General features: G+C 42.6%; 1 protein-coding gene across 2 annotated transcripts; it reads right to left on the reverse strand.

Annotated features, from left to right (window-relative positions):
- Positions 1-1179: 1179 nt before the first annotated feature.
- BTAF1 (B-TFIID TATA-box binding protein associated factor 1) lies at positions 1180-100132 on the reverse strand. 2 transcript variants are annotated; one of them, XM_040361808.1, is made up of 38 exons: positions 99776-100132; positions 70685-70808; positions 70483-70597; positions 68036-68182; positions 65239-65396; positions 63031-63167; positions 56392-56518; positions 51730-51798; positions 49699-49788; positions 49499-49594; positions 47369-47545; positions 47114-47254; positions 45252-45376; positions 44985-45105; positions 42344-42448; positions 42100-42249; positions 41809-41945; positions 41525-41699; positions 39841-40044; positions 38050-38476; positions 36147-36337; positions 33243-33396; positions 32132-32241; positions 29922-30123; positions 27915-28063; positions 26306-26458; positions 24343-24464; positions 24096-24263; positions 21617-21694; positions 18785-18914; positions 18300-18441; positions 17704-17834; positions 14327-14452; positions 14052-14204; positions 13572-13783; positions 6827-6986; positions 5324-5494; positions 1180-3863 (listed from the first exon to the last, which is right to left on the reverse strand). In XM_040361808.1, exons 1-38 carry the CDS (start codon positions 99787-99789, stop codon positions 3717-3719), a joined length of 5538 nt encoding a protein of 1845 aa, XP_040217742.1. In that variant the 5' UTR covers positions 99790-100132; the 3' UTR covers positions 1180-3716. The 2 variants fall into 2 exon arrangements, with proteins under 2 accessions (XP_040217742.1, XP_040217741.1); XM_040361807.1 differs by having other exon boundaries at positions 56392-56521; positions 99776-100131.
- Between the last annotated feature and the right edge of the window lie 34852 nt (positions 100133-134984).

The raw sequence follows: 134984 nt of genomic DNA on the forward strand, positions 1-134984 counted from the left end.
AATGGAATGGTAATTCATTACAGCATGCCACTGTTAAAAGTTGTGACAAAAGCTCTTTTCCATAAAGGTTACATTTGTTTTCTGTATCTTACATAGAGGTGGTCATGTGTTATTCAAGATTTCATAAATTTTCTCCTTACGTGTGCAACAATCCACTCTTTCGCCAAACACTCAAAACACCCACCAAAAAGGTATGGACAAATATAAAAGGCTGAGGGTTATCCAACGTATACAACAAAAGCTACCGATACACAGGGAAGGAACCCAGTCTGCTAAATATATAGAAAATGTGTGTACAAGAGCCAGGTCTGTTAAAACTTGGGAAACACATACGATTTGTCTCAAATGAAAATGGATGACTTATGAAAGGGCCTCATGGTAAGAAAAAACAAGAAAAGCCTTGCATATAATGACCAGATTCTCCTGTTAATAGAGCAGAAGTCCGGACAACTGCAGTTCCCAATGGCAGAAGACTGGATAATTTTTCCTAGCCATCAGAATTTCATCCAAAATTTTCTGGGTATTAACAATTCTTGCAACCAATACTTGAGAATTTGTCAGTCACACTGTTCTCGTCAGAGCTTTTTCAATGGGTTAGTCCACTAAATACAGTAACAGTTACTTAACCACCTAAAGAAATGTTTGCGTTAAGGGCCAGCAATAGACTGAGCGAGTTATTTTTTCCCCTGCAACTACAGATCAGCGTTAATGGGCTAAACCCTCCCGCAGAGCCATTGTGTGCGCCTGGCATGGAGAACACAGATTATTGCCAACAGCTATTACCAGGCGTGTCGAATCCGACAGGCTTGTTGTACCCATGTTGATTTATCAACTTGGGTACCTTCACAGCCCACCTATACATGGTTCAGCAGGAGCCGGCCGAGATGTAAACGGTCTATGCCTGGCTTCAGTTCACCTTTTCCAAAAAAAAAAACACAACACTGCAGGTAAGGGGGCGCATATAGCTAAACCATTTGTCTTCAAACTACGGCCCTCCAGTTGTTCAGGAACTACAATTCCCATCATGCCTAGTCATGTCTGAATGTCAGTGTGTTACAATGCCTCATGGGATGTGTAGTTCTACAACAGCTGGAGGGCCATAGTTTGAGGATCCCTGAGCTAAACTGTCCAGCTCAGACCAAAGTAAATAATGTTCTTGCTATAGGTGTAGGCCATTTACATACATCCTGGAGCCTGGCCAAAAACTCCCAGAGATTGCATCATTTCATCCTGCCTTGTTGCTAGGACATTGCTAAGGCACTCCCATCCGATTTAAACCCCATTTGCATACACTGTGCCCCGTCACAGTAGCTCCAAGTTTAGCAATGTTGCCACAGCGGAGACAGTGGACCAAACAAGCGCAGCGGTTGGACAGCTCAATCATGTAATTATGAAGGTAAACAGTAATAGCTGGAGTTTTAGCAACAAGGCAGGACAGGATATCAGATTTTTTTTTTTTGGCCTGGCTTTGGGAGAAATGTAAATGGCCTACACTTCTAGCAAGGGAATTAATCAGAGTTTAGACAAAACTGCAAAGTTTTCATCTACAGTAACCTTTACCTGCACAGTTTTTTGATAAAGGTGAAGTAACCCTTTAAATCATCCAATTGCGCTTTTTTTCAGATTACCCTGTGTATTGCTGGAATTGAAGCGCCAGATTGGGCCAAGCAAACACTACTCCTTTAGCGCTTGGCTACAAAAGGCAGTTTTGATCTGTTATCATTGAGAGATTTGAACACTTGCAGTACATTTTTAGCAGCTCACTCAAGGTACTAAAATTCCTAGCAATAAATCATTAGAAGTAGCAACATATGTGCAATTAAATTCTACAAGATGTGAATATAGGTTACCTGTGTAGATCACTCCATAGGGAGCCATTTTCTTCATTGGCTTGGAACGGCTACTCCCAATGATTCACTGCCCTATTGAGCCATTAAACATCTACTATGTACCTCTAGCCTGAGTAAAGGGACTGACAGTACTGGTTAAAATCGCTCCATATCAAAAGATTAAAATTGCCAATGTTGCTTAGCAAATTAACCCCCGTTGACTATGCCAACTGATTATCACAAGAAGCATAGAAGTGGCCCAGCATTAGTTTTTTATCTCAAACCAAAGCCCAGTCTGTGGTGGTAGGGGTAACGCTTCATTTTGCAGATACTCACCATCTCCAAAAGCCATGACGCCTAAAAAAATCCTATGCATCAAACACTTCCAGGAGTGTCACATCCTGGCCTATGTGCATTGTGGTTCCTTCTGCTAGACTCCATATGATTACTATGCCTTGTATTGGTGTAGAAGCAGAGGAAAGCACCACAGCATGCAGTGATATTCAGGAAGTATTTTAGCCCGTGTGTCTGTCTCCTGGGAATAGTTTGATGATTACAGATAATGACCTGGTTCTTTCTCCTGTACACTATAGAAAGAACAGTTGTAAACTGACGACTGCAGGCAAAGCCCAAGCACCTCCCTTTCAGACAATTGTCACACATGAGACCTCAAGTGTGCATAGAAAGCTCCATTTAAACCCCAAAAGCTTGATGTTGCTTAATACCAGAGGCTTGACCAACTTGCTTCCCATCAGTAATGCAGAAACTGCAATCCAACAAAACGAAGGATGGCCATAAGCAGTGCAAGCCTGACTTTCCAGTCTGACATTGGTCATTAAATGCCTAATTCATAACCACATCAAAACATGTGGCTTCTTAAAGTTAATTAAAAAAAAAATGTTTACAACCTTAAAAAAACAAACAAAAAAAATGGAGCTACATTCTTACAACCAAGAGCCTAAAACTTTTAGTTTAGGGTATGTGCACTGGGATGTCTTCAGTCTCATCCGGGTTTAATCCAACTGCAGACCTACTTGCCTTCTCATCCACACAAGTTTTACATTTGCATCTTTCGGTTTTCAGAAATTAAAATACGAGATGGTATTATTTCCATCTCCCGTCATTGTATCATGTAATCATTAGAAGGCCGATTGGGAAATTGAACCTGTTCCCCCCACTATTGTCAATCCGTTTCTTCCTGTTTTGTGCAATCATCACCCAAAATGCAGCTAGCAAATGGTCTGAAAACAAAAAAAAGACGGAATAAAAAACTGCAAATATTTCATAAAAATAGGATTAAAACAGATTAAAGACCGCAAGATAAGACGGAGAGATAAAGCCACAGTGAAACATCTTGCATTTAGCAGTCTTTTCAGTGGCTTTCAAACATCCAAGTGCACATCCTTACTACTGCTATAGTCACTGCTTGGTGCAACATCGCTAATGTAACCAGCAATGGCCCTCACAGCATGGCTGCACACAGTCCTAGGATGGGCAGGTAAGCTCGAGAACCCTGTACGTTTTACAGGTCAAATAAAAACATTTCATTAACCAGTTCAGAAGAAATACTTGACAATGTTAGAAATAGCAGCTGGCAGTGCATAAAATCAGTTTGATTTTGTTTTCCAGCTGAAGGACGCTGCACCAGTCTATAAACAGAGGATTCAAGTCTTCTCAAAATCCATAGCATCTTTAAGACTGCATAATTTCCCTTGACACAATCTCTCCCGTTCCTGGCTGTCTAAGATTCCACCTAGATGTAAATCCATCTTGCAAAATCTTATTGATGGTACCGTCTCAGCTACTGCTGAATATCAGCAAAAAAACAAAAAAAGTGGAACAAAAAAAAAAGAAAAAAAACTACGGAGGAAACTTGAGCAGCAGCAGTTATTTGAGAGAATGCATGAAATTGTCCAGGCTAAATTCTGAATCGTATTGCTCCTGGTTCCACAGTTCTCCAAGGTTGTCAAGGATTGATTTCATTGAAGTCTTTCCGCCGGCTTCAGATGTCTCCATCTTCTCACGCTTTCCATCCTGAGAAAACATTAAAAAGATCTCGTTACATCACAATGGATATTCCACAAGCAGACACATTTGTATGGCCTTTCCAACACTGGACAGCTTTTAAATTAACTTCTTCAGACCCGTGCCATTGTAAAAAGACGGCCACAAGGTGGCTCTACAATGCCGGGAGGCCATCTTTTTTATGGCCTCGGGTCCTCTGGCCACTGGGGGCACGCACCCCTGAGATTCCGATGCGCGTGCTTGGCGGGTTTTAAGTATAGCCGCGGTCTCCCATTGTTTTCAATGGGAAGGAGCGGTAAACTCACCGCTCCAAAGATGCTGCTAGCAGGACTTTTGGAGCAGTCCCACCAGCGCATCGCCTCAGTGTGAAAGCACTTGGGCTTTCACACAGACTGCAGGGCAGGAGTTTAAGCAGTATTTAGGTGCTATTTTTAGCGGTAAAACGCCTGAAAAACTCCGCCTGCGCACCGATGTTCGGCTTCTTTCGGCAACTCTTGATGCGCAGTATGCGCCGGTCGGAAGCACGTCAATCACAGCCTGTGATTAGGAACGCCCACGCCTGCGGGAAAGCTGGGGTTGAAAAAATCGCCCTAAAATGGTATGTACGCAAGAAAAATAAAAAAAATAATAAACCAGCATACTGTCGGTCTCATAGGTCGGCTCCAAGCAATGTTAGATTTTTTTTTTAGGGTGAACCCCCGCTTTAAGACGGCTCTCATAGGGAAACATTGATTTTCAAACGTCATGCGACATGAGCTCCCAATGACGGAGTGTCTGTCGTACAAGTGTGACCCAGCCTAAAGGACATTTCCCTGTCAGCTTGGGATGCTTTGTAGAAAATGAATTTAATAAATATGCAATGGGACTCCCACATAATATATATCCCTGAATGCATGGCTGACCGCTCATACGGCCGCATGGGACTTCATCACTGGTTGCTAAGAAGCTAGCAGCCACGGGCTCCCCCACAACCAGTCTGAACGTAAAATGTGTCACATTTAGCAGCATTAGTAATATAGCAGCTAAATAAATCACCCTCTACCGCATCCAGGGCCTCAATTTGGCAGGTGGGCAGGTGAACAATTCATTTAGTTTGGTCATTCGCCAAATAGGTGAAGTTCAGATTGAATTCCACTTCAGTTCACACCCCACACTCATCCCCAATTTAAATATAGAGGATGTGTAAACAAAACCCTTTTATTGAAGGGCTCAGATCATCTATGAGCAAAGAAAAACTTGCATGTCCCTGTACATAGGTGGATAAACCACTCAGAATTGAAAGAAAGCTCCATTTGTGTGAAAAAAAACAAAAAACGTAAATTTTGTTTGGGAGCCACATCGCGCAATTGTTAAAGCGACGCAGTCCGAATTCGCAAAAAGTGCTCTGGTCTTTGGCCAGCAAAATGGTCCAGGGATTAAGTGGTTAAGGACCGTGTGTAACGTTCAAAGTTAACAAACATTGACCTTACCTTATCCAGAGTGAACAGGTCAAGCAGCTGGTCAGTGCCCATACTCTGCAGGCTGGCATTTTCCTGACTTATCACGGTGTTGGCAATGCTCATCTTGAACTTCTGCAGACCCATAATCTTCTCCTCCAGAGTTCCTCTTGTAATTAGCCGATATACATTAACCACTCGTTTCTGAAATAGACAGTCAACCATTAAAAGTGGTTGTAAACCTATGACATGAAATATGAACCAAACAAATCCCTCTATATAGTGTGTACTTGTCACAACCCAGAGCACCAAGTGTCATTTCTCTCTATCTGCTTGAGTCATTTTACAAGTTTTCCTGAAACCAAGAGGGGAAGGAAGGAAAAAAAAAAAAAAAAAAAAAAAAAAGAAGGGGGAGGGAGCTCCAGCACACAGCCTGTGATCAACAGCCTCGGCTCTGTTCCTGTGTGAAGGGGGTGTGTCCCTTCAGATCAATCAGCCGTCAGTTCCCAAAGCTCAGTGAGGAGAGTTCTGACTGCCAGACATCACAAGTGACATTGATAGTGTGATCAGTGATAATACTATACACCGTCACTGTACTGTACAGTTACGGGCTGGGTAGGGGCTATCAAGGGGTTGAATATGTGCCCAGGTATGTATTTGTGTTAAGTGTGCTGCTTTTACTGGCCGATCTCCAAGTTTATCCCTCCATCAAAGCAGGGATAAGAAACACAGATGGTACCGTGTGCAACAGCTCTGTGTTAAATGTCAACACAGAGCTCTGGGCAGTGAATTTACACAGCTGACCAGCACTTGCCGACAGGCTCCTGCTGTGTACAATAAAAGTGGGAGCAGGAATGTGCACGCCCTACACCCGGAAGTAGACAGCGACATACCAGTACGTCACTTTGCCTACAGCAGGCGCTCGTTCAGAGTAAATTGCAGACGGTTGGTCGCCCTGACAATATCACCTGAAATGGGACCTAAAGCTTCCACCATTCATACACATGGAAAGAGTAGGAAAAGTTAGGAACCCCCTCAGATTTTACTGCCATCAGGGGTTCCATTAAAGAAATATACCCTCAAATTCCATCTCTCTGGTAAAACCTAGTCATGGAGAAGTCAGAAACAGCAAGAAATAATAAAAAAAAAAAAAACATGTTTATTAGAGTAGCGCAAGGAAGAATTTTTGTAAGAATTTTATTTGTCTGTGTACCTACTGAGGATTTCCCCCTTGCTTCCACCCAAAAATTGAACTTCTGCTTTTTGGAACCGCCTCCCCCCCCCTCCGGTGTCACATTTGGCACCTTTTAGGGGGGAAGCAGATACCTACTTAATACAGGTATTTGCTCCCACTTACGGGCATAGATAGCTGCGGACTTTAAAAAAAAAATAATAATTTGGCAGACCTCCGCTTTAATGGGACCTCAGACAATAAAACCCCAACAAGGGTTCCAATCCTTCCCCCCATTGTATCCAAAATTGATTTAACATACACCTTAATGTTTTCTAACTAAATCAGTCGTGTTATACACATACCTGTCCAATACGATGTGCTCTGTCCATAGCCTGGAGATCTCTCATTGGGTTCCAATCATGTTCTACAAACACTACTGTATCCGCCCCAGTCAAATTGAGACCCAAGCCACCCACATGCGTGGTCAGCAGCAGAACATCTATTGAGGGGTCATTGTTGAACCTGAAATTCAAGGAAAGTCCTTTATAATACAATATAGTTAGTTGTTTTTATTCGCTTTAAGGGTGCACCTGCAAAAAAATAAATAAAAAAAATCTGCCATTTAAAAAGATTTTCTTAACTAGCACAATTTTGCCATAAGGAAAAAATAAGCCTTGCACCACAGCGGGTGTAGCTAGCACCCAGTAATCAGATAAATGGTGTTCGAAGCAATGGCCAAGCACACAATGGGGTTGATTTACTAAAACTAAACTGTGCAAAATCTTGTGCAGCTGTGCATGGTAGCCAGGTTCCAACTTCAGCTTAACCAATTAAAGCTTAAAAAAAAAAAAAAAAACCCCACAACCCTGGAAGCCGATTGGTTTCTATGCCGGGCTGCACCAGATTCTGCACTCATAAGGTTTAGCAAACACCCCAGAGCGGTCACACAGCCCTGTCTGGCAGGGCAGGAGACATGTGAGCTGCAGCCCAACATCACATACAAGTCTGGTCCCTCCTCCACTCTCACTGAACTGTGAAAGGAGAGCAAAAGACTGATGGGTCAGTACAGACCTTCTGTACAGGAACAGCAAGAGGTTGATACAAAGACAAAATGGTTCTTGCATGGCCATGTGCCTTTAAAAATGACATTTAATGAAATGTATGAATGATTGCAGAGCTGCAATAAAATATGCTTTTTGTAAATGCTTTTCTTGGAATTTTATAAGTGAGAAGTCAAACTTCAGAATTATACAACAGCCTACAGGAGGATTGGACACTGGCAAACAAAACCCGTAGGCCAGCACACTATAACCCTTCCTACTACAAACATGCCTCAGTTTTGTAGCAAAGCAGTACCAATTTCACTTGCTTGTAAATTCCAATACAGTACACAGGCAACTTATTCATACACCATAGGTTTTAGGCTTCTACCGTCAGGTGATTGGACACTGGCAAACTTTTGAGAACACGGTTCCCCTTTAACCCTACCCTCTTCAAAAATGTACAGTGTAGGACACAGGCAACTTGATCATACCCCATGGGACATCCCTAAGCAATGAATATAAGAGTGACCAACTAGGAAAACTGTTCCAACAGTCTCAAACCCGGGGATAAAAAGCCAAGTTCAGAGTGCCCTTGTAAGAACCTTGAGACTGAAGGCTGGAGGGCAGACTACCGAGGGAAGCAGGCAGAATACCCAACCAAAAGCCTGAAGAATCTGGATAGTCCTTTGGACATTTGCAGTCAGTTGTAAGGGAGATGAATCCTTCAAAAAGTTGTCTTGGTACCCAGTAACCTGGATGATCAAGTTACAGGACAAGGAGAGTTGCAAGCACCTATGGCTTATCCTGTGCACTCAGGAGTAGACAGAAAAGGAAGTTCGACAAATTGGAAGAGTTCACCCCCCACTGTGAAGCACAGATAAGGCTGGTAAACCATAATAATGGGGGGGGAAGTAGGCATCCTAAATGTCCATTAATGCCAAGCGTTCCCCTTGTGTTAAAGTGGCAACTAAACTTGCAGATTCATTTGTGAACGCAAAAGGGTTCGGGATTTTAGGTCAAGGATAGGTCAAATAGATAGGCTCTGGACAGTGATGGCAGAATTTTTCGCCAAACTATCGGTCTTAATTTAAATAGTTGCTGAGAGATCTGCCTTGGTCAGATCGGCCCCTTGTGTGCTTGAGAATCAGATTTGGATGCAGAGACCAGTGTTAAAATAAGGTCCTGCTGTGGTGCAAAGGATGCAAAGTCACAGAGGTTTCAGTGCTTTGCATAGGCAGAGCAAAGATTTCCCAGAGCTTTTGGCACAACTTCCTTGTGCCGATTTTCTGCCATTGCTAGCAGTAAGGCTATTCCTCAGTGGGGTACCCATGGAGTAAGGTTTGGAAATGGTACAAGTGTGCCTAAAGGAGGATACACAGCAACCCAGGTGTTGGCTGTCCTGTTGCAAGTCCTTGTGGCAAAAGGGCAGAAGGAAGTGCCCGAGTACCTTATAAGGGTTCTGGGTGAAAGCTTTGTCAGTGTCTAATCACTTGAAAGTAGCAATCTTTAGCCCAATGTCTATGAATACTCACTCAGCCTGTGTCCTGTACTGCAATATCTCTTTTCCATATAATTTAGGGGACCACTTCTATTTTGAATGCAGAGAATGCAATTCTAGTTCGACTTCAAGGAATGCGCTTCTATATTCCAAGTTGTGAGTGCACGGATTAACCATACAAAGAAGCTCTGAAAAGACTCCACAATACATAGGTCACCAATTATAGCACACAAAATGCAGAAATAGATCAATTATGCTATACTATAGCTCCGTGGGTCAGAGTTTTGAGATATGTACAAAAGTACTGCCAACAATGCATTAATTCAAAAAGAGCAGCCACACTAGCCCTGATTAAGCACATTCCAGCATTGTGACAGCTGAAAGTTATGAACATTGCAGGGCCCTTTAAGTGGTCATTTCTTTTTTTATGCATGAATATTCTTACAGCCCAGGAATGCGTGTCAAAAATGAGGGCTGGCGAGGAGCTGGGCTGCCTGTGAGAGGGGGGGGGGGGGGGGGCAAGCACCGTCGGCGGGTGGGGTTGATCAGGAGACATTCTCCCAGCGCCATGTGGAAGAGGAGTTGGCTAGCTGCAGCGTTCAGAGAGCTCGCTCTCATACAGCGTGTGGCGACAGTTCCCCCCTCCCTCTCTCTGCATAGTCGGAAGACCAGCGAGAGAGCTGGTCAGTTTCTCTTCCTGTGTTGTGAACTTGTGACCCCAGTGCACATGGATGATGGAGCCATTGGATGTGGCTTCAGCAGCAGACCCAGCTACTGTGTATATTCTGTCTTCTTACCCCTCCAGCCAGGTCAGATATAAATACCAACCCTCACTGTGTCTCCTTGCAAACCTCTTGCCATGGCTTATCTGTGCTCCAACTTTGCCACTTTATTTCAGATGACAGAGATAGGAGAAACAAAGACTCTTTAGTAATTAACCCTCTGTGTCCTTGCTAGGAGAGACTTGTGCTTTTCTTTTCTGCTTCAGCCCAGGTTCACACCAGTGCGATTAGAGATGTTGCGATTTGCACCCGCACCTGTGGTGCCGATCGCATGCGATGTCTGAGATGCAAGTGCAGCCATACAGTTGTAGTTGGATTGGTACAGAATAAAAAAAAATAATCGCAGCGACTTGTTTTTCCTGCACTAGAATCAGATCACATGAGTGTTCTCACCTATGCAATCTGATTCCTGTGCGAGTTAACAGTTCACACTGCGATCTAAACTGGGGGCGTCGTTAACAATGTATTGACACCCGCAGCGATTTGCAGAGGGCAGTGTAAACTGCCCACAGAAGAGATATGATGCGGCAACCGGCGCTGAAATCGCACTGGTTCCCGCATCAGTGTGAATCCGGGGTTAATCAACACATGTACACTGCTGCTTACCTAAATGGTTAAGGCTGCACTCACACCTGAGCGTATTTTTTTTTTCCAGACAGAACATCAGGTGTTTTTACCACAATTTTTGCTGCGTTTTTTGCTTAAATTTTGTACAGGTCAAAAGGTCACCAATGTAAAAAGCAGAAAGACGCCTGTAATCTGCCTATAAAGAAGTTCATGTACTTTGAGCTTAGGCTCTGTTCACACCTAGGCCTTTTTCTGCTCTCAGCCATAGCTCTAAAAACAAATTCCATTAATATCAAAGGCCCCTGTTGACATCCGAGCGTTCTGTCACCTGTATCAAAACGTCCGTTGCTCTAAAAAGTACAGAAGCTTATTTTTTGGCAGATTACAGGCGTTTTTTATTCTTGTACATTGTGACCTGTACAAAATTGTGGAAAAAATAGCGTGACTTTCTGCCTAAAAACTATACGCTCAGGTGTGAATGTAGCCTCAGGCGTTTTGCTACAGGCGACAAGACGCTCAGATGTGAACAGGGGCCATTTAAATGAATGGTATTTTGCTTGTTTGGTATTTTTCCCCAGGCATTTTTGGTGGCATTTTATGAGCTGAAAACACTCAGGTGTGAATGCCGCCTGACTATTTACAGCTCAACATCTGCAGGCTGCCGCTTCTGGTAAAAAATGGCATTTAACACCTTATATCTGCTTGTATATATTGGTTAACCTTTCATAGCTACCTGTATAGTTTATGCTGCCTTCTGACATATAAAGAAAAGTGTAATTTCTCATTATAGATCAGTCTGGATATTATTGTCCATCCTGCTGACTACATTTAAGACTGACTGCTATTTATTTTTCTTTTTTTTGTCTCCATGTCTCCATTTAGAGTAAACGCAGTTTGCTAAAAAGGCCAATAATTTTGCTCTGCTACTTATGCAATCTCTGTTGTGCCTGCCCCATCAGCTGTGCCCATACTCCACCCCCTGATGCACACACAGACACACTTTCTGTGCGTATGTTAAGGTGTGCAGGACAGGTGGCAAATCTGATTACACGCACACTAGAGGCTGAAAAATTGGTTAGTACGTTTAAACATTACCCCCTCCCTCAACCATTACATTAATGCCCCACTCTGCTACTCCGATTTAAAAAAAAAAACTGCCACGCCTCTGAAAAGCAATCCACACAGATTTATTTTCAGAGGCAATTGACAGGCAGTGAAGGTAGAAAAAGAGGGGTTGGGAATAGAGAAGGGGGAAGAAGGGAAAGCTGAAGCGAAAAGAAGAAAAAAAGAAAAGGGAGGGAGGGATTGGAATACAAGGGGATAGCACTCACATGGGCCACATCTGTATATATAGTAAAGGGGAAGCAACAACTACAAGTAGATATTGATGGTCAGACTTTGAGGCCAAGGAAGTATATTAAAAATAAAGTTTAATATATTAAATTACAAAGAAATACATGGTAATAAAATTACAACAAATGACCACTGTATACAAAATCCTCAGAAGTCTCCGACGCACGTTTCACCGTGGGGCTTCTTCAGGACGATAACAAGGATTTCGTGAGATAATGTGTAACAGAGAACAAGTAGTTATATAACAGATGGTCTCTCGATGGATGCATCCATAGAGCACATATAGCAAATAGTGTCACAAGATCGATAAGGAACTTGTCCACAGTTTTAGAAAAGGATCTCGTAGTGACTTTAAGGTCAGAACACAATTCACAAGCTTGAGTTAGGCGTCACAGGTATAAATCACACATCGTCTGCTAAAATAAATAGTCCTGGGTCCCACTGGGACAACAAAACACCTCATAAACAGACGGATGGAGTATCAACCACACACAATAGGTCCTCAATATGCTGGTTCCTACGCTGGACAACAGTGTTGTAACCTATAAAGGTAATGTCATGCGGCTGTTAGAAGGTCAGGTATGTGTCCCAGGGTGTACACACATGTAACACAGGCAGTGGAGGTAGCGATATGCTTCCTCACCACCTGTGTGGGCACCAATGAGGCTGCATTTGGTACCCATTTTAACCCCACAATCACATTGGGCCGATTTGGCATGTCAAATTGCATGCCAAATTGGCAGCTATTGCTTGCAATGGCACAGTTCGAATCGTTGTGATGCAGATTCCCAAAAATAGTTCCTGTACTACTTTTGGCGATTTGAATAGACATCTGTGCATGAACCCACACAGATGTCCGTCAAATCGTCCCCGAAGTCGGACTGCATTGCCGGTTTGAAATCGTGCGAGATTAGCTGAACTTGCACGATTTCAAACCCTCCCTAATGTGAACCTGGGCCTAATGTACAGAGAAGAAGAGGTGGGGCTCTAAGAGGAAAAGGTGGAGCCTAAAGAGGAAAGGGTGTGGTTTACAGATGACAGGGTGGGTCTTACAAATGAAGGGGTGTGGCATGGACAGAAAGGGTCATATTTAAATTGTGGGGGGTGCATGAGTTTAGTCAGGCCTAGGGCAGCACAAAACATAAATACACCACTGCTCACAGGCGCGGAGTCAGGAGGAGGCGGGGCTGTGTGAGAGTGAGCATAGAGACAATGTCAGCTGTTACAGGGCGTTTCACGGCTCTGCGATCCTGCGGCTTTCATCTTCCTATATGCTCCTTCCTATATCTCTCATGGCTCTAATCTTCCTCAAGTCATGTCCTGGCCGCCCTCTCACTTCCTCCACCCTGGCGAGGCTGCAATTTGGGGCACAGTGAGGCTGGATTTTGGGGCACAATGATATTGCAGCTGTAATTTGGGGCACAGTGAGGCTAAATTTTAGGGCACGGTGAGGCTGCAATGGTGGGCACAGGTCACACTGCAATGGTGGGCACAGGTGAGCCTGCATTGAGGGGAACTGATAAAGTTGTTAATATTTATTTTTGTAATGTAATTCTGCATAAAACATTTAAGTGTCAATTCATAATATAATTTATGAGGGCGTGATTAGGGGCAGGGCAGGGTAGGGGTTGGGCGGGGCAACTGGTGGAGAGTAACCCTTGAGGCCTGGCTAGTAGCTCAGGACTTGAAATTTTGAGGTATGCATGCATGCATGCATGCATGCATGCATGCATGTATGTATGTATGTATGTATGTATGTATGCACGCGCACACACACACACACACACACACACACACACACACACACACACACACACTTCGTCAACAGAATCATACAGCTTACCAAAAAGGTCCCGTTACCCACCTTGACACTATGGAATGTCTGTGGCCTGCTGGTATACTTCCATCCAGCCGCAGGTATGTAACAGACGGTAAGTGAGACTTCAGGAGGTCATGTTCCACTATATCCAGCATGCTCTTCAACTGACAAAAGATTAATATTCTGTGCTGGGCCACAACTGTTTCTGTGCCGCTCTCTGAGGTGCCAGCATTACCCAAACCGCAATCCAACAGCAGCTGCCAAACAAAAGCAAAAACATACCATTTTTATTCACTCAAAATTCGTTTTGGACCATAAAAATGTAATTTAACATGATTAGAACTACACAATAGAGCCAAAGCTTCAGAAACATTGCCAGGTCCTACATTAATCCTGTCTGCATATATGGATTTCAAAAGCCTACCCAAACCAGTTCATTATACCAAGCACTCATCACATCAGCAGCAGTCCACTGCCAGAAGCTGAAAAAACAATGTCAAATCAAGAAACCAGTATTATACATACTTGTTTTAAAGCAGATAGCTTGGGGGCATGCTGAATGTCCCGCAGAGAAGAATTCTGCGTACAAAGTAGTTCTGTGATCTTCTTGTACTCTGGGTGTTGCACTGTCAGGACCAAAGAAGGATGGTTGCATAGCTTACGCAAGTATTGCAATGCCTACAGGGATGAAAAGTTAAGATGAATGAGAAACAGTAAATAGCAAATTGCGGGGAATACTTTTTTAGAAAGTCATGTATACACAACAGAACTCATGCACACACACTTGTCACATTATCTACCTGGAAGACATGTCCAGTAGCCTTTAGCTTTGGTCTCTCACTTTCTTCAGAAAGAGCAGTCATGGCAACTGTTTCAGCAACATCAGTCTTGGCACGGGATTTTGCAAAATCTTCATACAATTGTACCTGAAAACATGTGGAAGACAAAATAACTCATTATAGGATTTGGCCAATGATTTTATGTGCTGACTTGATTGATCCCTAGATTAGGGCACCTGACCTTTATCCACTTTGTGCTCTATTCTACACAATGTAAAATAAATGAAAGACCCCACAAGGGGAGAAAGAGCCCCGACATGTGCAAGGCAGGTAGGCAATGAACCTGATCCCCAAGAGATGAGCACCTTGTGTGTAGTATTAACTTATATCTATTTGTTTAGGACAAAAACGCTAAAGAAAACATCTTAGTTATAACCCTTTCACTGCCAGGTCTGTACAGACCAAGTGTTCGCAGGTGGCCAAAGGACCCAATTTCTCACTCTGCTATAAGCTCATGGTCACTTTAATGACCATAAACTTATCAGAATTCTGCTGAACAAGTCTATAACTCAGATCAGCAAACTATAACCCCGCTGATCAGAGTTCTTACCTTCAAATATGACACCCCCCTCCCCCACCCAGGCCACCACTTCCCTGTCCCCTGCCTCTCTATCTCCCGCTGCTCCCTTCCACCTAAAACTCTTAAACCCACCCCCCCCCGTGGATCAGAATAATTTTATGAATTAGGAATCTCTATACCGATTCCTTATTCATTCAAGTAAAGTGCTGCAGAGAAGGGGACCATCTTCAGTCCCTTTCTCCGTCTCAAAAAAAGATATGGGGTCTGTTTAGACAAACGTATGAATCCAGCGCCCTGATGGACCAGCAGCTCCTGGCAAGACCCCTTTCACATGGAGCGGACTGTCAAGCAAAACCACCTGCTTAGCGGGGATCGGTCTTCTGATCCCAGATGAGCTGGTGGATGACAGGTCTGCGTCCTCTCCGCTGATGCAGAGCGGACAAGGAAACAGACCGCTGTTCTCTATGGGGCGGTCAGATGGAAACGGATCGCCTGTCAATTTCCATCTGATATCATCTGATCCAACCTGCTAAATGGATGGGGAAGGGAATCCCCATCCCTCTGTTTTTAGCGGACTGGATTGGATGCAGGTGGGTGTAAACTGACATGTCCATTTACATCAGCCTCTCTATAGAGGACAGGTGGTTTGATTGGGCCCGCTTCAAAAACCAGACAGGCAGACCTGATCAGTCTGCTTGTGGGAAAAGGGCCCAAGGGCTTGTTCACACTGGGAATACACAGCATACCTTTACAGGGATGCACAGGTGTTCCATTCATGTTTGTGCAGGCAGCCCCATTGATGTCATTTAGGATGTAGCAACTGCACAAACAGCCGTTGCTCCCAATTTTACATCCACATGCATGTCCCTGAGCTCACACTGTCTGCTTTCAGGGTCGTGTACTCACACAGAAGTCAAATTGGGAACAGCAGCTATGCCTGTGCAGCCATTGCATCCCAACTGACATAAATGGGACTTGCCTGTAGAGGGATGCACGGATCACCTTTGCATCCCCATGTGGGTAAACATGGCTCTCCATGGGCATACACTTTAGTATGTCGCATGTTAACGACGGTTTAGTAGTAATTTAGCAGGAATTTTGCAAGTTATGTTGTGTTTATGTGCATCATTAATGATTTTAGTGAAAATAGTGATATGAACATTAGCGCATTTATTGCAGGGCCCAAAAAAATCAGTAGCACTTTTTTTAATGCTACAGGTCATGTGTTAAGAAAATATCTAATTTGAGGGGCCTTTTCAAATTCTGAATGCTGCAAGTGAAAAATGGTAACCTCCGGATTTGGATGTCATATGCTTTCAGAAAATATATGGGGGGGGGGGGGGGGCGAATCTTAAACTCCGAAAGCTGCAAGGGAAAAATTAAAAAAAGCCATGGAAAAAGTGCAAAAAGAAACCACCATGTTAGAAAATACTCATCAGTGACAGTTACTTTACTTTTTTAAGACATATTTCCATACCAATGGGTATTCTAGCTGGTGTACTAGCTGATCACGTGTGAAGCACCATGGCAAACATCTCTAAATGGAGGCAACAGTGAAATTCATCCTTTGTTGGAGACTTCGTTCCACTTTGAATTGGGCAAGTCAGTTGTGTCAATGACCATGGAAAGCTATGCCTCATAGTTCTTCCCCCTTCCCACTCCTATCATCCCCCACCACCTCACTTTTTATTCTCCCTTTCCTCCTGTGGATATACTCGCCTTTCCTTCTTTATTAAATTGTTGAAAATCATATTTGTCGAGACTTGATGCTCTGATCTGCTTGTTTTGTAGGCTGCTGCAAATTACTTGACCCTTTCATTCTTAGTCTAAATGCTATGCTTATTAATATGTTATTTATATGGTTGTATGTCTTTACATTCACAGCAGCCTTGTTCCTGCTGCCCATCATCATCTTGGCCATTTCTAAAAATTCTTATGGCATGTTTTGTACCCAATTTTTTCAATAGAAAATTATTGAAAATGGTTTAGTTAATTGAACACCGTCATCCTCAACACCAATACTGTTGGAGATCTTTGTAAATCTGTCTTAGTTGGCAGTGCAGAATTACAGGTGCAGGGGTGCAAAATGCACAGAAAAAGCAATGACCAGATTTTGCTAAATGAGAGGCAGCCAGATTTGCATCCAATTGTGTCACTGACGTGCTAGATAAATGCCCCCTCAAGATGTCAAGATGTATGCCGACGCATCCCATTTCAAAAAGAAGATTACACCTCCCCATTCTCCCCCTCCTTTTTTTTGTTAACATTACCCATGTCCCAGGTGGCTGTGCAGCCATACTTTGAGGTTCTTGAAGTCTCAACTTAAAGTGGAGGTTCACCCTAAAACAATTATATAACATTACATCCAGCATACCAACGACATGTACAGTATGCTGGTATTTTTTTTTTTTTCGCCGTACGTACCGTTTTATTGTTATTTTCCCCCCGTCTTCCGATTCCCGCGGGACTGGGTGTTCCTTCCCATTGAGAGGTTAGATGATTGACGTCTGGTGAAAAACTTGCCATGGCGCATAAGGCGCGTCACCAGTTTTCCGTAAATAGCCGACCTGCGAGTCGGCGCTATACGGCGCCTGCGCCCGCCATGTAGAGCTGACTGCGCAGTTGCCATATAGAGCTAACTCGCAGGTCGGCTATTTACGGAAAACTGGTGACGCGCCTTATGCGACAGGGGAAGTTTTTCACCAGACGTCAATCATCTAACCTCTCAATAGGAACGCCCAGTCCCGCAGGACTGGGACAAGCTTTAGATGGTGTCACACACACAGCGGAAACTAACAGCAGATAAGACATCACACACCTGTAATGGACTCAGAGTACAGTAATAGTCTTGAATAATTTTAGGCGGAAGATCTTGCAATACATCCTCTTTCATTCGGCGCAGTAAAAATGGTAGCACCTGACGGTGTAATGCCTCCATCGCAAGAACACCTGTGAGTTTAAATTACATATAATATATTGATCTGAAGACAACACATGGGGCTCAAAAGTACACAAACTTGAATCAAGCTATAAACCAACCATGGCTGCACACAGTTGCCCACATAAATTGCAATTAAAACAATAACTCCAGCATTCCAATAATCGTTTTTAGGTTTCAATAAAGCCCCCCAAATAGCCTAGAAGAATATTCTTTATTTGAAATGTTGGTAATCTGTTTAGGCTGGAGCATAATCTTACTCTTGGAGCAGCTCACAACTTAATAGAGGCTGGAACAATCGGAAAATACTTACAAACTGGTATCTTATGGTGTTGACCATAAACCATATTTTAAACAGTTCATGTGCTATAGGTAACAGCACAAGTAATGATGCTTTCTCATTTACAACTGGATACAAATTACTGAAAGAGCTGCTGTATACTAAAAAGTTAAAATTAAAATGCCATTATCCTTACCAGCTTCCTGTTCACGAGAGGAGCTCCGAGCATCCCTGCTAGCCAAAATAGGCTTCCCATATTTAGCAGCAAATTGCCTTTCTGTGCCTAGAAAACCAGGCATGAGGAAGTCAAACAATGACCACAGCTCCAAAACATTGTTCTGGGAAAACAAACAAACAAAAAACGGCAATCTCAAAAAGGTCATTAAGGTATTACATTATGTTCTACATGGTAACACTGTTAGCAGTGCACCCTGTTTATATACACTGGGGATTGCAAAAAAACAAATGTGGTATGGACGTTTTCATACAATAAAAACCCAACAGAGGTGCCAACACTCCCCATTCCCACAAATAAAAATTACATTTTTTGGCTGGAGTCTGGCTTCAAATCAACAAATGGTCAAAACCAGAACGTTTGGTGAACCCCCCAAAAAAAAAAAAAAAAAAAAAAAACAAACACACACACACACTTTAAAATATCTGTGTCCACTTTAAACATACCTGTATTGGAGTTCCAGAAAGGATAATTCTGTAATTTGCCGTTATCTGCTTCACAGCTTTGGACAATTTTGTCTTGCCGTTTTTAATTACATGGCCTTCATCCAATATACAGTAATTAAATTTCATATTTCTGAAAGAAAGTTATGTTACAGTATATAAGGTTCCTGTGTGGACAGGTACTAGAATTTCAAAAATGACACTGCAAGAGTGAATGTGATTTAAGAATGTCTGCAATACTGTATGTGAGCAAGTGGAAGTAGTAAGTAGGGGCGTACCAAAAGCAATGGAGTATCTTGTTTACACCCTGGACTGTATCACTAGGTATTACCCATTTGTGATTTCAGAAATTAAACACATTGTTGTACATTATATGTTCATTGACACAAAGTCAATAGAGCACACAAAATTAAATTCCAAGCCAACATGTTGTCTAAAATGGGCTCCAACATATCTAGATGTCCTGTATGCAACTCCATCATTGACATACACCTATGCTTTCTGAAAACACCCAGCACTAGTGGATTCCCGCTTGACCTCTAAAAGTATAAATTCCCCATATTCAGTTTTGGATATACAGGCGATACTGGAAAAATTTGAATATCGTGCAAAATTTCATTTTTTTCACTGAAGCAACTTTAAAAGCTGAAACGAATATATGAGATAGTTCAAGCCGCAATTCGTCATACCTGTGATGATTATGGCTTACAGCTCATGAAAACCCCAAATCCACAATCTCAGAAAATTAGAATTTTGTGAAAAGGTACAATATTCTAGGCTCAAAGTGTCCTGAGCCTTTAATTGGTCTTTCAGTCTGGTTCAGTGGGAATCACAATCATGGTAAAGACTGCTGACCTGACAGTTGTGCAGAAAACCATCATTGACACCCTCCATAAAAGGAGGAAATGCCTCAAAGGGTAATTGCAAAAGAAGTTGGATGTTTCCAAACATTAATAGAAAGTTATGTGGAAGGAAAAAGTGTGGAAGAAAAAGGTGCACAAGCAGCAGGGATGATCGCAGCCAGGAGAGGATTGTCAGGAAAAGTCCATTCAAAAAGTGTTGTGGACTTTCACAAGGAGTGGACTGAGGCTGGAGTCAGTGCATCAAGAGCACCACACACAGACAGATCCTGGACATGGGCTTCAAATGTCATGTTCCTCTTGTCAAGCCACTCCTGAACAACAAACCATGTCAGAAGCGTCTTACCTGGGCTAAAGTCCTCTTTTCTGATGAGAGCAAATTTTGCATCTCATTTGGAAACCAAGGAGCCGGAGTAAGGAGGAAGAATGGAGAGGCACACACTGCAAGATGCTTGAAATCCAGTGTGAAGTTTCCACAGTCTGTGTTGATTTGGGGAGATATGTCATCTGCTAGTGTTGGTCCACTGTGCTTCATTAAGTCCAGGGTCACCGCAGCCGTCTACCAGGAGATTTTGGAGCATTTCATGCTTCTTTCTGCAGACGAGTTCTATGGGGATGTGGACTTCATTTTCCAGCAGGACTTGGCACCTGACCACACTGCCAAAAGCACCAAAACCTGGCTCAATGACCGTGGGATTACTGTGCTTGATTGGCCAGCAAACTCACCTGACCTGAACCCCATAGAGAATCTATGGGGCATTGCCAAGAGAAAGATGAGAGACATGAGACTCAACAATGCAGAAGAGCTGAAGAATCCGCTATTGAAGCATCATGGTCTTCCATAACACCTCGGCAGTGCCTCAGGCTGATCGCTTCCATGCCACGCCGCATTGAGGCAGTAATTGCTGCAAAAGGGGCCCAAACCAAGTACTTAGTACATATGCATGCTTATACCTTTCAGGAGGTCCGATATTGTTCTATGTACAATCCTTATTTTATTGATTGCATGTAATATCCTAATTTTCTGAGATTGTGGATTTGGGGTTTTCATGAGCTGTAAGCCATAATCACCACAATTATGACAAATAATGGTTTGAACTATCTTGCTTTGCATGGAATGAGTCTACCTCTTATCAGTTTCACCTTTTAAGTTGCATTAGTGAAATAAATTAACTTTTGCACGATATTCTAATTTTTTCAGTATCACCTGTATAAGGAAAGTTAGGATTTGATTGCCTTTTTTGTTACCACCGGAGAGATCCATCCTCACTTACTGTTGTGTGTCAATAGGGCAGGAATGGAATTGCTCAAACATGAAAGCATCAATAGAAAAATCGACAGAAGTTCCAACCCCTCACCAATATAAAAAAAAGGCAAAAAAAAAAAAAATGTACAGGACAGGTGTGTCCCAATAAGTCAGCAGCTACAATATTTTCAGCTCCAGGTGTATCACAGCCTGGGATTGAGAAATTGTCTGCAGCCTTTTTTAACGCAGTCTGTGGGTCGCCCCCATTCTCTTCCATTGCCCAGCTCTTCTAGGCATATTAAGATCAATCTTGGGTAGAAATTGTGATGCTGGGGGAAGGGGCCTGGCATTTTGGAGCATTTGTGCCAAATCCAGCACCTGAATCAATGTTACAGGCGGTCCCCACAGCATGGGGTCTGGCTCTCAAGGGTTTACCAAGGCTGAACAGATCTGAATACACTGTTTTTGTTGTAGTAGCGAGCACTGAAGCAGGTCACCATGTAAGGAAATGAGCAATCACTTTAAGGTATGAGCCAATAACCCAGGGTTCACAAGTACTGTGCCATGTACCATACAATGAAGATATACAAGCTAACCAACACTGTACTCAGACTGGATCTCTAGGTCATGTTATTAGATCAGTGAACAGGGTAAAGGAAAATACACTATAGACACGTTTACAAGAATTAAGACAGCGCTTGGATTTGGTAATTTAATACAATACAATACCTGAAGAAGTCAATATCATTTCTCACAACATCATAAGAAGCCACAATAAGGTTGTGTCTTTTAACCTGGTGCTGTAACCTGCAATACAAACATATCACTCCTTACTACACAATAGCAAACATGAATCGGACTACAGGCCTGGACACATGTCCCACATAGGTACATGGCAAATACATGGCTAAGCCAGAGGCCATCTATCTTCGACAAAAGAACTTCTACAGTCATCTCACTTAAAATATCTTTTATGGTACTTTATTGCAGGGAAACAAAACACTCTAGACTTCTCTTGTACAATGGTACAAAGACTTTCCAGATATGGGTGAGCCGGACTGGGATGAAGTTTACGATGTTTACACTTAATTTTTATAGGTCTACATTAAAGCAGTGTGTGTGGGATTGTATGTTTTTTTTATGGGTGAACTGGATGGACCAGTGTCTTTTTTCAACCTGACGAACTATGTAACTGTAGTATTATGCTGGATTTCTATGGCTCTTGGATATGAATGCCTGTAAAGACTGGAATACGGTCCTCCCTTCTGTATATAATTTATTGCCCCGCAAACATTAAGATTTGGTTGACTCTGTATTGGATTTCAACTCGTTAGTAATTCTGTATCTCCTACAACCTAAATCATACTGACTAACTACTCTGTTAGTACCACCAATTCCCCCCCCCCCCCCCCCCCCCATCATATCCCCCCCCCCCCCCCCATCATATTGGTTCTCTTGGTCCACAAAGGCGAATTATGCAGAAATTGTGAGGTTTCTTCCCTTGTCAATGTCCACTGTGTACCAAGAACACCTTCACACCATTCTCAGGCTCCTCATAAGGTCTTGGCTTATGATTACCATTTCTAAAGTAGTATTAAAACCAAAAATATACTTTATATATGGCAGGTTACCAATTCTTCAGTGACTGCATTACTTTTTTTTGGCTTCCCCCTCTGTACTCATCTGGACAGTAAAACACACCACCTGTATTAGTGCCCCCCACTCTGGAAGGTTTTAAATGAATAAAAACTGACCATTGTAAGCAACCCTGTCAGTGGTAAATGGTTAGTGTCTCATCCCTGTAAACCAATACACCTGTAGGACAGATTGTTGTACAGACGGACATACTGGCCAGATTACCAGGTGAAAATAGAGTAAAGCCCAAAAAAACAAATGCAATCACCACATCTAAGAATAAGGTTAATCTACAATATCATAAAATATTTGCTTTAAAGTGGTATTAAACTCCTTTTTAAAAACAATTGACAGGTAGATTTTTAAAGGACAGAAGAGACCCCACCAGTCTGTCGTACATGCTTCTCCCTGTCAGCTGTAATGTACAAGGAGATGCACATGCAGAGGTCAGCAGGCATGTACATCACTGTGCTGAGAGGAGATTACTGTATGCATGTACGGGAGTGACTCCAACGCGGCCCAGACATTTAAACTGGGCAGAAAGCAAAATGCAGAAGACTGGGTGAAGATGAAAGTGTCTGACCAGCGGAAGCAGAAGCAATGACAGCTGAGCACTGAATGGCTTCCTTTGATAGGCAGGTCTGTCAAAATGTGCCAGGACTTGCACATTATGGCATAAACCATCTAGGACTTCTTTAAAAGCAGAGTTTAATTCCGCTTGAAGCCCTTTCCTAAACTTGTGAATTCTGCTTTACACGATCTATATTACTGGAGGAAGGAAGATTTTGCTTAAGGTGCCATTTTCTTTTATCAATTAACATTTACTCCATGTTCAAAGGGTCCATTTTTCATAACTTAACTTTTCTAAAGGAAAATTGTGTCCACTTCTGCCCCTGTCACACCAGTACGACTTCAGGTATGACATGCGATTTACAAACACCTAATGTGTTTCTATGACAGTGTCTTAATGGGTACAATTTCAAGTTGCACAATTTGAGAAATCGTTTATGTATTACTTTTTCAGGACTTCAGCACAATTTCACTGCTATAGATTAACTGAAATTGTGTGGCAAATCGTACGTGTGTCTATATCGGCACTACTTGAGCCTGAAAGAAGTTAAATATTAATCTTTTGTACCGGGCCTAGCCCCGGTGGACTTGGTGATGGATAGGTTGCTGGGTATTAATGTTGGGTGAGACATGGAGTGGATGTCACGAGAGTGCTGTCCGGAGTGATGGTGGTGGGGGGGGGGGGTTTACCTCCAGAATGGGGTTGCTATATCTGTACATGTTATTTTAGCTTTGATCTTTATTTCTATTTTGTTTATGTCCCCGATATGTCGAGGGGATTATGTATGCCTTGTACCTCTGCAAACTAAATAAAACTTTTGTTGGATTAAAAAAAAAAAAAATATGAATCTTTTGTTCATAACATCACTGTTCCTACCTGTGACATGGACAGCCCCTCTCGCTGAAGTAGCACTAAAGTCATATCAAATTGTTACAAATCTCACAGAGGTAGCGAGTGGTTGAAGTTGGTAGTTGAGTAATAGTAGTAGTATGGTGTACTTGCCTGGCACGCTCTGTGGGTGGACCAGTATAATGTAATGGGTGGAGGTACTCTTTAGGACAAAACTTCCCGACTTCATCTACCCAGTGGCCCGTCAGTGTTGGTGGGCACACCACCAGAGATGGAAGAGGCATGCAGTCTGTGGATTTGCTTCTGTTATACTCCTTAGATCTGCCACAGCAAAAACACAGGTTAACTTCAGCCCATCAACAAGCTACAGTACATGAGTATACAATTGGTAATGCCGTACCTGTTACAATGGTCCCCTGCTAGAATACATATAGACTGTAGAGTTTTCCCAAGTCCCATATCATCACACAGGATGCCATGTAATTTATACTTGTTCAAGAAGGCCAACCAATTGACTCCATCCTAAAAGGAAACAATTGCACTCAGTTTAAAAAGATTCTAGTATCCGTTTAGTGCATCTTTAAAATTATAATTTTTACAGTAAAGGATAAAATTCTTGTAAGGCTTTTAGTGTTGTCTGTGTCCCCACCAAGGGGGGATTATCCCCCCCCCCCCAATTTTCTGTACTGCAGACAACAGGAAAGGTAGAGAGATTTCCTTCACCTACTCTGGTACAAGCGTAACATTTTAGATTTCCCTCACTATTAGATTGGCATCTCCAGAACAAAAAGTAAATCCCCCACAACAGGCAAGACAGTGTCAAAGTGCTAGCAGAAGTGCATTACCCTCAGAGCACCAATTATCCAATGTGTGAGGGCACATTCCATTTTAAACGTGACATACAGTGCTAGGTAAGGCATTCCAAAAACAATCTTTAGTCCAACTTGCCCTTATTGTTGCAGCATAAGGCAAGTAGAGGAGTCAAGTAGTAAATCAAGTATACCGCTTTCTTTGGGAAAATCTCTGTGCATTTTACTGCTACAATAGAATACTTGATAAAAAAAAAAAAAAAAAAAAAAAGGGAAAAGTCCAGCCTGAGCTCGTTTGGCTGGACTTTTCCTATGCATGGGGGCGTGGAGGAGCTGAGAGAACCGAGCCATCGGCGGTGTTCGGTGACTCGGTTCTCAGTGCAGAGACGGCAGGAGAGAGATGCAGCATCGGTCCAATGCTGCATCCACCTGGATAAATAAATACAATAAAAAAAATACCATACTTCTCTTTTAAAGATCTATATTTCTGCATGATCATACTACATTTCACAGGTATACATATGTGTTTTTACCTACCAACCAAGTTGTATTTCTGTCTATTCATTCCTGAAATTGCACAGCTCTGCCACACAGCACAGCCAGCCTATAGACCTGACATTTCTCTACTGCATTTATTACAACTAGGTCCTCAACCCACGAATTGTGCTTGGACAGTAAAAAAGCAAAAGCTGACTGGTTAGCTCAATTACTTTGCCTTCTCCCATTGGAATGGTTCTTGATAGCATATTTGCTCCTTGCACTGCTTCTCCTCTGAGCTCTTTAGAGAAGAGGACTGCAAGAAGCACATACCATGTCACATTTAGTTAGTTACACCAGTTGTCTTTAAACATACATTAGGGAGATTATTATTTATTAATAAACTTAAAAAGTTTCCATGTGAATGTGTCAATCATTTGCACAGCCATCATAGACCTTCACTGTAACCCAATACATTTTCTATTATCAAAGCCATTCAGTGGCTTGAGGTCTTTTTTATTCAGTTGGAGCCTTGAAAAGAATAAGGGGGGAAAAAAAAAAAAAACACGCTACAAAAAGCATAAAATTGTTTAGCATGAGCACTGATAGCATGAACAAAATGCGATCTTTAATCAGTCTCTATTCTCCTTGTGAGCTTACGTCAGTGTTTTTGGTAAAGGCGATTGCAAGGTGTGGAAAGCTGTGTAAACACAAGCACGGATGTGAGCAAACCTAATCCTTGACACAGTTTATTATCGTGCGTTTATACATTTTCAGCTCCTGCTTTATAATAACTTTATAAATAGAGAAGGTAAGCTGCGATAGAAAAACATTTCTACAGTAATCATCATTAGCTGTACCCAACTCATAACCCACAAATTACAAGAATGGCAGTACATCCTGCTTATACTATATTTAGCCAAATGCAAAACCATAAAAAAAAAAAAAAAAAAAAAACGTACTATGAATTAAAGATGGGCAGTAATTTTTAGCACTGTCATTTGAAGGACACAGAACATGCCAGAGTTTCTGGTAGTGAAATCCCTGAAGGAAGTGTAAAGGTTCCTGGCATATTACCTGCTGATATTTCCTGAGCTCAGCTTTTATTGGAACAGGGATTGAATAATTTTCCAATTTCTTTCCATCCAGCAGCTGCTCCAAGAAGTTGCGCTCTCTGGCTTTTAGTTTAATTAGCTCGCTTGACATATTGGGTGGATCTGAGATTCCAGCCTAAAACCAACACCAAAAGTGATTCAGAGGCTTAAAAGCTAAAATTCAATCAAAATGCATTAGAACTTTGAGCACTAACCACAGTGATGAGAATCCATTATTTTCAAGGTGGTGGTAAAATTCAAAAGGCACACACAGTTTTTAATATACATAATGCCAAGATATAGGCAATGACTGGATTCATCAGATACTATACAAATAAAAACAAGGCGACCGGATATAATAAAGTGGAACCAAATTCAATTAGGATCAACAATTGCTGCAAGCATTAGAACATTTTTCACGATCTGCTGTGGTCACACCAAGCCGCTGTAATTGGCTCTTTACCCCGATCTGTGATCAGCTGTGTTTGGAGAATTGTCTCAATGACAATTGGGTCAAATTATACCAATAATGGGGCACAATTCCTCTCACTGACAAAGATGGGGCATGTTTTTTCCCACAAACATCAGGGACCCTTTATTAACCCCAAAGGCCCCAGTCTAGCTCCCCTAAAGTCTGAACTGCCCCCTTTTAGATGGTTTGGAGACCCTGCTCTAGCAGCCACGCTCACATATTTGCCAACACTTATTTTAGAAATAGTAGGATGGGTTCTAACTTCCGACAGGTTTTAATGATCATTTATGTCAGCCGTGAGTTTTTATTTTTTTTTGCATCTCCCCAAACTGAAGTAAAAAGGGAATTGTTGAATGGTAACAGACCATTACAGCACCACTAACAGCTACCACCACCAGATCAGAGGGAGTCCTCAAATAATTATTCTCTCAGCATTCTGTAGGGATATTATAGTGACAAGAAATAAGGAATCTTTACAGATATGGCAACAATGACAACCAGAAGCTCTAACCCTAGCCCACAATTACAAAGCTAAGGTTTTGGTTTATCAGTTTAAAAATTAAAGCGGGAGGTCCACACAAAAAGTTAACCTTGCTTTTCGGAAACCCTCCCCCCCTCCTGTGTCACATTTGGCAGCTTTCAGGGGGAAGGGCTGTGCAGATACCTGTATAATACAGGTATTTGCACCCACTTCTGGGAATAGACTCCCGCAGGAGTCACGCCCCTTCCCCCTCGTCCCCCCCCCCAGTGTCTTCTGGGAAAACCACTGGTCCCAGGAGACAGCGGGTACCAGTGAGGACTGGCCGCACAGTAGGGAATCGGGCAGTGAAGCAGCAACGCTTCACTTCCCGATTCCCTCAGAGGATGGCGGCAGGGCAGGCGAGAGACAAGCGATTGCTTGACTTTGGCTGCCGACATCGCGGGCGTGCTGGACAGGTAAGTGTCTATTAAAAGTCAGCAGCTGCAGTATTTGTAGCCGATGGCATTTTAAAAAAAAAATTTGTGGGACCTCCGCTTTAAGAAAAATTCTTTATCTTTAAAACAAAAGTACCTGCAATACTGTAGCTTAGCAGAAAGAATGGAGACAAAATGTCAAACTGTACAGAATATCTTGACTTACCTCTAGGGGCATCAGCCTGACGAGAGTTGCAAAACACTGCGTTGCCATAAAGCGAACACTATCCGTTTGGTCACTCATTCTACCCAATACCGGCACAACAAGCAGGACAATGTATGGAACAATGCCAACCTCCAGCTGTTCCATTACACCTTTGTATTGTACAATTAAGGCTCAAATTATAAAAAGTAAGGAGGTAGTTTAGAAACCTTTCATAAAACTAGTAAAACAGATATGTTAAAACCAGAAAGCCATTTCAAGTTCACTATAACCCTCCCCCCTCCAAATGATGATCTTTATGTGCGATTTATAAATGTTCCACTAAATACATCCGAGCTACAATATCAAACAAAAGTAGGCGAGAGGAAAGCTTTAAAACAAGAATACAAACAATGCAAAAAGTGAAAAAAGTGCGCTTATCTATAACAATAAAAAACAGCTGCAAACTCAAAATGTTTATACAAACAAAAAATATTATGAAAAGAAGAACTGGAGTTGCGCTCAAAAAACGTGACTTGTCAAAAAATAGTGAACACTAAAAAGTCCCAAAAGAGGAAGAAAAATCTTCTTTAATCCAATATCAACTCTGTGAAAGTTCTGTGTATAATCAGATAATTATATGGAATCACAACGTGTAGAAATATCCGGATCAATGTTCCCTGAGAGTGCTGACCCTTACCAGATATTCAGATCCAAAGGATCAAGCCAAGCGGATTAGCCACACACCTGGGCTGCATAGGAGATCAGGATCTTGATAAGGTATTCCCAGCAGTGGATCAATGGAACATCCAGAAAGCACATAAAAAATAAAAAACTAGATAGTGTGATATTGTCAGGTATTCACACACAAAAATTCCCCTGTGACTGGCAAACGGACAGTGTGACATGCAAACCACCACCTAAAAACACACTGACCCTTACCAGAGCTCTAGATATAAACAAACCGAAAACACAGGGGGGATATGAGCAGCCACTGGAAATGAATTCTCCCACAGACAATCCTCGGATTCGCCAAAGTGTACCAGATAATCCGCGGTCATAGAGAAGAAAGCTCACAATGGTGTGATAACGTTTAAGGCATTTAATGGGCAAAATTGTAGTACACTTACATAAAAAGGCTTTTAAAACAGCACAAAAGATCCGGCCGGTAATAGAACGTGTAGTCCTCAGAATTTCGGTGACGTCAGTACGTCTCCTCCCGACGTTTCGTCTACTAAGACTTGCGTCTACTAAGAGCAAGTCTTAGTAGACGAAACGTCGGGAGGAGACGTACTGACGTCACCGAAATTCTGAGGACTACACGTTCTATTACCGGCCGGATCTTTTGTGCTGTTTTAAAAGCCTTTTTATGTAAGTGTACTACAATTTTGCCCATTAAATGCCTTAAACGTTATCACACCATTGTGAGCTTTCTTCTCTATGACCGCGGATTATCTGGTACACTTTGGCGAATCCGAGGATTGTCTGTGGGAGAATTCATTTCCAGTGGCTGCTCATATCCCCCCTGTGTTTTCGGTTTGTTTATATCTAGAGCTCTGGTAAGGGTCAGTGTGTTTTTAGGTGGTGGTTTGCATGTCACACTGTCCGTTTGCCAGTCACAGGGGAATTTTTGTGTGTGAATACCTGACAATATCACACGATCTAGTTTTTTATTTTTTATGTGCTTTCTGGATGTTCCATTGATCCACTGCTGGGAATACCTTATCAAGATCCCGATCTCCTATGCAGCCCAGGTGTGTGGCTAATCCGCTTGGCTTGATCCTTTGGATCTGAATATCTGGTAAGGGTCAGCACTCTCAGGGAACATTGATCCGGATATTTCTACACGTTGTGATTCCATATAATTATCTGATTATACACAGAACTTTCACAGAGTTGATATTGGATTAAAGAAGATTTTTCTTCCTCTTTTGGGACTTTTTAGTGTTCACTATTTTTTGACAAGTCACGTTTTTTGAGCGCAACTCCAGTTCTTCTTTTCTTAAGAATACAAACAAGTACAAAGGATACAGGCCAGAGCTTCAATTGCACCCTCCTGCTTTGTGCTATCATCAATGGCACTGAGCCAAGGCAAAACTTTCTCCAAAAAGACATTCATTGTTTCCATGGTAGCAATACGGCTCAAAACTCCTACACATCGAGATGCCATGTGCCTCACTGCAGTGTACGGATGTTGTAGACAGGTGAACAGATGAGGAAGATGTTGAAGCAGCTGGTAAGGAAGCAGTCAATTTAGGAACAATTGCACAATATCTTACTCCACAATTGCCAATTTTACAGCCTGATTAATGCTGAGCTACCAGGTAAATCTGGGTTTCATCAAAACAGAATGCAAAAAATGGTCACATGTCTGAAAGACACCAAATAGGTTCATTTAAGCTAGTGCGTTGTTGGTTCACTTACCTTTTCCTTTGATTTCCCTTCTAAAAGGTTTGTTTGAATTTCTCACTTCCTGTAAGCTTGCCTCCATCATCCGAGCCATTCTGGCTGGGGGTTAGTCAGCCAGAATAGCTTACTGAGGAGGAACAGGAAGTGAGAAATTCAGACAAAGAAAGAAGAAACAAAAGGGAAATTGAAGGAAAATGTAAGTGAACCAACAATGCACTAGCTTAAAAGGAACCTATTTAGAAAATAAAAAACACGAACCTTTACAACCCCTTTAAAGTTGAAGTTCATTTTTGTTAAAGGGGTTGTAAAAGTTTGTTTTTTTATTTTCTAAATAGGTTACTTTAAAAGCGAATACATTGTTGGTTCACTTACAATTTCTTTCGATTTACCTTCTAAATATTTGTTTTCCTTTGTCTGAATTTCTTACTTCCTGTTCCTCCTCAGTAAGGTGTTCAGTAATTCAGAAATTCAGACAAAGAAAAAAAAATATTTAGAAGGGAAAGCGAAGGAAAAAAGGTAAGTGAACCAACAATGCACTAGCTTAAAGGAACCAATTTAGAAAATAAAAAGATAAACGTTTACAACCCCTTTAAATACGTATCAGTTTTGAGGAGAACAAGGATATAACCATTTTTTTTGGGCGGTAAGCTTGGCACATTTTTTACAACATTTGGGGCATCACATCAATTAAATACAGACACGCAGAGTTGCCTATACACGGCCAGAGTACCCCAACAGCCCACGACATTCAAGGCATTTTAAAAGATAAAACAAATATATATATATATATTTTTTTAACAGGATCTGTTTCTAGTCAAGGATGCAAGGCCCTGAAGAAGTGCAAATGTAAAACGCATTGACCGACATAATACTAAACAGATTATCCAATTATTCGATCAATTACATTGTATAGAGCTATACAATTTTGATTTAAAATGTGCAAATTTACATTTTGTAAGATATTTAGTATTTTGCTCCGATTGTCCTTCACTGGTAAAGTCTGCTATATTTGTTATAAGTTTAAAAGTCTAAAAAGAGATGGAGGTACCCCCATAGTTTATACAATGACATATATACATGCATGGCATTGTAATATGTGAAGTAATTAACTGACTAATCAAGTGCTTTTTTATTTGATGGCTCCCAGAGTGTTCTAAAAAGAATGCAATGTATATATTGGCACATTTGGGTGTTATTTAACAGGTGTGCTCAGTTTAATTGCTTTTTTTTGTTTAGATGCAGACTATCGGGGGGGGGGGGGGGGGGGGGGGGTTTGATGTCATGTCCAAAAGAAGCAAGGAGGAGACTTTAGAAATAGGTATATATTAGGATGACTGTGCACCAACTACCCCACTCACCCCAATTCTAAATGTCCAATTATCTTTTTTACCAAATTACATTTTTATTTTCTTCCTACAGTCCTATGCTTTATATCACACAGCACCAACACTTTCCTGAGCCTCTGAACCAACCCAATGTCGTCTGTGGCATCATCTATGAATAAACTGCTGAAATTATGAGATCTTGCGGTTAGGGTGTCCAGCAGAATAATGGCAAGACCTGTACATAAAAGCTGCTGTGCTCAGTGTAAAAGGAGTGTGAGAAAACTCACTTGGTCTAAAGAATAATGAGGGTAATTGGGAGAAAAAAAAACAACGCACACAAACAGTACTGTCAACGCTAAAAGTGAAACTGCTCCACTCAACGTGGTTCTCAAAATGCATCTGTGGTTTAAGGCTGTATTACTCTTATGCACCACGAACATTACCATTCCCTCCATCGTCTATTGAAGACATAGATAATTGTACATTATGACTTGTATGTGGGATTACCAGAGGGTGAAGCTTGGAATTCATAGAAGCAGCAGTAATTTCAAACACTTGGAGGCTGTTAACCAGCTCTTGTGCATGATCGTCTCCTTTTTCTAACAAGAGCTTTCCGTCTAAAAAAAAATAAATAAAAAGGAAAAATAGAGCGAATTATATAGATAAAACATAGCACTTTAAAGCATCTTAGCTTTTATAGGGTTACAGTGCCAAGTCAAGGGTTTGTGGGGAACACACACCACAAGTCCATAGCTTTTTAAACATTTATGCAAAAACTGGAGTTTATCGCCAAACTTTGAGGGGGTAAAACCAAAAGCAACCGTTTTAAGATCTTTATGCCTCTTACACAAAATATAAAATGGTTGGGGATTGTCACTCCCTTCTAGCACGTCATAGCAGTTTTAAAAAAGGCCACAAAAAGGCGTCATAGCAAACTAGCTTGCATGCATGTGCATAAACTTTAATCATTGTAGGAGTTATAATGGACGCACTTCTATTTCACTTTACTGCACAAAAACACAAATTACTCTCAACGCCTAGGAGAAAAGGCAATTTGAATACCCCTAGCCAAACCAGCTTTAAAAAGGAGACGTATGGGTTGTTTTTTTTGCACAGTCATACTTACCTAGGTGAATTCTGCATCTGTCCGATGCTGCATCTGCACTGAGAACCGAGTCCAACATCGCAGATGGCTCCGTTCTCACAGATCCCTGCACGCAGAGCTGCCGACTGTCAATCAGCAGCTCTCCTCCCTTCACCACGCTGACTGGGAGCGCAAAGCTGTGGAGCGGCGGGGGATCAGTTATCTCAGGCTTTCAGAGGCGGAGACAGGCATCAGTCCATGTGAGGTCAGCAAAGAGCGGACTTCAGTGCGCTCTCTGGTAAAAACGGGTCACAGGAGTGCAAAACTAATTGCACGCCTGTGACCCATAAGAGAAGCCCAGCCAAACAAGTTCAGGCTGGACTTCTAGATTATAGATATCAAAGTTAGCTGTTTCTATGCATTCTGGAGACCAATTCATAGGAGCCCAGCTGTGAAAAAGCTCAGGATTCCCCTGGTCGGAGGCAGTGTGCACTGTTTGTAAAAGCATTGAAGTGAAAGAACACTATAACCCACCAAAATGGTCAACGTTTATGTAGTTCTTCAGAGGTCCAACCATTGCTTCCCAGAGATGAGGTAATCCAGTAGGCAAGTCTGTGGCAAAGTGTTTGGCAATCTTAGCCAGAGTGAATTCTGCACCTCTTCGCTGAAATAATTGTTGTTTCTGAGCCTAGGAATGAAACATGTGGAATATAGGTTTTTCAATAACGGCACTCTAATCGCCATTAACATTACATTAAAATTCTACATACATAGCTTTACTTTGTTTGATAGTGGATCTATGTTTGGATGGCCAATCTCACAAAACAAAATCTGGGAACCATTTTTAAGAAAAAAGCTGAATCTGCCATTCTATACCAGCGCTAGTAGCGATTACTATATTTGCCCTCATCAAGAGATTGACACCGGTATAGAATGGTCAATCAACGCAGATTTTCTTTTCTTTACATAGGTCCATCTAGTTCAACCAACAGGGGGGGGATATAAAAAAAAAAAAAAAAAAGCGCTGCAGTCCTAACTATGAATTTTAAAGTCTCCTAAAAAGGAGCACAGGCGTGCTAATCGATAGAGGGGGCAGGTGATCTCCTAAAACCGCCCCTACCTATAGTTGGTCTGGCAAAAAAGAGCACTTTGTTTTTCCAGTGCAGCTTACTACAGGTATTTGCAAATACATGCAACTAAACCTCTGTTTTTAATGCATACAGCTAGACAGATTAATTTGGTTTAGTGACTTTTTGGTTGGCAATTAAGCCTGGCTATTATGGAAACATATACATACACACATATATATATATATATATATATATATATATATATATATATATATATATATATATATATATATATATATATATATATACACATATACACATATACACACACACACACACACACATACATACATATACACACACATACTGCTAAAAACGCATCTCATTTAAAGTCCCAAAACCTCCCCCCTTTAAAGTATTTTATGCAAAGTCCAAAATTAAATCCTGAGTGGAAGAGGGGTGTAGTATATTCATATACTGTATACGCATAATGAACTTCAGTTTTAGCACTCTTACACTCAATACACTAAATAAAATTCTTTAAATAAAATCTATTACACATCCTATTTTAGACCCAGTGATGTCATCACTGGATATCCGTTCTCTATGCTTTGTGAAAACACAGCACCGTATGCCAATGTAAGCAGTGGGCTGGCTCCTGGAAGAATGTTCCTAGGAAACATCCGGATGAGATCCTAAGCCACTATGACTCAAAGTGAGCTGAATGATTGAAAGGAGTGGGCAAGATACAGCAAGGCTGGTGATAAAGGGGCTAGCTAGATGATGCAGCTAGATGATGCAGGACATCCTCCAGCCCGGAAATTAGGTAGACCGACTTGCTGCAGCCTCTATTTCCTATTAAGAAGCTCACAGTGTGCAATGAAAGCAGAGTAAGTGATTTTAGTACAAGAGATGTACAGCTGTGCAAGACTAAAAGGTATGACTAGTGTTCGGGTTATTCTGCCGTCTACGGGAGGACTGGTTATGAGCTATACTACTGCCTACAGCAGTGGTTCTCAACCCTGTCCTCAAGTACCCACAACAGGCCATGTTTGCAGGTATTCCTTCATCTTGCACAGGTGCTTTAAAATTCAGTCAATGGCTTGGTAATTTGGACAGCTATAAGAGAAATTCCCAAGACATGGCCTGTTGGGAGTACTTGAGGGCAGGGTTGAGAACCACTGGACTACAGGAGGAAAGAAAAAGCTTCCAGGCAAGGCCGTTGCCCAACTAACGTAAATAAAACTCAGCCGTCAGCGCGATGAAAAAGGGATCAGCTTAACCTAACAGTGTTTTAATAAACCTAATTTTCTAGAACATTTTTTAGCTATAAACATGAAGGGCAGCTATATTTGCTCATCATATACTTCAATACTGCTTGCTTCCACAACAGGTTTGTACTTTACTGCTCCTTCAAACAGTGCATGTTTACAGAATTGTATCTATTGTGCAGATGGGAAAGGCTGGCGGCTAGGAAAGATTGGACATACGTGGGGGCACAGATCATGGGATTAAATATTTTGCTTAAAGTTATCAGAAAGTACACAGCTTAGATAAAATTGACCTTCCTACACAAGCACTTGAGGGCCCATTCACAGGCCCTTATAATTTTCCTTTAAAGTGTTTTTAAACAGCAGCTCATTGATGTGCACCAGTAACATAGAAAATATGACATCTCTACTTGAAATGCAAAGCCCAAAGCAGTGCTACATCTGTAGAGGACATCCAGTTTTCAGAAACCTGGAGGGTCTCATACCTCTCACCTGAGGATTGGGCATAGATAGATCTAAAAGGACTAGTGAATAGTTCCTAAAATGTTATAGGATCCCAAAATTCTGTACATTTCACATGAGGAGAATCGCATGAGAAGTCAGCACTTGGAATGACATCCAACAAGGGTTATCCTTTATTGCAAAAACATGTCCAACAACCAACCCGTTCTGGCAGTCAGGTCTTAGTCATGGCAATAGTATTTCTTGAAGTATTTACTCAGACACCTGTAACTTTTAAGGTTTACACTTTCACCTAACAGCATCAAGGTCATTTGTTCAATTTCCAACCATGGCCACTACCTGCATGGACTTATGTTCTCCCTGTGTGGTTTTTCTCCAGGTACTCCGGTTTCCTCTTACACTCCAAAGACTTGGTAGGTTAATTGGCTCCTGTCTAAATTGGCCCTAGTAGGTGTATGCATGAATCAGATATGGACCTTAGATTGTAAGCTCCTGGAGGGCAGGCACTGTGGTGAATGTACAATATATTTTTACGTTGTGTAAATTGATGGCACTGTATGAGGTACTGGTAATAATTCAAAAGCAAGCATTGCAACTTGTTAAGCCAATATACATCACCACTGCAAACTATGTACCTCATCAGAATCTGAAGCCCCATGGCTACTGCTTCCTGCAGGCAACTCTGTCACCTGTGATCGCACTGCTTTGGGAGCTGGACCTCGCCTGCTTGTGATTGCAAAAGCAGCTTGCTGGTGTCTGAAGAGGGTAATTATGCCCCTGTGCTTCGTCACTGTATGGCAAGTCCCTTCTTTTTCAGAATTCGATCCTTTGTACAGAAATAAAAAAACACTACTATACAAAGGCTGTGCTTCATATACAATTATACAATACCAGCAATGTATTCCATTATCACACGCACTGCATACATTTACCACAATATGGGTCTTTGTCTTGCAAGGATATGTCATTTCAGTACATTTACAATTGTTAAACTTATTCAAATACTAGAAAGCCTGAAAAAACAGACATCTGGCATAAGATGTAGCAAAATGTTGTCATGTATGCCAAATGTATCATCTTTACAATATACCAGTACCTGGCAACTCTGAAATTTCATGCAAGTTGTGCAACATGTGGTACTGTATATAACGCATACCACAAAATAGTAAAGTTGTAAGAATTTACGGATGCACTCATGGCAGTCCATCCAGGCTCTCTGGTACAAAGCAGTGAAACGCAACATACGGATGAGGCTTTGCAGGAGACAAGCGCTAAAGAAGCAATAAATACTGCTGTAATAAGCAAAACTAGACTCCAGGTAAAACAAAGGATGCTTTAAAAGGTCTTTACACAGTCTAAAAGATAACTCATGAAGAACTCTGGTACAAGACGACTTTCATATTGGGCTTTCAAGCATGTTGCACATTCTGTAAACTACATGCAGTTTTTTCTAGGCTTGACCAAGACACTAATTTGTAAATACAGTATACTTTTAAATATTCCTTTAAAGCTATTTTAATACGTGAATGACATTAGAAAAGTGAATCTTTGGGCCATTTCAGAACTATATTACTGATGCCTCTTTCTATGGAAAACTACCATATACAAACTACCATATTACTGTCCAATGAAACCGCCTAGTAGCCAGTAAGGACACCCTCATTGGAAACTACGTATAAATTGGTGGAGCTGAATTAAGCCAGGTCCCATTAATGAAGTGAAACTAAAATCAAAGCAGGACATGGAAGCTTATCTGGCTAAAAACATAAAAGCAGGAATCTTTTGCTGTCTGGTTACAAACACTTCAGATATTTGTCCGTGTCCCAACACATAGGAAAAACAAATGTATAAAAAGGAAAAAAACAACTGCACACCAAAGAAAAATTTAAAGCTGGCAACTTTATGAAAATGAATCAAGTCCCTTAAACCACCTCCTCCTCTCCTTGTCCAAGTTAATCAAGTTACCAACATTAAAAAAAAATTGTAGTGCAGCCGATTTCTTCCTTTGGATTTGTGCAGTCTGTGTGGCATAGGATGGCCCCCTGCTGGCCTTTAGCACCCAGTCTTCAATGAGGGTGACCCAAATCAGGGTTTAAGTATATGCCATGTTTTACATGAATATAAATGAGATGGTAGGAGCTGATCCATCACACTGCACTTTCTAAATCTACCAGCATGCTTCTTGTTCTGACATGAGCTTCTCTTCCCTCCTAAACAAAGTGACGATACGATGTGTTTTAATTATGCCTAGAGATAAGATTTAGGTTGGTTATAGGTCTGCTAGAGGATTGGAAGCTCTTGCAGGCAGGAATCTCATTACCCTTTTGCTTTGCTGTTAATGCATTGCTCAGAAAGACCTATGAAGAGTTCCAATAACCTGCATTTGAAAGACTGCTTGTGATACAGAAATACAGACCAATAAAATCTGGAGTACGAAAAACAAACAAGTTACTCAGAAGCTGGAACTAAAACAAAAAAATAAAAAAAGTATTCTGGTTAGTAAAATAATTTAAATGTTAGCAGATTCTATAGGTGTACCTTTTGAGTTGTCAGTGTGGTTTATGACTGGGGCCGGACAACTAACAGAAGGGGTGATATTGAAATCCACACACACAGAGCTGCAAAGATTTTTCAATATTTTGGGGTTTGGACAAGGAGTCCTTGAGATGCATTGTTGTAAGAGTTTAGCAATACACAAGGCTGCAAAGTTTTGCACCGCTGTGTTTTCTTCCTTTTTCACAGATTCCATTAATGGTTTAATTATAGGATTGAGCTTCTCGGGCAGCTGCATGAGGTTGATGATGGCACAAGCTGCAAACATGTGTACTCTCAGCTGTAGCACCTGCCATTCCTGGTTTGTTTCCACCACAGTCATTTGAACTTGCTGTCTTTTTGCATCCAAGATCTGGAAAGCCTTCGGGTCCCCTCTCAGAACTGCTGTTGCGTCACTGAACACTGTAGTGACCTAAGAACAAGTGAAAGGGTTAACAAGTGGGTTAAAGAGGAAACGGTCTGTGTAAAAGTCAGCAGTACGCCCTGCATGATGTCCAAGACTAAATCTACTTTGCACTTGCCTGTCCAGATGAGTGGTTTAGCTAGAGGTCTTCGATAACCTTAACACTCACCAGCAGACACCCCTGCCACTAACCCCAGCTGTAGCCTTACTGGGTATACATGATATGCAGAGGTTTCATCACAAAAAAAAAAAAAAAATTGCTCCATGTATAAATAGAAACTGTATATAGTTGCCATGACTTGCCATATCTTCCCTTTTGATTAGGCACCCCCCACTTGCCTTCCTCTTTGCAGTCCCATGCCAATTTCCCTCTCCTGCCTTCATTGTTTAATAACAATGGATACGTCATTTATGGACAAGGCTCAACAGAAGAACTGTAAAGAGTTTTTCCATGTTGCCAAGCTTCCATTAAATGAACGAGACCCCAGAAAATGGCAGACTTGGGAAAAAAAAAAATTATAAAGCAGACCAATTTCTTCTATTTTCTAGGCATGGCTTGAAAACGTATAATAGCCAGTTATTTGGATTGCAAAAAACTGCATTTAACCAAGCCCATATGCTTTAAAACAGTTCTGAAAAAAATATGAAAGGCAGCAATATACCACCAGAACTACAAAACAATGACCACACCGGCATACAATCTAGTACAAATGGAGATGTTGGAAAGAAGATGCAACCTTCATGGATAGGGTTGCCACCAATTCTTCAAGCCAAACCTGAACACTTTAGCAGCGCACAGCCATTTTTTGTAGCATACACCATAGGATTAGTAAAAGACCTGTGACATGACAGAAAGGGGGGGGGGGGGTGAGGGTAAAGAGGGGACGCAGTAAAGATAGGACCAAAGCATAGATGGATGAGGAGCAGATGAGGCTAGGGAGAAACCAAGTCAGAAGGGAAACAGTGCAAGCGGGTAGAGTGTAAACTAAAAGGGGCGATGGAGGGAGACAGCTGGGGGAGATGAGCGGCTGAATGTGCGGAGGGGGTGGCTGGTATAGGGGAAATACTGATGAGATTAGGTTGGAATAATGTGTGGACTGAAACCCAGACACATGGTAACCTCATTCATGGGAGGATACATTGCCTTCTGTTGTCAAAGTAACATGACTGGACATATTCCTAGATGTGATGTCTTCTAGAATATTCCCTCGTCTGTAATGCTTTGTTACTTCCAAGTGGTGACGTGGTTAAAGTCATAAACCAGCAGCCAAGTACAATCCCCAAATACAGCACTTTCAGTACAGGCAAATGACTATGCTATTTTTGGTTCAGCCGCTTGACGTTTTTCCCTGAAGTGCACAGGACACACTCACCAGATCATTAGCTTGGTCGATGGTGAATACGCTGCAGTTTACTCTGCTCTGGATGTCAATTTGAGCTTCAGCCAGGGAGGAGATTAACTGTTTACACTCATTCTGCATCCTGGTAAAAGGGATTGCTATTTCATCATAATACAGATGCTCTGAAAGAACTGCAACCAGACGTGGCTGGACTGCAAGGGATACCGTTCTGCATTCCTATACACAGACAGAAACAAAGGCTGTATTACAACAGTACAGAATAAAAATTCAATTTGACAAACTTCATACTATACCCCAGAAACAAAACAAAACAGGCATGTACATAGATGCTGTTGGTTTTACCTTCCAAAAGGATTTGTAATTTTAAACACTCATCTACTAGTCAGTAAACAGCCACTTCCTGGTTTACCTTCTACTTGCTCTCAGGACAAAAGGTGATGATGTCAAGTCATTGTCCAATATAAGGATTGAAAGCAAAGAGGTGGCATAAGAAACTGAGCTGCATAATTAGGTCACCTGTCTTGTGGTGCAGTGTGGAAAATTCTGACTGCACAGATCCACACTGTTCAGGAACGTCCCTCAGAAGGGGGGGGGTTTGAAGAATCGTGCCCACAATTTCTTTTAAAATAGAAAATATTCCCCCCCCAAATTTCTGCTCTTTTTTCGCTTATAAACCGAAAAGAAAAAAAAACAGAGTCGTGAATAAATAGCACCAAAAGAAAGCTGTATTTGTGTGTAAACACAATGATAACAATTTAATTTGGGTACAGCGTTGCATGACCGCGCAATTGTCATTGAAAGTACGAGAGCGCCGAAAATTGGTCTGGGAAGGAAGGGGACGAAAGTGCCCTGTATTGAAGTGGTTAAAGAGTATCTGTACAATGGTGCCGACTTTCCTTTCAAGAGACTTTATTATCAGCCAGTAGCACAAAATTGTTCATTCACAATAGGAAGGGGGGGAGCCAGTCAGATTAGGAATGGGATGGGATGGGATGGGGGCTCAATGCTGGCTATACCTCCCTCTCACAGAATGCTCATAAATTGGGCATCAGAAATGTTTTTCCACAATTAGGCCATCATTCAGAACTCGACCAGGTGCTATATGCACTTGATCCCCCAGGGGAATAAATAAAACGTGAAAAAGAAAAGGAGAATTCTACATTAGGGCGCTTTCACACTGGTTTGCGTCAAAACGTCCAGTAAAAACGCCTATGCATTAATGGAGGTGCAGATTGTAAAGGACATGCGACTCAAAACTGCACCAAAAACGCTTAGCAAGGGTGTTTTGATGCAGTTAATTATTTCATTGGGGAGGAGAGTTTTTTCTGATGTTTTTGTTCAACTCCCCAAACAAGCTCCCAAAATGCTGCAAGCAGGGTTTTTACACACAATGGAAGCGTACTGTCCCAGCGTGAACACATTTATAGATTTAAAGGGAAGCATTTTTCTCCTCATTGTAAAAGCAGCCTTAATGCTTAGTTATTCCTCTTCCCATGCACCTCATAACGTAATGTGGGCACCAGTGAGGCACTTGCATAACTCCAGGGCAGCTGGACTGCACACCAAGGCACTGACTGGTGACCGGTTTCCCGCATTGGTTAATTTTGGTAGGTTTTAGGAAGACGGGTTTGTTGTCTGGTCATCCAGTATCACATCTGCCAAAAAAAAAAAAAAAAACCTGGCCTTATAATATTACCTTCTGCAAGGCTGCCCATTCACAGACCACAAGAGCCACACTTATCCTCTGTAAGGCAGACTTGGAATTAAGATGGAAGAGTAGTAGCTGGGCTAGGGATTCAGCAGGCTTGATCTCCTGAGAAGGTGCATTTACAACAGGATCACAGATACAGCAGCACAACGATCCAAGCAGTCTGAAATTGGGACAGCCAGATATCAGTGAAAACATTTTTTTTCCCCTTTTTCTAAACATGCATTGCAACAGGTCTACGCTATATCTGCTTACAAAAGAAATGTACTGACCTTGCAGCAGCTATACGAGCTCGAGTAACCACAAAGTCTCTAGTGGCAGAGTCATCAGTGACACTGTCTGAGCCAGCAATATACTCCTGGGTGACTTCTTTTGTCAGGCCCTGACCTTGACGCAATTTACCACCTGCCTTTTCATTAAAAAAATAATACAAATTAAAAATAAAGCCGTTCAACTCTATACTCAAGTAATGACCTGCTTTTTTTTGACAAAAGGTTATATATAGTATATGGATATGCTAAAGTGGACAACTCTGAACCCACACTACTATTGCTTCACCTCACCTTTGACTTGGGCTTGACCTCCAGCAGCATATTTAATTCAATAGGCAAATGAGCTGGCTGCATCATTAAACAGAGCCATGCTCCCATCCATGGGCAGGCAGCGGCCACTACGTACTGCACATTTGCTTTAGTAATCAGTTCTTGCCACAACTGAAAATAAAAAAGGCATATATTGTAAATATATTGTAAATACAAGCCAGCTCAACATCTATCGTAGCAGTCAAACTGCATCAAAAAACATTACCTTATGGATAAGATCAAGAATTTCTTGGTTGCTCTCCAGAATACAGAGCTGAAATATATGCCGCAGCATGTCTTGCAAGATGGGGGTTAGCCAACCTGAACAGTTCTGGAACACAAGGAGGAAGAAGACTGATATCAGGCATCAGGTGTACATATGCAACACTTTCATTTACATTTCATTAGTGAGAAATAGTTTGAGCTCTCAAACAAGGCTACAAATATATATATATATATATATGCTAATCCCTGGCAGGTAGACACCAGTCTGCTCTTGAATTGTCCTCTTTAAAGTGTCAATGAAAAAAAAAAAAAAAAAAACACTTGGTGCTGGATCTTGCCCAAGGGCCTACTCAATTACAGAAAAAGCTAATTTTTATAAAGTTTATTTAAAGTGCACTTGCACTCAGACTATGTACGTTAGGGTTGCACTGATTGATACCAGTTTAAGACCGAGTACCGATACTTTTTCTCAAGCACTCGCCGATACCCATCTCCAATTTTTTTTTTATTTACATTTTTTATAACTTTTTTTTGTGGTGGGGAGGGGTGTTCTTGTTTAGGGTGGAGAGGTGAGAAGGGGGGTATTTGGGAACCAAATCACTGCACTACAACACCCAGCAGACCAGCCCTCCCGCTTTCAAGAAGTGAACAGCTTTAACCCATGTTGACTTTACGTATCCTAGATAAAACAAAACAAAAATTAAAAATAAACAAACACCTTAAAAGGAAGAAGTGTAGGATAGTACAAATAGTATTAGGCTCCCTTCATACTTGTGCAACGCCAAAGTCGTGTGATTTCAGGTGCAACTTTGGATGGCTGTAACTTGGATGCAACTGATGGCTTTGACTGTTGCATTGATATCATTAATCACTTGTCGACCACAATATGTTTATATATGTTGCAGTTTGCAAATTGTTTACTGGGATTATGGCTAAAGATATCAGATATAACCCCAGTACCGTTTTCCTTTCCTGCAGGTGGCTGGCTCTCATGAAATCAGTCCAAGCATCTCATGAGCCGCTGGAATGGTTTCCGAAGCAGCAGGAGGGCGGGAATACCAAGAGTCTCACACAAGCCCAATCCTAAAAGGGGATCTTAAATTTGACGAGGACAGGCCCACAACTTAGCATTAAAGTGGAGGTTCACCCTCAAAAAAAAATTCTGATATCGCACAGAGTCGAGCCATCCTACCGACAGAATGCCAGTGTTTTTTTTTTTCCCCTCAGCACATACCTCGTTATCAGGATTATCAAATGTGAAATGCCTCTCATTTGGTGGTTGGTTTTTTTTTTTTGGTCAGCTGATCCAAAAATTTAAAATCATATGGCCAGCTTTACATTGTAACTTGATTTTGTTTTAAATAACTTTTTCTCTTGGCAAAATTACCTAAGCGATTTAAAAAAAAATGGATTTTCTTAAAGTGGAGGTTCGCCCTTTTTAAAAAAATTCTGACATTACACGGAGTCGAGCCATCTTACCGTCAGAATGCCGGTGTTTGTTTGTTTTTTTTCTCAGCACATACCTCGTTATCAGGATTTTCACCTCACGGCAATCCCGCGGGAGTGGGCGTTCCCAAGCACTGCCTGTGATTGACAGGCTTCCGAACGGCGCATACTGCGCGTCACAGGTTGCCGAAAAACCTGAACGTCGGTGCGGCTCTACACGGCGCCTGCACACCGACGTTCGGGTTCTGTCGGCAACCAGTGACGCGCAGTATGCGCCGTTCGGAAGTCTGTCAATCACAGGCAGTGCTTGGAAACGCCCACTCCCGCGGGATTGCCGTGAAGTGAAAATCCTGATAACGAGGTATGTGCTGAGAAAAAAAACAAACAAACACCGGCATTCTGACGGTAAGATGGCTCGACTCCGTGTAATGTCAGAATTTTTTTAAAAAGGGCGAACCTCCACTTTAAGAAAATCCATTTTTTTTTAAATCGCTTAGGTAATTTTGCCAAGAGAAAAAGTTATTTAAAACAAAATCAAGTTACAATGTAAAGCTGGCCATATGATTTTAAATTTTTGGATCAGCTGACCAAAAAAAAAAAACCAACCACCAAATGAGAGGCATTTCACATTTGATAATGGTAAAATGCTCATATTAAGGCCCCTTTCACACTGGAGCGGGAGCCACGGTGGCGGTATAGCGCCGCTAAAAATAGCAGCACTATACCGTTGGATTTGCCGCGGGATTCGGCCGCTAGCGGTGCAGTATTAACCCCCGCTAGCGGCCGATAAAGGGTTAATACCGCCTCTGCAGAGGCGCATTGCGGGTGGTATTGCCGCGGTTTCCCATGGTTTTAAATGGGAAGGAGCGGTATACAGACCACTGCTCCAAAGATGCTGCTGACAGGAGATTTTTTTCTCTCCTGCCAGTGCATCGCCTCAGTGTGAAAGCCCTCTGGCTTTCACATTGAGGTTGCTGGGCAGGAGTTTTTCAGGCGGTATAGCAGCGCTATTTTTAGCGCTGTACCGCCTGAAAAACTCCTCAGTGTTAAAGGGGTCTTAGAGTAGATTATCTCATGATTAGACAACTCTAAATCAGGTAAAATATCAAGTAAAACAGATAGGAATTACCAGCGATTCCTATTCCAATTAGTTTCAGTGCAAAACCCAATCTCCACTATAAATCTCACTCACTTACCTGGTCCTGTGTATATAACAAAGTGCATAAGGTTTCTAGAGCTGCCCTCCGAACAGAAGAGATCGTATGACGCAGGAAAGGCCACACTCGTGGCACCAATATTGTAAGAGATTGCTGAACACTGCAAAGACAATAGGAAACACACATAAATCAACTCTTATAAAATCAGTATTCCTTTTAAAACTTTTGAAGAATAGGTCATAAGAGGGGAGGCGAGAACCCGTTGCCCAAATTCTCTTATTATAGAATGGAGGTTTATCAACTTACCTGCACTGCTGAACCTGAGGATAAGCAAGTAGGGAAGAGAGGAGGGTCATGATACTGTTGGTAGAAGCTGTGAGGTCATCTAACTCCAGAAGTGCATCCCATAAAGTGCTAATAATAAAAGGAACCTATAGAAACGATGATAATTATTTAAGAGATGAATTCCAGGAATTCACACACTTTGTAAAAAAAGTTCTGGCACGCTATGAGTTAAACCCAATGAAGTGCATGGCATCTCCTGAACTTCTCCATTTATATCCGACAGGTTTCTGGCTCTGCCAGAGTATACACGACACTTGGAGCGGTGAGGGGACAGAGGCGCGCACACACAGTAGCTATGCCTGCCCCACCCCTCTACTGCCCATTCAGGGAAGAATCTGTATTTTGTGAATGAGTTCACATAATACAAAGGCTTCTGTGATTGGGCAGGAGGAGAGGCGGGGTAGGCACAGCAGCTGCACCAACTCCAGTGTTGAAGATGCTTAGACCTGAAGCTTTAGGAAATACAGCAGTAGTCTTCCAGGAAAGCTAAAAACTAAGATGTAAATAAGCCCAGAAAAAGTCACGAAGCTCCTTGGACTTAACTCACTTTTAACAAAGGAGCTGAATTCCTGGAATTAAAGTTCCATGTTCACTTCTCTTCATTAAAAGTACAAACTCTTCCTCCAAGGGGCTCTACCAATTGTGTCAACCATGGCGACCAGGGAGACTAGTCTCGTATACGCCCCACTTCTATGTGCAACAGAGTGATGAAAGCACACCTACTTTAAAGTACAACTAAAGGCAACATCCGCATTTTAGTAAATCCTCATATAAATACCCGAACGTTACACATGGTAATAAAATAACTGAAATTATTATTTTCCTACCATATAGAAGCAATTGGGGTCTCTAACCCCCTCCACCAGTCGTCTGCTGTATAATGCTAGTGATGGTGGAAGGAGTTCAGCAGAGCTAGCATGTCATTTCCTTCCACTGTGCTAGAATCTACATCTCCCACAGGGAACCACAATTCCCACAAGTCCTCATGCCTTCCATCATGCTCAGTCTATTTTACATAACACACCCATCTGCCAATCAATAGCTGGGTGTGTGCTATGTCAAACAGTACTAAGTTTAACTGTAAATCTAAGACAGATATACATTTCCATTTTATTTTAAATAGCTTCATTATAAGTTTTTACCTGCAGTTTAGTTTGCACACAGAATTTACTATTAATCTGTGTGCTTTTCTCTGCCTGTTCTTGTCGGTAATTTGAAAGCTGACAGAAGAAAAGTCAAGCTGGGAGCAGCCTGTAAAGACAGCAGTGGGTGGGCAAAGGCAGGACATGGGTGGGAGTGGGCAGGGCCTCATCAGGACTTCTGGGAAAAATGAAATGCCAGAGCATTCCATGGACTGGAGAAGCACCTCCCCCAGTGATGTCAGGATGGTACGCTGTAGTCTCTTCAGAGAGGCAGCATACAAAAGTGGACAACAGGCATTTAGAAACAGAAGAAGCTTCCTTATTAAAGCAAGTGAATATGAAAGCATTCAGCTGCAGGGGACCTGGGAAAATATCTTAAAATCCTTACCGTTTTTTTGCAAAACAACCAGTGAGATGTTTTAACAGACTGTATAGTTACATAACATATACTGGTATTTATTTTTTTAATTTTGACCATAGTTCCTCTTTAAACTATGCATTTATTGGCTTTCTAAAAAGGCATTTGGTGCAGACTGTGGATCGATGGCCTTTGTTTTGATATTTTTTTTATTTAATTTTTTTTTAATATTAGGACAGTCAATGCACCTCCAAAATGGAAGGGATTTCATGTTAAAAACACATTTCAGCAACATATTACATGCAGTGTGAGAATCCACTTACCTGCTTAAATTGTAGTTTAACTAAACTGTCTACAACAGGCACTAAAGACGCAGCTGCTACTGCCCGCACATCATCATCAAGGTCTTGTAGACCTTCAATTATTGCCGGTAGTGCTTTGGGTAATAAAGTTTTAATCAGATCCTGTAAAATAGCCGTAAAAACATTGAACATCCAAAATGAATGTAGTTTGAACATTTGTTAGTCAGCAGACAAAAAAAATAAAAAAGTTTGGAAAAAAGATCACCAACTGAATACCTGGCGAACAGCGAGAGAATACTTGATTCCTAGCAGTCCCCCATGTCGCACTTCCCACTGCTCTTGCGTTAATAAGCGTAGTAGGATTTTCACTGTATTCAGCACTCCACTTTCATTCATGTGTTTAAGGACCACTCCCAACGTCTGGGCACAAGTTTCCCGAACAGGTGCGACCACCTTGAGGAGAAAAAATAAATAATCTAGTGTCACATGTCTGGTCACCACACTTATTACGCACCATTAAGTCTATTAGAACTATAAGTAAGGGAGAGTTAGAACACCAGTCAGAAGGGAGAGGAAAACCTTACAAAGTGAGGGAATCCCCCAGCTGTCACTGGAACTAGTGTCCCAATTGGAAGGTCTCCCCTAAAGGAGACACAGATGGCAATAAAAACCCAACAGATGTTTTAACCACTTTTAAACCAGGCTTTTTCCGGCATGTTTTGTAGACAAGTTTAATCAACTTCCCGCCGGCCTTCATATGACATCCTTGAATTTGTGTGCTTATATCTGAATGATGCCTGCAGCTACGGGCATCAGATATAGCCTTTCAGCCAGCAATTCCCTACACCAGTGATGGGGAACCTTGGCACCCCAGATGTTTTGGAACGACATTTTCCATGATGCTCCACTACACTGCAGAGTGCATGAGCATCATGGGAAATGTAGTTCAAAACATCTGGAGGTGCCAAAGTGTCAAACAAAACAATGTAATAAAAAAAGCGCCCCTGTGTCTGTGTGCTCGCACGCAGAAGTGAATGCATACACAAGTCCCGCCCACATTTGAAAACTGTGTTCAAACAACACGTGTGGTATCGTCGCAAACATTAACGCGAGAGCAACACTTCAAGACCTCCAAAACATGTAACCAGTAAGAAAATAAATAAAAATGAATCGTCGCCCATGTAGATTTTTAAGTACCGAAGTTTGGCGCCATTCCTTGTTTTCCATGTATTCCAATGGCTCTAGTTCACACGAGTGAAGTCAGTTCCGGTGCAGAAACTGACTGTATTGGTGCAGAAAAATGGAACTGCACCTGGTGTGAACTGGCCCCAAATTTTTGCTGGTTCTATGTAATTTTCTAGCAAAAAAAATAAAATAGGAGAGAAATGTCAGAATGGGCCTGGGTGGCAAGTGGTTAAATCAGTATTTTTTGCTAGAAAATTACTTATAAGCCCAAACATAAAAAATAGTATCAGCAGAGACCCCAAGAAATAAAATTGCGATGGTTGCAATTTTTTTTTATGTCACATGGTATTTGTGCAGAGTTTTTCTTCAAATATATACCGCAAATTTGTTTGTAAAATGTGAAAGATGTTATGCCGCGTAAATAGCTACCAAACCTGTCACACTTTAAAATTGTGCACGCTCGAGGAATGGTTAAAAGACGGTACTTAAAAATCTCCAAAGGTGATGCTTTAACCACTTAGGCCCCGAGCCCCTTTCCGAGATTTGGCGTTTACAGGTTAAACACATTTTTTTTTTGCTAGAAATGTACTTGGAACACCCTAGAAAAAAAAAAAATGGCGGGTGTTTCAATAGTTTGTCACACCATATTTGCGCAGCGGTATTACAAGTGCACTCTTGCAAAAAAAATAAAAAATAAAATCAAAACACACACCACACTAAAAGTTAGACACACTATAATTATATATATATATATATATATATATATATATATATATATAAATGTGTGTGTGTAACTTTTAGTGTGGTGTTTTTTTTATTAAAATTTTATACTCCATATATATCCATCACCTACTGCTGTGACATTAGCTAGAAAAGGTACAGTATGACAACCTTAAATGGATTCTTAGACCAGTGGTTCTATGCCACTACCTTCAAGTGAGAACCCTCTGCCCCCCTAGTGTATCTATACAACCCAGCCCACTCCGCTAAGCTCCAGTTTTCTTCAGGTGTTCTTCAGTGATGGACCTCTTCACCCATGGTTTAAGAATCAACTCCTGTGTCCTCTATGATGAAGATAAACTTTTTGGTTTTTGATGTTAAACTGACAAAAAACATAACCTGTCTATACCAACCCCGACAATGAGCATGCAGTGCGGGTTGCACTTTGTTGGCAGCTTATACACCAAGAAAAAAAAAAAAAAAAAAAATTGTAAAGCTTACTTCGTCTGACACAAAGTCTCCAAATCGGTCTAATGCAAACACACAAAGAAGACGAATAGCCAGATCCTCCAACCACTCTTGATGTTGTTGCTCCATCTATTGAAAGGGGGGATTAGTACACGCCTTGGAAGAATTTCAAATTGCATCACTGAACTGAACACAAGCATTACTTTCTGTTGCAGTGCTTGGCTATCATTTACCTCTTCACATGTGCTGTCTGCAATCTTGCCCCCGCTTTTCCCATGGGCCTTAAGAATCTCTCGGAGACCAGTACCTGCGCCATGTCGAACCTATAAAAAAAAAAAAAAAAATAATAAAAAAAAGAATTAGGGGGAGGAAAGAAGAAGGGATGGATACATTAGTGGGACTTTAAAGTCAATTCACAAAGAGTTAAATAAAAAAGTAAACAAAATTCGATAAACAGCATGAATCAGTTTTGAAAGTGCAATTCACTAAGAATTTTGCGTCAAATGCAAGCTTGCTTGTCTCCTCCCAACTCCTTAATGTGACCTATAAACTGTACAGCTCAGTTGAGAAACAAGTTGGGAGTAAAAAATAAACTAAAAAAATAATGTGGTTGCGCAAGTGTGCACACCCTCTTATAACTGGGGATGTAGCGGTGTTCAGAATCAACTAATCACATTCAAACTCGTGTTATGAGTCAGGAGTTAGTACACATCTGCCATCATTTAAAGTCCCTCTGATTAACCCCAAATAAAGTTCAGCTATTCTAGCAGGCCCTTCCTGACATTTTCTTAGTCGCATCCTACAGCAAAAGCCATGGTCCGCAGAGAGCTTCCAAAGCACCAGAGGGATCTCATTGTTTACAAGGTATCCGTCGGGAGAATGTTACATAAAAATTTCCAAGATATACCATGGAACACAGTTCGGAAAGTCAACAAGTGGAGAAAATATGGCACAATGGTGAAATTACCAAGAACTGGACGTCCCTCCAAAATTGATTAAAAGACGAGAAGAAAACTGGTTAGTGAGGCTGCCAAGAGGTCTACAGCAACATTAAAGGAGCTGCAGGAATATCTTGAGTACTGGCTGTGTGGTACATGTGACAATCCCCGTATTCATCATATGTCTGGGCTATGGGGTTGGTTGGAAAGACGGAAGCCATTTCTCAAAAACATCCAAGCCTGGCTAAAATTTGCAAAAACCCACCTGAAGTCTCCCAAAAGCATGTGGGGAAAATATGCGTTATAGTCTGATGAAACCAAGGTTGAACTTTTTGGCCACAATTTCAAAAGATATGTTTGGCGCAAAAACACCACCATACCCACTGTGAAGCATGGTGGTCGCAGCATCATGCTTTGGGGCTGTTTTTCTTCAGCTGGAACAGGGATCTTTTTTGTATGTTTGCTTTATGCAAAATAAAGTTTTGGAATTGCCCAGCCAGAGCAGACCTGAATCCTATTGAAAATCTGTGGGGTGATCTGAAGAGGGCTGTGCACAGTTGATGTCCTCCCAATCTGACAGATTTCGAATGTTTTTGTAAAGAGTGGGAAAATATTGCCAAGTCAAGATGTGCAATGCCGATATCTGAAATGATTTATCTTGGTCTCATTTACATTACAGAAACCTTATATTTTAACAGGGGTGTGTAGACTTGATATCGCACGTATGCTTTTCCAATACAAAGTCTTTTTTGTATACAGTTGTGACAGAACGAGTTTTCCTACTCATTTGCTTCCTTATGCATAATTTTGTATGGGTTCAACATAATTAAGTTTAACCTTTTATTCATTTGAACAATATTGGGCGTTTGATCTTATAAGTGAATAAGTAATGCTCACGGTTTTAACCAAGCATTTATTAAATAGCCCACAGCCTGTTCACTATTTTGTAAGGCTGGGCGTTTCAAACCTTAAAAAAAAAAAAAAAAAAAAAAAAAAAAGACTGCTAGCTCTCAAAAATTAAAATTAATGCAGAAAAGGTCAACGTCAACTTCTATGACTAAGTGGCGTCGAATCAGCCACGCAACGCGTCAGGAAGAAGGAGAGCCGTCGGTGACGTCATCTCCGCTCGCGGCCGAGAGCGGAGACATCTTAGATCTGTGCTATTACTGCCTTTCCTACTCGCATGCTGATTGAAGTGATTTTTTAATGTAAGTGCTTTATTATTTATTATTAAATTGTGTTGATCTACTATTTATATTAGTTTTTGGTGATTTTCTTAACGGCAAGCGCCATTGCACCCCCCCTTTTTACTCAACGTCAACTTACCTCCCAAGATGGGTTAAATAGATCATTACAGAGCTCTTCACAAAAGCTCTCCAGGGGCCACTCGTTAGTCTAAAGAGAAGGTGAAAGAAACCTTGATCAGTAAAAGAATTACATCGCCTTTGCACAGACTTCTGAAAATGTTTTTGAACTTGTTTTACTGTAAGTGTGCAACAACAAAAGCAAAAAAACACACACAAACCTAAGGCTCCATGCACACTGGACTTAAAAAACGTCGATTCTACAGGCGTTCGACGTTTTTTTCTCCTGCCTCTAGAAGCACTTCTATTGTGCTCTATGTGTCTTTGCACATTGACTGCTACAGGCGTTTTCTGTCAGGGACGTTCAGAGGCAGGGAAAAAAAAAAATCTTCTCTATCGCGTTTCCTGGAGGAGTTTAGGAGCTGTAAAAAACGTCAGTCTCTCCTAAACTCCTCTTATCTCTTCTGAACGTCAAGTGCCAACGTTTTTTTAGGTGTGTTGTGGGAGTAAAAAATTCTGCAGAGGGGAGTGTAGTGCAAAAAACGCCTATAAACCAAACCCTCATAGAGTTGCCTAAACTTTGTACAATATGCTTTCATTTTGCGTCTTTTATGCCACATTTTTCAAGCTAAAAACGTTGACGTTTTTTCTGCTCCTAGTGTGCATGGAGCCTAACAGTGCAGTACTCCAACAGCTTTTCACATACCAAGATGTACAAATCAAATTTTTTGGGTTTTGCAACATGAAAGTCTAGTAACCCCTTTATCAGGTAACGTTTGAAATCATACAATCTTTCCAGGGAGACCAAATGGCTTAAAATTTAGACACGGCTTTGAGCATTAATGTCATTACTTACCTCCTCTGTGCAGTTGGTTTTGCACAGAGAAACCCAAATCCTCCTCTTTTCAGGTCCCTCCCATCGAGTGTCCCCAGAGTCAGCAGCTTCCTATGGGGACACAAGCCAAAACACAGCTCTGTGTGTCCAGACACAGAGCCCCGGCCCCTCTCCTCCGATTGGCTGACTTTGATCGACTACCACGGGAGCCAAAGGTGCCGCTACTGTCTCAGCAAATCAAGAGGAGTGTCCCAGACATTGCAGGGGAGGCTCAGGTAAGCAATTAGCGGGGTGCCTGCTATACACAAAAGGTTGTGTGTATAGAATGCATGAAGAGATTATATATATATATATATATATATATATATAAAAAACAAAACAAAAAAAGAAACAAACACACACACACACGAGTTTTAAAAGAAATATATCAAGACTAGAGGTAGACCGATATGTGTTTCTCTGGCCGATGCTTAGAAATCGGGGCGGCCGATTTTTGCGGCCGATATTTTAGGCCGATTTCCCCCCCCCCCCTTCATCTCAGCAAATCTAGGGTGGAGGGGAGGTTATTACTTTGGGTGGAGAGGTGGGGTGTAGCCTATTGGTGCCCACCAGTACAGCTCCTCAGTGCCCACCAGTACAGCTCAATATCTGCCACCTCATCAGTGCCCACCAGCGGAGCGCTCTGCTCCGTTTCGTCCCCTCGCCTGGCAAAGGAGAGCTCCATTTGTCCCCTGACGTGCTTCGCACCCCGCCTCCACACTACAAACCCCAGAACGCAGTGCGGCCAGTAACAGCCAATCGGTGGCCGCCGCTGCCGACTTCCTCCACTGAGGAAGAAAAAAAAAAGTCTGAGAGCGGCCTGATAGCAGCCATTTAGAATATGATTAAACACTAAATACGGTGTGAAACGCGTGAGCTCTGCCGGGAATGCTGTCACATATAGTGCCGTTTTTCCATCTTGGATTTTTACAATAAAGGCAACTTTTGTTCGGAGTGCGGCTGTCCAGAAGAATCCCTTTTCTTTTGTTTTTCAGCCGTTTAGAATAAACGGTGGGCGCCCGGGTAGGATAAACTCTGGAGTCCTCTCCTCAGACGACCATCCAGAGCAGCACTGTGCATTACAGGCCTCCTGAGTCCCGACGACAGTCCAGAGCAGAGGGAGCCCACTGTGTACATTACAAGTCTGAGGCCTCCACTTAAATCACGGACCACCTAGAGCACTGTGCGCCTGACCACCAGCAACTAGAGAAATGTGCATTACAGGCCTCCTCTGAACAGTGACCGCCACAGCATCCAGACCACTGTGCATTACAGGCCATCCCTCAGACTGGAGACCACCATTACAGACCTCCGACAGGCATCCAGAGCACCATGCATTACAGGTCATCCCGCAGACCCGAGACCAATATACAGCCCTGTGGAACATTAAGGGCCTCCTCTGATCACTGGCATCCAGAGCACTGCGCATTACAGGCCATCCCAAAGACCTGCGACCATCATCCAGTGCATAGTATAGCATTACAGGCCTCCTCCGCTCAGACCACCAACCAGAACACTGTGTAGCATTGCAGCTGCCGTACAGAGCACTGTGCAGCATTACAGGCCTCCTCAGACAACTGTACAGCACTACAGTGAATGGCAAATACTCATATCATTGCTTGACCTGCTGCTGCCTTTTGCTGAACATACTAAAACCCTCCAGAGTGACACCATGTTCATGCCCTCTTTGATCTACTCAGCCACCTTGAGGACTTTTAAACAGACCACCAGCTACCAAGACCTTGCCACAATTGCACAGAAAATTAAAGGCAATGTCAACCAATGTTTTGCTGCAATCTTAGATCCACCTGATGCGTTCTCCCTACTTGCAGCAGCTGTTCGCTTTGTCAACCTTGTCTGGAAAAAGAAAAAAGAAAAAAAAGAAAGAGCTGGCTGAATAGAGCAAGGATCATGTTGGCACCAAGTGCTTTCCTTAAAATGAATCAAAATAGAAGTGTTTAATTCTCCAGGTATTTCTAACATAAGCATACCTGGTTGTGCTTATTGCCATACAATTATATATATATATATATATATATATATATATATATATATATATATATATATATATATATTTTTTTTTTTTTTTTTCATTCAACTGTTTTAATTATCAATTTAAAAATTTATAGGAAAAATGTGCAGGCTACAACAAATGCCAGTAGTACATGGAACTATAACAACCATCACTTTATCAACTCCTCTCTTGGCATTGACAAATTTGACAATAGGAGGTAAATATCCACTAATGAAAAAGAAAAGAAAAATAGAACTGTCAAAAATGGGCAGCCTTACATCGGGGTCCTGCCCCTAGTAGTCTTTTTAGTGTTATATTTACCTCTATTGTCATTGCGAATGGAGGGAGAGGACTTAGAATCCACACACCAACGACATTGCTGTAGACACTGCACTTTCTTTGAATGTATTCGAGAATTAGAACTGAATAAAAAAATAAAAAAAAACCCCACGGACAGAAAACGGACAGAAAACGGATTCTTAATGTAGAAAAAAGCATTAACTATTGGTTTTAACCACTTCCACCCCCGAAGGATTTGCCCCCTTCCTGACCAGGCCATTTTTTTTTGCGATATGGCACCGCGTCGCTTTAACTGAATTGCGTGATACTGTACCCAAAACAAAACATATTTTTCCCACAAATAGAGCTTTGTTTTGGTGGCATTTGGTCAACTGTTCATTTTTTTTTTTTTTTTTTTTTCCCCAAAAACCAACCACCAAATGCAATTGATATATTGATTGATATGTGCAAAAGTTCTAGCGGCTACAAAATAGGGGATATATTTGTCAATTTTTTCATTTTTTTTTGCGACATTGCGGAAGACAGAGCAGACACTTAACACCATTTTGTGACCATTGACATTTATACAGCGATCAGAGCTAAAAATAGCCACCGATTACTGTATAAGGTCACTGGCAGGGAAGGGGTTAACACTAGGGGGCGATCAAGGGGTTAACTGCGTTCCCTAGGTGTATTCCAACTGTAGGGGGGATGGGACTGACTGGGGGGGGAGAAGAGAGAGAGATCTGTGTTTATACTTAGTATGAACACAATCTGTCTCCTCTCCCCTGAGAGAACCAGGGATTTGTGCATTTACACACACAGATCCAGATTCTTGCTCTGTTACGAGTAATCGCAGTCAACCCCTATCCAAAACAATTTTGTTCCAGATGTTCCTAATAGGTTTGTCCCCCCCTTGAAGACTTGATAAAGGGGAAGCACTGTAGCCCTTAACAACCCCAAATCTTGTATAGATGGTGTCCCCATTTTATACAGAACAGAAAGCAATGAACCAATTACTGAATCTAAATGTTCATGAACGTGTCCAGTTCAGAACATTTTAAACTCAGACTATGACCCCTAGTGTATGTGGGTCATACAAGTATATGGGATTGTAATGCATAGATACACTTGTGGCATGCATCCATTTATACAGTATATGTGAACACAATGTATTGGTTATAAAAAAAATGATGCATTTGAGCATACTACACTATATGGTTTTAATGTTTTTGGTTGTAACACTTTGAAAAGGAGGTGAAAGATTATAAATAAAAAAGACACTAGATTTGTTTTGGAAGTTCAGCTTTATTCAACCCACATTCACTGGGGGGGGGGGGGGGTGTCATAGAATCTGGGGAGTTTAAAAGGTTATAAAAACAGGGGAGGACAGGACGACAAGCATTGGGATTCTGTTAGGAACTGCCTCATAGCAAAGAAAAGCCGTGTAGTGCTCAAAGAAAAATTTGGGCAGGGTTAAACGACTAAAAGAGGTCTTGGGTGAAACAAAGTATTACCTCATCAAACAGGGAAGAGTTGTCTGGAACATTATCGATTAATACTTTGGACTCAGTTGCTGGCTGACTGATGACAACATTGGTTACTTTCCTCCTCTTCTCTTCAGGCTCCCCATCTGTGCTATCACTGCTAAAGAAAAAAAGGTGTAAGCAATGACAAATTAATTCTTAAAATTACATGTATACCCAATTAGTTTTGTTATAATTTTTTTCTCAACACCCAACCAGGGACAGTACTTTGATTCAATGAGATGTGTCACCTTTTGCTGGTGTCTAGTTTTGTAAAAAATTTCAAAATACGTTTATGGGGTAACGAGGATACTTAACTTCTCTCAATACCATGCAGTTTTCACAGTTTGTGACAAAGCAGGTTGTTTGACGAGACCCCCCCCCCCCCCCTATATATACACACACACACACACACACACACACACACACCTTACAAACTTATCCAGTCCCCATAATCAGCATGAGAGAGATGAGATTATTAGATATAAAAATTGTTATATGCAATGTTCTGATGGATTCGGTAACCAAGAGACTCACTATGTGGGCAGCATATTTCACAGGCAAAGTACTGTGGTTATTGGTACCAAGTAGGCCTCCTAAGGGAGAGACATTTTGTAAAACCTTTTTAAAAACTTATCAGTATTTTCAATATAATGATTTTTTTTAAATATATATTGTGCGATTGAGGCATGCATTCATATAGCACCTGAAAAGTCCAAGCACGTCTAAATCAATTTGACACTGTAGCACCAAACATACAAGTTCTGGCTTCAAGGGGTTGCAACAGTAAAAAAAAAAAAAAAAAAAATTATTCCTAAATAGCTTCCTTTAACCTTAGTGTAGTCCTCCTTCACTTACCTTCAATTTTGCTTTTAAATGTCCTTATTTCTTCTGAGAAATCCTCACTTCCTGTTCTTGTGTCTGTAACTCCACAGTGTAACGCAAAGCTTCTCCCTGGTGTGGAGTGTCGTGCTCGCCCCCTCCCTTGGACTACAGGAGAGTCAGGATGCTCCAAGTTGCATATAGAGAAAGGAGCTGTGTGTTAGTGGGCGTCCTGACTCTCCTGTAGTCCAAGGGAGCGGGCGAGCAAGACACTACACACCAGGGAGAAAGCCTTGCATTACTGTGTGTAGTTACAGACAAAAGAACAGGAAGTGAGGATTTCTCAGAAGAAATAAAGACATTTAAAAGCAAAATGGAAGGATGAGGTAAGTGAAGGAGGACTGCACTAAGGTAAAGGAAGCCATTTAAGAAAAATTGTTTTACCTTTACAACCCTTTTAAACAACCCTCCTTTCCATTTTTTCTAGTTTTGGACAGGAACAACATTTACCCCCCCCCCCCCCCCCCACACTATTAAAAAATAAAAAAGTATTTTATTAAAAAGCAGGAAGCTTTATCTAGCCACTCAGGAGATTTACAAATTTCGAGCTTTAGTTGTAAAAATTCTTTGGCCAGGCCAAGAAAAGCTTAAAACCCCAAAACAAAAAAATGATATTGCAGCTTACCAGCACTTTGATAAGGTACCTGCTTTAGGCATTTTTTGGCTGAATGAGAAAGCACAGAATGCATGTGGTACTCAACCACAGTGGACGACATCGGTGCTTGATCTCTCAAGCTTTAAACCTTTCTACAACACTACTGGCAATGGTGGAAAATTTAAAATGAGACCCAACAGTGCAAAAGCTCCTGATGTTTCAGCCTGGTCAGCCTTACTTAGCGAGCCTTCAGAGACAAAGTCATGCCTGGGGATGTGCCATGACTCTGGAGGAGTAAATTGATTCATAAACAACATTGAGGTTTGGAAAGCACCACAATGCAGAACCTAGTCACTGAATGTCATCAATGGGGTCTGGCTTTCAAAGCCATCAATGTGGAAATGCGGATCTGGATAGCCGCTGGAGTCCAGTTCAAGCAGTTTTGTACAATTAAATCTTGACTGAAGTCAAAACAAAATTAGGATGTAAAAAAAAAAAAAAAAAAAAAAAAAAAGGCAAAAATGGTGAGCCAAGTGGGGGAAATCGCAATGGCTTGTAGAGAGGTTATAATGGAGGCTGGGGTTTGACGGTGTTCTGTTGAGAAGTGCCCGGCTATCGAATAGTGCCCAGGTGGAACTGCGAATGTGCCGCATGGAGCCCAGTTGACGATCAGCTGTTGAGTCGCATTGCCGAAGCAAGTTCATGTAGGAGAGGGGCGGATAGAGACATGAAGGGAGCGGATATTTAAATGGGCAGAATTTTTATCCATGGCCAAACAAAACTGCAAAAGAAATCTAAAAAATAGAAAAAGCTGCCCTTCAATTGACTAAACACGCACCCGCAAGCATCCAGAAAGAATAGTAGATAAAGATATCCTTTCCAGCCTTGTTTGGCCATCGATAAAAAATTCCACCCCCAGCACTGCCGATCATTTAAAAATCCGCTCTCTTCATGCAAGTAGCCACCCCTCAGCTACATGAACGTGCCTCGGCAATGCAAGACAAAAGCTGATCGTAAGCTCCGCTGGTCTGGGTCTGGGTACTGCGCATGCACGGCTCTACCCAGGCATTTCGACAGGACACCGGCACACTTTATGTAGGCAGTAGTATAAATCAACTGTTGATAAATGTCTGTGCTATAAAAAGGATGAGAGAGAACTTTAAGCACACACCAGATATTCTCATTTTCAAAACAAATGGGGAAACTAAACATTAAAAAGCACTCTAAATAAAAGTAGTATTCAGTTTATTGGTTTTACAAATAGGTCCCATCCCGCTGTGCTAGAATGGATTTTTTCCAACTAATGATCGCAGAAATACCTCAATGTGTGGTTTGAGCAGTTTACACACATGTGGGCGCGACTTCCGTACGATCACAGAGGGATAGGGCACTTTAAAATTTCTTCTCAACTTTATTTATACACGGTCCAGTTGCTTATTTTTTAAGCACTTTTATTCCCATTCAAGGAATGGAAACATCCCTTGTAATAGAAACAAGGATGACAGGTCCTTGTTCTTGAGATCTGGGGTCAAAAAGACCGCATATCTTTACCTTTAAAAAAAAAAAAGGGGGGGGGGGGGGGGGGGGGACACGGAAAAACGGCACAAGAAACGGAACAGACATCGCTCTAATCCTCCAAGGGCATTGGAGATGAGTAGCGGCCATCACTTGACTTCCTGCCCAGTGGGACCACTTATCTGACACAGAGCCAGAGAAAATAAAAAATGATACCGGGGTTATGGCAGCTAGCTACTGCCATAACCCCGGTATTAAAACATTAATGAAAAATTACGTATTTTTACTATGGGGCAGTCAGCAAGTGGTTAAACTGAATGGGTTGTTTTACAAGGTGAGGGTTAACAATTACTTTAAAGCACTCCGATTTCGATGTGTACAATTGTTCTTTCATGCCAATGAATGACTGCACGTTTACGTGCATAAAATCTGCAGATCTGAGCCCAAAACACAATTGCTTTTCTTTATTTGTTGCAGTCCTATTTAGCTCCCTACACAAAGTGAGTGAAGTCAGAATTTCTGATGGGAGGGAAAAGGGAAAGGATAGGAAAACTTTAATTCTATTTTCATGCCATTGAAGTAAAACCGCATTAGAGCATATTATCTACACTTTATGAAGCACCTCTGAAAAATGTTTTACTCTGCCTGCCTCTGCCTTGCTACAAATCAAATGACATTTTAAAGCAGCAAGGCCAACTAAGGATTTTTTTTTCTTTTAGTCCTGAAGGTTGTAGGTTCTTTGAAGAGGAAAAAAAAATAAAAAAATCTGCTGCATCTAGCGTAAAAATGGTATAATCTACCAGTGGAAATGCTCCCCCTCCCCCCAATACATTACACAAAAACAGTTTCGCTTTCCTATTGCCTCCCTGAGACAGAAACACATTGTTTTTCTTGTTGCTACACCTACACAAAGATTCCATAGACCACCACAGAGAATATAGACTGTTGTAGGCAGCCTTGATTGCAATTTACCATTTCTACCAGGCAATAAAGTGAAAAAAAAAAAGTAAATTATAGTAATTTACAAAGTTAATAGAATCATTGTTCTGCCCTGTAGTTACAAATTCATAAAAAGTAAGCAGAATTAAAAAAACATAATACGTGTGAAATTGAGCAGCATAATAATGTGAACCTCAGGAGGGTGACGGATCTGCAGCAGCCTTCTATACTGAAAACCTGACACGTTCTCTTTGTTAATAAGGAGTAGACCCCTCTGCAACTTATTTCTGTAATCAGGCTATCTGCTTAGTTTGGCACATCATACTGTGGCATTATGGTGTAAAAAGCCTAGGAAATCCCCCTATTTCTAAAGATTTCTCATTTTATACTGTACATACAGCTGTGCTTAAAAGTTTACATACCCTGGCAGAAATTGTTAATGCTAAAATTAAATTGCACATTGAAAATATGACTGATCATGCCAAACAAATAAAAAACTGTCTTATTTAAAAAGAGTAAACACTGATGGGTTTTACTTCCTCTTTGTTTCCCTAAAAAAGTAATCTATAATGGGCCACTGTGCATTGCATAGTAGCCCATTATGTCTCGCTTACCTGAAACCAAAGCCTGCGATGTAACCACTGTCCCCTGTTCCACGCAGCATCCATCTTCCTTCCAGGTATTGTGGCTCCGACGCTGTGATGCTCGTCACAGCACGCTCTCCTTTAGAAACGTCACGATCGCCGTTTCTAAAGTGCGTAGACATCAGCGCCCGTATCTTAAAATTTCCCACATTTGTGACTTTTAAAATCACAATTAGTGTGTGTATAAATAGACAATGAGTTTGTTAGCTCTGACATGGATGTACTAAGCAGGCTAGACACTGAATATGCCAGTATGTACCGTTTAAAGTGGTTGTAAACCCTTACAGACCACTTTTTGCTACTGGCAAGCCTATAATAAGGCTTACCTGTAGCTACCCTGGATATCTCCTAAACCTGCACGGTTTAGATTTACCCCTGTATCTGCATGTGCCAAAATTCATCGGCACATGCGCACTAAAGCAATGGCACATTGTGCCGTTGCTTCAGTTAGACTGTGCAGTTACTGGCAGGTCCCAGGTGCATGTGCAGGAGTGACGTCACGCGGCTGCAGCCAATCACAGAGCCAGAGTCCGCAGCCCCCGGAAGGAAGTGGGGCAAGAAGATGGACGCAGCCTGCACAGGGGACAGCGCTGGATTAGTTTGCAGGCAAGTGTCACATAAAGGGCTAGTCTGCGATGCAATATGCTTTTAATTTGCAGGGTGTGCATTGAGCAAAAGAGAAGTAAAACCCATCAGGGTTAATCACGCAAGTAGAAAATTCTGCGTGGGACAGGCGGGTTTTCTGGCTCCTAACTTTTTTAGCTGGCTCCTAGATTCCAATTCAAACCCTGATTTACATATCTCATGCACTAGCCTGGAGACATGCATTATTTTTCAATTCCCACCCCCACTCCTTTTCTGAAGTCATGTGGTTACTTTTCTGGATTTAAAAATGCATGTTAGCGATCATAGCAGAATTTAGTGCAAGGAATACATAGGAAAAAATGCATGTTGACAAGGGGAGTGTAGAGGTGGGCGGGGAGTCTACTGACCTCACGACTCCACCCACAGAGCTCCAGACAACAGATCCATCTGCAGTTTTTCAGTTCTTATAAGTTATAACAGACAGAGGGGAAACATTTGACAGGTAAGAATACATGCAGGAGGCATCTATATCCTTATAGATCAGCACTATGGCAGCAGTTTAGAAGGATGAGAGTGGGTTTACATCCACTTTAACAAGGTCACCTCTGGCCCTTAAAGGGGTTTCCGATCATGTGACTGCTACGATTGGCGGTCACATGATCGGAAAGCGCCCCATCACAAGCACCGGAGCATACGCTCTCAACACGGGTTTACAATTTTGATTTGCAAATTATGTGGCCTCTCTGCATCAAGGCCCACCCGCTGAAAGGACACATTTGCATACTCTCAGTTCCAATAGGTTAAGCTTGACAAAAGAGAAAAAAATAAAAAAAATTTAAAAAAAACACACACCCCAACACAAGCCTGAAAACTGATGATTTCCATGCAGAGCTGCACTCTACAGTTTTAGTAAATCGACCCCAGTGTCTTAAAAATAAACTCTGCACTTACTAGACATGAAAACCCATAATGCTCCCATTTTTTAATCAGTACAAGAAAGATGTATTAAATGCGATTTGGTATTACCAACGCGTTTTGATTTTTAATAGGTTCATCTTAATCTCCAAACGCAAAAATCCTAAAGGATGGAATCTTAACTTTTTTTAAATGCAATGTATTTGAATAATACAAAGAAATTTCAAATCTTGAAGAGGGGGAGAGAGAAAAAAAAATAAAAACCACACACCACACACACACACACACACACATTTTATGCCTGCCAAGCACACAGGAGACCACAAGCCCTAGTGACCTATGCATATAGTTAATGCACCACTTATCTGCACATTGTAACAAACTTGGTTTCAAACCACTGAACCCATTAAAGTTAGCACACTAGCAAAATCTGCCAAAAACTAAAGACAACCCGTGATCTACCTGTTTACAGACAGGCTGCCAAGGAACAAGTATGATCGATTAGGCAAACCTTTAAAAATTATCTATTTGAGTGAACAAAAGCACCTCACATACCTCTTTTCATTGGCCTCCATTACATCCCGAGATCTCTGCTTTGCTATAAGCTTTGCCATTCGTTTCGCTTTATTTTTCTGCCTGTTACTCATGCCCGGAAGAAATTCGGAATCAATAAACTCTGCTGCTTGGAGAGTCTGAAAAATAAAATGCAAGTCTAAGTCACCCCAGATGAGAAAGGTGCAAATACACAGAGTACAAATATAAGAATGTATCTAACCCCAAAAATAAAAAATTGAAGCTTGCCAGTCCTTTGATGCAATGGTGCATTCATTTTAGAGCTGGGCTATTTTGGCAGAAAAAAAAAAAAAAAAAAACCCACACGACACACACACGATTCAAATCTTTTTTTTTTTCTGATGGACACCGCGCCAGTCCCAAGGAGCTGCGGGCAGGATTTTTTAGGCGAGATCGTGGCTTCGGCCTAGTCCACCACTATCCTGGGAAAAGGCCGCGGACTAGGCCGAAGCCTCGGCCTTGCCAAAAAAAAAAAAAAAAAACCACACACAAAAACCCTGTCCGCAGCGATCCTGGGAAAAGGCCACACCTTCGGCCCAGTCCGCGGCGTATGGCCTTTTACCAGGATTTTTTTTTAGGCGAGGCCGTGGCTTTGGCCTAGTCCCCAGCCCCAATTCATTCTTGAGGTGCCTGCCACTTTTTTTTTTACTTTGTGGTCATGCCAGTGACATTTCCTTCCTAGGGTGACATTTTACAATTTTATTTTTATTTTTTTTTAAGAAAAAAAAGGGAGCAGCATCACCCTAGACTGGGATCCCGAATTGTAGAGGTGCACCGAAATGGAAATTTCAGAACCGAAACAAATAAAAAAAAAAAAGATGTCAGGCCGAAACCGAAAATGACAGTATATATTTTAAATAAAATGTATTTTTGTATTTTAAATAAAAACGTATACATTTTTATATAACACATTGCTAATAGTATTAGCAAAATTTCCATGCGGTGCACCTCTAGCAGATATGATGCAGGAGACAGTCAGAGACTGCAGACGTGGTACAGGAGATAAATGCAGCCTCACCAGTGCCTGTACCCATATGTAGCAGCCCGCCAGTGCCCATATGTAGCAGCCCGCCAGTGCCCATATGTAGCAGCCCGCCAGTGCCCATGAGGTACAGCCCGCCAGTGCCTGGTAATGCATGTCACGCTGTGTGTCAGAGCTGGATCTGAATCGCCATGCAGACGCTGTAACGATGTCCCGCCTCTTATGACACACGGCACAATGATTCCTAGCACTGGATCAGAGTACCGTCTATCACAAAAGACTGTCTAGGAGGCGAGACATCGTTACAGCTGCTGCACAGCGATTCAGATCCAGCTTTGACACACAGCGTGACATGCATTACCAGGCACTAGGGAGGCTGTGTATGTACACAGGAGTGAGGAGGAGAAGGAGGAGAGAGGGGAGACTGAGGGGCGCGCCGGTATAATACACGTGCGGCACCCAGCGGGATGACCCCGCCCCTTTTTCAGGCACCATTATCTGCAACATTTCTGTTTCGGCAAAGTGAGTAAAACACCATTTTCGGCCAATATGTTTCAGCGGCCAAAATTTCGGTGCATCCCTACTGGAAAGTGCAAAATCTGTTGCAACTCTGCATACAAACCAACCTATCAGCTTCCAGTTATTGCCAAAACTTAACAAGCTGAAGTTAAGTGTTGATTGGCTACCATGCACAGCTGCGCCAGATTCTGAGTGCACCAGTTTTTAGTAAATCTCCCCAATTGGCTGTATGTTTGGGGCGGTTGTCCTGCTGCAGAATACATTTTGGGACAATCATACACCTCCCTAATGGCTTATTTATCCACATATATGAGCTGAGAAGGCTGAAGCAGAAACTGATGAGCGGTGGTAAATCTAGCAGTGACAGTCACATACGTTTTTTTCTGCACGGTGAAGCATAATTAATGTTCATCTAGTATGTGCACAGTGAAATAAGAGCACTTTGGTGGCATTATATAGTTTTTTCAAGAGGACTTATTGCATGGACTTTATGGACAGACAGTACGTTGAAGCATGCCCATAATATCTGAAACATTGTTTTGTCAAAAATCAATAATTTTTTAAACAAAAAAATGTAATAATTTAAAAATTGGCAATGCATCTTAAAAGTTGTATTAGTTTTAAAAATTCTTTGGTGCTCATATATAAAAGTCCTTCATCATAACAATGCAGCAGAAAGGTTTACCTACAGGTTTATTTACAAGCGTGTTGCTTGGCATGTAGTCCAGGTCTTCATCATTAAACAGCTCTTCAGTACTCATTCCAAGGGCAGCTCCCATGTCAAGGCCTAGCTTCTTCTGCAGCAGCTTCCTTTGCCGTGCTATCCTTTCCTTAGGGTCCACGTCCACTAAAAAAAAAAAAAAAAAAAATTAAGTTCATATTTGTCTTAACTTATGACTAGGCACTTCTTTAGTTTGAAAACAGGAGGCAACACAAGCTCCGTTTCAGAACTACAGGTAACAATGTTCTAAATACACTGTATCCCCCATTTGTCCTCTTGACCCAACAAGAATGGATGTTTTATAGGTAGCCCCCAGCAACACGGTTTTGCTCTGAGGCTAAAACTGTTAAGGTTTGGAAATCCATGCACCAATCCAAATCTATAAATTGAATACGATGCAGTGCAGAGTGAGGGACATAGACACTATGTGGTTCAATCAAGTGATGAACTTGGTGCACTATGGGAATCCTATCCCTATTAGCCCAATGTGGTTTGCCTGTTTGCACGATAACCCAAAGAGGTTAGGCTGAAGGCAAGTAAAACTAATGGGGGTCAGGAATCTTTCAGCAAATTCAATGTCAACTGTTTTACCACTCACGCCTTTGAACTACTTGCTAAATGGGCCATAGCCAAAACGATGCCATCAGATAATCCTGGGAGGGCATACAATGATGTCCTCCTAGAATGCCTGTGTCCAACGGGTCTCCTGGACCCGATGCATCACGAACTGGGGTAAAGGGCCAATAACAGTGGCCCTTTACCATATGATCGCTCTGTCCAATGACAGTGTCAACAAACCGGCTTATGTCCGGATCGCACCGATGGGTACAGTGTGTGAGGAGGGAGCAGGTGCAGCAGCGCCTGTGGGCTGGATCTGAAGTGTCCACAGTGCTAATCTGTGCCCATTCGTTTCACAAAAAAAAAAAAAAAAAAAAAAAAAACACGTTGGGGCGTTTACTTTCCAAAATGGGGTAATTTTTTGGGCGTTTCCATTGTCCTGGTGCTTCAGGGCCTTCAAAAAGTGTATGAGGGAGTCGAGAAGTTAAATGTGCAATTTACGTCCCTAGAATACCTGATAGTGCCTCCCTGCATGTTGGGCCTCTATGTGGCCAGGCTCACCATGCCTCTTAAATACGTTAAAATGTCTACTTTTCAAAAAAGGGTCATTTGGGGGGGTATTTGTACTTTCCTGGCTTGTGTGTCAAGAAATGATAGGCCTTCAGTACATCAAAGCAGGAACAAATATGGTCTCTGGACAGCCGCACTCTGAACAAATTGTAGCCTTTTATTAAAAGAAGGACAGCACTACAAGTCACAGCAAAATAAAATAAAACCTGACTGCTGACGCGTTAGTCTATGACTAAGCACTAGTTTCAGTGCGAAACACGTCAGAAGTCAGGTTTTATTTTATTTTGACTGGACTTGTAGTGCTGTCCTTCTTTTAATAAAAGGCTACAATTTGTTCAGAGTGCGGCTGTCCAGAGACAATCTTTGTTCCTGCTTTGCCAAGTGCATTGCCTGCACCTGAGCTGTCTGCAACGGAGGATATTCATCTGGGTTCCCACCTGGAGCGGCTATTCCATTTCCCCTTCAGTACATAAGGTGTGATCAATTTACAGTGATTGGCACCATAACTTGTAGACTAAGGCTGGCCATACATTATACAATTTGCATCTATAGGATTTCCTTTAGATTTATCAAAACCATATAATAGGAGGTCAAATCTAAACACTTTCAATTTGTATGCAATCAGACAGGCCCTAGTACTAAAACAGATCTAAAGAAAATTTAATAAGAAAACAATTGTATAATGTATGGCCAGCTTAGCTTTCACGAAGACCAAATATACAAGGACTTGGGTTATTTTTACCAAAGATATGTAGCAGTATAAATTTGAGGAAAAATAACCAATTTGCAAAATGTTACTACAGAAAAGACACATGCATTTTCTTTTTTACAAAATTTGGTGGGTAGGACTTGCCACTTGTCACATTTCAAGTGCAGTCTTGTGAACAAAATATCCAACCTGACTTTTTTACACTGCAGTTAAAGAATCAAACATAGGACTGACCCTCCAAATCCTTCCAATGGAGCGGAGTCATACCAATGAGGTAATCGGTGCATTTGTCAGCATACTCAGGGTTAACTGACAGCACTGTACTTTTTATATTGGCTCCCTGTAATCCTAGAAGCCAAATAAGACTTGCCTTCATTGCAAACACAATTAAAAAGGTTTGCTTTTTCTTTTTAACATCTGAATGCAGCAAAAGTTTTTTTTAATGTCTAGACTTGTATTGACTATTGTACTTAAAACATTTTATTTGCACTTTATCCAGCTTACTCTGAGCCTGACAAATCAAACAGTCAGTAGGTCAGGAGTCACCTAAAGTTTGACAGTTGCTGCCTCAACTGCATGACCTGACATTTGCTGCCAACAAATCAGTGTCCCCAATAGTGTCAAGTAACAGAACCCAGTAGCTGCATACATGCCTCCAAATTACTGGCTTACATGTTACAAGAATCAGGGAGCCGAGTCATTAACACATTTGTCATACTGTAGTTTCGTACATTTTTTTTCACAAGTAAAATAGGACAGTTCTACTACACGGGACTAATATTTAGAATATTACATAACACCAGCTGGGACAGGCTTGCCATGGGGGGAAAAAAAAAAAAAAAAAAAAAAACACACACACACACACTTTGAAATGCTATAGACTACAAGACAACATCTAAAAAGCAGCAGATAACTATTAAAAGAATACCCAATTTGTCATCTTGAACTTCAAATTCAACACCAGCTGAGCCCAGCAAGGAAGCACCGTGTTTTAATAATCTTGATATGTCAAACCTGTCAAAGCTCAGTCTGTCTGAGAGAGGAGACTCATCACTTGAGCATTCTGAACCAGCCTCTAAAGATTAAAAGAAAAGGGAGATGCAATTAGAATATTAATTTTTTTAAACAAGGTTAAGCCTATGAAAAGCTGGCATTTCAGCTGTTACCAAACACTTAACTTTAGCGATGTTTTTTTTTTTTTTTTGAAGTGTAAAAAGTTAGCAGGAGCCATGGTTTTCTGCTCCCCTTTAGCCTCTGTATAATGCATATGCAATCATTTGAGAAAGCCCCGAGGAAGTAGAACTTCATAATGACCTTGCAGGAGGGGACCTACTGTTGGCAAATCTTGCCATACAGGATGACAGCGTGTCATTTAAAATCAAAAACGCTTACTTTAGATTGAAAGTCTTTAACCCATCAGCTCTCACCTGTATACCCCTAATGGACCCAAACTATTTTTACATTTCTACCGATAATGGTCATTCCACCCAAAAATGGAACTTGCAACGCTTTTAATGTTCCTCCCCCACCTCTGGTGTCACATTTGGCACCTTTCGGAGGGGGGAGCAGAAACCTGTATAATACAGGTATTTGCTTCCACTTCCGGCGATAGATTGAGGCGATCTACGCCATGTCCTGCCCCATCTCGGCCCCTCGCTGTCTTCTGGGAGACACACAGGTCCCAGAAGATAGCAGGGACCAGTGAGCACACGCAGCGCGACTCGCGCATGCGCAGAAGGGAACCAGGCTGTGAAGCTGCAAGGCTTCACTTACTGAATATGCCGGTGTCTGCACACGGGAGCCGAGGGACAGATCAACTTGGGTGAGGACATCGCGGGTGCCCTGGACAGGTAAGTGTCCATGTATTAAAAGTCAGCAGCTTCAGTATTTGTAGCTGCTGACTTAATTTTTATGGCGATGGAAGTCTGCTTTAAATTGCTGTAATTGACTCGCATAAATCATCTCTCTCATACCACCGAATTTTGTTTTTTTTAAATCCGCTTAAGTAACTTATTCCCGCAGCACTGTTGTGTGGTCACAATTTCCTTTTTTGTTCACAGCATCTGCTGCCAAGGCTCTTTAATTTGTAGGTACTTCGCAATTAGATTGGATATAAATCCGTATTAAATATATCCAAACTAAGCGTTTTGGTGAATGTAACCAATTGGCATACTATATTCCACCCCCACAGGGTTATCTATAGCAGGACATGAAGGAGAGAGGGTAGGGCAATTGACCACTGTGTATACAGCCATGTGTGATTTTATAGTGATGTGGGCTACACAGATAAGAAAAAAGGAGAAGGTTAAGAGAAGGGAACTTAAATGGAGCATGCTCCATAGAGGACACCAGCTGGTCTACACAATCTTAGCCTGCAGTGGGGACACAGAAGATGGGAGGGACAGCAAAACACAATGTAAATACTTTTCTTTTAAATTCCCCGGAGTTGTTCCATGCAGTTGCATGACCCCGAAGCTCTGGCTCCAACTCCTGGTGCAGCTGGGAACTCTCCCCATCTTTTCGGTCAAGTGACAGCATGGGGGGGGGGGGGGGGGGGCCACACCGTGTCCTGTCACTTGTCCCACCATCTGCGTTTCGCTCTGCAATGTCAGTGCTGTTGCGCACTTCCCCTTTAGCAACAGTAAATTCCAAAGCCGTCAGCTGATCGGCCTCTAGCAACTCACTGATTTTTGGCACAGCGTATAGAATGGAAAGCAACTAAGCATATGCAGGAGCCGGATGAGACCATGCGTTAATGGACTGTAAACAGTACTGACACCGCTTTGTGTTTTACACTTTAAAGTGGATGTAAACCCCCCATACAACCAGTGAAGTGAACAGCCTCAGATGATACAGAGATGAACCATATCTCCCTACATAGGTTTCACATGTATATCTGCTGTATTTATATACCATTTAGAAAGACCATGTTAGGAAATTTTCTCTTCCTGGTTAACAGAGTGTAATGTCTGGACATACAGCCAAGATAGCTAAAATTGCTGATTGGAGGAAAGGCACACATCCCCTCTCCACATAGGCAGAGACACTCAGGAGGTGTTTTGCAACAGGGCCAGCTCCCTGTTTGAAATTTCTGTCAGGGGAGGTTGCTAAAATAGATAGACTACTTTTACCGGATGTGTCAGAATTTGTCAGGAGTTATCAGGCTGATAACACAGGAATCGGTCAGGAGAGAGCTGCGGGACTTGGCTCTTTGAAGAGAGATAACAATACTACAGATATACGTGCCCAGCTCAAAATTGCATGAATTGGGTTTACATTCACTTTAAGCAGAAAAGTCATTTGGGTGCAATGTTTTATCCATGCAGGTAAAAGGAATTTTGGGATCAGTATGGACTACACAAGTGGTATCAATACCTTTTTTCAGCCTGGTTGATGGATTCCACGCAGGAACATGTTTCACAACGGCCTCTACTGCCAGACCAGCTGCAATACGTGTATCCCAGTTTGGACTTCGCAAATAAAGCAAGACCTAAATATAGCACATAAATAAAACGTAAGATTCTATAGTGTGTTTTCTAAGCCGTTAAACATAACCATTAGTGGTCAACGATCTCACCTTAGATAACAGGTTATTCAGTTCATGTGGGTGAAGCTTTATTACTTCACCGAGCTGCTGTGCTGCCGCTTTTCGTGTGATTGGCGTTGTTCCTGTGTCCAGTAAAATGAAGAGGCGGTCCAACCTAAAAAAATAAAATAAAAAATTAAATAAGTATATAATATTATACACAATAGTAATAAGGCACTCTTGGAAGGACAGATATTTTTCACTACTATTCCTGCAGTTTTAAGTCTCCCTATAGGTCAGCATACAATTTACAGTACATAACAATGCAATTTAACAACTTCAGTCCCAGAAGATTTGGATGCCCAATGACCAGGCCATAAACTATGACCAGGTTTTAACTGACAATTGCGCGGTAGTGCGACGGATCCAAACAAAATTTTTAAATCGGGACTGCGACATTATGGTGGACAGATTGGACACTTGAGACATTTTTGGGACCATTGACAATTGTGCAGCAATCAGTGCTATATAAAATGCACCGATTACTGTGTAAATGTCAGTGGCAGGGAAGGGCGTTAACACTAGGGGCGATGAATGAATGAATGAACTTGTATAGCGCTACTCATGCGAACTGAATCGCCTCTGGGCGCTTTTTCCAGCCAGTGTCTGCTTGGCTGGTGCGGTCATTTTTACCCCGTAGGATCGTGACACACAGATATACATACACATTATATATATATATACTGGGCCAATTTGGACAAGATACAATTTACCTACCAGCATGTCTTTGGAGTGTGGGAGGAAACCAGAGTACCAAGAGGAAACCCACGCAGGCACAGGGAGAACATGCAAACTCCAGGCAGATGGTGTCGTGGTCGGGATTCGAACCAGCGACCCTTTGCTGCTAGGCGAAAGTGCTACTCACTACACCGCTGTGCTGCCCCAAGGGGTTAACCGTATTCCCTACTTACCTGCTCTGTACAGAGCAGCCCAGATCCTCTGCTTCTCGAGTCCCTCTTTGGCGCACCTGGCACCTCCCTCCTGCTGAGTGCCCCCCCCCCCCACCCCCCAGCATGGAGCTTGCCATAGGGGCACCAGAGCCAAACCGCAGCTCCAGCCCCTCTCCTTCTTGGCTCACAAGTTTGATTGTCAACAGAAGAAGGAGCCAATGACGCCCTGCTGCAGAAGCAGCCAATCAGGAGGGAGAGTCCTGTACAGCCCAATCTTTAGTGCAACATCGCTGAATCAAGATAGTCTCAGGTAAGTAATATGAGGGCTTATGCACACAGAAGGCTTCATATATTATTGTATTAAGATGTACACACACACACACACACACACACACACACACACACCTTTACAACCACTTTAAGACCAAAAACAAAACGCTCATTAATTTAATCCTGCGACAGCCAAGTGCACCCTCTATACAAATAAAATGTATCACAAAATCGCAGCAAAAACAAAACCCACCATTACCCCTGTTAGCCGACCTCTCCTAAAATATTAAATTGCCCAACAGTCAATTTAATCCAGAATAGAATGCATGAAGTGCAAAAAAATAAATAAAAGCATATATGCACAAATGTCACACACTTCCTTCACTAAAGTTAGAATTTTTATGCTTGTGTACATACTCATAAATATGCACAAGTGACATACAGCCAATCCGGTGTTCTTTTTTTTCCTGCTAGGAATGTCTGATGTTCATACATCAGTACACAGTGTGCAAGAGGCATAAAGGAAATCAAAAGTTGCTGGCCAAACAAAACAGTCACAGTTTAAAGAAAAAGGTTCACGTGTTTACATATGAAGAACAAACACGGCACTGCCAGCTTCCAGGTATACTGTTCTAGATGATGCAGGTGTGTCATGTCATCACTCACATTGTACAGGCTGATCACACAGGAAACCCAGGCAAGTCAATGCATAAATCAAATTTCTGGAAAATAAGGGTTTCATTTTCATTCATAACCACTGCTCACCTACAGTCAGGTCCATAGATATTGGGACAGCGACACAATTCTTGTTTAATTTCAAATCCATTGTGGTGGTGTATAGAGCCAAAAAGATTAGATGTGCTTTGACATTCAGCTTTAATTTGAGGGCATTTACATCCAAATCAGGTGAGCGGTGTAGGAATTACAACAGTTTGTATATGTGCCTCCCACTTTAAGGCTGGGTTCACACTTGTCTGACAAACGGTCCTACATTGGGAGCCTCATGTAGCATGACGTGTAAAAAATCAATGTTTCCCTATGAGAGCTGTCTTAACTGGTCCTACACAAGTCGGTCCGACTTTGAAAATGCTCCCTGTACTACTTTTGGTCCTACATTGATCCTACTTCAACCCATTGAATATCATTGAAGTCGGACCAAAGTAGTGTCCTGTTTATGAAAGTAGGATGGATGTAGGACCAATGTAGCAGAGCAAAGCAGGATGAAAGTAGTGTAGTAGTGTGAACCCAGCCTTAGGGACAATTGGCTGCTCAGCTGTTCCATGGCCAGGTGTGTGTTATTCCCTCATTATCCCATCAACAAGGAGCACATAAAAAGGTCGAGTTAATTTCAAGTGTGCCATTTGCATTTGGAATTTGTTGCTATCAACTCTCAATACGAGACCCAAAGAGCTGTCACCATCAGTGAAGCAAGCCATCATTAGGCCGAAAAAACAAAACAAACCCATCAGAGAGATAGCAAATCATTAGGTGTGGCCAAATCAACTGTTTGGAACATCTGTAAAAAAGAAAGAATGCACCGGTGAGCTCAGCAACACCAAAAGACCCGGAAGACCACGGAAAACAACTGTTGTGGATAACCGAAGAAATCTTTCCCTGGTGAAAAAAAAAAAAAAAAACACCCTTCACAACAGTTGGACAGATCAAGAACACTCTCCAGGAGGTAGGTGTATGGGTGTCAAAGTCAACAATCAAGAGAAGACTTCAGAGTGAATACAGAGGGCTCACCACAAGATGTAAACCATTGGTGAGCCTCAAAAACAGGAAGGCCAAATTAGAAAAAAAAAAAAGCCATCACAGTTCTGGAACAATATCCTATGGACAGATGAGACCAAGATCAACTTGTACCAGAGTGATAGGAAGAGAAAAGGAACTGCTCATGATCCAAAGCATACCACCTTATCAGTGAAGCATGGTGGTGGTAGTGTCATAGCGTGGGCATGTAAACTTCTATCTTCATGCGCCCTAGTTTTTGTAAAGGTGAACCCCTTAAAGTACTGAATTCTAGTCAGACCTATAGTTCTTCCCTTGCCAACCCTCATTCTAAGTAGCCAAAAGACCACCACTAGTTGCACAAATACTATATGGAAGTTTAAACATGTTCTACTTGCCTACTATGGGGCACCTGAGCCTCCAGATGTCCAGACATGGAGCTACGGGTTCAGCCCCGCCTCTTCTCTTATAGGCCGACTGACTGCAGCGGGAGCCAATGGCGCCTCAGCCAATCAGGAAGGAGAGTCGCGGATGACAAGGCACTCATGCAACATCGCTGGATAGAGATGGGGCTTAGGCAAGTATTATGGGGGCTGCTACACACAGAAGCTTTTTTTATTTGCATGCATAGAATGCATGAAGAAAATAAATAAAATAAAAGTCCTTCTGCCTTTTACCACTTAAAGGCAAATTGCTGCTTTCAAATCCAATTGGTTGACAGGATTTGGCTGAAACAGCCGAGTGCTTCAACTGCACATACAGTAAATCCTACCACTGCCAAGCAGAAATTGGAAACCCTGGCATTAAAAACAGCTCTTTTCAATATGACATTGCTAAGAATTGCCACAAAGGCCTTTTAATTTACTACAAAGACTCCCTCATTTTCTCTACTATGCATAATCACAGTCAGGAATGTCACCTTGAGCTCATGCAAATTCGATTCACTGCTATTGCGAGCAATTTCCCTTATTAGGCCTTAGATGGGCACTGACACCCATTCTGCATGCAGGATGTTATCGTTAGAGGTAGACCGATATATCGGCCGATATTTGACAATTTTTGATAAATCCGCATTGGCCGATTATCAAAATTAGGCCGATATTTTACAATGACCGCCGTTCCTTCTCCTTTCTCCACACTCAGCGGCTCTGGCAGCATCAAGCGCCACGCTAAGTGTGAAACTGACAAGTAACAGATGAGAGAGAGGAGCCGTCAGCTCGATGTCGGGGGGGGGGGGGCGGAACCCAGCAGCTATGACACCAGCCAATAGGATGGTATCCAGCCAGTCAGTGTTATGTGTCAGTGCCACCAGCCAGTGCCAGCATCAATTGCCAGTGCCACCTGTCAGTTCCAAACTAGTGCCACCTGTACGGAGGACAGTAGGAAGGAGTGGGTAAGGTTTTTCTTTTTTAAATCTGCCTAAAATATCGGCCACAAAAATTGGCATCATAGATCGGCCGCCCCAATTTCTAAATATCGGCATATGCCAGAGAAAAACACATATCGGTCTACCTCTAGTTATTGTGCCTGCATGTGCACAGGGTAGGATGCAGATGCAGCAGCTGCACCGATACAGTTGGCGTTTGGCTTAGTGTCCCTGCAAGCATGTAAAATTTTGACGTCCAACTGTGTCAATGCAGTTGCTGCGTCTGCATCTACCTGTATAAGCTACCCAAGGTGAATGCAGGAACAAACTAGAACACGTGTCAAAACCTATTTGAAAAAAGCCTTTAGGGCCAGGAAAAAAAAAAAAAAAAAAAAAAAAGGGGGAGGCTTATTTACATCACTTATGCAGGAACTTTTGTTCCTTGCCCAAGCGGTACTTTTTTTTACAGCAATGTTAAAGCAATGAAAAAAAAAAAAAAAAAAAAAAAAAAAAAAAATGGAAATGATCAGGTTTACATAATATAGCAGAGCTGCATCCATCTCAGGAGTAGTGGATGAGTACTCACAATATGTAGGAAACCATTTGTGAATTTAATTTCTAATAATAGCAGGTTAGAACTTTCTTAGCAAAAGTGGATTTACACTTAAAATTACAGTGCCTTGCAAATGTATTCACCCCCTTGGCATTTTTTGTGTTTTGTTGCCTCACAACCTGGAATTAAAGTGAAGGGGGACTTCCTGTCCCCCTTCCGCCGAGGGGCTGGTAAGGCGATTAGCTTAATCGCCTTATTGCAGCCCCTCCCTGTAGGCGAGCGCCTGTCCAATCGGACGGCGCCGCTCGCGCATGCGCAGTGGGTGCCCGGCCGTGAAGCCGAAAGCCGTCACTGCCGGGTGCCCACACTTGGAATGAAGTTGCCGGCCGGCGAGGGGGGGGCGAGGAGCGGAGCCCCGGCTGGAGCAGGTAAGTGTGTTTATTAAAAGCCAGCAGCTACACTTTGTAGCTGCTGACTTTTAATAAACTTAAAAAAAGGCTGGAACACCCCTTTAAGGACCTTGCCCCTTTTTGCGATTCGGCACTGCGTCGCTTTAACTGACAATTGCGCGGTCGTGGCTCCCAAACAAAATTAGCGTCCTTTTTTTCCCCACAAATAGAGCTTTCTTTTGGTGGCATTTGATTACCTCTGCGGTAATTATTTTTTGTGCTATAAAACAAAAATAGAGCGACAAATTTAAAAAAAAAAAAAAAAAAAAAAAAAAAGTTCCTCCGTTTAGGTCGATACGTATTCTTCTACATTTCCCCCCCCCCCCCCCACCAAAAATATCACAATAAGCGTTTATCGATTGGCTTGCGCAAAATGTATAGCGTTTACAAATAGGGGATAGTTTCATGGCATTTTTATAAAAAAAAATTTTTTTACTACCAATGGCGGCAATCAGCGATTTTTTTGTGACTGCGACATTATGGCGGACACACCAGACAATTTTTACACATTTTTGGGACCATTGTCATTTTCACAGTGAAACGTGCTATAAAAATGCACCGATTACTGTGAAAATGACAATTGCAGTTTAGGAGTTAACCACTAGGGAGCACTGAAGGGGTCCCTAAAGAACAGGGAAGGTGTGTTCACACACACACACACCTCTCCCCGTTCTTCAGCTCCGGTGACTGATCGCGGGACACCGGTGGCGATCGGGTCCGCAGGTGCGCCACTCAAGTGTTGCTTTAGCAGTGTGTTTGGGGTCACTGTCCTGCTGGAAGGTGAAACTCTGTCCTAGCCTCAACTCACACACAGAGTGGTACAGGTTTTGCTCAGGAATATCCCTGTATTTAGCACCATCCATCTTTCCCTCAACTCTGACCAGTTTCCCAATCTGGACTGCTGAAAAACCTCCCCACAGCATGATGCTGCCACCACGTTTCACTGTGGAGATGGCGTTCTTTGGGTGATGTGTTGGGTTTGCCCCAGACATAGCGTTTTCTTTGAAGGCCAAAAACTTCAAGTTTAGTCTCATCAGATCAGAGCACCTTCCTCCATACATTTTGGGAGTCTTCCACATGCCATTTATTTTTTTGCTGAAAGTAATGGCTTTCTTCTGGCCACTCTGCCATAAAGCCCAACTCCATGTACATAGGCCTATTGTTGTCCTACAGATACTCCAGTCTCTCTGCAGCTCCTCCAGGGTTACCTTAGGTCTGTGCCACCTCTCTGATTAATGCCCTACTTGCGCAGTCAGAGTTGGTGTTCGGACGACTTTTGGCAGGTTTGCTGGGTTCCTAGAGAACATCAAAGATTTTGATATTTTTTTAGAACCTAACTTTTACTTCTCAATAACACCTCGACTGCTGTCCCTTACTTGTTTGGAGAGTTCCTTGGTCTTCATGGCAGTGTTAGGTTAGTGGTGCCTCTTGGGTGTTGCAGCCGCTTGGTCCTTTCAAAAAGGTGTGTATATGCAATGACAGAACATGCGACACTTAGGCTGCATTCACACCTGAGCGTCGGTCGTTTTTTTCGGCGTTTTGTCGCGTGTATTCATGCTTATTTGCGCGTTTGCATACAGCGTTGTCCGACGTTTTTGTACTTTGACGTTTTTTTATTTTAGCCAATAGGAAAAATCATCATCTTTTCATCACTTGTAATGTTGGTAGATTTTTTTTAATCTTCTGCATGGGCGACAAGTTCTATTGATTGAAGCGACGAAACGCCTGTTGTCGCGCAAGTCGCTTGAATTGAGCGTTTCCATTACTTTCTATGGGAAATGGAAACACTCAAATACGCCCAAACCGCCAGATACGCGCGACAAAAAAGGGTCCGGGACTTGTTTGAGCTTCAGGCGATCGTCAGTTCGGGGTTGAGATGTGAACAGTCTCCATAGAGACTAATGTAATTTCAACCCTCCGGCGTATTGTAGCGTCGCGCTTCAGGCGTTAAAACGCCTAGGTGTGAATGGAGCCTTAGATTGCACACAGCTGGACATTTCACCAATTATGTGACTTCTGAAGATAATTGATGGCCCATAAAAAGCTCTGGTGCATTATAACAAAAAGGGGATGAATACATACGCACATGGCAATTTTTTTATTTTATTTTTTTCCCCGAAAAATTGTTTTATGCATTTATTTTTCAAATTTATTTTACTTCACCAGCTTAGACTATTGTGTTCCGATTAGGCTTCTTTCACACTATGGATTGTATGTCCGTTTTATAATATCCGTATTACACCTATTAACGGACGTTTATTAACGGATTTAATAACGGATACATACGGATAAATATTTTACCATTCTTCCTTTATTGAAAACGGATAATGTTTATCCGTATATATCCGTATACATCCGTTATATCATTCCTTTCTAACGTCCGTTAATAAAAAACATTTCACCCTTTCTTGAAGTCCAGCTCCAGAAGTCGTATGGATATTCAGGGGAACCCCGCCATCAATTTAAAACAAAAATGACGTGCGGTTCCCGGTAAATATCCATAACCAGACCCTTCAGGTCTGGTATGGATATTCAGGGGAACCCCGCCGTCAATTTAAAACAAAAGTGACGTGCGGTTCCCGGTAAATATCCATAACCAGACCCATTATCCGAGCACGTTGACCTGGCCGGCCGCAGAAAAGAGGGGGGACAGAGTGCGGCCCCCCCTCTCTCCTGAACCGCACCAGGCCACATGCCCTCAACATGGGGAGGATGTCCCCATGTTGATGGGGACAAGGGTCTCATCCCCACAACCCTTGCCCGGTGGTTGTGGGGGTCTGCGGGCGGGAGGTTTATCAGAATCTGGAAGACCCCTTTAATAAAGGGGACCCCCAGATCCTGACCCCCCCCTGTGTGAAATGGTAATGGGGTACACTGTACCTCTACCATTTCACGAAGGAAGTAAAAAGTATTGTAAAAAAAACACACTGACACCAAAGAATAAAGTCCTTTATTAAAAAAAAAAAAAAAAAAAACTCCAGCGCTGAAAAATCCACTCGTTCCTGGCTTCCTGCGTTGTCCTGATCCAGCGACGGGTGCGGGTGATCTCCCGCGATGAAAAGATCCAGCGTCGGGTGATCTCCGCTCCGGCGATGTGAAGATCCATCCATCCGGCGCAGCAGCATCCCGGACCTCCTCTCACCGCTGGGCACAGCCCAGCAAATGAGCGGCTGAAGCTGTGACATTTCTTATATAGAGGAGGCAGAGCCACCCGTCACGTGACCCTGCCCCCTCTGACGTACCTCTGCTACGTCACTGGGGAAGACCAAGAAGAGGAAAGACCTTTCCTCTTCTTGGTCTTCCCCAGTGATGTAGCAGAGGTACGTCAGAGGGGGCAGGGTCACGTGACGGGTGGCTCTGCCTCCTCTATATAAGAAATGTCACAGCTTCAGCCGCTCATTCGCTGGGCTGTGCCCAGCGCTGAGAGGAGGTCCGGGATGCTGCTGCGCCGGATGGATGGATGGATCTTCACATCGCCGGAGCGGAGATCACCCGACGCTGGATCTTTTCATCGCGGGAGATCACCCGCACCCGTCGCTGGATCAGGACAACGCAGGAAGCCGGGAACGAGTGGATTTTTCAGCGCTGGAGTTTTTTTTTAAATAAAGGACTTTATTCTTTTGTGTCAGTGTGGTTTTTTTTTTACAATACTTTTTACTTCCTTCGTGAAATGGTAGAGGTACAGTGTACCCCATTACCATTTCACACAGGGGGGGGTCAGGATCTGGGGGTCCCCTTTATTAAAGGGGTCTTCCAGATTCTGATAAACCTCCCGCCCGCAGACCCCCACAACCACTGGGCAAGGGTTGTGGGGATGAGACCCTTGTCCCCATCAACATGGGGACATCCTCACCAGCGGGATTCCCCTGAATATCCATGCTCAGTAAAATTAACGTCCGTTAACATAACGGACATTTACGGAGACATTTACTAACGTCCATGTGCCATAGACTTCAATGTTAAAATATAACGGACGTTAATATATCCGTTACTTGCAACGGACAAAAAATTTACAAAAAATAGTGCAAGACCCGTCACATATTCCGTTATAACTAACGTCCGTATGTTATAACGGACTATTACGGATCTTTACGGAACATAAAAAAATCCCATAGACTTTAATGATATTTTATAAAGGACGTATAACTTCCGTTTTTTAACATTATCTGACGGATTTTAAAACGGATTATTAAAACGGATTTATTTTGTAGTGTGAAAAGGGCCTTATATGCAATAGGTCAGATAAAAAAAAAAAAAATAACTAAAGGCTGCAATGTAACAAACATAGGTTTAAAAAAATAAAACACTTTTGCAGGGCACTGTACATGCACTTTATTTTTCCCCCCTTGCAAGAAAAGTGCATTTTTATTTTTTTACACTAGGAGTTGACAAAGCATTGCACCTGCAATCAGCAAATCATGGGTGAAACGCACGACTCCTGCAGACTGTCAGTATAAGCCACCTGCTCATACAGGCAGGCAGTTACATGGACAAGGAAGCAAATGAACAAGAGCACTCAAATGGTGTCCTAGTAGTTCATGGAGCGCTTCAAGTTGACAACCACAAAAGGACACACAGAACTCTGAAAGAATGATGCAGATGGTGGGCAGAGCCCTGCACAGCAGCAATAAAAAAAAAAAAAAAAAAAAAAAAAAGCCTCCGACAGAGTTTCGGGCAGAAGATTGCCATCAATAGGGGTGGCGGGTCAGGCAGAGGCTGCAGCAATGGGAATCTTACATGTTTCACCTCCCTAAAAACAGGTAAAACATATAACACGTTCCCAAAAAAAAAAAATTATTCTTTAATCAGAATTTAGCACAATTATAATGATGTTTACAGAAGCCCAATTGAATTGATAAGGGTTGACAATTGCACTATACATGAACACAGTAAAACCATTCAGCAAGAAAAAGGTCATGCCAGAAAAGATGAAACATTTTTGTTCAAATAGAACAAAAGGAAGAGCATGAATGTTCAATACTGATAACTTTATTAGTCTGCCCTTTTCAAAGGCTCCCTACCTTTGTTCATATATATTCTCATATGCAGGACGCCGCAAGTTTAACTAAACAAGCTGCCATAAGAATGAATATAAAATATAAAATGGCCACAAACACCACTGCATTCATAATCTTTAGGCTTCATTTCCACTGGCGTTTTTACAGCCACTGTTAGCCTTTTTTACAGCTTAAAAACGCCTGTCCATGTTTATTTTGTAAAAAAAAAAAAAAATTGTGAGCTGCAGCTTTAAAAATGCCGTGGTCGCGTTTTTTGAGCGTTTAACGTCTGGCGTTTTTACAGCTCTACTCTGGAGCTTCAGAACGCCCTGGTCCTGCCTTTTTTTTACAGCTCAAAAACGCCTATGTGGGCATGATGCCATTGAATAACATGGACAGGCGTTTTTAAGCTGTAAAAAACGCTCAGAAAAGTGGCTGTAAAAACGCCAGTGGAAATGAAGCCTTATACAGAAGCCAAGAATATAATGCTTGTCCTCACCAGCAGATCTCCAGTTTCAGTACATACGACAGATCTGACAAGACCAACACAATAAAAAATCAGATAAGCTAAAACACACACACACACACAATTCAAGAGAACAGCTTTGTGCAAATACATAACCGCAGGTTGAAAAATATCAATTCACTGATCAAGGTGGCTTCTTCCTGTTTGTCAGCTCTAAACAGATATGAACGTAGAACTGTAGGCAAACCATGGAAAATTCTATGCAATACACAACAGCCCATATTACGGCTCATTCACATGGCTGTTGATAGCCGTATACTGGCCAGAACAGTTTCTCTGCGGTGGGTACAGCCAGGCGTTTACATTTCGCTGTGAACAGGAAGCTTGTACAAACCAAAATATTTTTTTCTTGTTATGCTGCAAAATAGATATAGAACGGCCGTCACTTAATGGCGGCCCAAGTCCGGCCCCAGTGATGCTTCTGCCCGGACTGCCAGTAATGTTAGCAAGTGTTTTCTGGGACCAGGGTTTCCCTACCAACCAGTGACGCTGCATGCGACAGAAGACTCACACTCGCGGGCCGCGAGTAGGGGCGTGACATCACGTGCGCACCCCCTGGTGCTCGCAGTTCCAGGTTCTCCTTGCAAGTAGGTGCGCGAGGTCGTGTGCAGGCCCTGCCCCCCTGCTGCTTGCAGTTCCCGGTGTTGGGCAGGACACCTGGCTCTCTTTGCGAGTAAGGGCATGGAGTCACATGCGAGATCCGCCCCACCTTCTGCTGGTGGTTCCCCATATCCCACCCCTTCTGTGTTTTACTTGTGCCCTCCTGCATTCACGGTATGTGGGCAACATGTTAACCATGTATTGTGCACACTGCTGGGCATATTTTGTTAAAGGTCACGCTAAAGGGGCACTGTGATGGGGACACCTGATGTAAAGGGGCACTGCGATGGGGACAAATGGGTGACTTGAGAATCGGACCTCGGCCCAAATAAAATTTTAGTGACCAGACCTCCTTGAATTTTAATAGAAAATAGTTTAAAGCCGCATTTGACTTTGGGAAGATTTGTGGGTCTTTGATTTTCAAAATACGTTTTATGGCAAAAAACTAAATAGAAAAAAAAATAACCGTCATGTTGCATAAATGATAGATTTTCTAAACTTTGGTAGTGGAATAGATTGAAAACAATTTAAAACCCCCCCCCCCAAACTAATTTTCGCCAATCAAGGAAATATGTATTGTTTGTAGTTGGATAATATGTTGACAATTGGGGGAGATAAAGAGAAGTTTTTTTTCCCCAGGCATATACCTAAACATATGCAAGCTATAGTTATATATGGATATGAGCTGAAAGTAAGTGCACACTCCAAGGTTTAATTTGAGGGTATTTACACAACCAAATCAGAGGAAAAGTTCCGGAATTATAGCTCTTAAAGTGGTTGTACACCTTTGTACAACCACTTTTACCTACAGGAAAGCCTATATTAAGGCTGTTTACTGCATCATCTTTCACATTATACAAAAAATAATAATAATAATAAATATATATATATATATATATATATATATATATATATATATATATATATATAAATTATTGTGCCATCTTTACTGTTTATTAATCAAAGTATATTTTTCCCTAAAAAAAAAAAAAAAAAAAAAAAAACTATGGAAAGACCGCTGCACAAATACAGTGCGACATAAAATATTGCAACGATCTTCATTCTCTAGGGTCACTGCTAAAAACTTAAGAAAAAAAGTTCGGGGGTTCTATGAAATTTTCTAGCAAAAAATACTGGATTTTAACTCTTAAGCAACAAGTGTAAAAAAATAAAAATAAATGGATATAGCATTTGATGCATTAAGGTGAACTTCCAGCCGCTGTCTCGGGTTCTCATTGGATAGATTGATCGCTGTGGTCAATCAAACCCAGTGACACAGGAGCCAGGGGCGGGGCAGAGTCCTGCTGTCTGTGTCAATGGATGCAGAAGCAGGACTAGGGAGCGCGACCTTTTGTAAAAGAAAGATTTATCCTTTTCCATGGCTGTGCTCATATCTCTCCTCTCCTCTCCCGGGTTGACAACTACAGCGGGAGGAGAGAGGCGGCCTAAAAAGCATTGCAGCAGATGACAGGTGCAGCTGTCAGGCTCCTGCAGAGAGTCACAGAATAGTTGTCAGTCTGTACCTCAAGGGCAGACAGTTTCTAAAGAGGAAGATGATCGATAAACTACAGGAGTGCTCACTAGTTCATTGAGAATTACAAGCCATCCTACCATGGTGAAAGACTGTTCTTGTAGTCCATCTACAGATGGTTAGGATTAAATGTCATGGCTGTGTGGGTGGAGCAGGTTACACCCCAGATATGTGGGCGCAACATGCTCCCAAACGATGAACCTATACTTTAACAGAAATTAAGAAAAATTGTGCGTAAAGCTCTAAAGAAAGCCATTAACTGTTCAACATGGTGTTGCAAGACAAAAGTTTATATTTTCCCAGCACACTTCAAGTGCAACTCCGAGCCTCAGTAACATTTTAATTTTCTGTCCCCAGTGGGGGCGGTTTCTCCGACTCCCCATCCTAGTGAAACAAAAACAAGTAAAAATTAAAAAAAAAATATTTGTTTACCCTTCCCTGCTCCATTAAGAACTAAAAAAGTTGGCTAGTGTTCCACTTTAAAACAGACTAGCTAGCACCACCAACGTTAAATTAAGCAGCGTTTTGAGAATCGCTTGTAATCTAAAGTGCTTGCAATTGTGTTCAGTTGATTTTTCTATAATACAAATACCCCTGCCACAATCAATAGGAGGGAGAGGGAGAAAAAAAAAAAAAAAAGCCCATCTATAAACTCTGCCAGCACAGCACCACCACCTATGGACCCCAGTGTGACAGCTGGGATAGGTCCATATCGAGCAGGTTTGTGTAGTAGCATGTAGTAAATAGGGGGATGCATGCATAGTTAATTTGGGAGGCAAAAAGAGCTGTGCACTGCACACACACACACACGACAGGAGTGAAGGCAAAGGAAAATAAGCAATTGGCACACAAACTACATTTCACAAACACAAACAAACAAACACACTATTATTTAGTGCCACCAATTTTCAGCTTCAAACGCTGCCGCCCCCCCCCCCCCCCCCCCCATTTATTCCACATAATCCTGCCAATAAATACTTTCAAGTCCTAGGATGACAACATGCATTCTGCATCTATGGAGGAACAGCAGCGTCACCCTAGTAGAACAGGAAGGGTCGACTATAGACAGTGTGAAATTGATTTAGTGATTGTAAAGGCAGGTTTATCTTAAAAGAAGAAGTCCAGCCTGAGCTTTTTAGGCTGGGCTTCCCTCCATAGAAGTCTATGGCAAAGCTCGCTTGAAGCCCCACGCTAAAGCAAGGTGTAAACAGGACTGCAAGCCAACCATTTCATTTTGTGACAGGAGCTTTGACTGGCGTTCAGAGAGCTTTAACAAAGCCTGTCTGAAGCCTTGTTTTGAAGCAAGTGTAAACTAGCCCTTAACCACTTCCCGACCGCCGCATGTACATATACGTCGTCAGAATGGCACGTACAGGCACATTGACGTACCTGTACGTCCCTGCCTAGACGTGGGTCGGGGGTCCGATCGGGACCCCCCCCCCCCTCGGGACCCCCCCCCCCCGCTACATGCGGCGATCGGATTCCCTCGGGGAGCGATCTGGGACGACGGCAGCCGCTCCATCGCGATCGCTACCCGGAGCTAAAGAACGGGGAGAGCCGTATGTAAACACGGCTTCACTGTGGCGGCTGCATCGATCGTGTGATCCCTTTTATAGGGAGACTCGATCGATGACATCATTCCTACAGCCACACCCCCCTACAGTTGTAAACACACACAAAGTGAACACTAAATCCTACAGCGCCCCCTGTGGTTAACTCCCAAACTGCAACTGTCATTTTCACAATAAAGAATGCAATTTAAATGCATTTTTTGCTGTGAAAATTACAATGGTCCCAAAAATGTGTCAAAATTGTCCGATGTGTCCGCCATAATGTCGCAGTCACGGAAAAAAAAAAAAAAATTTAGATATGTTTTTGGGGGATATTTATTATAGCAAAAAGTAAAAAATATTGAATTTTTTTCAAAATTGTCGCTCTTTTTTTGTTTATAGCACAAAAATAAAAACTGCAGAGGTGATCAAATACCACCAAAAGAAAGCTCTATTTGTGGGGAAAACAGGACGCCAATTTTGTTTGGGAGCCACGTCGCACGACCGGGCAATTGCCTGTTAAAGCGACGCAGTGCCGAATTGAAAAAACCCCTTGGGTCATTTAGCAGCATATTGGTCCGGTCCTTAAGTGGTTAAAGTAGAGGTTCCGTGGGTTTTCGTTTTTTTTTTTTTTTTTTTTTTTTTTAAATCCCTCGGGCACTCTTACCTTTCTAAAACAGCCACTCGTGTGTCCCACTATTATAGCCGCCCGCATTGTGTTTGGCCGTAAACAATAGTTTATAAAATTCCTCGACAGACGTTTCCATCTTCAGTGTGGGCACTCTGAAGCCCAGCAGGGTGTGTTTCCGGGATGAGGTGAATGCCGACTACCCAGCATTCACAGCTCTATTCCGTGCATGTGCAGTGTTGACGGCGAGCGTCGCTATTAACACTGCACTGTTGCCATCACAACGGCCGGCGTAGGTCACGCCCCGTTGTGAGGACATACACCTTATCAGCTATAGCTCACAACGTGAACTGAGCAGCTGATATCTCGCGGGTCACATGACCTTTTCTATCGCGGGATTAAAGCACCAGCGCGTCTCCTGGGATTCTCATGACTCACTCCCAGGAGACATAGCGCTGGTCGGGGGAAAAATGTGATACACGCCCACTCCTGCGGGGAATAGTGATTGACAGGACAGAAACTGCTGGATTACAAAGGTAAAGATCGCGATTTAAAAAAAAAAAAAGAAGAAGAAGGATTAGGTATTGTCGATGGCTAGTGGTTTAATTCAGCCAAAGTCAAAATTTAGGGTGAACCTCCGCTTTAATGTGACAACACTGCCGAAATGACACTTTGCTACAATGTAAAGTGGTGAGTGTTAGGGCTGCAACTAACGATTATCATAATTCGATTAGTTGGCCGATTATTGTTTTGATTAATCGGATAATAGCCAAGAAAATAAAAAAAGTACAAAAAAAATAAAATAATCGCTACTGTAAGGGGTTTATTTTTTTACTGTGGGACTTTACAGTAGCGACTTGCTTTTTTGTACTATAAAGGGCCAATTTTAGTTTTTTTAACCCCATTGTGTTACTGGCCGATCGATTATGAAATTAATCGATTACAATTTTCATAATCGATTAGTTGTTTTGGCCCGAGTGTACAGCTTGTATAATAGTTTAAATTTGCTGTCCCCGCAAAATTACTGGTGGTGCGTCTAGTTATTTTGAGGGGACACTGTTATACAAGCTGTACACTCAATACTTTACATTGTAGCAAAGTGCAATTTCTCCAGTGTTGTCACATGAAAAGGTATAAAATATTTACAAAAATGTGAGCGTGCACACACACACACACAGTACTGCATGCCCTGCTTTAATCTACTACATACACCCAATGTACAGGAGTAAAACCAGGCACAACAGGTCAAAAAGAATTGAACCAGTGCCACTTTGGAAGTGAATTTAAAAGAAACTTGTTAAAAAGGATAAGTTCACCTTTTGTAACATGTTACACATCCACTGGGCACAGAACCTCCCTAATGTGATAAGCGCCAGGCAATCTTCCCTGGCACTGCCATTCTCTGCCAAAAACATGGTTGTGCAAGGCAAAAGCCCACCCACGTCACTCATTTACAGAGTTCCGTGAATAGAAAACAAGGTCCGGCTGTCTTTGCATCTGCCGGCTTGTAGTTCTCAATGAACTACCACGGCACCGTTGTGGTTCATTATGGCTGCCCTATGATGTACGGCCAAACAGCTTACACACAGTCTGCAAGAGCCCTGCATTGAACCCACGATCTGCAGATTGTGGGTTCAATGATTTCCAGGCTCCCAAGGAAGGGTGACAAATGCTGCATTATCTGCCCCATAATGTATTTTCCACAGAAAACCATGGAGAATTCACTTAGCCTGAAAGCAGAAGCTGATCTTAAAAACGAACAAAGGGAAGCCATCACAAAAACCAACCACCTATTTCATAAGCTGTCTAGATTTTGGTTGAAGCTGCCCTTGAAAGGCCCATGTCAGCTACCCCAGCATGAACACCATCAAGAACAATCAATTACCACATATGAATGAACCTCGAGGGAGCAGATGGGGTGTGACCGGACGTTGAGGGCGGGAGTGTGTGAGGAGAGGATGCGTGTGTGTCCTCCTAGCGCTCCATCCCTCCCATAGATAATGGCACAGTGAGACTGTCTGGGTGTTAGCTATACCACTATACCGCTGTTGTGCCGCGTTGTCCTCCTCCGCTGCGGCCCCTGTTGTCTCTCCCCCTCTATGTATGCTGCGCTGGGTGCGGTGAGCCTGGCTGTCTGGGACACTCCAGCCTGCACTGCTCGTAGTCTGAGGTTTGCCGCAAATCTCGCGGCACGAAACCGCACAGAGCAGCCTGAGGTGAGAGGTGCTGGGTGTCCCATGAACCGGACGGACAGACAACCTGGAAGTGGAGGCGATCTCAGAAGGCATTGTGTCTGCACTGACTGCATTGAGACTGTCCCCGTCTGAATACTGTAGAGCTTTCTGGTATGTGAAAAAAATATAAAAAAAACAGCCTATATAAACTGTGTATATTGGTGTGCAGTGAAGACCAGGGAAGAGGGCAACAGTAGCTGCAATAGCAGAAGGAAATATCAGTGCAGTGAAGTGTTCTATTAAAGAAGAAGGAAAAAGAGCAAAAAAAAAAAAAAAAAAAAGAAAGGAGAAGGGAGTGAAGGAACTTGGGGTCTGGCTATTTTGCATACCAGTACTGTTGGTCATCCAGCTTCAAGCTTTCCCCCATATGTGTGGTTAAATACCTATAAAAGCTAACCTCCCTACCTTTCTCCTAGTTACCAGTTACTTTGACTCTTTTTTTCTATTTGGGGTGGTTTTGATCCGTGTTTGACGGTACTTTCTACGTGCTGATCTTCAAACCCTGAACCCTAAAAATACAATTTCGGAGCCACGGTGGAAACCAGCATATAACTGAAGTGTTAAAATATATCAGTGTGGTACGCTGTGAGCTACGGCGACTTGCCGTTTTCTCTTTTTTTTTTTGTTTGGCGAATAAAGGGGGAAAAAATAAAAAAAATAAAATAAACTTATTCTCTGCCTCTCTAGCTGCTCGTCTTGCTGGCTGATATAGGGAACCCATTAAAAGCAACCCAGATTTAAAGTGAAGAATGGCAGCAGCAGCAAAAAAAAAAAAAAAAAAAAAAAGAAAAAAGGAAGGGCAGCCTAATTTAGAGAGTGTGGGGGGGGGGGGGGGGGGGGGATTCAGACGACACGGTCTGCAAAAGAGAAAGCAACCCAGGCCGCAACAGCCAAACTGGAGCAGTTTTCACATACCTTGGTAAGCTCACCAGGCAAGGGGACATTGCAGCAGCAAGTACCAATAAAATCCCAAGCAGGAATAACAGCGGATAGGAAAAGTCACAGGCTTGGTGCATCAGCCCCAAAAACAACAAGTAAATAAGGCCCTATGAGTGAGACAGCGGGGGGGTACAACGATACCTGCAAAAGTCCATACAGAAAGTCCTGCAGCAGTGATCGCAGATGACTCACTGAGCGAGGGAGATCCGACATAGAATTTCTTTCAATGCGCTATAAATGCGTGCAGGGAGTCACTGCATAACTTGACCGATCAAATAAAAGGAAGAACTAGTGACAATGGGCCAGGAATTGCAGAGAACGGTACAACGGACAACAGCGATGGAGGAGAGACTGAGTCAAGTAGAAGATGAGGTACACCCATTAAAACAGGAGATGAATGTAATAAAAGAACAAATGGGGTGGCAGGCATCCAAACTTGATGAAATTGAGAACAGGCTACGTAGAAACATACGTATAGTGGCTCTCCGGTCAATAGAGAAGTATCGGACAGGGCATCGGCAGCATTTGCGCTAGTACAAGTACTTGCGCAAATGCTCGGTATCGGGACAACTCTAAAGCGTATACATCCGGATCAGTCTGGATTCATTCCAAATAGATCTACCAGCACAAACATTAGAAGGTTGTATCTGAATCTACAAACACCAACTGAGAATATAGGTGATAGATGCATCTTATCCCTGGATGCCACCAAGGCTTTTGATAGCCTAGAGTGGGATTATCTCTGGCAGGTTCTGGAGAAATTTGGGTTTGGCTCTGTTTTCATAAGGTGGGTGAGAACACTTTACAATTCCCCAAGTGCAAAAATAAAAAAATTTAGGCTAGAAAGGGGGACAAGGCAGGGATGCCCCGTCTCCCCTCCTTTTTGCCTTGGCAATAGAGCAATTAGAACATCACAGGGCATACAAGGGTTTCAGAGAAGGGCAGGAGAAGAAAAAAAAAAAAAAACGCACTTTATGCGGATGATATCCTGCTTTTCTTGGGGGGACTCTACAACATCTTTGAAAACAGCAGTGCGAACAGTGGAGGCATTTGGACAACTCTCGGGCCTGGTGATAAACTAGGAAAAGTCGGTACTTTTTCCAATGGACCCAGCAGGCAAAACTGATGGTGCAGGAATCGCCCAATTAAAAATAGCGGAGAAAATGGAATATCTGGGAATAGTGGTAACACGAGACCCAGAACAATACATTTAATAACCTAGTCCTAGAGCCACTTTTAGTCAAGTTTAAAACGTAAAGCTGACATTTGGGGACGACTTCCTCTATCGGTGGCCAGACGAAGCAACCTCATGAAGATGATATGGATGGCACAATTGCTCTACGTGCTCCATAATTCTCAGAATGGATAAATAAAGTGTGGTTTTAAAAAAATAGAGACCCTCTTTAGGGAATTAATTTGGAAGAAGGGAAAGGCGAGGATCAGTCTCCAAATATTACAGTTACCAACAAATAAGGGAGGTTTGGCTGTCCCACACCCTTACAGTTATTTTTTAGCAGTGCAATTACAGCACTTGGGAGGGTGTATTACAGAAGGAGGAGGGAGTGCTAGTGGGAAAATTATGTTAATGGGGTCCCCACATAACTCTATAATAGAAACCTTGGAGGTCGATTCCTTCCCTACCAAGAACCCAACATTAAGGATGGTTAAAAACAAAATGGCAAGCAGGAAAGTTAGCGTTGGGATATAAGGGGCCAACGGAATATATTCCCCACTCTGGGAAAACATATACCTGCAGGAAATCTTAGCTATGGGGAAATTAAAAGAATGGGAATAGTTCGGTATAACCCGATTGGCGCAATTATATGTAGGTGATGCATTAAAATCTTTTTCAGAATTAAGCAGAGAATACGTTAATCCAAATTCTTTGTTTTACATGTACCTGCAGATTAGACATGCCCTTCAAGCCCAATTCAGGGCGCATCTGGTGAGATGGCAAAAAAATCCACACCTTCAAAGGTTAATTAAGCTAGGGACTTTTAAAGGCCTTATTTCTGAATTATATGAGCAAATTAATGATGGGTCCAAAGGGGGAGGGAGATTGGAAAAAATAAACAAAAGTGGGAGGAGGATGTAGTCCCCATAACAAATGATCAATGGGAACGAATATTGGAGCTCGGGACATCGGTGTCACTCGCCCCGTCACAAAAAGTATCCCACATATTTTTAGTTCACAGAGTTTATTACACCCCAAAGAAGTTATATACATTTGGAAGGAAACCGGATGACAAATGCCCTAGGTGTCAAAGTACAGGAGACCTTATACATATGATGAGGAAATGTCCAAAATTATATAGATATTGGGTCAAGGTATTCGATATTATAAATACAACCTTTGAAATTTCCCTGGAACCAGAGGCCAGGGTATGCCTATTGGGTTGTATAGAGGAGAGACATGCGCAAAGGGGCATAACAGTAGCGGTTATAAGATGCCTGTTCCAGGCTAGAAAACTGATAGCACAAAATTGGCAATCACAGGAAGCGCCCACATCAACGGAATGGGTTAATGTGATAAACTCGACAATATGGAAGGAAAAAGTAGCCTTAACCAGGCATGGAAATTTTAACAAAATTTAAAATACTGTGGGAGCCCTGGCTGAGTAAATGGGGTGTCCATCCTAGAGAGGGGAGAAGAAGATAGATAGACTTTAAAGATAAAGGGAATAAACTGACCCGGAAGAAAACGTTTACACTGTAGTAGAGATGGAGTTCGTGTGCGAGGTACAAATGGGATGTTTGGGGGGGGGGGGGTTATAGATATGTGCACTTTAAAATTTTATGTAATGTGAATTTTGTATTAAGATGTATGTATTCTAATCAGATTTTTTATATGGAATAAAACATTTTTTATATATATATATATAAAAAAAACAACATATGAATGAACCTCATGCAGTGCTGTAACCATCCAGTTACCTCCCTGACAATACAGCAACTGTCACACCTCGACCTCCCCCTGAGGGCACTTGTGCTTTTCTATGTATTCGTCTGCTACTTCAGACAAGCTGAGCCAAGCAGCCTACATTGTTTAGGAGGTTTACTGAATATTACTGTATACGCTAGTAAAGCTCCACTTGAAAATATTTATTTTCGAAACGTTCAAATCGGTTCTCAAAAGGCCGATGGCATCAAATTGATGTTCATTTCCACCACAGTGACAAGAAAATTCGAAGGAGCAGGATGGAAAATTTCTGTCAAACAAAATGTTGAATATTAGTTCACATTCCAGAAATTCGATTTATTCAAAAAACTGTTGGGGCCCTTTCACACGGGCAGGACGTATGTCCGCTTTTTCATCCATCCGTGTACGGATGAAAAAAGGGACATAAATTGGTCCCTATGAGATCGCGGGTGTCAGCGGATGAACATCCGCTGACACCCAATCTCGCCTGGTTCCCGATTCCTCCGACTCTGCAGACGGTGGAAAACCCTAATTTTTCCATCCGTCTGCGGATCAGATGAACACGGACAGACGGTCCGTGTTCATCCGACCCCCCCCCCCATAGAGGTGCGGGGACCACCCTGTTATGCGCTGGCTCAGCGGGGATCAAGCGGAGGATCATCACTGATCCGCCCCATGTGAAAAAGCCCTTAAAAAAAAAAAAAAAAAAAAAAAAAGCAAATTTTTTTATTTTGAAGTACCTTTGGAGAACACTGGCCAAGTCTGGTAGAATTATTAACAGGGACAAGGTGGAGCCCAAGTCAGACAGACACTGAGGCTACTAGGCTGCCTATGCCAGGATAGGGGGCACTGCTCAGACTAAATACTACCAGGTTCCTCCGAGTGGTTTATCTCCAAAACCTATGCAAGGTGCCACTTAAGCACAAATCAGGGTGTGCAAAATGTAAGGAAGGCCAAGGACACAGAAAATGTGCTCGTGTGTGATCCAATATTCATTATAATACACAATCTCAAAACATACAAAAAGATAATGCAACCATCGTTTCAGAGAACAAAATGTTAAACACATATACAGTTCACACAAGGAGGTTACTGTGGGAGACATATGGCACAAGCAAGTGGAAATTACATATATTCTTAGCTAACCAAGGCCCCCACTGCTATGCACGTTAATGTAAACATATGACGCTGGAAGGCAAACAGCAATAGGTGCAGCTCCTACAGAGTCATCGGCATTCGAAGCAAATGCTCATTTGGCAGAAGAACATATCTGAGGACAGCATGCATACTCCCTACTGATTAACCCCATTATAGGAAGAAGCATGAAACACACACTACCGACAAGCTCTGTAACCAACAGAAGGGACCAACGATAAGACAGCATTAAGGAGTCCAGCAGTTTACGGCAAGGTACTACAGGGAACATACTTTTTTTGGAGAAGGAACATCTGCTTGCATAGAGCTAAAGTATTTTCATGTCTGACACTTTGATGTCTGCTTCACAGATAAACACGTTTCAGCTGCAACTAAAGTTAAAGAGTTGGGTATAACCAACAACCAAACTGTTTAGGGCGAGCATACAGTACTTGCATCATTTGCCCAGGATCCACCAAGTGCCAACCTGAGGGCTGGTCAATGTCACCAAACTCTTACCCCTGCATTCAAAAAGATGACCGACTAACAACCCCACAATTTCTGAGCACTATCATTTCAGGACCAATAAAATTTAGGCCACATGCAACTGGGCATTTAGCCCGTCATTCCAGTCCCAGGGTTCTTGTGCACCCAGAAGTCACAGGTGCAGTGTCCTGCCCCCGATTCCTGCAGCTTGTCAGTCTATAACAGGCTGAAATGTGCCTTATCTGGAAGCTGTACCAAATGGTGTTAGAGTTAGGGCTCTACATCTTCAGGGGTGCATGTCAAGAACACAGAATACCTGCAATACGGACATGTGTCCCTAAACAATACAGACCTAAACATGAGCAACACTTGGCACAGTGCCCAGCTGCAGCATATTTCAGCCTATATTGTAACCCTGCCTCCTGGGCACACTGGGATTGGACACACAGGAGCAAAATGTGCAGGATCTATGCAACCTTGGGGAGGTGCATACCAAAGAAGATAGGTTTACAGCTCTACTACCACAAAATGCTGCCATCCATAATAATAATAATAATAATAAAAAAAAAAAAAAAAAAAAAAAAAAAGGGAGCACCAAAACAGTGAAAGCGAAAAACAGAAAAAGGTTGAGTGCAGGAGATCCAATAAGAATTCCTCCTGAAACCAAAGCAAAAAATCTCAAACCACAAAGTCTGAAATAAGACAAGTGGATCAAAGGAATCTAGGACAAAAGTGAAGCAGTCTTCAGTAATAACCAGATTCTTTGTAGCTCAACAGAGAAGTCATTGGTAGCTATGAAGAGCAGATAACCTACAAAACTGATTGGCAGCTGCCTGGGCACAGATTGGCATTTCCCTGGTGGCCTAGGGGGGCATACCTGGTGGTCCAGTGTGGGTGGCCATCCCGACAGCATCCTAGTGGTCCTGGGTGGGCAGCCCAGATAAAGAATCAACACAGACCCCCCCGTCAGGAGAGCAGCACATCGGCTTGCATCTATCAGACGCGAGTGAGGAAAAGCCGATCAATGGCTCTTCCTGTTTACATCGTAAACATCTGTGATTGGACACGGCTGATCACGTGGTAAAGAGCCTCCGTCGGAGGCTCTTTACCAAGATCGTTGTACCGGTGTGTCAGACTGACACACCGCACCACCGATCGCCGCGTGCCCCTACGGGCGCACGCTGGCTGTTATCCTGCTGGACGTCCAGTCAGGATAACTGAACCACTACCCGGCATTTTGCTATAGGCCGGTGGGAAGTGGTTAAACCCATATTTAGGGTGGAATGTGCAACCACTTGCTTACTGGGCACATATACCCCCTTCCTGCCTCTGTGAAATTTAAGCTTTCGGCACGGTCACGCTTTGAATAAAAATTGTGCGGTCAAGCGACGTGGCTCCCAAACAAAATTGACGTCCTTCATTTTTTTGCTATAATAAAAATCCCAATTTTTTTCTCAGTTTAGGCGGATACGTATTCTTCTACATATTTTTGTTAAAAAAAAAAATAAAAAAAAAATAAGTTAGCAATAAGCGTATAGTGATTGGTTTGCGCAAAAGTTATAGCGTCTAGAGGTCGACCGATGTGGGTTTTTCTCTGGCCGATGACTATATTTAGAAACCAGGGGACCTATATATGTTGCCGATTTTTGCGGACGATATTTAAGGCCGATTTTTTATTTTTTTCCCTTCATCTCAGAAAATCTAGGGTGGAGAGGAGGTTATTGTTTAGGGTGGAGAGGTGGGGTGCAGCCCATCAGTGCCACCTCATTAGTGCCCAGCAGTTCAGCCGGTCAGTGTCCATCAGTGCAGCCCATCAGTATCCATTAGTGCCCACCAGTGCATCCTCATCAGAACCCACCAGTGCAGCCCAGTGCCCACCAGTAGAGCCCATCAGTGCCACCTCATTAAAGCCCACCAGTTCAGCCTGTCAGTGCCCACCAGTGCAGCCCATCACATCAGTCCCAGCTCATCAGTGCCCACCAGTACAGCTCAAAGACATTCACTGCCACATCCACCAGCGGAGCACTTCTGGCTCCGTTACGTCCCCTCGCTTGGCCAAAGTCGTCTCCATTCATCCCCTGACGTGTTGCGAGGCCCGCCTCGGCCTCCAGACTACAAACCACAGAATGGAGCGCGGCCAGTAACAGCCAATCGGCGGCGGCCGCGCTGCAGACTTCCTCCACTGGGGAAAACAAATTTAAAATCAGCAGGCAGCGGCCGCGATAGCAGCCGTTTAGAATAGACAGGGATTTCCACCCAGCACATCCCTGCCTCAGATCCCTCACAAAACCTGCCTTTTTTTCTTACATAATAATCAGCCGATGCGATTTCTTAAAAAAAGGCTATATAATTGGTCGACCTCTAATAGCGCCTACAAAATAGGGGATAGAATGACTTTTTTATTATTATTATTTTGTTTTACTAGTAATGGCGGTTATCTGCGTTTTTTGTCAGGACTGCGATATTATGGTGGACACTTGACACATTTTTGGGACCATTCACATTTATACAGCGAACAGTGCTATAAATATGCACCGATTACTGTATAAATATGACTGTCAGGGAAGGAGTTAACACTAGGGGGTGAGGAAGGGGTTAACTGTGTTCCCTAGGAGTGATTCTTACTCTTGGGGGGGGGGGGGGGGGGGGGACTGACTGGGGGAGGTGACCGATGTGTCTCTATGTACAAGGGACACAGCATCGGTTCTCCTCTCCCTGACAGGATGTGGATCTCTGTTTACACACAGAACCACGTCCTTGGCTGTGTAATGGCCGATCGTGGGTACCCGGTGGACATCGCGGCCGCCAGGCACGCCCATCGGCCCCTCAGTAATGCGCTGGGCACTTGCGTGCCCCCTAGTGGCCGGAGGACGTCAAAAGACATTAACCACTTAAGCCCCGGACCAATATGCTGGCTAAAGACCCAAGGGGTTTTTACAGTTCGGGACTGCGTCGCTTTAACAGACAATTGCGCGGTCGTGCGACGTGGCTCGCAAACAAAATTGGTGTCCTTTTTTCCCCACAAATAGAGCTTTATTTTGGTGGTATTTGATCACCTCTGCGGTTTTTATTTTTTGCGCTATAAACAAAAATAGAGCGACAATTTTAAAAAAAATGCAATATTTTTTACTTTTTGCTGTAATAAATATCCCCCAAAAACATATATAATTTTTTTTTTCCCCCCTCAGTTTAGGCCGATACGTATTCTTCTACAAAAAAAAAAAAAAAAAAAAATCGCAATAATCGTTTATCGGTTGGTTTGCGCAAAATTTATAGCGTTTACAAAATAGGGGATAGTTTTTTTGCATTTTTTTTTTTTTTACTAGTAATGGCGGCGATCAGCGATTTTTTTCGTGACTGCGACATTATGGCGGACACTTCGGACAATTTTGACACATTTTTGGGACCATTGTCATTTTCACAGCAAAAAATGCATTTAAATTGCATTCTTTATTGTGAAAATGACAGTTGCAGTTTGGGAGTTAAACACAGGGGGCGCTGTAACATTTAGGGATCACCTAGTGTGTGTTTACTAGTGTAGGGGGGTGTGGCTGTAGGACTGACACCATCGATCGAGTCTTCCCTATAAAAGGGATCACTCGATCGATGCGCCGCCATAGTGAAGCACGGGGAAGCCGTGTTTACACACGGCTCTCCCCGTTCTTCAGCTCCGGGGAGCGATCGCGACGGAGCGGCTAAAAACAAATAGCCGCGCCGTCGTCCCGGATCGCTCCCCTGAGCGGACGCGACCTCCGCATGTACCGGGGGGGTCCCCCCACCCACGTCTAGCAGAGGACGTACAGGTACGTGATTGTGCCTGTCCGTGCCATTATGCCGACGTAAATGTAGATGAGGAGGTCGGGAAGTGGTTAAAAAGGAGAAGTCCAGCCTAAGCTTGTTTGGCTGGGCTTTTCCTATGGGTCACAGAAATGCAATTTGTTTTGCACTCCTGTGACCCGTTTTCAGCAGAGAACGGACTGAAATCCACTCTCTGCTGACATCACAGAAATCAGTCCAGGCACTGCGTCATCCCGACAAAGGGAGTCTAGATCCGCCAGGTGCCTAGACCGATACCCCATCTCAGGCTCTCAGCAAGCCACCCCTCCCACAGCTCAGCGCTTCAGTGAGCGTGGAGAAGAGTGGCGAGCTGCTGATTGACAGTCTGTAGCTCTCTGCTCGGCGAGCTGTGATAACCGAGCCATCGACTGTGTTCGTTGCTTGGTTCTGTAGAGGCGCCGTGGAACAGATGTAGCATCCAAAGCATGATGGAGGAAAAAAAAAAAAAAAAAAAAAAAAAAAAAAAAAAAAAAAAAAAAAAAAAAAAAAAAAAAAAAAAAAAAAAACACACACACACACACACACACACACACACACACACACACACACACACACACACACACACACACACACACACACACACACACACACACACACACACACACACACACACACACACACACACACACACACACACACACACACACACACACACACACGCGCCTCTCTTTTAAGCTGGAGGTGCACATTTGAGTTGTTTGGCAGCTCTTGTAAAACTGCAAGTGTTCCCAACCCTCTGGGAAACCATGCTGATCTTTAGCAGACGCTTAAGAAGTGACATTCTTAACAGCACCTCCACTCGTCGGCAAAACACCCATGCCCCCCCCCCCCCTCCAAAAAAAAAAAAAACATTTTATTGAAGTAATTTTTACGGTATGAACATTGTCAAAAGCGTATCACATTGTGACAGTTACCAATTAGTGAGTTCAGCATAGCAAGATAAAATAAAGTTATGATGCTCATCAATGTTATGTGCACAGCTGCAGCACCATGTAGTTCCATGTGGCGTGTTTAAAGGTTCAGGGACTTCCCCAATGGATACAGCAGTCTATTTCAATGACTAGGCTGCAGTACCATGTATATAGCATCCCGTGATTGGGATTCTCCTCTTCATCTTATGTATCCATTGCATTAATCTGTTGTAAAAGAATAGGCTGCAGTACCCGAGATGTGCGCCCGCACACCACGCACCTGTGTGAAGCTAGGCTCAGCCAGGCTGGATCTCCTTAAAGCGGGGGTTCACCTTAAAACACCAATAGACCGTTACATCCAGCATACTGCTGACATCTACAGTATGCTGGATTTTCTTTTTGTACCGCTGTACTTACGGTCTTATAGTGGTTTTCTCCGGGCTTCCGGGTTCTCGCCCCCGCGGGGAGTAGGCGCTCCTAAGACGAGGCATCGATGATTGACGTGCGGGTAAAGTGCGTCATCGCCTTCCGAAAATATCCGAGGGGGACTCGGCACTTTACGGCGCCTGCGCAGTCAGCTCTACACGGCAGGCGCCGTAAAGAGCAGAGTCCCCGTCGGATATTTTCGGAAGGCGATGACGCGCTTTACCCGCACGTCAATCGCTTCTCCTGGGAGGATCAACACTCACTCCCAGGAGACATTGCGCAGAGCTCCCCGTCGGGGGAAAAGGAGCGACACGCCCACTCCCCGCAAGGAAGAAGACCCGGGAAGTGCGGCTGAAGACAGGTAAGTGTACACATTTTAAAAAAAAATGACAACGCTACAAGCCTTTATTAAGGCTGGAGATAGGTTAGCTAAAAAGTAAATTTTGAGGGTGAACCTCCGCTTTAATAAAAAGGAAATGTCACATGCAGGAAAGTCAATAAGACTCCCTTGTTGGTTTTACAGGTTATTAAAAATCTGAGCGCGTTCCAAGTACAAAAATGTTCATCGCAACCTCCCAGCTAAAATGTTCCTGAATGGATTGCAGGGGTAGGCAGACTTGGCACTCCAGCTGTGGTGAAACTACAAATCCCATCATGCCTGTGATTATCAGGGTCTTGCAATGTCTCATGGGACTTGTAGTTTCAAAACAGCTGGAGGAGTGAAGTTGCCTACCCTTGGATCAGAGTTTTAAAAACTGAAGTAGAAGCCTAATAGTCACAGTAACCAATCAGAACCCCTGTACAGATCCAGAATAATAATAATAATAATCTCTGTCCGATTAGTGGACCTGCAGGGTCTGAGCCAGACAGGTGAAGCTATTGCCAGGGGCAACCAGTCAGCAGTGATGGTTTGCTAGGGGCAACGTCAGTCCTTGTTTCCATTATGGGCCCCAATGGGAAGCTCCAAGTGTCAGTCAGGCCCGGCTCGCTGGTACTTGTAGTGCCATCACGAGGAGAGCCCCCCCACCCACCTCCCCATGTGGGCCAGCTCTGAGCCCGGCCGAGCCCCAATCTATACAGCTCCAGTGTCCCCCGTATACCAACCTGGACACGGCCATGACGGGCCTCTTTCCCTCAGGGGCCACACACCGGCCTGGAAAGTGGGCGAGGAGGGCCAGGAAGGAGCCGGGGCCTAGATTCCGGCCTGAGACCCGCCTCTCACTTCACCTCACTCCGCACCTCCAGCGCTCGGCCCGCCGCCTAAGGCGCACTCATCGCCCCCAGGGCCGCCTTTACTCCTCTCCTGTTCTCTCGGGCGCCGCCGTTCACTCCTCAGGGCCACAGCGGAAGCTGGAGCGGATTATAGGCGATAATTCACCGTGGCCGCGGAGGAGCCAGATGCCTGGCTTTATATGAGGAGCCATCTTGTATTTATTCCTTCCACCATGCTACCCGCCGTCTGATTGGCTACATGGGCGGACGGCGGCCAATCAGCGGCGCCCTCACACAGAGGTCCTGGCTCCGGATTGACAGGGATTCCACGATCGGGCTGGCAGAGGGAGGGGGCGTGTCCGGGCGGAGGGGAGGGGGGAGGAGAGAGGAAAGAGACAGAGTGGTGATGACATATGTAGAGTGAGGAGACGATGAGGGGAGTGTGAGGAGGAACAATATATAGGAGGAAGACAGACACAGCTCTGCTCATACACAGAGATACATTATACTGTACCATACAAATAATAATAATAAAATATATATGTATGTACACACACACAAAAAAATACATATGCAGCCAATACTTTCTTCATCACCTTGAGGCAAGACCATACAATAGTTTCTCAGGGACATTCCCAGAAAAATAAAACAATATAAAGTTAAATTTGTACAAATAAAACTTTACGTGTAAAAACGGTTCACCCTTGTAAGAAATGTGTCGCCATGTCTGTGCCCACCCATACCTCCCAACCGTCCATCCTTCAGGAGGATATTTTCATGTTAGAGAAGTGCCTCTTCACCTATATGACCGGCGTTTTCTTTCTGCATTGGAAGAGCACAGGTCCACACGAGGAAACAATTGTTTTCAATGTGTTCTATTGACGCTGGAATGCAGCCCAGACATGCAAAAAAAAAAAAAAAACAATGCAGCAAGTCTGAGCACAAGAAGGCACCACACCACTGTATGGTGACATCAATGAAGTGTCACTTTTGTGCACTTCAAATAAAGTTCCTACAAAATATAAATAAAAGGGAGCTGTGTGAGGCTGGGTTCACACTACGGTTTTCCCGTCCGTCAGCCGCATACGATTTATATGGAACCGCACATATGTGCGTTTTCCTTTGACGTTAATGTTAAAGGAAAACGTATGCGTTTGCCATACGGTTTTAAAAACGGCCGCAAAACCGTGGTTGAACACGGTTTTTCGTACGTTTAAAAAACGTTTTGCCAGCAAATCGTACGCACCCGGATGCATCTGAGTGCATACGATTTGCAATGCATTCTCTATCTATACGTTTTCCCGTCCGGGCCCGTACGTTTTCAATACTGAAATCGTATGCGGCTGACGGACGGGAAAACCGTAGTGTGAACCCAGCCTGACAAGGAAAAATGCACATCACACCACCCTCCTAGTGCCAGCTCACTGCACCCAGAACTTTGCACTGTAGTCTAGTGTGTGGGCAGCATAAACCGGCCTTTAAAGTGTAACTAAAGGCAAGTAGTTTTTGTTTAGGCTTCTTTCACACTGAAAATGCCGGCTGTTAGCGCTAAACCTAAAAATATTAAAATTAAATAAAGTTAAAAAAAAAAAAAAATCCTGCTTTGAAAGCGTTGCCCATTCATTGCAATGAATGTTGAGAGCGCTAAATACAACATTCCCAACCTGCCTCAAAGATGCTGCTTGCAGGACTTTTCAGGAAGTCCCCCAAGCGCCCCGCCTGAGTGTGAAAGGAGACTCTGGAATGAATATGTCGGTTTTCAGGCACTTTGCAGAGGCTATTTTCAACGTTAAAACCACCCCAGCGTGAAAGGAGTCTTCGTTTTTTTTGGATAGAGTGGAGATGGAGTAAGACACTTGTCAGTTTTTATTGTTGACTATGGACTCCATTTACAAAGCCATATTGTTCCCCTTGAAGCTGGGTTCACACTTATGCGAATTGGATGCAGCTTTACATAGTCAGGTTGAAAGAAGACAAAAATCCATCTGGTTCAACAAACAAAAAAAAAAAATACAAATACACAATCCTTCACCCACAGTTGATCCAGAGGAAGGCGAAAAACCCCAGCAATTTGCTAAAGCGGGGAAAAAAAAAAAAATCCTTCTCTGATCCCCCGAGAGGCAATCAGATTTTCACCGGATCAACTTTAAATGTCAGTACCCAGTGTACATTTAGGGAAGAATGCAGGTTGTTGTTTTTTTTTTTTAACGCAATTTACTGAGCTGGCCAGAACCACCTCTGGAGGAAGTCTATTCCATAATTGGAGCTATAGGGCCAGATTCACAAAAACGGGCGTATATTTAGGCGGGTGTAGCGCATCTCATATGCTCTACGCCGCCGTAAATCAGAGTGGCTCCTAGGGTATCCACAAAGAACTTGCTCCTATATGCGGGCCGGCGTAACGTAAATCTGCCATCGTAAGCACGCGTAATTCAAAGTAGGCTTGGAGAGGGCGTGTTGTATGGTAATCTGCTATGACCCCACGTAATTGACGCTTTTTACGAACCGCGCATGCGCCGTCCATGGACGTATCCCAGTGCACATGCTCAAAATCACGTCGCAAATAGTCAATGCTTTCGACGTGAACGTAACTTACGCAAAGCCCTATTCGCGAACAATTTACGCAAACGATGTAAACAAGGGAAAATTCGACGCTGTACCGACGTCCATACCTAACATTGCATACGCCTCATAGAGGCAGGGGTAACGTTACGCCGAAAAAATCCTTAAGTAAAAAAAAAAAAAAAGCGCCAGGCAGACGTAACGTTTGAGAATCGGCGTATCTAGCTAATTTGCATACTCTACGTGGAAATCAACGGAAGCGCCACCTAGCGGCCAGTATAAATATGCACCTAGGATCAAACGGCGTACTAAGACGTACGTCAGACGGATCTAGCCCACAGTCGTATCTTGTTTTGTGGATACAAAACAAAGATACGACGGCACATCGTAGAACTTACGCGGCGTATCAATAGATACGCCGCCCTAAGTTCTTTGTGGATCTGGCCCTAAATCTTTTTTCCTCTAGATGTAAACAGTGCCCCTTGTGCTCTATGATAAAGTGAATAACTCAACACCAAGTTGAATATATGGACCATTTATATTTGTACATGTGGATCATATGCCCCCTGATTCTCCTCTTCTCAAGCGTAAATAAATTCAGTTCCTCTAATCTTCCCTCATAGCTGAGCTCCTCCATGCCTCTTATCAGTTTGGTTGCCCTTCTCTGCACTTTCTCCAGTTCCCCGATATCCTTTTTGAGAACTAGTGCCCAAAACTGAACTGCATATTCCAGATGAGGTCTTACTAATGATTTGTACAGGGGCAAAATATTTTTTTTTTCTCCCTCGCATTGCATGACATTATTAAGCTTATAATATACCAAAACCCCAAAATTCTTCTCCACCAATGATTCCCCCAATTGTACTCCCCCTTGTTTGTATGATACATGCATATTCTTAGCCCCCAAGTGCATAAGTTTACATTTGACAACATTAAGGCTGCTTTCACACTGAGGAGCTTTGCAGGCATTATAGCGCTAAAAATATCGCCTGCAAAACACCTTAAAAGAGCCTCTCTTTTCACACTGGAGCGGTGCACTGGCAGGACGGTAAAAAAAAAAAATGCTAGCCGCATCTTTGCAGCACTGTAGGAGCAGTGTATACGCCCCCTGCCCATTGGGGCGCTTTCCTGGTGGTTTTAACCCTTTTTCGGTCACTAGCAGGGGTTAAATGTGCCCCACTAGCAGCCCAAAAAAATTACGGTATAGCAACACTTTACTGCCGGCGCCCAGCGCTGCTCAGTGTGAAAGCAGCCTAAAACTAATTTGTCACTTAGTTGCCCAATTAGACAGGGCATTAAGGTCGGCTTGTAATTTGAAGACATCCTTTAAGAACGTTTTTCCACTGAATAGCTTGCTGTCATCTGCAAACATAGAAATTGTACTTTTAATCCCAGACCCAATACCTTTTAATAATATATTAAAAAGTAAGGGTCCCAACACTGAACCTTGGGGTACACCACTCATAACCTTGGACCATTCAGAGTAAGAATCATTAACCACGACTCTCTGAATTCTGTCTTTTAGCCAGTTTTCTATCCATTTACAAATTGATCTTTCCAAGCCTGTAGACTTTACCTTACACATGAGCCGTGTGTGCGGAACTGTGTCAAATGCTTTTGCAAAATCCAAGTATACCACATCCAGCGCCACCCTTCTGTCAAAGGTTTTACTTACTGCTTCATAAAAATAAATCAGATTTGTCCGACAACTTCTGTCTTTCATGCTGTCTGTTGCTTAAAATATATATTTTTTTTTCCCCAGCAAGAACTCATCTAGGTGGTCTTTTATTTAACTCTCCACTATCTTCCCAATAATAGAAGTTAACCACTTAAAGGGTTAGTAAAAGGAAATTTTTTTTTCCCTTTAAAATAACAAACATGTTATACTTACCTCCACTGTGCAGTTCGTTTTGCACAGAGTGGCCCCGAACCCTGTCTTCTGGGGTCCCTCGGCGGCTGTCTCTGGTCCTCCCCGCAAGTACTGATCACAGTCATGCGAGAGAGCTCGCATGGTGGTGAGTAATTGCGGGCGCGCTCCCGTGATACAGCGAGCAGCCATAGCCGCTCACTGTATCACTCGGCCCCGCCCCTTGGCACACCGCGTCACTGGATGTGATTGACAGCAACGCCAGCACTGCTCTCAATCCATCCGCTCTAGCCAATCAGTGGCCAGGCTGAGCGGTGAAGAGGATCTCGGGACCGAGCGCGCGACTTTCGAGGGGTCAGGTTAAGTATAACGGGGGCTCGGGGGGGCCGGCAGCTTCAGATGTTTTTTCACCGTAATGCATAGATTGCATTAAGGTGAAATTTTTTTTTACTTTACAACTCCTTTAAGCACCAGAAGAATTTACCCCCTTAATAACCAGGCCAATTTTTGCAATATGGCACTGTCACTTTAACTGACAATTGCACGTGTGATGCTGTACCCAAACAAAATTAATGCTTTTTTTTCCCCCCACAAATAGAGCTTTCTTTTGGTGCTATTTGATCACCTCTGCGGTTTTTATTTTTTTGCGTTATAAAACAAAGAGCGACAACTTTGATGACTAAAAAAACAAATTTATTATCAGTTTAGGCCGATATATATTCTTCTACATATTTTTGGTAAAAAAAAATTGCAGTAAGCGTATATTGATTGGTTTGCGCAAAATTTATCACATCTACAGCCAGAAACTCGATGGGAGACGTATTCTGCCGAGAAAACTGGTCGTGTGTACACTTTTCGCCGAGGAAACCGTTGAGGATCTCGTCGGGCCAAAAAGAGAACATGTTCTCTATTTCCTCGTTAGTCAATGGGAAAAGTTGGCTCGCCGAGATCCTCGGCGGCTTCACAAGGAACTCGACGAGCAAAACGATGTGTTTTGCCCGTCGAGTTTCTCGGACGTGTGTACGGGGCCTCAGTCTGTAGGATTCAAAATATAGAGTTGGCCTACCCTTTGCAACTTCAGCTCTTCTGGGAAGGCTGTCCACCAGGTTTAGGAGTATGTCTATGGGAATCATCGACCATTCTTCCAAAAGAGCATTTTTAAAGACTGGGATGTCATTAAGGCCCCTTTCACACTTGTGTGACTTGTCCCGTGACAGGTCGTACCATTTATATCTGTACGACTTCAAAAGTAGCCCCTGTACTACTTTGGTCCGACTTTGATGTGGAACTTTATTTTACACAGGCATTCCCTGAAATCGCATAAAAAGGGGCTAAAAGTTCATGTGCGTGTAAAGGCAGGTGTCCCAGTACTTTTGACCAATACATATCTTACATGCCTTTCCTTTCACAGTGTCTGTATTTATTATTTTAATCAGTAAACCACAATACTGTACCTTTTACTTACTACACCATGAGTTTTTGAACTAGCTATTTTTTTCTGTACGTTTACATACATGCTTCGATAAATGATTGATTTATTCTCTAATCCTTCTCTTCCAATAAAAATAATTGATCTATAGTTGACAATACATTTGATTGATATGCCACACACGGGGAAGTGGATTTTGATCAATAGTTACGATTTGATCATAATTTACAATTGTAAGTTAATACAATGGAACCTCGGATAACCAACATTATCCGTTCCAGGAGAATGCTTGTAATCCAAAGTACTCGCATATCAAAGCAGAGTTTCCCCATTGAAGTCAATGGAAACGAAAATAATTTGTTGCGCATTGACTTCAATGGCATGCATTACCGCATGCGGCCAGAGGCGGGGGGCACCGGAGAGCCTCGGAAACAGGCGGAAAGGCCAGAGGACAGCTCAGCTGACCTTGGAAAGGCTCCGAGCATTTCCGAACTGCGCCGATCGGCTCCAGTGCCCCCCCCCACCTCAGGCCAAACGCAGTACTGCACACCGCTTTGGCCTGAATCCTGCTCGAGACAACACTCGCAAACAGAGTTAGGATTTTTCAAAATACAGTGCTCGTTTTGTGAAACGCACGTTAACCGCATTACTCGCAATCTGAGGTTCCACTGTACATGTCTGTTTCCACTATGTAATCTCTTAATGTGATCAATTGAAATCGATCAAATTCATGAAAAAAGTATCCTAGCTTTGCTGATCAATGTAAAATGATTTTTGATATTCTGCCCTGGTTTATTAATTCAGTTTGATCAAATCCGGTCTAAAAATCAACCAAAATAGAAGTTATGGCTCTTTTCGATCATTTGTGGATTTCATTGCTTTGATCAAATCGCACATCAAAACACATTGAATTTGATTATATCCAATCAATGTGTGATTCAATCAAAATTATTGAATCCGCAAACAATTGCAAAATCATAACTTTCCTTTGATCCAGTTAGATGTGATTTGATCAAACTAAGTTAACTAGTCAAGGTAGTATATTATCGATTGCTTTGCATCAGCAGCATCCGAGATGCTTTGTTCATAAATACAATCATATTCCAATCGGTCAGATTATATGATGGAAACTGAGATTCAATTGACCATTTACAATCTTAAAGCGGGGGTTCACCCAAGAAAAAAAAAATAATATTACATCTAGCAGAGCCAGCATAGTAAGGGCATTTACTTTCGGCGTTTTTTTTTTCTCGTACATTCAGACTGCGGGACTGGGCGTTCCTATCCTTCCGTTCGATGATTGACGGCTTGTGAAACAGGTGACCTGTCGCACAACGCGCGTCACCAGATGTCGGGAAATAGCCAAGCTGCGAGTCGGCACTATACGGCGCCTGCGCAGTCAGCTCTAGACGGCGGGCGCAGGCGCCATATAGTGCCGAATCGCAGCTCGGCTATTTCCGTAAATCTGGTGACGCGCGTTGTGCGACAGGTCACCTGCTTCACAAGCCGTCAATCATCGAACCGAAGGATAGGAACGCCCAGTCCCGCAGTCATCGGAACCCTGAGGCAGGGATAGGAACGCCCAGTCCCGGAGTCATCAGAACGCGGAAGCCCTGGACCAAATCAGAATATAAAAAAGGTATGTACGGAGAAAAAAAAAAAAAAAAAAACTGCCGAAAGTATATGCCCTTACTATGCTGGCTCTAATGTTAAAAATTCGTTTTTAGGGTGAACCTCCACTTTAAAACTACAAACACATCTTAAAGGGGTTGTAAAGGTACAATTTTTTCCCCTAAATAGCTTCCTTTACCTTAGTGCAGTCCTCCTTCACTTACCTCATCCTTCCATTTTGCTTTTAAATGTCCTTATTTCTTCTGAGAAATCCTCACTTCCTGTTCTTCTGTCTGTAACTACACACCGTAATGCGAGGCTTTCTTCCTGGTGTGGAGAAAGCCTCTTGAGGGGGAGGGGGCGAGCAGGCAAGTCAGGACACTCTCTACTTTGCAGATAGAGAAAGGAGCGGTGTGTTAGTGGGCGTCCTGACTCTCCTGCTCGCCCCCTCCACAGGCTCTCTCCACACCAGGGAGATAGCCTCACATTACTGCATGGAGTTACAGACAGAAGAACAAGAAGTGAGGATTTCTCAGAAGAAATAAGGACATTTAAAAGCAAAATTGAAGGATGAGGTAAGTGAAGGAGAACTGCACTAAGGTAAAGGAAGCTATTTAGGGATTTTTTTTTTTTTTTAACTTTACAACCCCTTTAACTATCAAAATTCACTTATCCATGTGTGGTTTATCGATTGAATGGGTTGGCGACCATAGATCAATGAACCCTATAGGAAGAAAGTCTCATTTACACTGTCAAACCTGCATTTATAGGAGAGTTCTAAATGCATATCAGTGTAGATAATTATTATTTATTTATGTTTAATTCTTTATTTGGGTTTTTCCAGAGTTAAAACACAAACAGAAGCAGAGTCATCAGGTACATATTGAGAGTAAATAAGTAGATTCCCATGGGAGATGCATGAAATAAGGACGTCGCTCCCAACATATGGCTTTGTTTGTCATCAGAGAGGGCAGATAGAAGGGGAAATGTCTACGTAAGCAGTTAGTGCACAGGGAAAAACATCATAGCGCTAGGACATCACCAGGAATGGGAGTAACCTCACCCACATAAAGATATCAAAAGCTTGGTTCTTCTTTAACCGCTTAACGACCGCCGCATGTATATGTACGTCCACAGAATGGCACGTACAGGCATATGGGTGTACATGTACGTCCCCGCCTTTCCGCGGGTCGGGGGTCCGATCGGGACCCCCCCCCCCCCGCTACATGCGGCGGTCGGAAACCCGCGGTGAGCGATCCGGAACGAGGGTGCGGCTATTCGTTTCTAGCTGCCCCCTCGCGATCGCTCCCCGGAGCTGAAGAGCGGGGAGAGCCGTATGTAAACACAGCTTCCCCGTGCTTCACTGTGGCGGCTGCATCGATCGAGTGATCCCTTTTATAGGGAAACTCGATCGATGACGTCAGACCTACAGCCACACCCCCCTACAGTTGTAAACACACACTAGGTGAACCCTAACTCCTACAGCGCCCCCTGTGGTTAACTCCCAAACTGCAACTGTCATTTTCACAATAAACAATGCAATTTGCTGTGAAAATGACAATGGTCCCAAAAATGTGTCAAAATTGTCCGAAGTGTCCGCCATAATGTCGCAGTCACGAAAAAAAAAAAAATCGCTGATCGCCGCCATTAGTAGTAAAAAATAAATAAAAATAAAACTATCCCCTATTTTGTAAACGCTATAAATTTTGCGCAAACCAATCGATAAACGCTTATTGCGATTTTTTTTTACCAAAAATAGGTAGAAGAATACGTATCGGCCTAAACTGAAAAAAAAAATGTTTTATATGTTTTTGGGGGATATTTATTATAGCAAAAAATATTGCATTTTTTTCAAAATTGTCGCTCTATTTTTGTTTATAGCGCAAAAAATAAAAACCGCACAGGCGATCAAATACCACCAAAAGAAAGCTATTTGTGGGGAAAAAAGGACGCCAATTTTGTTTGGGAGCCACGTCGCACGACCGCGCAATTGTCTGTTAAAGCGACGCAGTGCCGAATTGTAAAAACGCCTTTGGGCATTTAGCAGCATATTGGTCCGGGGCTTAAGTGGTTAAGTGGTAATAAACACAGGAGCAGCCGGTCCGTTAGGGGTGCCAGACTCATACGTTTGCATGAGTTTTTTTTTCTTCCAAGCAACATGATTAGAGCCTTAAGCTTCATAAACACAATCAGATTTTCTGTGGACAAAGCGTAGGACTTTTGTCCAAAGGGTGTTGGCCAAGAATTTGTCATGCATACAAAAACGGCAAAGAATTGCCGGCCAATAAACACGAAACTACAGGTTTTTTCAGTTCTTTAGTGCCACCCTTTGGACATCTTCTGCTAATGTTGTGTCATGGTGAGCATTGCTTCTGAGCATGCGTGTTTGTACTTTGGAGTTTTGTCCGACTGACTTTGTACACAAGATCGGAAAATCCGACAACACACAATTGTTGGTGGACAATTTTAAAGCATGCTATCCCACATTTGTCCGAGGAAAATGGAGCATAAAAAAAAAAGTCGGATATTTGTCCGACAAACAGCCTGTCATCACACAATTCCCATTGGATAATCCGATCGTGTGTATGAAGCTTTAGGTTCCAATTGACTAGAAAAAGGTTGGGCTTGGGGAGCAGAGCACTGCCCCCCAGAACCCACCCACTTGTGACACCAGCAATTAATATTCGCAATTGTCTTCCGGCTTCTCCTCCCTGCCAGATTGGGTTGGCCGGGAGGAGAAGCAGAGGAGGGCTGAGTGCGGGGGACAGTCACCATGGAGGGGCTTTAGAACTAGCCGCCACCGATTGAACATAAAACCAAAAATGTATTATATTGCAGCTTACCAATCATTTGTTGTGGTGACTGCATCAGTTTTCTTTGGCTTTTTTCCCCTCTGTTTTCACCTGGCGATCTGGTCAGTAACACACCTCTGGTATTAGTGAGACAACTCTGGAGGAAAGAGAAGAGGAGGCACAGTAGACAGAATCATTGTGAGTCTTGGGGGGGGGGGGGGTGTGAAATGTATCAGTAGATTTAGTTACACCAACAAAGCCAAGCTCCAGCTCGCCCTTTATAATCAGTTACAGCATACAGTTTTTTCCTTTTAAGATAAATGATTTACACATAACACTGGCAGGGGTGCTTACAGCATCCAGCTTTTAAGTGGTTTGTTTCATCCATGTAAAACTGATAAATTCTGCTGGAGAATTTTTGTAAATTACAGCAGACTTGCTGGCTGAATTACCCGCCGAAAATAGAAGAAAGCCTAAAAAAGGAGACTAATGCAGCGATCACATCTAATGCCGCGTACAGACGGTCGTTTTTTGTGATGAAACAAAAACAACGTTTTCCCCCACACACGGTCATTTTAAATGACGTTTTTAAAAACATCGTTTTTTTTCATCACAAAAAAGTGACCGTGTGTACGCGGCATAAGAATAAAGGTTTGATTTTGGGTGCATTTTGCATTTTTAAACCCGCGTTTTTGCATGCAGCTTTCATGCATTTTTTTTTCTTGCTTTTTAAAATGCACTGTAAACACACTGTCTAGCTGGTTGCTAAGGAGGTGGCCGGGAAGCCATCAGCCATCCCCACTTAAAGCTGAATGTAAAAAAATAAAGAAAATGAAAGAAAAATTTTGCAAAAAAAAAAAAAATAGTCTATACCAAGCCCTTATGCCGCGTACACACGGGCGTTTTTCATGACGAGAAACATTCAATTTTTTAAATTGGTCATTAAAAACGACCGTGTGTGGGCTCCAGAGCATTTTTCTCGACGTGAAAAATGGGCATTAAAAATTCACGTCGGGGAAAAACGGTCGTGTGTAGGCTTTAACGATGGGAAAAAAAAATGCGCATGCTCAGAAGCAGGTTATGAGAAGGGAAATTTGAATAAACAGCCCAAAGGGTGTCGCCAATCAAATGGAACTTCCCCTTTATAGTGCCTCCTGAGCCATACCAGGCCGCATGCTATGGGATACATTTTTTTTTTTTATCAGATCCTTTTTTTATTTTTATATGGGATAAACATTCACAAACGAGTATTGAGTCAAGCATAAAATATACAGTCCATCGATTACATCCTCCAGCTGGCCAGTGACAATGGTGGGATGTGTAGTCCAAAAGTAGCTAACATGTTTCGAGGGTGGCCCCCTCTTCAGAGCTCTGAAGAATCGATGGACTGTATATTTTATGCTGGACTCAATACTCGTTCGCGAGTATGAATTTTAATCCTATATAGTGTTGTGAAGGTAACGCACAAGGCTGGGGTGCCCTACGTTTGTTTTCCTTTTTAGAGTATCTTCTGGGTTTCCTGTGACCTGTTATGAGTGGAAGCACAGCCTTTGTGGTGGTTCGATTGGTGAAGACAACTTTGTACCATTCCTTTCGATCTACCGCACAGCTATTTCTCAAGCGCAGTTTTTTTATGGCTTTTCTCTGTATTCCCTAGGAGATTGACTATATGTATCCTGACATAAAAGAAGACCCGTAAAAGGCACAGGGAATGAGAGAAGAAAGCACAAAAAGCTTAGTAAGCAAAAGAAATAAGATTAGGTTCAGGGTAAAATAAAAAAATAAATAAAAGAAATAAAGGGGGAGGAGTGTGGAATCCCCAGGGGAAGAAAAAAAAAAACAGAAAAAAGGGAGGGGCTAGGATCAGGTGATTGTTTCATACTCAGGAGGGCACGGTGTGTAGTCTGAAAGGTTGAACTATAGGATCCAGGTTTTACAGAATCTTTCTTCTGTGTGCTTCACTCCCACTATCAGATCCTCCATAGTTCTGATTTCATCAACCTAACTTATGCACAAATAGATTGGAGGGGCAGAACTCTGCTTCCAGCTACATTGAGGAGATGTATTCGTAAGGGCTTCTAATAACACTTAGGGGCATTGGTGTCAGATGGAGGAGAAAGGCAGCAGGGTCACCTACCCAATGGACATTTGTCAATGGGAGATGCATACTAGAACATTATTGGGAGATGCATACTAGTCACATTATGACATTGCCTTGCAGATTTTTTTTTATTTTTTTTAAAGCCAGCAGTTTACTACCACTTTAATTAAGGTTCTTAGAACCCGATACAAGCAGGTGTAGATAATTTGTTTTTTAAAAAGTTGCCATTCAAACTGTGGCCCAGATTCAGGTACATTTGCGCGATATTTGCGGGAGAGCAGGGCAACGATTTTGCCCTGCGCCCCCGCAAATATTTTGTGCTGCCCTGGATTCACGGAGCAGTAGCTCCGTAAATTGCGAGGGCGCGCCGGCAAAATTGCCCGGCGTAATCATTTAAATTAGGCGCGCTCCCACGCCGAGCGTACAGCGCATGCTCCCTCAGGAAACTTTCCCGACGTGCATTGCGGCAAATGATGTCGCAAGGACGTCATTTGCTTCAAAGTGAACGTGAATGGCGTCCAGCGCCATTCCCGAATCACTTACGCAAACGACGTGAAATTCAAATTTCACGTCGCGGGAGCGGCGGCTATACTTTAGCATTGGCTGCCCCTACTATTAGAAGGGGCAGCCTTGCGCTAAAGTTGCCGTACGGAAACTCCGTACCTGGCTTGCGCAGGGCCCGCGCAAGTTTGTGAATCAGTGGTAGTATGCAATTTGCATACTACACGCTGATCACAATGGGAGCGCCCCCTAGCGGCCCACGCAAGAATGCAGCCTAAAATCTGCGTGGCATAAGAGCCTTATGCCGCGCAGATTTTAGGCTGCAGTCGGTGCAACGAGGTTCCTGAATCAGGAGCACTCGTTACACCGGAGCAAGTAAGTAATTGCGCCGTGTAACCTATTCAATTGCTTCTTGAATCTGGGCCTGTGTGTTTACCTTCTCCGTGCATTTAATTTACCTGCGTTAAGCGAAAATAGAATAGAAAAATTAAGGGTCCGATCAGGTCTGCCTGAAAAAGTGACAGGCCAACCTGTTTAGATCCTTCATGTGGAAGGGGCCTAAAGTCTTTCACCCTGGATGCAATCCCTACCGCCCCTCTGAAAAGTGATCTACATTGGATAGCTTTTCAACACACTTTCCAGCACAAAAAACAAACAAACTGTAAAATAGAGGACTTTCATTCATCCATTCAACCATCCTCCATTCATTCATAGAGCACTTTTCATAGCTGGAAGCTATAGTACAGTTTCCATGAATGGAAGAGGGGAGGAGGTGCAAAGGGCAGGCATAATCAGCATTCTGGATGAGTATCTGAAAAAGGTCCCTTGCTCAATTACCCCTGCAGCACTGAAAACAGAGGATTTCAAGTATGAGAGCCGGCACCAGCAAAAGGAATATAAGCTTTGTCCCTTGTGCCAATTTATTTTTTTGCTTTGGCTTAAAAGTGGTTCTAAAGGCAGAAGGTCGTTTATCTTAATGCATTCTATGCAATTAAGATTTAAAAGAAATTGTGTGCAGCACTTACCTGAGCTCCCTCTTGAACTAGCAATTTTGCACGAAAGCCTTAAAGCCTGGGGACTCTCCCTCCTGATTGACAGCAGTGGGAGCCAATGGCACCCACTACTGAGTGTCAGCCAAAGTCAGTGTGCCAATTAGGAAAGAGAGAGGGGGGGGGCAGGGCTGAGCCACAGCTTTGTGTCTGAATGGGCACAAAGCAGCGGCACAGCTTGGGTGCCCCCATAGCAAGCTGCCTGCTGTGGGGGCACTCAGGAGTGCGAGCAGGGGATCCTAGAGGATGACCAGGGCTGCTCTGTGCAGTATAGTATAACATATTTGTTACTTTTAAAACAAAAAAAAATTAAGACGTTAGTATCACTTCATCTGCCTGTGTTCCTCAGCCCAATGTGCTCAGATACAACAGAGAAGAGAAAGAGAACTGAAAACAGGAACAACATTTGGAAATTGGCACAGGCAAATAAACAGTTTTCTGCATTCAAACCTAATTTTTTGCTTCCCTGTTAATGTTTCCATTTATAGAAACTCAGCAGTCCCAATGGTGGTTTTCTTTAAATTCTTGCTAATGTTTTATTAATACAAAGTCATTTTGGAACAACGTAGCAACTCTGCTTTTTGATACATTTATCTTTGTCTTATATTATTGGTTTCCTTGAGAATTTCAAAAAAGGAACCTACAGGTAAAAATTTGAATCTAGTTCCATGCAACACAATGTGAAATAAAGAAAACTAAAACAGTACTTTTCATGTTTTTAATAATCAGGGGATGAAGTTGAGTAACAGTAAAACATCCACAGGGGAGGATTTGCAAAAGCAGGTAACAGTTGATTTACAAGGTCTTGATTTCAAAGAATGTTGCATCTTCTAAAGTCACATTCCAGCCTAAGGCTAGGTTCACGCCATACAAGTGTGACAGAGCATGCGTGTGTTGCCACATGTTGGAAAGCCCATAGATTTGAATGGGCTGCTCTAAACGCAAGAAACACACAAAATAAGTCCTAAACAACCCATTTTCAAAATCAGGCTGAACCGAACCTGCTACAGCACCATGCAGTTTGGCTTGCGTGGGAACAAGCAATAGTACCCCTAAGCGTCTGCTAAAGAGAACACGATGCGTGTGTAGAGAAAGCAAACAATTCTGCATGCGGTGCACACATGCACAAGCTGTGAACTTCGTACAATACCAATTGTACTTAAAAATGTCCCCTCCCACTTCCTGCTACCTATCCTTTATAACCTGTGTGAAATATCTGTTTATTCAGCCATTTTTAAATCCGCACCAGTCCGGGCAAGTGATCCCACAGCTCTGGCTCCCGCGTGTCCACCAACAACAGCTGGGATATGGGAGCCCGAATGAGGTCACAGCACCAGTGCTGGGACAAGGTCATCCGGTGCCCAGGGCGAAGATTACATCTGGGGGGCCCAGTTTGCCAAGAAGGAGCAAATGGGACCCAGTGATACGGAGGCTCAGTTCACACCTAGGCGTTCCGGATCGCGGGTGAAATCACTGCGATTCTGCCCGCAATTCGCAAATTAACGCACAGACACCATTGCAATCCCGTTACTTTCAATGGCGCCCCAATAACGGTGCAACTTTGTGGCAATTGTCCCCCAACAAATCGTGACAAAATTGCGGGACGCCCGTTGCCCAAAAGAAGCTAGAGAACGCCTAGGTCCTTAATGTAGCCTTATACACTGATCAGTGCTAATACTATGCACCTACACTGTACTAATGACAATGGCTGAGAAAGAGTTAATAACTAGGGGCATCCAACTGTGTAATGATTTTTACCATAGACTGGATTTTCCCTGCTTTGCAAGCGAGCATCCCCCTTGTACAGAGCCCTGTGTTGATTTCAACACAGGGCTATGGCCTGTGATTTGACACAGCCAGTCAGTAGGTCCCAGCCATGAATCATTGGCCAAGATCTGCTGACAGACTCTCACTGTATCAAATCACAGGGGACTAGGCAGGCAGTGGCATGCACCCGAAACCCTAAGTTCACACTGTAGCAATGCGAGAACCAGTGCGATTCCAGCGCCGGTTCCTGCATTGTATCTCCCCCGCAGGCAGTTCTCACTGCCCTCTGCGGGTGTCAATACAATGTTAATGTCACCCCCAGATTGGTTTGCAGTGCGAACAGGAGAGACACACACATGCAATCTGATTCTAGTGCGCCTTTTTTGTGCAAATCCAATGCAAGTTCAGCCATACAACATTGCACAGACATTGCATGTGATCGACAGTGTGGGTGCGAATCACATGTGATATCTGTGTTTGCTACAGTGTGACCCTAGGCTGACGGTGCTTGTAGCTGCCACCGCGACGCAGTACATGCACTGCAACGGGTTGGCACGTGGTTAATTACCAATGGTATTTGTAATATGCAGCATGAAGGGGTTAATGTGTATTGTCATGTGTATTGTCACTGATGCATTAGTTACAAGTGGCAGTTACCGTATTTATCGGCGTTTAACACGCACCCCAATTGAATTTTTTTTAATAAACCACTTTGAAGCAAAATGATGGTATCTGAGCATCAATGCAGCCTGATCTGTGCCCATCTGCAGTTTCAATGCAGCCTGATCTGTGCCCATTTGCAACCTAAATGCAGCCAGATCTGTGTCCATCTGCAGCTTTAGTGCAGCCTGATCTGTGCCCATCTGCAACATTGCTCCTCACTGCAGCCTGATTAGTGCCCATCTGCAGCCTATACATTTACCAAAATGCCCTGCCTGTTCAATGCCCATCTGCAGTCTTACCTTTCATCATATCATCCCTGCTGTCTCCGAGGGAAGAGGGGGAGCGAGCGCCACTGAATTACATAGAGCCAGGATCTCCTCCCTGTGTACCCGGCCCTCCGTCACTCACAGCCACGCCTCCTGCCCCTGCTCATATGATAGACAGTACAGTGGTCCAATGCAGGGCCAGGAGGCGTGGCTGTGCGCGACGGAGTGCTGGATACACAGGAAGGAGATCACGGCTCCATGTAATTCAGCGGCGCTCGCTCCTCTTCACTCAGAGCATGGATCAGCGTACAACACGCACACGCGATTTCCCCCTGATCTTAAGGGGAAAAAAGTGCGTGTTATACGCCGATAAATACGATAATTAACCCCTTTGGGCTGCATTAGTGGCATCAGCAGGGCTGCTGATAGGGGGGGACCACCAGTCCTCCTGTAGGGGGCCGAACCACACAGGGGGGCCCCAACAGCAGGGGGAATTGGTGTGGTCAGGCGGAGGGGCAAACACAGGAGGATGCCCTGTGTGGCTCTCTGCAGCCTGCCAGGTAGGCTGTACAGGGCCCAGTGATTTCTAACAGCAGCCCTGGGCATCAGTGTTAATTAACTGCTGCACCATGCAGGGGTTAATCAACACTGACACTGGTGCCACTAATGCAGCCCAAAGGGGTTCAATAAATGCCACTTGTAACTAATGCATCAGTTACAATACACATTAACCCCTTCATGCATATTAAAAAATACCATTGGTAATTTATTAACCGCCTCCCAAAAAAGGATTCAAAGAATTCATCTGCAGATGGCTTACTATTACTTGGTTCCTCCTCCTCCTCTAGATCACACTCGCTCCAGGCACTCTATGCTCCTCTCCACCTCCCAGCCGGTCTCTTAGTGACGTCACGCCGGGACCAGACTAGGAGACGCCTGTCGGGCGGAGATTTCTCCGCCTGACAGGGAAGTGAAGGGCTCGTTCTTGCTTGTGTCGGGTACAGGAGCTCATTTGGCACATCATTGCAGTTCTGACTGGCTGTGCAGTATTCTAGCGCAGCCTGTGTGTACAGTCCAGCCACCGCCAGAACTTCACTTGTTCACTTCAACGCCCCCTTCCTCTAATAAATTGTCCCTTGATCCGCCCCCTCCTTGTATCGGCCCTGCACAGCACCCAGAACTGCCAGTTGTTGTCGAGCAGCCTCTTCTACCCTTCGGCTGCTCATTCATATAGGGGTGTCACGTAAGCAGACCAGTGGCAGCTTAAAAATAGGTGTGCATGCAGATCTTTTTATACAGGGTAGGCAGGATAGGTTGCAGAAGTAGATGGTTTGGGGGGGGGGGTATCAACTTGTACACTTGCACAAAGATAGAGATTTTATAGGACTTGTGGCAGGTGTACGATTAACCATTTATACCAAGCAGGGGCTAATGATCATCAATTTCACATGTAGGTTAAAACGTCAATAACTGAAACAGAAAAAGCTGTGTAGGAGACTAACCTGGGCGAGGAACAGCCAAACTTTGCTACTAAAGTGAGGTTGTGGAAGAGTTTCATGTCACAGGACATACCCTGTGGCTGAACACAGCAACAAGACACAAGGTAGTTATACTACATCAGCAGGGTCTCTCCTAGGCAAAGATTTCAAAGCATACTGGGGTTTTAAAATGTGCTGTTCAAGCCCTTTTAAAGAAGCACAAAGAAACTGTCTATTTTGAGAACTGTAGACGCAGTGGTCGGCCAAGGAAACAATGCAGCAGATAAAAAAAAAAAAAAAAAAAAATCGTGCTTACTTCCCTTCGACATCAGATGTCCAGCACTGCTATCAGCACAAAACCAGTGGGATCCAGGAGGTACACTCATCTACTGTCAAGAATTGGTCTTCATGGAAGAACTGCACCCAAAAAGCCATACCTCCGATGTGGAAACAAGGCTAAGCGACCAACTATGCACAGAAACAGGAACTGGGGAGCAGAAAAATATCAAGTGCTCTGAATAGAGTAGTCAAAATTTGAAATATTTTGCTGTAGCTGGAGGCAGTTTGTTGGCCGAAAGGCTGGAGAGCGGTACAATAAAATAAGTGTCTGCAGGTAACAGTGAAGCATTTTGGAGGTTCCTTGCAAGTTTGGGGCTGCACTTTTTCAAATGGAGTTGGAGATTTGGCCAAGATTAATGGTGTTCTTAATGCTGAGAAATACAGGCAGATACTTATCCATCATGCCCTACCTTCAGAGAGGTGTGTCACTGGCCCCCAACTTTATTCTGCAGCAGGACAACGACCCCCAAACATACAACCAATGCCATTAAAAAAAAAAATTAGCGTGAAGAACAAGGAGTCCTGGAAGGGATGGTTTGGCCTCCACAGAGCCCTGATCTCAACATAGAGTCGGAGGCAGCCTACATCCACAGAAAATATATGGTTAGTTCTCCAAGATGAGTTCCTTCAAAAACTGTGTGCAAGTGAGTGAGTAACTTGTATAGCGCTACAAATGCAAACTAAATCGCCTCAAGTGTACCTAGAATTGTTGTTTTGAAGGCAAAGGGTGGTCCCACCAAATATTGATTTGGACTTCTTTGGTTCATTTGCTTTCCATTTTCTTAATTGATAAAAATATACTTAAACAGATAAAACTTAACCTAAAATAGGTGCAAGAAAATTGCAGCGCTAATCAATAAAATAAACAAAAAATAACATATAAACTCAATAACACCACGTGACAAGTGATATAAAGTCCATTAAAAAATTGATGAACAAATTTGATGAGAAAATTCCTTATTCTGTGAATCTTCCACCTCACCACCGTGCTGTGATAACTCCCCTCTGAAAAAACGCACTCACCAGACGGATTTGCCTTTCACTCACATGTTAGGCTAAATGACTCTTGTATGATCACACAAACGGCAAACGAATCTCAGCTGGAACACCGTGATAATCCCTCAATGATATACATAAAAACAAAAGAAATGTCCAATAGTGTAAAAATGTACCACCAGTTTAATTCAAAATCACAGAAACACTTCATTCATTAAACTCACATGCAAAAAATTAAAAGTCAGCTTCAAACAAATCACAGCAAACATCAGTGTTTAGTAGGCTCTGCAGTGCTAGGCGGTCACGGTGGACCTGAGGTGCGTACTCCGTTGGTAAAACTGTAGCCACGTTCCCAACATGTTTCGCAGTAAATGCTTAGTCATGGGATTGGACTAAGAATTTACTGCAAAACATGTCGGGAACGCAAAAATAATAATAATAGTAATAAAAGTCACACTGACAAGTGAGACAAACATGCACAACAAAAAGTCCATATGCAATCCCAATATATTTTCAACGTTTGACAAAAATCAGCTTGCTTGTTACAAAGTGGCGATGTTGCTGTCTGATCACTGAGAGAAGACAAAGGATATACGTCCTCTAGCCTTGAAAAATGATACCGTGCGGCTTGTGCGAAATTCATGCAAACTTTTACAATTACTGAAAGATCCACGTAATTTTTAGTTAGATTAAAAAGGTATTTTTTTTTTATTAAAATTTTTAGTGACCAAAAACATGCCCTTAAAGGGTCACTAAAGGAAAATTTTTTTTTAGCTGAAATGACTGTTTACAGGGCATAGAGACATAATAGTTAACTGATTCCTTTTAAAAATGATTAAAAATAGATAAAAAAACAATCATATAATGTGCCTGCAGTGTAGTTTCGTTTTTGCTGTTGTTTGCTGGTTCTCTGATGTACAGAGAGCCACTAGAGGGCAGTCAGCCAATAGAGAGCAGTGATACTTTGTCTAAAACTCCTCAGCACCAATCCAGTTTCGTTTTACACACAGCTCCTTGATTAGTGACCACCGTGAGAAATCTCCCAGTACTGTGGTTATCAGGAAAAAGGCAACCAGGAAGTGTCCAGAACAGAGAGGATTTACAGCAACATCAAAGCAAAAACGAACAATGAGGACATGAAACCAGGACTGCAGCAAGGTAAAGGAAGCTATTTAGCTAAAAAAAAATTCCTTTAGTGACCCTTTAAGCTTTAATTTGCCTTTTCTTTTCTGCGTATACTTACTTGTTACAAGTGTAGGTATCAATACAATCTTGATTCGTTTAAACTCCCTATGCAAAAATAAAGAACTTTTAGTAAACAAAGCAACTGGATTATCTTCTGTCAATAACACTGCAGCCCTTAGCAACCCCTTAGCCATGGCAGCTGGTGAATATACAGTCCCATTTATTTTCTCATGCATGCATGAGAAATTACCTGGAGAATGTACATGGAGGCAACAGCAGAGACATCACATGGTTAATCATTTACTGCAGCAAGGAATGAATGTATACTTAGTTCAGCTACTGTCCATAGATGGATAAAAAAAATAATTGTTATATAGTAGATAGTCACTGCTGAAAGGAAGCTTCTAATAATTATCTATACAGTATATATATATATATATATATATATATATATATATATATATATATATATATATATATATATATATATATATATAAACACACACAAATTATATATATATATATATATATATATATATACACACATACATATACACATACATATACACACACACAGTGCCTTGCGAAAGTATTCGGCCCCCTTGAACTTTGCGACCTTTTGCCACATTTCAGGCTTCAAACATAAAGATATAAAACTGTCATTTTTTTTTTGAAGAATCAACAAGTGGGACACAATCATGAAGTGGAACGAAATTTATTGGATATTTTAAACTTTAACAAATAAAAAAACGGAAAAATTGGGCGTGCAAAATTATTCAGCCCCCTTAAGTTAATACTTTGTAGCGCCACCTTTTGCTGCGATTACAGCTGTAAGTCGCTTGGGGTATGTCTAAGTTTTGCACATTGAGAGACTGAAATTTTTGCCCATTCCTCCTTGTAAAACCGCTCGAGCTCAGTGAGGTTGGATGGAGAGCGTTTGTGAACAGCAGTTTTCAGCTCTTTCCACAGATTCTCGATTGGATTCAGGTCTGGACTTTGACTTGGCCATTCTAACACCTGGATATGTTTATTTGTGAACCATTCCCCTTGTAGATTTGCTTTATGTTTTGGATCATTGTCTTGTTGGAAGACAAATCTCCGTCCCAGTCTCAGGTCTTTTGCAGATTCCATCAGGTTTTCTTCCAGAATGGTCCTGTATTTGGCTCCAGCCATCTTCCCATCAATTTTAACCATCTTCCCTGTCCCTGCTGAAGAAAAGCAGGCCCAAACCATGATGTTGCCACCACCATGTTTCACAGTGGGGATGGTGTGTTCAGGGTGATGAGCTGTGTTGCTTTTACGCCAAACATAACGTTTTGCATTTTTGCCAAAAAGTTTGATTTTGGTTTCATCTGACCAGAGCACCTTCTTCCACATGTTTGGTGTGTCTCCCAGGTGGCTTGTGGCAAACTTTAAACGACACTTTTTATGGATATCTTTAAGAAATGGCTTTCTTCTTGCCACTCTTCCATAAAGGCCAGATTTGTGATTGTTGTCCTATGGACAGAGTCTCCCACCTCAGCTGTAGATCTCTGCAGTTCATCCAGAGTGATCATGGGCCTCTTGGCTGCATCTCTGATCAGTCTTCTCCTTGTATGAGCTGAAAGTTTAGAGGGACGGCCAGGTCTTCGTAAATTTGCAGTGGTCTGATACTCCTTCCATTTCAATATCAATCGCTTGCACAGTGCTCCTTGGGATGTTTAAAGCTTGGGAAATCGTTTTGTATCCAAATTTGGCTTTAAACTTCTCCACAACAGTATCTCGGACCTGCCTAGTGTGTTCCTTGTTCTTCATGATGCTCTCTGCGCTTTAAAACGGACCTCTGAGACTATCACAGTGCAGGTGCATTTATATGGAGACTTGATTACACACAGGTGGATTCTATTTATCATCATTAGTCATTTAGGTCAACATTGGATCATTCAGAGATCCTCACTGAACTTCTGGAGAGAGTTTGCTGCACTGAAAGTAAAGGGGCTGAATCATTTTGCACGCCCAATCTTTAAGTTTATTTGTTAAAAAAGTTTGAAATATCCAATAAATTTCGTTCCACTTCATGACTGTGTCCCACTTGTTGGTTCTTCAAAAAAATTACAGTTTTATATCTTTATGTTTGAAGCCTGAAATGTGGCAAAAGGTCGCAAAGTTCAAGGGGGCCTAAAACTTTCGCAAGGCACTGTGTGTATATATAAATATATATGAAAATTCTTGCTGTCTGGCAGTCGCCAATGGCATCTCAAGATTCCTTTTAGGAAAAGGATAGAGAGAGGATGAAGAGGCCATCACACATCTGCTATACAGCTGTATTATATAAAGCTACAGCTGCAAAAGGGAGCATACCCCAAGAAACTACCAGGACTTTAAGAGGGCTAGTGATGTCACCTTTAAAAAAAAAAAAAAAGAGAAGTTCTTATTAGGTCTTGAAAGCCAGAGCATGCAAACATATGAAAAACAAATCAATTGGTGTATTCACTTTGCCACCAAGAATACTTTGTTTAGTACTAAACCGTACTAAATAAAAATAGAGTCCAAACCAAGGTGCTACCACAAGGACGCAATCTGCGCCAAAATATCAAAGAGAGGTAAAATGTGGAAATCCAAATAGTAAAAAAAACAAAAACTAATGCCCCCCCCCCCCCTCCCACGCTGTACCGATCAGTGGAGAGTACTGTAAAACAATTCTATCAAAGAGTCTTACAGCATAAAACAGGATGCCAATCCCTCCACCAGGCCCAAGAGACAGACCAAAACTTGTTGTTAGGCGGAAAGATAGGGTTGGAACTGTAGCGATACATTTTAACATGTCTGCCCAAAAACTGCAACGCTGGTAGAGATGTCATCCTTGCCTCCATATTTTTTTTCCTTGTATTTTTTCTTCTGGGGGTGGGTAAGCTCCTTTTAAAGCAAATCTTATACCACATATCCAAGTAATAAGCAGACATTTACATGTTCATGCAAGATATTAACTCTTTACCCATCTCTGTACAGGCAAACTTGCAAATCTAAACCTTTAAAAGAGAAGAAAAAGAGCGGAGGGCGCACCGACCTCGTGTGATACTGATAAAAAATATTTATTCCAATAATAAAATCAATGGTTATACTCACAAAATTGGAGTTAAAAACAGGCTTTAAAAATGAATACAGCAGATATCCAGCATCGTCAGTGGAACACGAATAATCGTTTGAACCAATCAGTAGATGTAAAAGCTGACGCGTTTCGGGGGCGTACCCCTTTCCTCAGAGCTGACGTGGTCTGCAGTGCTCCCTCGCCATGGTGGTTATGGGACTAAATATACATACACACACACAAAAATGCACATAGCCACACGCCCACAAGTGGGCAGGTAGACCTATGATGATAGGTCACTGTCAGGGTGTACTCCTCCCAGATAGGGGGGGGGGGCCGTTTTATCAGGGACCACACCTCTACATCCTCAGAGCACCTGTCCCTTAAATGAGGGTGGTCTCAAAACAGTAATACAGTGTATGTTGTATTTTTTGGAACTGTCATTGTAAATGTGCATTGGCTCCCATCTTTGGCTAAACTGTTTATTTAATTATTTTTATATTTTTATGGTTAGTAGGTTAATTATAGGCCGAGTGTGTGGAGGAGTGCTCGTATGTTATATCCCCTTGTGGAGAAACAAAAGGGGGCTTACCTGACTGCCCCTTTGCGTTTATCTCCACTGGATCGATGTTGAAGCTCCATGTGAGTCCGTTGGAACGCACGCCAGCCATATAGGACAGCAGTGCGTTCCAGCGATTGGTGCGCGTGCGCGCGCCGTACTGTTCGCGGCGCGCGCGCGCGCCGTACCACGCGCGCTGCGCGCGCACCATGTCAGTGAGTCGTCTCCCTATGTGCAGAGGGGAGACAACCTGCTCCAGGCTCTGCAGCATAGGGGCTGTGACGTCACTGCGACTCTATGGTGGCAAAGTGTTATGGATGGTGGACCTCAATGTCTGCCCTCTAGTGGTGGAGGGTGCAGAGGACACTTATACTCCATACTAGTGAGATCCTGAGGGAAAATTACCTCGATGGCCACCCTCTAGTGGTTGGAGGGTGGAAAGGTGACATTAGAAACACATTAGTTTTCCAGATAGGTGCTTTTAGCCGAACTCCACAGGAGCTTAAATGGGGCTGCGTACAAAGGGAAATACAGTTGAAGCACTGTATCAATAGTAATGTGCATATCTGTGCCCATGCATAGACACCCACATCTCACAAGGTGGCTGACAAAGGGGGGACTGCAGACCATCAAGACATCTACATATTAACAAGATGCAACATACAAATAAATAATGACAAAAAATCCCTCAATGATGTTACATTAGTGCCCAACATGGTGTTTGCTGTTTTGTATCTATAGCTACTATAATTAAAATTATTTTACATATTATGGTGTTAATTAACTTACTAAATCTATCTACTCATACTAATAAATTCATATTTAATTAAGTTTGTGATGTATAAACATATGCATCAGAAACGAGAGGGGGAAGAAGCCCTAGTGGTGGGGGACAAAAAGTGCATGAAGGATGTACTGTGATAATGGGTGGACTTGAATCAGGTCGACCTCTTTCATTATTGTCCCGCTGGTGTACAGATACTCATGTCACAGTGTGCAGTTCGATCTCTTCATTTAACCCATTCGGGACCATACTGCCCAGGGTGAAGATCCAGTAGGCCTCTCTTTTACAGAGGATCTGGTATTTCTTCCCACTGTCCAAACCGTTTTGGATGGCTTCTATGAAAGAAAGGGAAGAAATACCAGATCCTCTGTAAAAGAGAGGCCTACTGGATCTTCACCCTGGGCAGTATGGTCCCGAATGGGTTAAATGAAGAGATCGAACTGCACACTGTGACATGAGTATCTGTACACCAGCGGGACAATAATGAAAGAGGTCGACCTGATTCAAGTCCACCCATTATCACAGTACATCCTTCATGCACTTTTTGTCCCCCACCACTAGGGCTTCTTCCCCCTCTCGTTTCTGATGCATATGTTTATACATCACAAACTTAATTAAATATGAATTTATTAGTATGAGTAGATAGATTTAGTAAGTTAATTAACACCATAATATGTAAAATAATTTTAATTATAGTAGCTATAGATACAAAACAGCAAACACCATGTTGGGCACTAATGTAACATCATTGAGGGATTTTTTGTCATTATTTATTTGTATGTTGCATCTTGTTAATATGTAGATGTCTTGATGGTCTGCAGTCCCCCCTTTGTCAGCCACCTTGTGAGATGTGGGTGTCTATGCATGGGCACAGATATGCACATTACTATTGATACAGTGCTTCAACTGTATTTCCCTTTGTACGCAGCCCCATTTAAGCTCCTGTGGAGTTCGGCTAAAAGCACCTATCTGGAAAACTAATGTGTTTCTAATGTCACCTTTCCACCCTCCAACCACTAGAGGGTGGCCATCGAGGTAATTTTCCCTCAGGATCTCACTAGTATGGAGTATAAGTGTCCTCTGCACCCTCCACCACTAGAGGGCAGACATTGAGGTCCACCATCCATAACACTTTGCCACCATAGAGTCGCAGTGACGTCACAGCCCCTATGCTGCAGAGCCTGGAGCAGGTTGTCTCCCCTCTGCACATAGGGAGACGACTCACTGACATGGTGCGCGCGCAGCGCGTCGCGAATGCGCGGCGCGTGTGGTACGGCGCGCGCGCGCCGCGAACAGTACGGCGCGCGCGCGCCGCGAACAGTACGGCGCGCGCACGCGCACCAATCGCTGGAACGCACTGCTGTCCTATATGGCTGGCGTGCGTTCCAACGGACTCACATGGAGCTTCAACATCGATCCAGTGGAGATAAACGCAAAGGGGCAGTCAGGTAAGCCCCCTTTTGTTTCTCCACAAGGGGATATATCATACGAGCACTCCTCCACACACTCGGCCTATAATTAACCTACTAACCATAAAAATATAAAAATAATTAAATAAATAGTTTAGCCAAAGATGGGAGCCAATGCACATTTACAATGACAGTTCCAAAAAATACAACATACACTGTATTACTGTTTTGAGACCACCCTCATTTAAGGGACAGGTGCTCTGAGGATGTAGAGGTGTGGTCCCTGATAAAACGGCCCCCCCCCCTATCTGGGAGGAGTACACCCTGACAGTGACCTATCATCATAGGTCTACCTGCCCACTTGTGGGCGTGTGGCTATGTGCATTTTTGTGTGTGTGTATGTATATTTAGTCCCATAACCACCATGGCGAGGGAGCACTGCAGACCACGTCAGCTCTGAGGAAAGGGGTACGCCCCCGAAACGCGTGAGCTTTTACATCTACTGATTGGTTCAAACGATTATTCGTGTTCCACTGACGATGCTGGATATCTGCTGTATTCATTTTTAAAGCCTGTGTTTAACTCCAATTTTGTGAGTATAACCATTGATTTTATTATTGGAATAAATATTTTTTATCAGTATCACACGAGGTCGGTGCGCCCTCCGCTCTTTTTCTTCTCTTTTATAGTTTCATGAATACCCACGATTCTGAGAAGGGCTGCAAGACTCTAGATGATAACTTTCAATTGAACCGCACCACCCCATAGTATTCCCTATAAAATATCAGAGCGCAGGAGACTTGTTCTTGTATAAATCTAAACCTTTGCCTTTGTTGTAGCATCTTCCTCCAAATCTTCAAAAGGTTTTTCCAATTCATATATCCAAGTCAATTGCCAATAAAGGCAACTGCAAACATTTTTAAATATAGCAGAACGTATATCAAAGAAAAACATCCTCTGCCTCTTCACAGACCCGTTTGCTGCAGGGAGGAACAATGATCAGGCATATCCAGAAGTTTTCTAGGCATGCTTTCGAACGTACACTCTTTTTTTCATGTTATAAAAGTTAAAGCTGGTGATCCACTTTATCCATTTATATGCAACAATTTAAATTTGCTTTACCAAAAAGAAAATTTATTTACAGGAGGTGCAAATGGGAATTTTGGAGCCGAAACTGAAAATGCAGGATGCACTTGGCCAAAAAACAAAAATGACAGCTTTTTAAAAAAAAATATATACAGTATATATTTTTATACAGAATTGTATTATAATCTTTTCGTTGGCCATTATTGGCACCTTTAGCACAAGAAAAGTGTATGTAAATATCGAAGGTCAACATCCCTTGATTCAATGTGAATGCAGATTTCCCCTAGGAATGGGACATTTTAGGTACATATTGTGAAACGATTTTTTTGTTTTTAAATTCTAATTTATAGTATCAAAAGAAAAAAAAAAAAAAAAAAAAAAAAGCAGCAATCATATACAAAAGAATTATATAAAAAAAAAAAATGGGATAATAAACCATCATGCATGATGGTTTATTATCCCATGTTTTTATAATTCTTTTGAATATGATTGATGCTATAAATAAATTTGATTATTATTATTTTTTTTTTTAATATAGTTTCACAATTTGTGCCTAAAAGTCCCATTCCTAGGGGAAATGTGTATTCACTTTAAAGTCTATGCAAGTCTTCACACTGGACCACTGCTCTTCCATTGTGGTGTTAAAAATCCAGCTTGCTGCATTTTTAGTCATCTGCTTGCTGCATTTTTGGCACCAAAAAACGCACCTCCCAATCAAAACATTTTTGATGAGGTTTTTGAGTCACATGACCTATGAAAAAAACAAAGCGGAGTTCCGGCCACAATTTCACTTTAATATAAATACCCCTGTAATACACAAGCTTAATGTATTCTAGTAAAGTTAGTCTGTAAACTAAGGTCCGTTTTGTTAGGTTGTTACAGCATTTAGACACTTTATAAAATAGAACTTGACTGGGGCCATCTTAAGTGTGGGCATCATGAAGCCAGACTGTATGACTTCCTGGATTTCAGCCTTGCAGATCTCACACATGCTCAGTGCTGCACACGCAATGTAATAGGTTTCAGATCAGGTTTCAGCACCTGTACTGTCCAAGTCACATGATTCTTCGAGACTGGGGAGTGCACAGACTCCTGGAAAGTTACACCCACTACATTCCCAGGAGTCTGTGCGGTGTAGGTTAGGAAGCTTAAGCACCTAGGTGCAGGAAGAGGGAAGATTAACTATTCTGCCTAGCAACAACACTTTGAAGGCATCTAAAAAAAAAAAAATGTTCTTAAAGGGCTAATGACATTTTTTTAAAACTACTGATGTAATGTTATATTTATGGGTGGAACTCCACTTAAGCAGAGGAAATCGCTGCAAAAATCACATGCGTTTTCTCCTATTGGCAAAATGCCGATAATTTGCACACACACAAAAAAAAATGTTCCTAACAAATTAACCACCTTAGTCCCAGAAGGATTTACCCCCTTAATGACAAGGTAATTTTTTGAGATACGACACTGTCGTTTCAACTGACAGTTGTGTGGTTGTACAAAATTGAGGTATTTTGTTCCCACAAATACAGCTTTCTTTTGGTGGTATTTGATTACCTCTGCGGTTTAATTTGTTTGCGCTATAAACGAAAAATACTGACAATTTTTGAAAAAGAAAAAAAATAATAATTTAAAATCATTCATGCCATCATAAAATATCCCAAAAAAATCTTCATCAGTTTAGACTAATCTGTATTATTCTACAAAAAAAAAATGGCGCAAAAGTTATATTGTCTACAAAATAGGAAGCATGTCAATCAATTAGAAACGCCCAGTCCCGCAGATTATACCCGGAAGCCGCGGTGAACATATCTATAAAACGGTATGTGCGGCAACGATTTAAAAAAAAAAAAAAACACCCGATTGTGATTCTAACAACTCGCCTGAATCTAATGTTAACATTTTTTTTTTTGGGTGAACCCCCGCTTTAAGAAAACCCCTTCCCATTTCATGCTGACACATGGATGAGAAAATTTCACAAGGCCTGAGAAAGAAAATTATTTCTTTACACAAGAAAGGTTAAGGCAGGTACAAGAAGATCAGCAAAGCGTTCGTTATCTTGGAGAAATCTGTAGCAATAGTGATACAAACATTTAACAAGAGATGGAACTACAACCATCTTACAGAGAAATCCAGGCCGTCCAAGGAAGCCGACACCTCAACAGGAACGTCTTCTGATGAGAAGGGTTGAAGAAAATCACAATGCAAATCCATTGCAGTTCGCTAAAGAAGCAGAAAGAATTTGCCAGAGCCCATGCTGAAAAAGAACACTACTGGGACACTGTACTATGGAGTGATGAGACCAGGATAAATGTTTTTGGAAACGATAGCTTCAAAACTATATGGTGTCGCAACCTTAAACCAGCTACTCAACCAAACTCAATTTCGGCTTCTTGTTAAGCTTACAACCGAAGCCAAACAAACCATCACCAAGGCTTGGAAAACCCCTACCCTAACAGTGGCTGAAGCCAAACATAGGATGCTAAAAGCCCTCTTATTTGCCAAAATGACAGCCATAGAAGATAATATTGATCAATTCAATAGAATTTGGAAACCTTGGGTTAAACACCATCATCACCGAGACTTTGATTACTCACTGTGTTGCCGCTTTAACCTTTGATTGTTACTGCCGATTGTGAGCCTCTTTTGGGGGTGGGCCGCGCCATTACCAGGGGAGACGTCTCTCCTTTCTTCTCCTTTTTTTTTTTAAATATTATTTTTACACACACACATTATATATATATATACATATACACACACACACACACATATATATATATATATATATATATATATATATTTTTTTTTTAGTAATATTGGAGATGGGTTTCTCAGATTGTTTTCACTGTTTTCACTCTTACACCCAGCTTTGTCATATATAACCCACTCTTTACTCATTCTTACCAATATTACCTCTTTCCTCTATTTTTTTTCTATCCTCTCTGGTTATATTGATGCTTTCTCTGTAATATGTTATTACTCATACTTAAAGCGGAGGTTCACCCATAGAGAACACATTTTCCCCTTAGCTTCATGCTCGTTTTGTCTAGGGGAATCGGCTAGTTTTAAAATATGACCTGTACTTACCGTTTACGAGATGCATCTTCTCTGCCGCTTCCGGGTATGGGCAGCGGGACTGGGCGTTCCTTCTTGATTGACAGTCTTCCGACGGTCGCATCCATCGCATCACGATTTTCCGAAAGAAGCCGAACATCGGTGCGCAGGCGCAGTATAGAGCCGCACCGACGTTCGGCTTCTTTCGGCTACGAGTAACGCGATGGATGCGACCGTCGGAAGCCTCTCGGAAGACTGTCAATCAAGAAGGAACGCCCGCTCCCGAAGACCCATGCAATGTCGCCAACTTGTAAATTCGAAGCCTAGAAGACTTGGAGCTGTCCTAACAAATCATGAAGGTCATACAAAATACAAGATGTAGTACTTTTTGTTGTGGGGTGTATTTATTTTTACATCAATTTGAGTAAAACTGAAGATTTTGTAATCCAAGTTATATTAAAGTGATTGTAAATACCTGAGCTCCATCTAGATCCAGCGATGCTGCAGTAGTTTCTCAGCTACCTGGGACTCCCCTCCTCATTGGCTGAGACAGCGCACACACACACACACACACACACACACACACACACTAACATTGCTTTACAGGGTTAATGCATTTAGTTTTCTCTAACAATAGGTGGTCCAAGGTAAATGGGTCACTTTAGCTTGCTAGTGTTGCAGAACCCCAACTTGTTCCACGTTATACACCAACGTGAATGTGATGTTTAAAGTAGAATCAAAAAATACAATTATTGATCCCATCAAAAAAAATAAAATAAATATGAAAACACCAAAACCAAAATTAGGAAAAAAAGTGCAATTAAAAAAGAGCTCTCAAAAATCACTACAAAAAAAAACTGCGAAACTTCCTGGAAGCTACACTGCAGCTCTGAGGTTTTCCCCACTGTATGCAGAGAGCGCAACAGAAAAGTCACACAACAAACACACCTTTTGAGGGTAAAACACCTTTTAATGATGCTGCTGTAAAAGAATTCACCTCAGTTATCTTAGGATAATAAAACACGGTTCATACATAAAATGTCATAAAAGAAAACACAACAGATATTCAAATTTTAAACTGTAAAACATCAAAGTGCAAACTAATCCCATTGTTGTGACCGTGGCCTGCAATTGTAATCGTACAATGAGAAAATCGTCAGGAAAAATGAAATCCTTTCAGCATATAAAGCACTCACCTGTGTCTGACGTCTTGTTTACATAGGCTTGTAGAAGAGCAGTAAGAAGCGCAAGCTTTAACAGAGCATTTGCAGAACTTTCTTCAAGCTTTGTAGAAGCTTATAGAGAACCCTTCAGCCCCAGTATGGGAATGTTAAACAAAAGATCTTTAATAGGAGTGCCGACTGTCACTTTAAATAAGAGGTTAGCAGGCCACAGCACAACCTGAAGCTTTTTAAAGCCTGTTTGCTTGTTTAACCAGTTCCCACCCACCAACAATTAATTTACTGCAGGCGGCACGGGCAGGCTGGATCACGTACATCATCCAGCCTGTTCTGCGTTAGGGGCGCAAATGTGCATGCTCCGTTAAACGGCCCTGTCCCTGACTATAGCAGGATTTTGTCAGCAGGTCCTGGCCAATAATTTATGGCTTAGACCTGCTGATCAGCTGTAAGTAGTCACAGAATCTTGTGTTTACAGGGCTCTGGACACAGATCAGCCAGATCTCATGAAAGCAGCACATATTACACTTGTTAGGATATTTGCGAAAGAAAGACACCGATGTCTATGACGCAAGCAACGGCGTGCCGGTGCACTGAGCGTGCCATTACTAACGGCGATCATGCCTCGCGCGGGAGTGACATTGTGGCTCCGGCCAGTCACAGCACCGGAGCCGCGATATGCAGAAGTGAATTTTGCAGAGATGGTGCTGATGGAGGAGGTGACCGAGCACCGCTGCGGGGGGCTTCGATCTCAGGTTAGTACTTCATAATGAGCTAGTATGCTATGCATACTAGCTCATTATGCCTTTGCCTTGCAGGCTGTTAAAAAAAAAAAAAAAGTTTACTTCCTCTTTAACCTCTTCCCATCCAGTGTCATTAATACAGCATTCAGTATTATATCTGATCACTGTATTAGGTCTAGTACACACTCTGGCAGATTTTGATCTCATGGTTGTACTAACCATGAGATCAAAATCCCCGCGGAATTCCCTCCGCGGTGACGTGTCGCCGCGATGATGACGTGGCGACGTGCGCGACGCTGTCATATAAGGAATTCCACGCATGCGTCGAATCATTACGACGCATGCGTGGGATGCAATCGGACGGATTGATCCGCTGAGTCTGTACAGACCAGCGGATCAATCCGCTGGACTGGATTCCAGCTGATAGATTTCTTAGCATGCTAAGAAATCGTGATCCGCTGGAAATCCATCCCCGGGGGAAAAAATCCGCGGAAAAATATCCGCTGGATCGTACACACCAGGGGATCTATCCGCTGAAACAGGTCCACGGATAAATTTCAGCGGATTGATCCTCTCGTGTGTACGGGGCCTAAGTGTCACTCATCAATAGTCAATTATCAGTGTACCTCCCAGGGAGGGACTGTTAGCACCAGATTTCCCACCACACTATAAGTCACTGATCACTGCCATTATCAGTATAGGATCAGTTGCATAAATTCCAGTACATATACACACACCTTCATTTGCAGACACTATAACTTCCACACAAACCAATTAATATATACTTGCCATTTTTTTTTACCAAGGACATGAAGCAGAATACATTGTATATATATATTATATATATATATATATATATATATATATATATATATATATATATATATATATATATATATATTTGGGGGGGGGGAATGTAGAATAAAACATTTTTTTTTCCTTTTCCTTAAAAAAAAAAGGAATAAAAAACCAAGTGGTGATCAAATACCACTAAAAGAAAGCTCTACTTCTGTGAAAAAAAATGATAGCAATATCATTTAGGTACAGTGTTGCATGACCAGCAATTGCCAGTTAAGGTAGCACAGTGCTGAACAGCAAATAATGCCCCGGTCATTTAGGGGGTAAAATCTTGCAGGGGTCAAGCAGTTAAAGTGACATTAAGCACACTTGTTAAGATTTCTGTTTAGTATCCCAAAACTGGAGATGAAGGGCAGTTTAAAGGCTTAAAAAAGCTTCTCAAAGCTTGCAAAACACTTTACAAAAGCTTGGTGTTCACATTTCTCTTATACAGGCTGAAGTCCGTGTGAACAAACTGTCAGGCCTCGTACACACGACAGAGTTTCTCGGCAGAATTCACCGAGAAACTCGGTCAAACCCGGATTCTGCCGAGAAACTCTGTCGTCTGTACACTTTTGGCCCGATGGAGCCGCCGAGGAACTCGTCGAGAAAATAGAGAACATGTTCTCTATTTTCTCGTTGTTCTATGGGAGAAGGCGGCCTGCCGAGCTCCTCGGCGGCTTCATCCCTGAACTCGACGAGGAACTCGACGTGTTTGGCACGTCGAGTTCCTCGGCCGTGTGTACGGGGCCTCAAAGAGCAGAATGAAAAGGAAGATGTGTCTCCTGATGCCCAAGCCTCAATTACGGGTTGCATTTTCCAGACTGCTCTTCTAGTTCTCTTTAGAAACAAACCTCAGCTGTGACCGAGTACAGTAAACACAGCAGTGCTTACCCCTGTGATAAATGCACTTAAAACAGAACACACAGCCTTTGGTGCATGTTAACCACAGTATGGGCATAACCAAGATTATTCAGTTCTAAAGTCACTTACTAGGAACATGCAACAAGAAGAGCAACACAAACCTTGGTAAAATTAGTCCAACTGCCTTGTGCACACAATGCTGTCAGGTATCTGAACATTTTAAGAATACCATTACCCAACTAAAAGCATCACATGCATTTTATTACTGAACACCATACCATCTATTGCACTCCTGCAGAGGCCCCTGTTTCAGGCACAAATTCAATGAGGCCTAAAATTTAGTTGCGACTTGCCACTCAATTAAAAGGTACTTTGTAGCACAAAGCAATGAGCTCACCTCCTCACTGGCCAATACTGTGGGTTCCTGGCAGCGCTCATAGTCAAGGTTGATCGCAATGTTCATCTGGAAACATTTTGGGCAAGCAGGAGAGAGCTCAATAATGAGTAAAGGTGCATGCAAAAACACAAAGGGGACTTTTAGCTTCAAAACATTGGCATACCTGACAGTTTTGCTATAAGGAAATAAAGCACATAATTTCAGCATTTCTGCAGAGGACACGAGAAACGATTGGTAATAAATTGACCGGTTTGGTATTCATTAATGTAATAAAACAATGCAGTGCCACAGATAATTACTGATAGTAAAACTCATGGACAAAAAAAAATTATACAGATGTAAAGAAAATTGTGCTCTCCAGAAAAGACACAGAAGTTCTCCACCTACATGTAGTATTAGATTCATACTTTAGGATTTATTAATACATTTTTGCATGCCAGTTGACAGCTTCTTAGTTATGTTAATTTTTTTATATATATACTTGCAAGTCCTAAAATGTTACTGGGTTAGCCAAAGTAGG

Source organism: Rana temporaria, chromosome 8, assembly GCF_905171775.1.
Source record: "Rana temporaria chromosome 8, aRanTem1.1, whole genome shotgun sequence".
In the NCBI taxonomy this organism is placed as follows: Eukaryota; Metazoa; Chordata; class Amphibia; order Anura; family Ranidae; genus Rana; species Rana temporaria.

Bases quoted from the DNA above. Each gene is read 5' to 3' on its own strand.
- BTAF1 (XM_040361807.1), bottom strand. The intron at 41,946-42,099 runs GTGAGGTGAAGC...TTTAATGAAAAG, and splicing joins AGGTCAAGCCCAAGTCAAAG to GCAGGTGGTAAATTGCGTCA. The intron at 6,987-13,571 runs GTGGGTAACGGG...CTTGAATTTCAG, and splicing joins AGACATTCCATAGTGTCAAG to GTTCAACAATGACCCCTCAA.